The 118,531-nt window shown below is 46.5% G+C and overlaps 2 protein-coding genes across 4 annotated transcripts; one reads left to right on the top strand and one right to left on the bottom strand.

Moving 5' to 3' along the window:
* The first annotated feature begins 57,517 nt into the window (after positions 1 to 57,517).
* CCDC167 (coiled-coil domain containing 167) lies at positions 57,518 to 71,804 on the top strand. 2 transcript variants are annotated; one of them, XM_016152682.2, is made up of 4 exons: positions 57,518 to 57,593; positions 69,692 to 69,786; positions 69,993 to 70,045; positions 71,445 to 71,804. In XM_016152682.2, the coding sequence occupies exons 1-4, from the start codon at positions 57,552 to 57,554 to the stop codon at positions 71,546 to 71,548; spliced, it is 294 nt and encodes a 97-aa protein (XP_016008168.2). In that variant the 5' UTR covers positions 57,518 to 57,551; the 3' UTR covers positions 71,549 to 71,804. The 2 variants fall into 2 exon arrangements, with proteins under 2 accessions (XP_016008168.2, XP_036095458.1); XM_036239565.1 differs by lacking the exon at positions 57,518 to 57,593 and adding an exon at positions 57,641 to 57,899.
* Positions 71,805 to 73,176: 1,372 nt separating this feature from the next.
* CMTR1 (cap methyltransferase 1) lies at positions 73,177 to 117,096 on the bottom strand. Of its 2 annotated transcripts, XM_016152681.2 has the most exons (24): positions 116,940 to 117,096; positions 114,799 to 114,936; positions 106,753 to 106,904; positions 105,061 to 105,219; positions 102,372 to 102,464; positions 100,892 to 100,963; positions 99,619 to 99,713; positions 99,432 to 99,504; positions 94,652 to 94,850; positions 93,737 to 93,855; positions 91,620 to 91,716; positions 91,165 to 91,297; positions 90,295 to 90,474; positions 83,566 to 83,622; positions 82,791 to 82,848; positions 82,268 to 82,336; positions 81,181 to 81,312; positions 80,112 to 80,234; positions 79,346 to 79,437; positions 78,481 to 78,549; positions 77,101 to 77,148; positions 76,127 to 76,239; positions 75,456 to 75,564; positions 73,177 to 74,641 (listed from the first exon to the last, which is right to left on the bottom strand). In XM_016152681.2, exons 2-24 carry the CDS (start codon positions 114,929 to 114,931, stop codon positions 74,509 to 74,511), a joined length of 2,508 nt encoding a protein of 835 aa, XP_016008167.1. In that variant the 5' UTR covers positions 114,932 to 114,936; positions 116,940 to 117,096; the 3' UTR covers positions 73,177 to 74,508. The 2 variants fall into 2 exon arrangements, with proteins under 2 accessions (XP_016008167.1, XP_036095455.1); XM_036239562.1 differs by lacking the exon at positions 77,101 to 77,148.
* Between the last annotated feature and the right edge of the window lie 1,435 nt (positions 117,097 to 118,531).

The raw sequence follows: 118,531 nt of genomic DNA, 5'->3' as shown, positions 1-118,531 counted from the left end.
GCTGTTCCAGCCTGTGCCCCATGGGCAGAGGCTGGACGGGCCAGTAATGTTTGCAGTGGATGAAATCCAAGGGGGAGTAGAGGCAATTGATGGGGTGGGGAGTGGGAGGCCGAGAAGAGCATGGGCCCAGGCCAGAAGGGGCCAAGAAGGAACTGTCGGAGAGAAGGAAATCGGTAGAGCTCTGTGTTGGAGAGGAGAGGGGAGGGGAGAGGGACTGGTGAAGGAAGGAGGGAGAGAGTGGTGCCAGGTCAGATGCAGCACAAAGTGCTCGCGCGAAGAACACTGATTGCCCCACCGCCTTGGCGCTGGGCATCTTATTCACAGCCAGGGTCTAGCGGAAAACTCAAGGGACTTTCAAACTGAGTAATTCAAAGAGAGTTTAATGAATGTGTGGGCGAGGTGCAAAGGTAGGTGTAGGGAAATCAACTGTGGGGTGGGGGGTGGGAGCTCCAAGGCTAGTAACAGGGGAGCCAGGCCCAGGATACCTGGAGGGAAAGCCACGTAGAGAAGCCACTGGACAGGAGCAATAGCTGGCATGGAGGGACAGCTCCCCACAGTTAGTCAGGGAGCGAGTCAGGAGATTAAATATCTCAGCCTCACTCTCCTCCATCTCCTGTGAGTCTCCCCGTTAGTGGAGCCCACCCCGAAGCCAGAGGACAGGGAGCCGGGGGCATGCAGTCCCCAGAGGTTAGCCCTGGAGCCCACACACTAACCATCGGGCGGCACAGCCCTGGTAAGCAAGCAGATGAAAGCACTGACTCATGTAGCTCATGAGATGAGAGCAACACTGGACCTCGGCCCCTCTTGTGCCTTTCTGCCAGCTCTGCTTCTTTCTGCCCAACCACCCATTCCTCCACGGCAGGGGTGTGGATGCTCTTCCCTGCTTGTTCCAGCAGCAAAATCCTGGAGAAGGTGTCTAAGTGGTCTGGCCTTGGTCGCATGCCCATCCCAGAACCGGCCACTTTGCTTGGGCGCAGGAAGAGGGAAATTGTGCTGGGTGGTAGCCGCCCCAGGAGCACTTAGGCAGAGAAGACGGTGGCAGCTGCTGGGAAGAGCAGACTTGTAGATTAAAGCGGGGAACGCGATGAGGAGGCAAGCAGGGACCAAGATATGGCCCTTTGTGTTTCTAAATGAAACAGGAGGTGAGAAGGCAACAGAGGGGAGCTTTCCTTCTTTGCTTACTGCTGGGCGTGTACCAAAAATACACACACCCATAAACACACATGCTTGCATATATATAAATATATAGACACGTATACATGCCTATGCAAACATGCTTACTCATTTTACACTCATGTACAGACTTACACATAGTCACCGACAGACACACTGTATCAGTCAAGAGAAGCAAGGTTATGGTTCAGTAACAAACAACTCTAACGTCTCAGCGGCTCAAAATCTCAAAGGCTTCACTCTTGCTTACACTGCATGTCCATCACAGCTTCTACTCATCCTAGTCGCTCCAGGACCCCTGCTGGTGGAGAAGCCATCAGCTCAAACTTTGCTGGTCACTGTGTGAGAGGGAAAGAAGACCTCACACCAGTGATTAAATCCTTCTGCCCTTCTGTTCATTGGCCAGAACTGGTCATATGGTCCCACCCAAAGAAGCCAGAGACCTTGAACTTATCAGCAAATAGTACTAGTGACAACGCGGGTGTGCTAACACACTCATCGCTCTTCCTATGGCTTTCTCATTTTATTCTTTTATATCTCAGACTCCTAACAACTCCCTGTTTCTAGCAATTAGGATCACAATTTCTCTGCCAGAAGCCAGAGGTCATTGTAACTTCCCTCCACTTTTATTTCAGGCTTTGTCTGCTGCCCCCATCTCTCCCTTTCTCACCTGGACCCCCATCCTCTACCTCCCCGCCCCACCCACTGTTCCTTACCTCCCCTACCCCATGCTTCTTCCTTCCTGCCAAGGAGAGAAGAAAGGGACAGCTGCACATTTATTCAGCGAGACTTCACGCTGTCGCCCCACCACTTGCTTCAAGCTCCCTGCTCCCTCCCTTTCTTCTTTCCGTGGTTGCCTGGAGAGCTTACTAAGAGTGAGCTAGTGGCACATAGAGGGGAGGCTTCTGTGGAGCTGGAGAGACGGAGAGGTGAGGCCCAGGGAATCTGGGGGTGAAGGGAGAGCAGGCAGACACAAACAAAGACCGCAACAGGGCCTGGGATGTAGAGAAACAGACACAAACAGACAGAGGCAAAAAAAAAAAAAAAATAGACATAAAGTGTGCGTGAGAGAGAAGCAGAGACACAGCCAGTAACAGAGGCAGATGGAAAGAGACACAGATTGACAGAGACAAAAACAGAGACACAGAAACCGGGCGAGAGAGATGAATGCAGAAAGGAGCAAAGAGACAGTAAAGATTGTTGAGCTCCAGGGTGGAAGCAAGGCCGCGTCCAAGCTGTGTGTGTGTGTGTGTGTGTGTGTGTGTGTGTGTGTGTGTGAGAGAGAGAGAGAGAGAGAGAGAGAGAGAGAGAGAGAGAGAGAGAGAGAGAGATTATATAGCTCTGGTTATTGAGCCACATTATCTTTCGTTGAAAGCAGGCACTGAGATATCTTTTAAAACAGAGAGAAGACGTGGCCCTTTTCGAGCAAGTGGCTGGGGTTTGAGGCCAGACTGTAAGCTCAGGGTACTGGCAGGGGTTTCCTTGGAGATTTCTAGTGCAGTGTTCAGCTCAATAGCATTGGCGCTGTCAGTTGGAGGAGCCTTCAGGGACTAAACTGTGAATACATTCTCAGCTGCCTCTGCCCCACCTCTGCCGCCTGCTCTGCCTGCTCTAGCGGTGGGATGGCAAGTCACCCTGGAGGGAGGACAGAGCTGGGAGTGGTGGGGCAGGCAGTCCCCGCTCGGTGCCAGAGGTGGAGGAGGTCTCAGGCTGAAAAGAGAGGCAGATTGCAGTCTTCAGGGAGCTCTGGGTCTGAGTCGAGATGTAAGCCTCATTCGTTCACCAAATGATTATGAAACCTCTGCCAGGCCCTGTGCCAGGACTTGGAGACACAGTGGAAGACAAAAACCACATGCTCCCTGCATAGGTTCTAGCCTGGTAGAGCAGACAGACTCCAAATAAACTATAAATCTAATATGACTAATCAGTTTAATACCACAGAGGAAAAGAGCGTTATATGTCATAGAACGATGGCCATGGGGCTTCTTGAAACTTCTTTAAACCACTCTGCCCTCAGGAAAGTCTCTCCATGTGGGTGATATTGTGACCAAGACCTTCCTGATGAGGCGCAGCCAACCAAGAAGAAAACTGGGTGTGGCATGGGGTGGGAGTGGGGGAACGGCCCAGGTGAAGGGAACAGCCCCAGTAAAGGCCAAAACACAGCACCAAGCTTGGGCACCAATACCAAGATCTGACGGGGATCAGCATGGTAGGAACAGTGAGCCAGGGAACGTCGGGAGTGAGACCAGCCAAGTGGGCAGGCGTCTGCAGGACAAGCCCTCCATGGAGTGTGGGTTTTATTCTAAGGGCAATGGGGGAGACGAGAGTGGTATCCATCCATTCACGGGCTGGCACCTGCCACATGTCAGGCACTGTGCTGGGGCTCTAACCCAGCTAAGGTGTTGGGATAGAAGTAAGAGAAATGTGGCACAGGGGAACCCAGCACATCTGAGCATGTCACTCCTTTACTTAATTCCCTCCGGTGGCCCCCAGCACCCTCAGGAAAAAATCCAGACCCCTTAGCAGAGCTGTCAAGGCCCTCACACCCTGCCCCCTCCCCCCTGTTCCTCCCCATCTCCTCCGCTCCTGCCATTCCTCTGCCTTGGATTTAATGCTCCATACCAGGCCATTGCACATGCTGTGCCCCCTGCCTGGAACGCCCTCCCCACTGCTCTCTGCGGCCCCCTGCCTGAGTTCCAGCCATCCTTCCAGGCTCGACTCTAGTCTCCTTTTTCTTGGTGAAGCTTTTGCTGAGCCGACCCCTTCCTCAATGCAACTGACCGCTCCCCCTTCGGGCCTCACAGCACTAGGTACCCAGGAACACTTCACTGCCCTTGTCTGTCTGTCTGTCTGTCTCCTAGATGGAGTCCAGGGAGAACGGGGCTGTACATGTCAGAATCCCCAGGTGAATTACCCATCCATGGTCATGCATCTGATTAGAGGCAGAGCTCTTGGTCCAAAGGGGTTATTCGCATTTCCCCTCAACAACTCCTTCTCAGGATGATCAGAGGTCAGCCCTTGTTTGCAGGAAGAAGAGACTGGAGGCCAGAGTCTGGGAGGTTAGTCTAGGAAATTTTTTCCCAGCTTTTTGCCTCATTGCCTCCATGAAAACAAGATGAGTCATTCAGCAGCTCTCCTGGAGCCACCCAAGAAAATCTGGCCAGGGTTCTCACTCTCGCCACGACTGCTCAGACTGGCACGGTCCGATCTGGAAATACGGCCTCAACATGTGCTGCCAGCGTTTCCCTCGGCACACAAAGGATTTAGGCCTCGTCCAGTTGGACTAAGTGACCTTTTTTTGAATGGATCACCCAACACATCTGCCAGGCTGCAGAAACGATGCTGCTCTTTGTGTACAAAATGTTAAAAACTTTTTTAAAAAGAGAGAAATTTTTTGAGGAAATGAATGTGGGTCAGAGTTCAGAAGAAAGAGCAGGGTCATGGTTTGGCTAGCAGTAGGAGGTCAGAGACTCTGAGCAGAGGAAAGGGGCTGGCAAGGGGCAGAGGACTCTGGGTGATTGAGGCAGGGACCTCGGGAGAAGGCTGGGGAGAGAAGATGCTGTGCACTCGCTGTCAGGTGTGAATGACTTAGAGCAGCGTTCAGGGAGGACCAGCGGGAAAGTCTGCCTGCTCCCAGGAAAGCGAATCTTCCTCGGAGAGCTTTTTATCCAATATGCCATTGCCTCCTTCGGGGACTTCGTGTGCTGGGGGGACTGAGGCAAACAGAAAGTCCGTCCCTCGGGAGATGACCTCTCTAAGACCTCTGCTGTTCTTCAGTTTCAAGGAGGACACGGGCATCTGTGCAGCAGCATCCCCTGGGAGGACCCAGGGTGGGTGGTGGGGGACAGAGCTGAAAAGACCAGGAGAGGTGGGGAGGTTGGGAGAAGCAAATCAGGGGCTAAGGGAGCCTGGGATAAGGAAATATCACAGAAATTGGTGGAAATTCATGAGGCCCCCAGCCCTCACCCCTCAGAGACAGCAGGAAGAGGGCGTGTAGAGGACCTGACCCTGCAAAATAGAAAGCTGAGAGACAGAGGATTTGGAGGCCAAGGCTAACTGCTCCCATGGTTGTTGGCTGGCTCCTCTCCGCCTCAACACTCCTGGGGAAAAAGGAGGATTTCTAAAGTCCAGTGTGGTTTGGATCCCCATAAACCAGTCCCCAGAGGACCATGCAACCAAGCCAGATCCCTGCACAGCTAGACTCACCTGTCGGCATCTACTGAGGCTGGGACTGCACTTGGCACCTAGAAAGAAGGCCCCAGTCTGCCTGACAGCAAAGACAGCTATATTCAGCCCCCATTGGACAGCAGGAAAAGTGGGCCTGAAGCAGGAGAAAGGCCCTGGGTCAGGGCCTGAATAGAGCAGGCCAGCCTAGTTGGATGTGGCAGCACAGGGAAGGGAACACGGACCATGAAGCCCAGACAGAAGGACGGACAGGGATGGAGACAGGGGCCAGGGAGGGGGTTTTTTAGAGGAAAGAAAAAGAGACAATACTAGCTGCTTTAATAGGCAAAACCCCGCATCTCAGTGACCTGACCTATAAAATTCACTTCTCCCTCGGTCACAGTCTAATGCAAACATTGCTATTGGGGCGGCCTGCTGCAGGGCCCGTTGGGGCCCAGGTTCCCTCCCTATTGTGTTTCTGCTCCCCTTTAAGATCTCTGACACTTCCTTGTTCAGCCAGCAGACAGGGACGGAGACCTGAGAAGGTGCACCCAGTTCTTGATCCTTCTGCTCGGAAGTAGTGTACAACACCCTGTGCACGTTCCATTGATGAGAACTAGAAATGTGGCCCTACCGAGATGCAACAGGGTCTGAGAAATGGGGGTCCTGGCTGGGCGGCTGCTTCCCAGCCCCAAACTCCACAACATGGCAAGGGGGTCCCGAATTTGTGGTGGATGGCTGGCCAGCTCTGCTTCCATTGCCAGCATTTATTGGACATCTATTCTAGGCCAGGCCTTTTACAAAGTATGATTTATTCTATTCTTCACAACAATCCTTGAAAACTAAAGACTATTAGAGTCATTTTATACAAGGAGAAAGGGAAGTTCAGGAAGGTTACGAGGCTTAGCCCCAGGCGGCAGAGCTTGGTTTTAAACCCAGGTACCAGCAGTCGGGGCCCATGGCATTTCCTTTTCCCAAATCACCAAGTTGTTCCTCTAGAAAATGACGGAAAAAGGAGGGAAGTAGGGGGCATGATGAGGAGTAAAGGAAAAAGACAAGAAAGAGAAAGGCACAAATGAAGAGAAAATCTGAGATTCCCACAGAGGGAGAACAAGCAGTGAGACAAGAAAGAGCTGGAAGGACATCCCAGGAAGGCGGTGCAGACAGGGAGGCCACTCCTCATACCCTTCCTCCCCCGCCTGCAGAAGTGAGCTATTCCCACAGCGAAAGCTGGGCCGGACCTCTGCTCTCCTCATTCTTCTGCCAGCTCCAGGCCAGCTCAAGGCTCCCTCCTCTGTGACCTTTCTCTGCTTGGCCCCACCCTGTTGAAGGTAGAGTCTGGCTTCAGCTGTTCCCCACAGGCCTGAGTTCAAATCCTGCCTTTGTAGGTACTAGCATTGGATCTTGAATGGCTGAGGGCTCAGTGAGGATGTGGTAGATGAAAAGTGCTTTATACACACTGACAAGAAATGGTCCCGGGGTACTTGTCTTGAGGGGCATTTGCCAGGAGTGGCAAGATGGGGAGCAGCCTGGGGACTGGGGCAACAGCAAGAAGCCCTGCTGGCTTCCCGCCCTAGACGGCGGGAGCGAGGAGAGGATGGAAATAAGGCATTTAAAGGCTGCCGTGTGTCCCAGCTCCCCTGTCAGAAGCAGCTTTCTTGACTGGGAGGGCGACTTGGAAAATGAAAAGTGAATGGGTTGCTAAAATGTTTTACTTCCCCAGCTGTGTCATTACTGTCCGTGTGGGAGCTTTAATGAGGGCCCATGCGTCACTTGACCCCCTCACCCCAGCGGATGACAGAGGGCGATGGCTCCCCTGTTGCAGTCCCCAGAACAATCCACCACTGCAGGGCTTGTAAATTGTTATGGCCCAGTGAAGAGCGTGCCCTTAAATGTCACTTACCCAGGAATTAAGGGGAAGACAGGCAGTGGGACCTGCTAGTGGCACAGCCTGGGGTAGGGGAAGATGGGGTGAGGGTCAGCCTCCTCAGGAAGGGCAGTCAGACACTAGGTCTGAGGTTAATGAAAAATGCCCCTTATCCCCCCAGGTGATCATTATCTCCACTAATTATCTCTGCTTCTCTCTCTCTCTCTCTCTCTCTCTGTGTGTGTGTGTGTGTGTGTGTGTGTGGTGGGGATGGGGGTGGGATAGACTTGGAAAGCTGTCATTAAACTGGACTAGCTAAGAATACAGACCAAGCACCCTGGGGTCCTCATCCCCACCTGCCCCCTCTCTCTGTCTCTCTCCCGCTTCTCCTCCCCACCCCCCACCCCCTCTCCCTCTCTCTCTCTCTCTCTCTCTCCCCCCCTTGCTTTCTCCATTCCTCCCCCTCCCCCATGCCTTCCTTCCAATCTTACTCTCACCTCAGCTGTTTGTATTGTGCAAGGATTTCTCTTTGCCCCAGTGGACCCTGAGGACAGAATGGAGGAGGAATCTTAATGAGTCTGACCCAGGACAGAGGGCCCTGGTTAGGGACACCACGCCAGAGGGATCAGCCAGCTTTGCCTTCTAGCTGCACTTTCTAACTTTGAGGGGCAGGGAGAGGTCAGCTTCCAACTTTTCCCTGGAGGCCTTTCTCTGGAAGAAGGTAGACCCTCCCCTCCTCCTCTCTCCCATACCTATTTTTTTCATTGTGAGATAAATCTCACATCCAGAAAAGAGCATGAAACGCATGTTCTATTTAACCAGTTGTTTTAAAGCAAACGCCAGAGTAGCTACCACCTCCGCGGAGGACCAGACCATTGCCAGCACCCAGCAATCCCACGGACAGCCCCACCCACCTCCCCCTGACCCTGAGATCCCAGGCAGTCACTTCCTGCCTCTCTTCACAGTGCTGTGCTCCCTCAACACGACAGTGTCATTTTGCCTGTTTCTGAACTTTACACAAATAAAGCCGTATGTTGCATATTCTTTTGTGTCTGCCCTGGTTATGTACGTGCGGCTCATCCGTGTGGTTGGTGCCGTCACGGTTCGTTCGTTCTCATTGTCATCAAGAGATTGCGGTTGTCTGAGTGCCACGGCCCCACCACATGTCCCCTCAGCCCTAGTCTCACCAGCTGTAGCACCTTAGGGTGTGGGGCCACTTGGACAGTGGGCACGTGAGTGATCCTCACAGCAGCCCGAGGCCCAGCTGGACAGGATACTCTGCAGACAGATCGCACAGTGAGGAGTCCTGGGGATGAACTGAACCTGAGCTCTCCTGCCCTCCTGGGGATGCTGCCTGCCAACAGGAAGCCTAAGGGGTCTGGCATGCATGGAGCGAAATTGGTACCAGGAGCTGAGAGAACGCTGAAATAGAATTTGGTGCCTAATTGTTGCCTGGTAGATGTTTGCTGAGTGAATGAATGACTGCCCTCCTGAGATCCCTCAGACCAGGCTTCTAGGTGGCCAGTCTTTCTTCCTTTCCTCCCAGTTGCCAAGCACACAAGCTCTTGGCACTTGTGTCTGTTTCTGAGACTCTTCAGGCCGGCAGGCCCCTCCCAGACTCGTAACTTTCCTCCTGCCTTCCCTCTGGATGGGTTAACTGCTCTACCTTATTAACCACCTGCTCTAGGGCCCAGGAAAGAACTGCAGGGATTGCTGCCTGTCACCCGTTGCAGGTCTCCCATCCCTCCTCCTGCCTGAAAGTTCCCCTTAGGTCTAACTTCCATCCCCCCCCCCCCCCGGTTTTGCTGCTCCGCTGACTATGATTAAGTTGGAGGAGAGGTAGAGGTACAGCAAAAATAACACATTAACTTCATTTGCAAGGCATTTTTCAATGTAAGAAGCACTTCCTAATGCACTAATTGAGTGTGGATGGTTATTATCATCCTGTTCTAAGTATTTTACATCTTTAACTCGTTTAACCCTCAGAACCACCTCTGCAATAGGTACTATTATTATCCTCACTTTATAAAGAAATAAGCTGAGAAGTTAAGGAGCTTGTCCAAAGTAGAGTTGCCAGATAAAATACAGAATGAGCAGTTAAATTTGAATTTCAGATAAATGGGAATTTTTTAAAGTATAAATATGTCCCAAATGTTGCATATGAAATTCAAATGGGCATCCTGTATTTTTGATTTGCTAAATCTGGCAACCCCAGTCCAAGGTCACTGAGCAAGTAAAGGTGGAGTCAGGATTCAAACCCCAGCTCGCCACTGCCCTCTGCTCCAACAGGATCTGCACTAAGGCCCTGGTGGCTGACAAGAGAAGCAGATGGCTTTGAGACTATTTAGTAAATCAACCAGCGGGGTTAGGAAACAGATTCGATATGGAAGCTGAAAGAAGCCCAGTTTCTGGCACTGGCAGATAAGATGTAGAGAGGAGGCTTCTCGCTGGGGATCACTCAGCTAGGCAGAGGCAGAGCCTCCAGAGGCCAACGCCACGTCCTCTGATCTCTGTTCTCCACCTCGCCACTGTCACTCGCCACTGGAGGGGGGATAGCCCAGCCCTGCCTGGCTCAAGTCCCCTCAGTCCTCTTGGCTGTCCAATGGGCTCCCATTTCCAGCCTTGACACCCATAAACAAACCACCTCATCAGACTGACTGCCCGGACCTCAGCTCCTGCACTCCATCCAGCCCTCTCCCAGGGCTAATCGCCTTATTTAGATTCGACGTAGCCTCAAGACTTTCTAACTGTAAAAATTGCAAAAGTGAACGTGGTTATGGCTGAGGCTGCAAACGCAGATATATGCTTTTATTTTGAACCAAATAACTCATTTAATTACTTCTTCGAAGGGAAGCCTGTTTGGCAGATAGTGAAGGCAATGCTAATAATAGCACTTTGCACCAAGGGCCTCAAATACAGAGGAAGAGCCATGAAAGGGTCCTGTTTCTGTTCCTGACAACTTGAAAGCTCCCCAAACATGCAGGCCTCCTTCCTCAAGAGCAGAGGGGATGGTGAAGAAAATGCTGTGGATTTTTGCTTTTAACTCTGTTTTGATCCTCGCCAGCCATCAGAATGGAGGACCCCTGGAGAGACTGGGGTGGAGGGTCGTTGTCTGGTGGGAGGAGAGTGTGGAGGTGGGGGCACAAACCTGCTTCTCCCTCCTAACCCCTTCTCAAAGGGCAGGGCCGGAGGGAGCCCCCCAAGACAACACGGGCCTGGCTAACCCTGGCTAAGGCGTAGTTTTGCACACAGAGAGTAGAGGAGCGAATCAAGAGAACCTGTTCTGCCAGTTTGGGTCAATTATGCTCCATGTCTGGGCCTCTGTCCTGCTGTGGGGTGTCTGGCCTCATGTTCCTCATTTGCAAAATGGGGCTTATGCTACTTACAGTACAGCAATGTCGTGAGGGTTAAATGAGTCAATTCATAAAAACGGGCTTAGAACAAGGTCTGACACATAGAAGAGCTCAATAAATCCAGCCATAACGATAACAATAATAACAATTATTGTCATTTTCTGAACCATGAGAGGTTTAGACCAGCTCAGGGACTGAAGAGGAATGTGTCTGAGGAGACCCGGGACCTCTGCCCCCTGCCTTCCACCCAAGGTGAGATCACAGGGTGGAGCAGCCTATGCCAGACTCAAGACAGCAGACCCAGTAAACAAATTCAAATGTAAATTTAAAAAACACTCTGCAGATCAAACAATATGGGCCTGTGGGGCTGAACGCAGCTCTGGGACCCCCTGTTTCAACCTGGCTGAGCTTTAGAGACCCTCTGCCAGTACAAATCTCTGATTTAGATCCAGCCTCAATCGTTCAGATGTAGCACTGGAAGGTACCTCAGAGCCCATCAAGTCTGACTGACTCCCTCACCCATCTTACAGATAAGGAAACTGAGGCCCAGAGAGGGAAGTGCCTTGTGAGTTGTGTCTATCTGCTCAGGGACTTTAAACCATGCTGCCACCCGTGTAGAACACTCTCCCACACGTCTGGTTGGCTGTTGTATGCTCTTGGGGGAGTTGCTGCACTTCTCCAGGCTGTTTTTCCCTGTAAAATGTAGGGCTTGGATCCAATGCTAAAATAGTGTAGGAGAATGAGCCAGAGAGGCCTGGATCTAAATCTTGGTTATGTAACCCTGGCAAGTACGGTCAGCCCCTGCGCCTCAGTCATCGTCGACCTTACCGTCACCGTCATCAGAGCTAATGCTCTCTAGCACTTGCTGTATGGAGACCCTATTTATCCTAAGTTGCTTTACCTGGGCCAACTCATTTGTTCTTAAGGACAACCCTGGGAGGTGAGTCCTATTACTACCTCCGATTTATAGATAAGGCAACTGAGGCTCACAGAGATCAAGTAACTTGCCCAAGGCCAGGCACCTTTTAGGATTGTCGCTGGGAAGGATTCAATGTCCATCAAAGTACCCCAGTGCCTGGCACGTAGTGGGCTGGGCTCTCAATAAGCATCAGTGGCCCACCCTCACACCCAATCTGGGCAGTACTTTCTAGGAGTCTGTCATCACAGCCAAGACTCCCAGGAACCAGGAGGCCTCTTACAAACCATATGGCTATAGAGTTAATAAAGTGTTGTAACCAAAGATTGGAAAAAAGATTAGGGCACTCGGCTCCTGGAGTAGAACTATTAAAAAAGAAAGAAGCCACTCAACTCTGCGAAGGAGGAGTGGGAATGGGGCCCAGGCCTCCTCTTAGATGCTGGGCAAACACCAGGCAAGGGAACGTCCCTAACCAGCTCAATGTGTCTGTCGTCGGCCATAAAGACACAGCTTATTGGCGCTATGGTGATAGGAGAACCAAGCACTAACAAAACAACCTCTCTGGAGAGGGATAAGGAGGCAGGTTTATTACCTCAGCAAAGAGGGATGCTCAAGCTGCAATGTCCATCCTGATGACAGGGGACAGAGCCCACCTCAACAGGCCTCGGGGCTACTACCATCCACAAACTTCTGGTCACAGGTGAGGAGATGAATCAGACTCAGCAAGGCCTTTGTTCTACATTCTTGTCCTTCTGGAGACAGATCCACCTCCCACCCCAACAGAAGAGGCCAGAACAGGCTTCCTGATTTTTGTCTTCCTCCATCTTCATCTCTCCAGGCAGAACTGCTCCCACCTTCCTCTGTCTTTCCTGATGCTAGGATTGATTGCCGGGGTTCAAATCCCAGCTCGGCCACTTACTGGCTGTGTGACCTTGGGCAAGTCATGTCAGTTCTCTGGGCTTCAGTGTCATCCTTCGTGAAAGGGATATAATAACAGAAGCCGCCTCATAGGATCGATGTGGGGATTAAATGAGGCTTGTAAAGTGCTTAGACCAGTATGTGACACTGACTAAGCCCTCAATAAATGTTGTTTTTTATTATTATTAAGACCACTTTAACCCTTACCATATCATATTATAATTTGATGATGAGTCCATCTCCCCAATGAGACCATGGGCTGTAGACTTCTAACATCCTCGTAACAATCTCATGATGTAGTTATTATTGTCCCCATTTTAAAGATGATGACACTGAAGCGCAGAGCAATTAACTAACTGCTTGCTCCAAAGTCACACGACTGGGACCAGACAGGGGGCAGATCTCAAAAGTAGACTCTGGGGCCCTTCTGCTTCGTAGCCAGGGCCTCGGCCTGGGTGATCTCCAGGGCTCCTAGTTCTGCTGCCTCAGGCTGTAGCTCTGTAATGGCTCGTTGGGCAGAAAATAGTTAAAGATACTACTCCAGAACTCAGGCAGGGAATAAGGAAAAGTGGTCTCAGCTCTAGGGGGCACAAAAGCCAGAATTAGGTCTGTAGGCCTCCGGATGTGGGGTGCCAGAGGGCTGAGAGGGATCTGAGCTGTGGAGAGAAGCTGGTGCTGCTCAGACAAGAAACACCAGCCTGAGCCCCTTCATCACCAGAAAGATGCCGCTGCCGAGAGAGCGTGTGCACACACAGATCCAGAGACACATGCAGACCCACAGATACACAGGTGCACACACACTCACACGTGCCCACTCACTTGCTTACAAAGCCCTATCAGAGGGAACCATTGTGCTTCCTAAGGAGAGAGACTCTGAGCTGTGATGGAGGTACCTGGGGGCTCCCTGTCATATTGGAGGGATTTAGGTGATCATGGAAAGTACAATTCAGCGGACTAGCTCTAAAGTGAGGGGAGGGGGCATTCCTAGAGCTTTCCTCAGCAGGAGCTCAATGTGAAGGTCAGAAAATCTTAAGGTTTACAGATCTGATCCATCCCCTTCCCCAATCCCTGCGGAAGCTTCAGATTTTAGTAAACATTGGATCTACATGGGGAGCTAATTTTAAAATTCAGATTCCTGGGCCATCCCATCAGAGATCATCACACATTCAAAGGTGTGGAAACTGAGGCCCAGAGAGGTTACATAACTTGCCAGGGCCCAGCCTCCGAATCATCAGGTTCGACCCTGTCTCAGGCACCTGCAGACCTAGGCGCAGGCATTTGAAAAGGCCACAACCAATTCCTTAGGGAAGTAAGACTGGCAGCAGCGGGCAGAGCTGGGCAAAAAGGGTCAGGACCTCAGGTGCAGAGGCAGGGGTTCCAGGCAGGGCTTTGTTTCCAGGGAAGACTGGAGACTCAGAGAAGAAACCAAAGCAACTGTGTAGCTTGGCTGGACCAGGCTGCAAGGCACTTAAATGTCTAGTGGTCAAGGACACTGGCTTTGTAATTAACAGGGGCTGCATGAACTTAGGCAAGTGACTTCAATTCTCTGAACCTACAGAAAAACCATAACAACTATTCCTTCCACACAGGACTGTTGTGAAGATTAAGTGAGCTAATACGCACGTCCCAGCACCAGGGAAGGCCTGGGTGAGTGACAGTTTATCTTCCTACAAATCCAGCTATGGGTGACCCTTCTGGTGGGGGCTGGCTACATAGCCCAGAAGCTGCCTGAGATGGGGTTGTCCATTCCTCCGGACATGCCCCGGGCCACCTTAAAGCAAGCATGACTCACCTTCCTTTGCAGGAAGGGAGCAAAAAGAAGGCCAACCCTAGGTCCACAAGCAGCTGAGCTAGAGCTGCTAATAGTCCCCTTCCCCCGCCCTGGACTGCCATCTGTGCAGGGGAGAATGGACCTGCCAGTCTCAGAAGGCAGTTAATTTAACCCGCCCTGCTCCCCATCTATACCAAGCCAGAGGGGCCTCGTCCCCCAAACCCTCAGCCTCTCAGCAGGAGAAGGAGAGGGAAACAGAATTGAAAACAAGTTCCAGCTTGAATCCCTTCCTTCCCATGAACAGTTAGCCAAAGGGACACAGAGGTGAGGCCTGCTTCCCTTAACTCCATCTACCACAGCCTTGGTCTCACATCTACACCTTATTAATCTGCACACTTTACTAACAGGCAGAAGAGCAAGCCAGAATGAGTAGGAGCTCTGCAGCTGGACTACCTGGGTCCAATTTCTGGTGCTTACCAGCTCTGCAACCTTGGACAAGTTGCTTACCCTCTCTGTGCCTCTATGTCTTCATTTATAAACTGGAGATAATAATAGAAGCCACCTCCCAGCTCTGTTGTAAGGATTAAATAATATTACACATAAAGATTTCAAACAATCCCAGGCACATGTTAAATGCTCAGTTGTCATTATCAGCTGCTAGTCCATCTGGCATCTCTGTGGGCACAGGGCGGTGGGGAGGGGGTCTGGATATAAAAATGAGGCAAATGTACCTCAAGGTCTCGTGGGGGGCAAGGAGTCTTCTGACCGCTAACAAGTCAGGATAATAGGGGGAAGGCCTTACAGTGGCAAGGGGGAGGAGCAGAGGGTGTCCACAAAGAGCAGTGGCAGAAGTCAGGGGTCCTCTGGGGGAAGGGACTGGAGGTCTGGGCTGAGGCTCTCCTGCCTGGCTCCTGCCTTTTGCTCCTTCATTCTCCACTTCCTTCCCTGTCTGCTTCACTCTTGAAGGAGAAACAGACACATAGAGAACTCATCTATTGTCAGGCGTCCCCCCTTCACGGGGCTGGCTGGCCTCAGGTCACCAACCATTCCTTTACGGTCTGCGCCCCCTGGATAGGTCGGCCTAGGTGCTCCATCAGGGCAGTATGGCTGCTGCTGTAAGGGAAAGCAGAGTACTGAGCTCTGTCCACCAGGAGTAACCCAGCAAGGGCCCTGGTAAGAAGGCGTCGGGACCTAACTACATGGAAATGAGGCTCCCTCACATGTGGTTTCTCCCCACTCAGACTTCCAGCTCTCTGAAGAAACAGTTACAATTCTTTCCCCTCATTCTGGGGCTTCCTGAGGCAGAGCTACGTCTCCCACTCAGACTGGTACTCCCTGTGAGCAGGTGAGCAGCGCTGTGTCTCCTTCCTGGGTGTTAGCTCACTAATCTGGAACGAGACTTTGGCCTCATGGATGCTCTAGGGAGGAAGTGATGGACGTTCCATTTATAGTAGTCCGCCTTACCCATGGCGATAATGTTCCAAGTCCCTTGGTAGATGCCTGAAACTCAATACCAAACCCTATACAGATGCTCTTCTATTTATGATGGGGTTACATCCCAATAAAGCCATCATTAAGTTGAAAATGCATTTAATACACCTAACCTGAAGAACATCACAGCTTAGCCTAGCCTACCTTGAACATGTTCCGAACACAATAGCCACAAAACTCTGGCAACACAGGACATGGTAGCGTACCAGTTGTTTTGTGATTGCAGGGCTGACAGGGAGCTGCAGCTGTCCAGCATCATGGGAGTATCATACCACGTTTTGAGAACCTAGGAAAAGTTCAAAATTTGAAATATGGTTTCTACTGAATGCTTATTGCTTTTGCACAATCATAAAGTTGTAAAATCATAAGTCAAACCATCATAAGTCGGGGACGATCTGTATATACTAAATTTTTCCTATAACACACACATATAATAAAAGTTAATCTATAAATGGGGCACAGTAAGAGATTAACAACAATAATAATAAAACAGAATAATTATCACAATATTCTATAATAACATTCTCTCTCTCTCTCTCTCTCTCTCTCTCTCTCTCTCTCTCTCTCTCTCTCTCTCTCTTTCTCTCATAACCAATCTGATAACCCGGATGGCTACTAAGTGACTAAGGGGTGGGTAGCATATATAGTGTGGATATGCTGGACAAAGGGATGATTCATGTCCCAGGCAGGATGCAGCAGGACCGTGTGAGATTTTATCGCACTGCTCAGAATGGCACACAGTTTAAAACTTATGAATTGTTTATTTCTGGCATTGTCCATTTACCATTTTCAGACCATGGTTGACCACTGGTAACTGAAACCGCGGAAAGCAAAACTTCAGCTAAATGGTGACTACTGTACTCAAATATGCCTTTCATCCACCCGAGTAGGTGGGCATCAAGATAGAGACTTAAAGGTCCTAGCCTGAAGTGGAAAGACCTGCTGAGAGCCATGGAGTCCATGTTTTGGCAGTGGGGGCTGATGGCCTCTGTATAAGGACACACCCTCTTCTCTGGTCCTGCCCCCAGCAGCTTTCACAGACCTGTCCCTGGCTTTAGGGGTAGGAAGGGATGTGGATGGCTTCCCGATGTCCAGTCCTCTCCAGTGCCACGGAAGGGTGCACCCATCCCGTTGGAGCCAGAAGGACCATTTCTGCATGTGAACCACTAGATTGCTTGAGTTTGAGTTGCTGCCCTACTAGTGTTTGTTGAATGAATAATTGCAAACATGCTGGCCAGTCATTCCCCCAGCCTAGATGTCTCATCCCTACCAGCCTCCATCTTTCCAAATCCTCCAGGGCCAACCCACATTCCTAAACAACCCAACTGCAGATTCTTTCAACCTTCTCTGACCCCCTGTTGCACCCAAGCATGTCCCTTGACTCCAGTCCTCGAACTTGGCACTCATTGGACTCACTGGGGGCGTTTTCTAAAACACAGAAGCCTGAGCTCTGCCACCAGGGATTCTGATTTAATTAGTGGGGTGGCAGGGCATTGAGTCTGTTTAATGTCCCAGGTGATGCTAACATGCCACCAAGGTTAATAACCAAGGGACCAGGCTGTGGTCTCCTCCAGAAGAAGGAGGAGCTATCATTTATTACTAAATCCTGGTGCCTGGCACCATGTCTGGCTCATAGTAAGTGCTCCATAAATGTTTGTTAATGATTGCATGTTAATGATTGCATGACAGGTGGGCCAATCCCCTTCCTGGAGGTGCCTGAAAGTAAAAAGGAGTGGAGTGGTGCTTCCTCTCCAGCAGGAGAGGCAATGATCAGGAACTTCTCTCTCTTGACTGACAGACCGAAATCAAATTCTGCCACCTGTCGGCCTTGGGCAAGTCGAACATCAGTTTCCTCATCTGTAAATGGAGCTAGTAACAGCCGCTACCTCACAGTTGTTTTGAAGCGGATGGACAGCTAAGCCTTTACAAGGGCTTAGCTCAAGATGTTTCTGTTCATCTCAGCCCTGAAAGGAAACAGATGGTTTATTCAAACCACCAAGAGGAGTTTACCAAAGGGGCTGTTTGCAAAGATGTGGGCAGGGTTGAAGAGAATGACAAGGGATGGTGCAGAACCCCAAGGCTGGCAACGCCGGGGCACTGTTAGCGGCCTAAGCCTGGAGGGTCATCAGGTGGAAGCAGTCACAGGGACCCAGAGACAGAGCTGTGCTGTAGCAGAGGAGCCTGAGACAGGCACCATGAGCAGTGAAGACGCAGCCACTGCTCCCAAAAGAGCCACCTCAGTTCACTCTCCTTCCTTCTTCATCTCCTAGTGGCGTCACCCATTGGGCAATTCCAGCCGGGGGAGGTCATAGGAGCCTGGGAGCCCAGGGGATGCATTCTACATAGGTCAGCCCCCTAGAGCACAGCACAGGGAGGCAGAGGGCAGAGAGTGGATTTGGAGGAGCAAACAGAAGATACTCAGCACCCTGACATATGGTAAACAGTGATTAACTGTTGTTCCACATCTTCGCATTCAACTAACTGCAAATAGAAAATATTCCAAAAAGTTGATCCCTAAACAATACAGTACAACAACTGTTTACATAACATTTACATTGTATTAGGTATTCTAAGTCATCTAGAGATGATTTAAAGTAGACACGAAGATGTGCATAGGTTATATGCAAATACTATGCTATTTTACATAAGGGACTTGAGCATCTGTGGATTTTGGTATCCATGGGTGGTCCTGGAACCAATCTCCTGAGGATGCAAAAGGACAACTGTACTATTATTACTGTCCCGGTGGCTTGTGTGGATCACCTTGTGACATCTGACCTTGATATTTCAGTGTCATGTGCACATGCCGGGTCTCCCTAGAATAGCAGCCGGCCTACGGGCTGGGCCAGCTCCTCAGCAGCCCCAGCCGCACACAGCAGGTACGCAGTACACACTGGTGGGAGGAAGGGCTGCGGGCTGGAGTGACAGCACATTTCCATGTTTAGCCATGGGCGGCAGCATGTTTGACAAGCCATCAAAATGGCCTTGCAGTGGCAAGCTTCATTAAAATGGCAGCACGGTGCTCTAGTATGCAGATGGGACCACTTTATTACTTTTTAATTTGTTTACAGAAAGCCCCGTGTTTGGTGTACACCATCTTTGCATACAGTAACAAATGGGCATGTTTGCTGCCTCAAAAGCTGTGGTGTCCCTGGATGAACAGGACAAAACAGGGTTTGAACACTGCACTTCGTTTCTCTTAATAGAATTTGGCTCGCGCCTCAAAGTGTGGAGGAGGCTGGAGGGAGGTGGACCCAAAACGGGGTGGGCGCATGTGTGGTGTTTGTGTGTGCGGGGGTGTGCGCGCCTTTGGGCAACACATACCGTTTCTGGACTCACTTTTTCAATCTCACAATAAGTGACTTGGGCCTGATGGTCTCCATGGTCTCTGCAGCTTTCCTATCCAGCGGCTTGTGATTTCTCTAGCATCCTAGAAGCCACAACCTTCCATGAGCTACCAGCTTCCCAATTCCCAAGGAAAGCCCTGTTCGCTAACATAAAATAAAACCTAAATTATCAAATGTATTTGGAAAATGAGTCAAACTGAACGAAGAATACTTAATGGAGTATAACTATTCAAGTGGCAGTTCAAATACTTACACTGTAGCTTCCCCCAAAGCAACAATATTCATAAATCCATCAGGACCCTCAAATCCCAGTTTTACTCATTATTAGCTGTGTGATTTTGTGGAAGTTACTTAACCTCTCTGTACTTCAGTTTCCTCATCTGTAAAGTGGTGGTAATAATACCTTCCTCATGGTGCTGTTGGGGAGATTGGACGGACTGATTCTTACAAACCATTCAGATTCAGGTGTGGCACCAGCAACTGCTCAGTAATTGTTAACAACTGTCATTATTATTATGCCTGGAAGTAGTGTTTCTATTAAAGAGAAAGGACTGAGGACAATCTGTTACATAAAGGTGTCCATTCAGCAGAATCTTGTCCTGCCCTGACCATGCCCAAGGGAGTGCCCTCGCCGCCAAGTCACTGTCGCATCTCCACAGCTTACTTTCCTGGCAGCACTCGACACAACCTTACCTCTCTATTTATTGCTGGTCTCTCTCCACCTCAGTGTGGGCTCCATGGGGGTACAGACCTTGTTGGTCTTTTCATGGCTATCTCCCCAGCCTCTAGAATGGCATCTGACTGGTTCTCCATAAATTCCTATGCAATGAATGAACGCCTACATCCAAAAAGCGTTGACCAGACATGAGGATGAACTCTGGAAACCATTGGTCAAGAGCGGAACCCTCGTGGACACCACATACACCCACTGCATGTTTTATGCACACATATCCAACCTCTAAAGTCTTAGCTTACGGGACTATACATGAAACAGATTTGTGTTTTGACTTTAGGATAAAGCAAGATCAGAAAAGAACATGAAAAAGGAACAAAACGGCATCCTGATCCTTAGGGTGAAGTCCCAGGTTCAGAACTGTTTGAGCCTAAGGGGTGTGGAATGAGGAGACTTCTTGTCCTGGAAGTGGACTCTCGAGGAGCAGAAACTCTCTGGTGAGGACGATGTACCCTTTGGGGTGCCCGGGGCTTTCCAGTTTATAAAGTTCACTTGGAGCCCTTATCTCACCTGCTCTCTCCTTGTGAGAGGGGAATCCCGCACTCCCTCCAGGTATCATGACTCTCATTTATAGATGTAGAAGCCGGGGTGGAGGTGGGATGGACTTGCAGCCTCCTCACAGCCTGGCTTGGCTCTTTCCAATAATATTTTGAGGCCTCCACAGAAAGGAATGTTAATTTTTCTCCTGACTAAAGCGAGGAAAGGGGTTCGTGCATTTCAAATAAATTTTCAACTGCCAAGGGAATGAAAATAAAAGCAATGGGCTACTCTCAGTTAACCAGAATATTCTGTTAACCAGGAACACACATACATATCCCACGCCCAACACTCTAGCTGGAAGCAGACTTTAAACATCATTCTGTGGGTTGTTCCTCAGGATTTCAGATATTACATATTCCTAACTGATCACTCTAGCAAAGATTCAAGACTCAAAGCGATAAAAACAAAGAGCCAACCCTTCCTGAGAAGGATTTAAAGGCATCTGTGATTACAGTAATAATATCCAACACTTATCAGGTATGTACTTACTACACTTAAGCCTTTCAGGTTACAACCTTTTAATTTATTGTTTACCCCACTTTATAGATGAGGAAACTGAGGCACAGAGATATTAAGGAATATGCTCAAGGTCACACAGTGGTAAGTGGCCAAGCCAAGATTCACATCTGAGTAGTCAGGCTCCTGAGTTCACACTCTTCATCTGCTGTCTCTGCAAGGGAAAAAATATCTTAGTGAATTTTTAAAAAGTAAAAGATAGACCAATATTGGTAGAAATCCATTTTGTTGATGAGGTTTTAAATCACAAGGATAATAGTAATGAAAAATCATGATTATCCCATTGGGTGTAAAACTTTGCTTTTAATAACACTATCTGCGAGTAAGGCTGCAGCAGTCAGCACATCGCTTTGGCTGGTGAACGGAGCAGAAAGTGTGTTTGGGTCACAATTATAAAACATTTCCTACATCCCAAGAATGGTCCCTCATCTTGCCAATGTTCTCCTTTTATATACAAAAATCCCGAAGCCCAGAGAGGTTAGGTGACTTGCCAGAGGTCACACAGCAAATTAGCAGGAGAACCTAACCTACTCTGTTCAAGGAATATTTATATCACATCTGCCACACAACTGAGTTATGTTCTTTGCACTAGAAGCCAGAGAGGAAGCCAGAGGCCAGATTGTGGTGGGCTAACTTGTTAGTCAGCAGAGGGCTAGAATCTGCTCCTTCATCACCCCAGCCATAGCCAGGGTCTGTTTTCTGCCTAAGCGCAGCTGCTGCTATGGAGTAGTCACAGGGTTTTAGGCCTTGACTCTCCTCAGGAGAGGAAAAAGGAAAAGTCAGATACCTACTGATCCTTTTATTTGGGGACCAATGAATCCCTTTCATCTCACAGAAATTTCCAAAAGCCCTCTCCCTTCCAGTAATTCTTGGAGAATAAAAATTGGCTCCTATCTGCTCCTCTTACCACTGCTTTTCCTACCATTCAAGCTAATCACTTAGGGAGAGTCCAGAAACAGCTTCTTTGTGTGCCTTTGGCTTCCTCACAGGCCCGCAGGATATTGATAGTCCCCATCAGTGATGTCACAGGGTTGGGTGTGTAGGAGGTCACTGTACTGCAAGGGGACGTGAAGACACAGGTCTCCAGCGAGGTGGCCAGGAAGCAGGGAGGGCAGAGGAAGCGGTCCAGGATCCCCTTTGAGGGTATGCATTGGAGGCTTTCCGGTGAGGAAAGAGCAGCTTATTACAGCTAATTTCCTTCCCCTAGTCAAGAACCGCAAATCCACAAGGTTTTCCACAGCATATTTGTGGATCTAGAGTTCTCAGCTCACCTTGCCTTGGGGACCATAACAGACACCAAGGAAAGAAATAACATGGTCCCTCATAATTTCAAAGTCAGTTTTAGAGTTAATAATAAATTAAGGGCTGGGGGCAGGTGGAGGAGGACTACATATAGAGGCCTACTCTGCCCATGAAGGCTGGCCTCTCCAGAAACATCTTCTAGGAGTCAGGAGAAATTATGGGAGTGCTGGAGTCTGAGATGCTAAGGTAGCTTCCCCAAGTCACATGCACATTGGACTCTGTATATTTGTGGTACGAAAACTAGTAGGTCCCCATCCCCAAGCTGGCTGTGGGAGGGGAGAACTGAAGAGCATTCTCTCCCAATTCTTTCTTCCCCCAAGTGGAAGGCAGGGGCACTGGAGCAGGCCCCAGCCCCCCTTGGAGTACCCAGTGATTCCCACACTCTCAAAGAAAGGACAAGTTAGCTGTTTCAGAAAGAACCGGAAAATTCCTTTTCCTGGTTGACTTGACTAAACTCACTCACCTCTGAGGATGTTTCTACACCGGCAGCCTCGCCAGCTGGAAATCCAACAGTCCCAAATGCCTGCATAATTTTGCTATTCATTGTTTTTGGTCCTAGGAAGACTACCTCCCAGACTGGGCACTCCCTAAAGATCAGGGGCACTGCCAACAGACTAGAAACTCAATCAATTCTTGTCAGAGCTAAGATCGCGAGGGGACTTGGAAGCATTGGTATGACGACACTGGGCAGGGTTAGCCCCTAGATGATGGTGTGGGGTATATACAAGTTGGCTGCCCTGAAACACCAGAATTCACTCCTTCTATGTCCTGCCCCCAAGGAGAAGAGCTAGAATTAAGGGGAGATAATACAGAGGATTGGACTTCAGTTCTAGAAAAGGATAAACTTCTTAAGAAAGTAGATCAGTGAGAGGTAGTGAGCCTCCCACTATGTGGTGGAGCTTCTGAGGAAGGGCCTTGCAGTACCAAGTGGCAGCTGGACCGGGTGGCCCTTAAGATCTTGTCTAAACCCAAGAGTCAGTGAGTGATAGTAGATTTTTCAGTATCCTCAGCCCCCACACCTAAGGCTGTTCCTTCTGATGACCACAGGGAGAGGCCATAGGCAAATGGGCAGGAGGACACAGAGACTTAGCCATAGCCAAGGAGGTCACTAAATACATTAGTCGGGCAAATGGCTACAACAGAGAAGAATGAACACAACGGTGGCTGCTGTAGGCCTGGAAGACAACCCCACTGTCTGCAGCTGAACAGACAAATAGGAAAATAAATCTTCCTTGCTGCGCAGGGTAGTGTTCTGTCTTCACTACCACAGGCGACAGAGGCTTGGCTTACCCAGCTCCCTGCAGAAGACCCACTCATTCTTCACAGGGGAACCTGGGCCAGTGTAGAGGAGTGACTTGTCCACAGTCACACAGGTAGTGAGGGCAGAGATGGGGCAAAGCCCCAGGGCTCCCTATTTGCCAGCCAGTGCCCTTTCTCCTGCCCTTGGCTGCCCCCACAGCACCATCTGCTCCTGCAGCAGTTGGGATTCCTTTTAAAATATATATTCATCTCAGGCAAGTCCCGAAGTGGACAGAGATGATATATATGTTTTTTGCTGACCTAGGAAGAGCAGGCAGAATGAGGTCCTGACCTTTCTGGGATACGAGGAATGTGTTACCCTCCAGTATCTGTGTTTCTGTCCTCATGCCACGTTCTCTCCCAAGCAACTGGGAAGCACTGGCATTTGTCATCCTTCACCCCCTTGCGCTTTGTGCTTCCTTCCAGGAGCCCCTCACACCTAGTTCCTCCAGCTAATTTGAAGGGCTGATTAACTCCTCCACTGGAAGGCAGTAAGATTCATGGTGTTGTTCCTCCCCACCCCCACCCCAGGCCCCAGGATAATTTGCATTTTAAGTCAGGCTCAATCTAGAGTCCCAAGCCTTGACATTCTGGACTCTCAGGATGACTTGGAGAGAAGGGGGGAGGGGGGCGTGGTCAGAGATGCCTTCCCAGGGCTCCTCAGGTACTCCGTGATGTGAAAGGAAAGCTGTGCTGAAGGTGGAGGTGCTATCCAGGAGTGGAGGGAGATAACAGGGAACCTGGGGATGCTGCAGGAGGTTGGGGGCACCCACCAATGGCAGGACAGTCCAGAGAGAGAGACATGTCCTGTAGGAATCAATTACCTCTCCCTGTTTGTTGGTAAATCCTGGAATGAGGATGTTCACCATTAATCCATATCTGGACAGACCTACCATGACCACTGCAGATCATTCTCTTCACCCCCAAAACAGACAGCCCCATCTCATAGATTGGATCTCCTCCTGGGGTTCATTAACCACACTCTGTTTGGATGTCAAACACTGGATACAGCGACCTCTGGGGGTTTCTGCTGAAGATTTTTTCCTCCATCCAGCCCCAAAGCTAGAGGAGCAGAGCAGAGTCTCTGCGGAGGACTCCTACACATACCAACCCGATACCCACCAATACCGGGAGCAGGGCCAGAGGCTCCCATCTCCTTCCTCTGATTCCTCCTCCCCGACCCAAGGCAATTTCCCCAGGAGCGTGCTCTCGCTGCGCCCTCTGTGAGCCTCTCGGCACCAATTGACTGGATTTCAATCAGAAATCCATCTCCGTTAAGGACCACTTTGGATAAAAGCAGAAGTAACCTTCAATCTAGACGCTGGTGCCAAGCCGTAATGCGAAAGCTGAGAGAGGCCGGCTGCCCAGCTCCGGCCTCCAGTCCCCAGCGGGGCTGAAACCAGGCCTCAGCTGCAGCAGACTCGGCTTTTACGCACCTAGGGAAGGGAGTAGCTTGATCTGCCTCCATCTCTGACATCGGTAGTACAGGCCGAAACGCCGAACCAAGCCAAAGAGTTAATGGGCTGCTAGCAGCTGGCCAGGGTCTGGGAGCCAACTGTGGGCCCTGGATGCGCCCTCAGGCTTGTTCCCAGGGCGTGCCAGACACGGGCTCTTATAGGCCAGCTAAAGGGGATGCGAGTGTCCTTAAGAGCAGAAGGACACTCACCGACCCACCCCCAATCTCAACTCCACTACCACTTCTGTTACTCTGGTTCCTTTCCCGGCCTATATTGCGGTCAGGAAAGGGTCACTGAGAGAGAGGGTGGCTGCTCCAATCCCCTCCCGCTCCAAGACCCCGCACCTGGCGAGCAGCAGAGCTGCAGGGACAGGAGGGACTCCGCGGAACTCTGGGGGCTGTGGCGCTCAGCGCGGGCAGCCTCTCTGGTAAATAATGCACGCCTCCCAGTCCCGGCTGCAGCAGGTAGTGTATCAAAGTAATATCGCGCAGCGAATTGCAGTGTAATCGCCGTAATTTAGGGCCCCATGGGTGAGCCCGTTTCGAAAAGGCTGCGCGCCCGGACAGGCAAGGTGACTGGAGCGTCTGCGCCGGCTTTGACCTCTGGATTTCCTCCAAGCTAAGTGAAGCCATAAAAAATTCAGAAGCCCAGGCTGTCTCCTGGCAAATGGGGTGTGGGCAGGGAGATTGTATTATCTATCTAGACCCAGCGAGACGGATGCCGGGACGGGAGCAAAGCGATGTCCCTGGGCGCGCACCGCCGGACAAGTTGGGCCTCCCAGGTAGCGGAGAGAGGCCCGGGCTGTGTGTTGGGGGCGCCCAGCCAGGCGCGCGGCGACTTTTTCATTTGGACTTGGGCCACCCCTTCCGTGAGTTGGCGGATCTTTTCCTACCACCGACTGCTCCGCAACCGTCTTCCAGACCCTCCCAGGACCCCGTGGGGCCGTGGTCGCTCCTCCCCCCGGCGCTAGGAAGTCGTCGGGGCATTAATATTCCTGCCCAGGTCCTCCTAAGAGGCTTGCTGCCCACCTTCCCTCCCCTCCCCCAGCCCCGCCAGGGAAAGTCATTCTGGGGTGGAGAGATGATAACAGGAAATGTATTTGCAGGCTCCCTTCTAACTTCTTGATGGGAGCCAGCTGGAAGCGCATGAGCTGTGCTGTCCCTCTGGGTTTCTGTTCCTGGTGACCGAGAAGGTGATAATCATGAGCTTCTCTCAGGAAAGACAAAGAAATGGAAAAACTTCTCTGGCTCGGCAGCCCTGTCACATTGCATTAGCAGAGAACCTTGTGTCTGTGGCCCCGCCTGGATGCCAGAGGGGCCATTTTTGTGTCTTCAAGAAGCACCACTCCTGGCTCCTTCCCCGGCTCCATGCCTAATTGTCTGGGCACAGGAGTCCTACTTCCTCCTCACCCCTCTCCAAATCGTTTTCGTGTCTCAGTGAAGAGATGCGACATACGCCAGGCTTTTCTGGACTGACTGATCTGCTGATATTCCCCAACCCCATTCCACCCTCTAGTTTCTCTTTAGCCAGGCAGTAGTGAGCTTAAGAGCCAGAAGGGCCCTTAGAAACCAGCCATTCTGGTTAAACAAGCTGTGGTGCATTCTTACAGCAGAACATTCCACAGCCAACAAGAATAAGGGAGATTTATATGTGTGTGGAAAGCTGTCCAGTATATATTGTTCAACAGAAAAAGCAAGTTGCAGAATAGCGTGTAGAGAACGATCTCATTTGTGTTACATTTTAAATAAAGGCTATATATACTCACATGCTTGCATATGCATAGGAAATGTCTGGGAAGATAAAAAAGACTGTTAACAGTGGTTATCCCATGGGATAAAGAGGAGATAGGGACTTTAACCTCTCACGCTTACATTTTTGTACTGTTAAATTTTTTCAACAAACAATTGCATTACTTTCATAATTTAAACATAAATCTTTCCCCAAAAAAGAAAAGAAAAAGAAAGAAATCTTCCAGTCCAACCCCTTCATTTGAAACTGGGGCCAGGGAAAGAAAGGAACTTTCTCATGTTACACAGTGCTCACAGCCTGGCCCCAGTCCCTGTCCTACACTGTCCCCACACCAGGCTCCTCTCCAGGAACACAGCCCTGCCAGCCAGGCTCAATAGGCCCACAAAGGAAGCCTGGACCCCCTTCCCAGAGCAGGAAGGGCTTCTGACAGGAGTGTGACCTGATTTAAGAGACCAGTCTGATAAAGGCAGGAAGAAGCGAAGACAAGGGTTGGAAACAAATCTGGACACCTGGCTGGATGGCCTGTACTTGCCCATGGCCCTGCCCTCATCCAGCTCCGACAGGCTCAGTCTTCTGATACAGCTGCCTTCTCTTGGTCCAGCCTTAGCAGAGGTCAGGACTGAAGGGTCATGCCTAAGGTGACCAATCATCTTGATTTGTTCAGAACGGAGAGGGTTTCAAGGATGCAGGACTTTCAGTGCTAAAATTGGGACAATTTTAGGCAAACTAGGACACGATCACCCTTGTTGGGCCAGCCATGTCTGCAGCAACTCCCTGAGAGTCTGGCCAAGGACACCTTTCGGCAACTCAAGGATAAAGATTCTAAAAGCTTGTCTCTGGCAAGGGGGGCTAGCCTCTGCTCTCATTTCTCTTAGATGTGTGAAGCTGCAAGAGTTAATTTACGTTTTGTCAGTTGCGATTTCCTCTTAGTCCAAGTGTGTGCTTGCACACACACATGCACATACACATACCTCCCTACCTCCCTTAGTCTATCTAGAGGCACGCCAGCCAGGGCCCAGCTAAACCAGCCAGAGCCCCCTGTGTCTCTTTGAGCAACATAATCCTCAAGAAATTCTAGAGTCTTTAATTACACATGGGGTGCATCAAAATTTCTCATCTCTCCTTCCCTACCTCAGGAGACAAAAAGGAAATTTCACACCCTAGTGAGCCCAGCTCATCTTTTCCTCTTTGATGCCAGCCTGGGGTTAAAAAGCGGGGACAGGCAACACACGTCTCCTCTGGGTACTGATTCCTTTGCTGATTTTGAGATTCAAAGCATGCATCTTAAAGATCGTAATCTGATTTTGCCATGCCCGCCTTCCCAGCCGATTAATGGCCCCCTGGCTTCCGCACTGCAGCACCCAGTGCTCTGCAGAATGCCACCTTCCACACACCCCCATCTACCTCTGGCCCCACCCGAGACTGATAACCCAGAGAAGAAAAAGCTAAAGTTAAGCTGGGGGATGCAGGGCAGTTGGGGGACGGTCAGAAGAGGAATGAAAGATCCAACTTCAAGTTCTAGTTCTGTCACTAGCTTTGGACAAATTGCCTCCCCTCTCTGGTCTTTAGTCTTGTCATCCACTAAATGAAGGGTTAACCTAAGTGTCTTTAAGGTCCATTAAGACCTAATAAAGCAGACTTCCTCAGTTTAAATTCTGCCTCCTCCTTCTAGCTGGATGAACTTGGGCAAGTTACTTAACCTTTCTGTGCTTCAGTGTCTTTATCTCCTTGGATTTTAATAAGGATTAAGTGAGTTAATATTTTATAAAGTGCTTAAAACAGTGCCAAGCACACGCTTAAGCAGTTATGACAGAGATATTGGTGGCCTTGCCATATGACCTTGTCATTCACTAGTGCCATGCATAGGTCTTGGACTTCTTCCAGCTCCAAGCACCTGTTTCTCTGCCTGACAGCTTTCTTTGACCCACCTTCCCCCTCTCCTCCCACCCCCCACCCCACTGTTTGCCCTGAGTTCCAGACAGGCTGGAAGTGCAAGGAGTTTAAGTGCCCAGAGCAGCCCTCAACTGATGAAGGTAGGAAGTTGGTGTAGAAACACTCCAGCAAACTGTCCCTCGTTGGGACAACTCTGAAGCCTGTTCTGCAGTCTCCCCAAGGTCCAGCAGGATTGAGCCTAGGATCCGCAGTGGTAACTGCTCTTCAACACACCCTTTATGGGTTTTCCTCCTTCCTGTCTCCCTCACCCAGTACTCCCCAAGACCACCCTCCAAATAAACTCCTTACACTCAAATCCTGCTTCAGTTACTACCTGCGCCAGTGCATTTTGCAGACATCACCTTCGGTCATTGCAACAATCCTGTGAAATGAGTGTGATTACTTCATGTTACAGATATGGAAACTGAGACCTACAGAGGTTAAGTGCCCTGCCCAAGATCGCACAGTAGGTAAGTGGCCCAGTGGGGATTCGAGCCCCAGTGTGTCTGACTTTGCCAGCTCTATGTCTCCATCTGCCTCCCTCTTCCCCCTCTGGGAAGCTGAATCCTGCTTCATGGACAGACACTTCATTCCTTCAGAGCCACAGTGGCAACTTCTTTGCTCCAGGCATGGAAAAGGGGCACAGGACCAGGGTCATCTGTGACACTTCCTCTCTGGCAGCCACTGAGAGGCCACCCAGGGACTCTAGCAATCACACACATACCCATAGAGCCCTTGGGTGGCATAGTCCTGAGCAGAGCAATCAGGCCCTTTATATCACAGACTCAGTTTAAGTGCAAATATGTGGGAACCCTTGGGGGAAAAATGGCTTCCCAAGGTCTTGGGGATGGATCCAGCTACCACCTGCCTCAACGGGGCACTGTGCTTCCTGGCCCCCAGCCGAGCCCCGCTCTCCACCTCTGGAAGTGTGAGCTGCTGGCCAGGGCAGTGGGCTGCGTGCCTGACACTGGTGGGGCCCAGCCTCACAGTCGTACCTTCTTAGAGGACCTCACTTCAGACAGGCTCATTACAGTTCCTGGTGTTTTACGTTTTATACTTATTAATAGCTTTTATGTACACATGGTTCCAAAGTCACAAAAGCCTTCCCTTCTCTGCACCTCACTTTCCCTCCCTAAACACAACAGCCACTGTTGTTGATTTACTATGAGTCCTTCCAGAGATATTCTCCAGGTAGACAAGCACACAAATGGAGGCATTACAGCACACCGTTCTTTTTTCTCCAGAACAACATATCTTGGAGATCTTTCTATATGAAAGAACTATAAAGAACTTCCTTGCTCCTTTTTATAGCTGTCTAGTATCCCATAATTGATTTAACCAATTCCCCAATGGATGGATACTTTGAGTTATTTCCAACGTTTTGCTAATACAAACCTCGTACATATGTTATTTCGCACATTATAGGAAAAATAGCTCAAGATGGAATTGCTGGGACAAGGGATATGTGCATTTGTAATTTGAAAGATGCTGCCAAACTGGCCTCCAAAGGTAGTGAATCACTTATGCTCCCACCAGTCCTGGGCCCTGCTGAGAGCCAACTGGGCCAGGCATGACTGTGCATTGCTGACTTGGATCTCACAACAACCCTGGGAAGGTGGCGCATTATTATTTTTGTTTGATGAGAAAATTGAGAGAGATTCAATTTTGCCCAAGATGACCCAATAAACATCACATTGAGCATTTAATTACATGCCAAGCCCTGTGCTAAGTGCTTTACATTCATTATCTTATTTAACCCTCCCAGTAGCACTAAGAGGTGGTTGTTCTTACCATCGTCATTTATTTCACTGTTGAACCAAGTACTGGAGCCCAGAGACGTTAATTTTCCCAGCATCACACAGCCAGTAAGTGGCAGGGCCAGATTTGAAATTTCTCAGTGTTGCTTCAGATCCCGGGCTATAGCTGCTCCCAGGAGGCTGTCACTGGCTCCCAGTTTACTGCTTTATTATGTGCTCCCATTTCCTCTAGGCACTATGGGGGGTGCACAAGCAAAAGTATTAGACATATAATTGAGGAGCTAGAGACAGAGAAGGTCAGAGCTGGAAAGGACCACAAAAATGCTTTCTGAAAGGGGGTCTCTGTCCTGGAACAAGGGAGGAAGGGGTTGAAAATGTGAGAGGGCGGTTCTGGCTGCTTCAATGCCTATTGGAATGCTAAACCGTCTCACCCTGCATGGAAGGGTCTCACAAAGAACCGTGTCCCTGAAAATGCCCATAACCTCCTGAAAATTAGAAACTCTGGAACTTTTCATTCCGTAGATGAGGGGAAGATCTGCTAGGGGCAGAGACAGTGGCTGGGTCTTCTCAGAAGCAAAGCCAGCAAGCACTAGAAATTGCTCTGCTGATCTCCAGGCCAGAGCTCAGTGCCCTGAACCCTGCAGGTGCTCTCTCCCGCACAAGCTTAAACAAAGAGAATCAGACCAAATACCTTAGTTGGGGGATAGGGGCTACATACATATAATCATTTAAGTTCCATGATAACCCTATTATTTTACAGTCCCCAGCTGAAGGGTGTTGCTGGCAGTTGACTAGCACAGGGTTAATTTAAGTAAGTGGAGGCAGATTTGGGGAGAAGCCTGAAATCCAAGCTTTAGGTGAACTATGACATGGACCCCAGTGAGCTAATGAGGCTGATTATAGGTTCTTGAGCCAGGACGTGACTTGATCAAATTTGTGTCTTAGGACACTAACTCTCATGGCAATGCTTTGCACATGCTGTTCCCCTGTCTGGAATGCCTTTCCCAGGCTTGTATACCCAGAGAGCTGTAGCTGAAAGCTCTCTGTGAAGCATTCCCTGGCCTCTGGAGCAGCCACATCCCTTTGTTAGGTGGGGAACCCCTAAAGGTAGTGGCTAGGTCTTATCTTTACATCCCCAGGCTCTGGTCCAGTGTCAGGTACATAGTGGGAGTGCCAGAAATGTTTATGGAATGAGTGAATTAATTAATAAATGGATGGAGTGATGAAGGCCTGACTGAGAGAGTGGCAGGCAGCAGGAAGAAAAAGGATATGTGAAGCCAAGTTGAAGAAAAATAAACAGGGCCTCTTAACCAGCTAGATATAATAACACCTTATACCTATGTAGCACTTACTATGTACCAGACCCCACGAGGGAGGTACTATTATCATCCTCATTTGACAGATGAGGAAACTAAGGCTCAGAGAGACTACACAGCCACTAAGATCACACAGCTAGTAAGTGATAGAGCTGAGCTTTGAACCCAGTCGTTCTGGTCCAGGGTTAAGGTTCTTAACCTGTTGTCTATTTTAAACTATTTATAAGGGCTGAAACAGGTGAATAAAATTAAAACCATGCAACCTGGGAGAAAGGGATAATGATGCTTAGGGACTTAGGTCTTCTAATCTCTAATCTGTTGCATTAGCCCTGCATTTCCCCCTTCCTCCCATTCATTGAACATGGTCGTAGGACTCAAACTTTAGAACCTATGGAATGTATAGCCTGGGCAGAAAGGGCAAAATCTTCTCCTTTTCGAGGCCCAGTGGGCAGAAATGGGGGCTAGGGAGCATGTGGGAGTGCCGGCAGGAGTCGGAGCCCCAGCCCAGCGGCTTTCGGCCTGCCCCAGTGGGCTCTGGGCGGACAGCCAGTCCAGCCTGTGGTGCGATCTCTCTGCTGCGCCTTCTCCCTCACCCAAGTCACACTCCACGTGCTCAGGTTTCTTTGTGGTGGGTGTTTTGATTAATTTTATTCTAATTAATTCAGTAATCTCAAGCTGTTTGCAAAATCTTCACCGAGCGCTGCTCTGTGATGGATCTGCAGAAAGGGGCTGCAGACAAACACACGATTCATTTCTCTGTTGGCGCTATATATATCTTACGACTGGGAGAGGGTGGGCTGGGGAAAGGAGCAGGAAAGCTGCCTGCCTGCTGGCTTTCAATGTCATTTCCCAAATGCCCTCTGCTTGCCTGAGCCAGGGCTTGCTAACTGTGATTGAAGGGCAAACACCCTGAAGGCTTTCTTGCAGGCAGGTGGCCAGGCTGAGTGGCAGGGGTGTGAGTTCCACTTCTGCCTCTTCTTTTTCGTGGCGACTCAGTTGGTTTACTTAACCTCACCAACTTCAGCACCCTCGTCTAGAAATGGAGATAAAATGCCTGCTCTGGCTACCTCATGGGCGCTCATAACCAGCTAGAGTATGGGGACAGGCCTAAGAAACTGTACAAAAACTGAAGTACTGCTGACATCATTATTGGAGAGGCAGTAGAATGTGTTGGTTAAGACTCAAATTAGATTTCCTGCCTCAACCTCTTACTATCTGGATACCTTGCAGAGGCTACTTCAAGTCTCTATACCTCAGTTCCCATATCTGTAAAATGGGGGTGAAAAGAGCATCCACCTCATAGGATTTCTGCAAGAATTAAACGAATATGAGTTTTTAGAATAATGCTTGGCTGAAGTCGAGCACTAAACAGAATAAAACTACTATGGTAATCTTAGTCGTCTTCGTCTCTTTAAAATCTTCACAATGCAATACAAATGCCCAGTAATGAAGGAAGCCTTCTCTGATTAACAACAGTGAAACTTGCACTCCTGTCCCAGAGCACCCATCCTTCCCTCATTTCTCTGAATGTGTTGAAGTTTTCATCCAAAATCTCTGTGTCCTCTGCGTGGCCCATTTCCCTCTTGCAAAATTAAACATCCCAGATTACATGGCCCATTTTATCCTAAGTCTGTATCTCTCACCACAATGGCATTAAAAGGACTCAGTCCATGGCTGTTCCAGAAGACCCATCCAAAAGGACTTAAAGGCAGCATGATTATTAGAAGAGAGCTCACTTTGAAGCTGGGTTTGCTAAGTATACACACTGATTTTACTTAAAATCTAAATAAATATAAGAAGTTTTTTAAATTGAGGTGCTGTCACTTGTCTGTATGAATGATGATTTTCTTTGATATGGAGGGACTTGGGAGGAACATACGGAAATGGTGGAAGAAGTTCCCTCCCAATACAGCCTTGGAATCTGTACTAGTGCCATGAAGAGGAAAACCAACAAACCACCTGACCAAATGACCAACCAACCAAACAACCAACCGACTAAAACCAAGGTAATGAAATGGGGAGGGAGGCGATGCTTTAGCTGGATAGTGAGAGAAGGCCTCTCTGAGAAGGCGTCGTGTGAGCCAAGCCCTGAGAAGTGAGAGGAAGCCTGTCGTTCAACCATCTGGGCAATGAACACTCCAGATATAGGGCACAGCCATGGAGGCAGGAATGAACTTGAGGTGTTTGGAAGACTGAAAGCAGACTGGCTGAGGGGAACAACAGGATGAACCATAGTGATGAGGCCACAGGTTCCAGACCAAAAGCCCTCATAGGCTATGATAAGAAGCTGGATTTTATTCTAAACACACTGGGAGCCCTTGGAGGGTTTAAAGCAAGAGAATGACCCAAGCTCATTTATATTTTTAAAGGTCACTTTAGCTACCTCTCTAGAATTCATTCACACATCCTTCAATTCATTTATAATAAGATTTACTGCACACCTGTTGTATGCCAACCATGCCAGGCACTGACAGTTCGGAGTTGAGTAGGACATTACCCTCTTCTCATGGAGCTCAGTGCTGATGAGAAAAGAGACAAAGAGATGCTTTAAAGGCAGAGTGGCAATTGACATGGTAGAGCTGCGTATAGGGTCTGATTGTGGAGGAAAATACTGGGACCTGGGATTGGAACAGGAAAAGCTATTGGTTAGAGCAATGGTCTTCCGAAGTGAGTGGCATCGGAATCCTTGGAGGGCTTGTAAAAACAAATTGCTGCTGCAGATAGCCTACCCTGCTCCTCCCCCAACATCCCCACCCAGAATCTAATTCATTAAACCTGGAGTGGTTCCTGGGAATTTGCATTTCTAACTAGTTGTTAGGTGGTGCTAATGCTGCTGGTCCAGGGACTACGCATTGAGAACCACTGGGTAGGAGGCTCTCAGCTTCTATGGACCAAAAAGAGTTATATCCAGGAATCCGTTTCAGCACTTGGGACTCTGAACAGCTCCCAGCATTTCCTTTCAAAGTTCATCTTCCTCCCAGGCCTGAGACTGGAGCCCTCTGGAGACAGCCATTTCCCTACCATCTCCCTCCACCCACTAGTCTTTGGATTCCACCCACAACCTCCTCCCTTCCCTTCTGGCACATCTTCAAACTCTGTCCTGCCTCTGGAGGAGCAATTTCACTCTCAGTCGCCTTCACTGATTCTTTTCAGAATGCAGGAGACCTGTTACCACTGAACCCAGCTCCCATTCAACCAGTTGAGAGCTCTCATCTCCCTCCTTCTAAAAACTGCTCTGGGTTGGGAGATTCCGAGTCTCCCGGTCTACAACTCCGTGTCACAGGCTTTATTTGTTTCACACCCTAATAATCAGGCTACCCCTTTCCTCTCTTCACCCCCTGCCTTTCTCTGTGCCTTGAATGTCCTTTTTTGTCCCTGTCATATTTCCCTAGCTCTCTCCCATCCTCATCCCTTTGACCATCTCTTTTGTGCTAAATTTAGTGAGCTTTCTCATGAAAACCTAAATTATCAGGGCTCTTGGTGACCTTGGCCTTTATTCTCTCCAAGAAACAGGGCTCAGGTTTCTAAAATCGACCAGAACCCAAATTTTAAAAATTTATAAAAATTCTCCAATTTGCAGTCTTCCAAACTAGTCTTCAAGAGTAGAATTCTCCAAGGATTTCCAAGGGGAGCTGATCCCACTTCCCTATCCTCCACCAGACTGCAAACTCGCTGAGAATGAGGAGCTTGGCTACTCAGCTCTGGAATAATATGCTCAGGGCAGCACCCAGCACCTGATAACTGCCCAGTAAATGGCCCCTTGATTATTCCTATTATCATGGCTGCATTGTTGTTATTGTTACCCCATCTCCTTGTGCCTTGGCCAGTGCTTGGCACACGGAGTCTCAACAGAGCCCTCCGGGTAAACACGTTACAGAGTGCAGAGTTGTCACTCTCACCTTGCTAGGCTCTGCTCCTGCTGCCTCATTTGCCTGTAACAGCTTCTCCCTCATTTGCCTTTTTTTTTTTCTTTCTTTCTTAACTACTGCTGCGTTCCAAGCTGGAGCACTCGAATGATTTTTGTGCAATAACTCCCCACCCTCAACACCCAGATTTTGGAGGCCTGGGAGATTAGTGTCAGAAGATTTGGTGGGTAATGGGTTCTAGGCAATAGCAAATGGCCCCTTTACAGAGACACAATTATGCAGGTTACACTTGTCTGGCTTCAGACACAGCCACAGACCTCAGGGAAACTGGCGTCAGCACAGATGGCGCATGGGGCCACATTATATAGAATATTCTCCACTTGCTGTAAAGCTTTTGACAAATATATAAGAAAAGAGATGATTTTCTTTTCCTTCTTCTTCTTTTTTTTTTTTCCTTTAGCCAAACACTGCAGGCCCTCGTGAGTCACAAAAGTTTTGAGATATTACTCAGGAATATAGGAGGAAAACTCCATATTTCCCCCTGTCAAGGTTTGGTTTTCTTATTTATTTACTAGCGTGCCACTGGGTAAATTGAACCCTGAACAACATTAAAAGGAAATAAACATATCTCTCAGCCGCTCACAAACCTGGGGCACTCACTGCCTGGTGCTTGCCGTGGAGCTGGATTATCAAGATGCCTCCCCAGCCAGGGATAAAGTTGCAGCCTGGAGGTGGAATGGGGGTCCAGGGCTTGCAAAGCAGGGGGCCTTCAGCTTTCTACTGTAGGTTCATTGGAGCTCCCTCCTTATCCACCAGCCTCCAAAACCCATGACAGACAAACACCTACACTCAGTATCCACAGCATCTCTGGGCAGGCAGAATAATTCTCATTTTATCCCTACCTTTCTAGTCCCTGTGTTTCTCACAAACCACTACACACACACACACACACACTCACACAGATACACACACCAGCAATGACAAATAGACCAAAACCACAGGAGGAATGTCATCTCAGAGTCATATCTGCATGGTTGAAATCAGAGGGTAGGATGCCTGAGAGCATTCCTATGGTCTGTTTACAGTCATAGAGAATCAATACTTACTTTTGGGAAAGAAAAAAAAATACACACATATATATCTGTAGTGGATAGATGGATCTCTCTCACCCTGAAAACCATGACAGATGAGTTTTGTTTGGATCTCTATGCATTTTAAAGGTGCATTTAAACTCTTTAAATTAGAATCTGGGTTGGTGGAGGCACCCACCCAGCCCTGACTGTCTCCTCTCTCCCTTAGTGGGGTGGGGGGGGGGGGAAGGAGCGAGTGGGGAGAGCGGGGAGGCGGGGAAGCCAGCCAGGGCCTCATTCAGAATTCAGTCTTGCCTAAGTGGTGTGACTGCCTCTCTCTCTCTCTCTCTCTCTTTGCTCAGTTTTCATGATGAGAAAAGCTGAGCCCTCTCCTCAGAGGAGCACACCTAGAGTAGGTGGGTTTATGGGGTGAAAACAAACAGATGCTCCACTGCCCTGTGGCCCCAACCTACCACAGTTGTGATTCTGAACTAATTGGGATGATGGCCAGCAATTCACAGAGGCTACAAGAATACCAAATTCATTCCTACACTCTTCTGCTCAAGAACTTGCAGTGGCTCCCAATCACCCACGGCAGCTATGTTTCCTCTCAGTTGAAAGCAGTAGGCAGAGACCGCCCAGAGCTTTGGGTTGAAAAAGACTCTGAGGTCCCACATGGCTCGGCAGGGAGAGTGTAATGATCGATTAGTGGCATCTCCCATGGATGAAGGAGGGAGACTGGAAGCACTCATGCTGAAGAGCTGTTTTCCTTTGATTTCCAAATTAAGTCCAAATACCTCAGCTGCTCTTTCAAAGCCCTCCACTGTCTGGCCCCTCTTTAGCACCATTGCCCACTCCTCTCCAACAAGGCCGCCCCACTTACATGATGCCTGGCACATGCCACCTCAAAACAGTCTCCGTGCCTTTGCTCCAGCTGGTTCACCTTGTCCTCCTGCCATCTCTCTATCCTTTGAGTATGAGTTTAATTTCTACTAACTTCTTACTGTCCAGCTGAAACCCTCCTCTACCATGAAGCTTTCTCAACTGTTTCAGTCCACACCGGCTCTCGGGTCATTCAGGGGCATTACCACATATTGAAATGTTGGAATGGTAGCATATTTTCTATTTCTCAGAGTTCCTCTCCTCAACCCAAAATGAACCATTCCCCTATCACCTCCAAATAAGAATAACATCTTAATTTCTTTTGTATCCCCACACCCACCCACCCACCCGCAGCATTTCACCCAATTCTTGTCAGCATTCAGCCTGGCCTAAGCACTTGCTGATTACCAGGCCTTCCACAGTTTTAACTGGGTGCTTTGAGATTTCTGGGGTCTTAGAAACCAAACCTGTGGGGCCAAAGATGGAGTCAGAAGGGCCTGCTCTGGACCAGGAGTCCCTAAGACCCATGTCCATCCCTGACTCACTGTGCAACCTGTGGCCTGGGCGCAGCTTAACTAAATATCTGGGCCTTGATGTGCCTATCTACAAAGTGAGCACCCACTTTCTGCCCCCTTTTTCCCAGCACACAAAGGGCAGAGTTTCAATCTCCACCCTGACACTGACTAGCCAGGAACGCAGGGCCAGGTAATAGGCCTCTCTGGTCCCCAGTGTCCTTGCTGTAAAGATGTAGCATTCTCGTGGGGAATAGGAAGGTTTGCTCCCTTCTCTTTAGTCCAGTTCCCTGAAGCACAGTAAAGGGAGACTAGGGAGAGGTAAGGAAGTAGGGAGGTGAGAGAGATTTTAGTTCCAGAATCTTTTCTTTGGTACTGTTTGCCTTCCTCCAGAACCTTTGTACTTTCTCCCCCACTCCCGGAGCTAGGTAAGGGTTTGGGAAGACAGATGTACTCTACAGAGCCCAGGGGTTGGGGCAAAAGGACCCCTCAGACCTCTACTAGCTGAGGTGGGGAGATGCCTCTGAGGCCTGGAAGTCAGTCATAAGATGATCTGAGGGGTCTGGGAGAGGTTCAAGGTCTAGCAACCTTCTTGGACAGTGGAGTCAGCAAAGAGTGGCTGAGAAGACAGACCCCAGTTGTAGGGTCAAGAAGAAGAGAAAGCAAAGGTGACCCAAGCCAGCAGAGCCCTGGGCCTGTTAGTCACAGGCCTCTTCCGGTCGGAGGCACACAGATACTTCTTGATCCCACACAGGGACCACAGACCCCTCCTTTCCCCTTGGACAGGTAGACTGAAGATGCTCTGCCCACCCTCCCCATGTGGCCACCACAAACGGTGATTACAAAAATTACAAGAAAATATCTGTGGCACAGTTAAGGGCAGAAAGCGGGACACGGCACAGCGCCCAAATCATTAAGAGGTAACAATACCCAGGAGAGGCTCAGAGGACAGCTCTGGAGCCAGACCACGTGGGTTTAAATCCCAGTTCGGTCTCTTCTAACCTGTGTGAGCTTGGCAAGTCGCTTGACATTTCTGTGCCCAGTTTCCTCATCTGTACCATGGAGATGACTACTGCGGGTACCCGTCTCAAGGGAGTAATCTTCAGAAAGGACCTAGCACAGTGCTTCCTATCACTATAGAAGCCACTGAGTCGTACGCTCGGAAGGGCGCAGACTTTGTTTCTTTTAGCGGCTGCTTTATCCCTGCACCTAGAATAACACGCAGCACATAGGAGGCATCAGTATATATTTCTGAATGAGTGAATGGGGAGGGAGAATGCACAGAACCGTCAGAAGCTGCCACACACCTGCTCCAGGGGCGAAGCAAACACACAGCCTGTGACTGTCTCTACGAGTCTGTCTTTCCACGTACACTGAACATTTGCTACATGCCAGGAAATGTGCTATGGGGTGGCCAGGGCACAACACAGTGGTGCAGGAGGCCAGGGCCCTATGGCAGAGGCTGCTAGCTGTCTCCATCTCATTCTTCTTTTCTTCCCCAGTCCTGGAACTTTTGCTTGGTCACGTGGCCAAACAGAATAAAGGCTACATTTCCTAGCGTTCCTTGCAACTGGGCATAGTTTCATGACTAAATTCTGATCAATAAAGCATAAAGGAAAGTGTCAAATGATAGCTTCTGGAACTCTCTTTAAGAGATAGTTGGCATTCTTCCCCCAGTTGACTGGTAAGTGATGCAATGGCTGGAATTGGAGCCGCCATGTTGGACTGTGAGGGGACCTTGGTCAGGGAAACCACCTATCACAGAGAAACAAGATAGTAGAAGCCTTGGTCCCAGAGGACTATAGGAAACAGAGCCACCATATCATCCCTGGACTCCAGACTTTCAAGAGAGAAAGCAATAAAACTTCTAAATGGCATAGACGAATATTTGGGAGTTTGTTGTTACCTGCAGCCCATCTCAATCCTAACTGGTACTGACTCTATGACTACAAGCTTACGGTCATCTGGGAGAAGCACACAAAGAAACGGAACAACTCTGCTGAGTACAGTGATAATAGGAAAAATCACAGAAGATGGGGAACCACAGCCCATTGGCAGGGGAGAGGTGGTGCTGGGGCTAGGGGCTGGGGAATGGATCTGAGAAGCCTTCCTGGAGGGAGTGACCCCCACACCTACGTGAATCCAAAGGATGGAGAGGAGTTTTCAAGATGGTGAGAATGGGGAGAGAGAGGTGAATGTACTATAACTGAGACTTATGCTTAGAGTTTGAGGAGCTCTGGAGAGAGAAGGGGAGAAATTTTGTCCTGAGGGACCAAGAAGGATTTTCCAGAATGAGTGGAGCCAGATTCTGATGAGAAGGACTTTCACGGGCCAAGCCTTGGAGGGTGTTCCTGTCTGAGGGACGCCAAGTGGAAAGGCAAAGAGGCTATGACCAAATGGTGGGTGTTGATCATGGTGTGCACAGGGATGGGGTAGGAATAATGCAAGATGAGTTATGAGTGTTTTAAACCCTGGACGGAGTAAGAGTTGAAAACTTGGTGCCAAGTGCCTAACGTTTTAAGTGTGTGGTATATATAAACTCGCTTAACATCATAACAACCCTCTCAGGCAAGTACTCTTTACAATCTCCTTTTGCAGATGCAGCAGCCAGGCACAGGGAGGTTAAACCCCTTGCTCCAGGCTGCATGGCGATGAACGGCAGGGCTGGGGTTGGAGGCTGGGCAGTGGGCCTCCTCAGCCTGTGTGCTCCCGAGACCCTCCACACTCTCACGGGGCTGTGGGCTGCATGGAGGGTGCTCTCAGCTCTTTCCTGCCACCCACCCTCGACCCCTCCCCACACACACCTACCTGGCCTCCTCTGTGGGCTCATATTAGTGTCTGGATGACTTTTAGCAGCACCAGGAGGTTTTGATCTTGGTCCTGAACGGAGAGAAAAGAGAAGGAGCTCCCAGGAGGTTCAGGAAATCCGAAGCATTCAGAGAAAGGGGCATCTGAAAAGGGATCACGAGGTTTATTCAGACAGGGTCTTCCGTTTTGAGAGTGAGATTTCCAGCAGGAAATACCATGACTTTAACCTTGTGTATAGGATAGAGAGATAAGGACCATCTACACATTAGTGCATTTCTTACATTAGCTCATTTATACCCTCGCATCAGTTCTATGAAGTTGATACTCTCACCCTCACTTTAGAGATGAGATGAGGCACAGAGATGGCAAGTAACTCGCCTGAGGTTGCCCAGTTCATAGACGGTGGATCCAGGAGCTGCCCCAGGTCGGCGTGACCCCCAAGCCCACGCTCACAGTTGCCTTGCTCTCACACATTCTCTGTCAGGGATCTTTATATCCATGACAGAATTCTGTTCAGACACTGCTGCCTCCTCCCTCACTGTACTCCTCTCCCCCTCCCCCTCTCATCCTGCTACCACAATCTGTAGTCAACATATGCCTCGAAAAGGCGACAAAGCCGCAGACGTCCTCGGAGGTTTTTAAAAAATGTAGTATTATTATGCAAGAGCTGAGAAAATCATTGCTAGAAACACCCTTTGCCTTACTCATTCCTGGCATGTTTGGAAAGCTGTCCTAACACATGAATCCGAGTACCTTGGGGCACCTAAGACCTGGGACGGTTCTCCTTTATCCCCTGCCTTGGGAAGGAGGCCTCTTAGATACCGCTGAGCTGGAGAAGAACCTGTCTCCTGAGATGGAGATGTGCCTTTCCCTCACTCTTGCCACAGGTCCGTAATAACCTCTCCGCCAGGAGAGAGCTGAAGCAGAAGTGCCACATTGTACAACTGCAGGGGGCGCCATTCCAACAGCAGGCAGAGTGCCTTGGCCCCTGGAGCTGTTGCAGTCGGCCTGCTTCCTCACCGACTGGCCTTGGTCCTTCAGCGCCTCACTGCCCTGCCCAGCAGTCCTTCCGGGGCTTTGCGCTGGCTTGAGATCTGCCCACTCCAAGCCTAGTGGCATCTTGAGCCCAAACTTGAGTCTGACTGATGGCTGGATGCTGGGCGGCCTGCTTGTCTGGAGTTCTTCCCTGGAGAAGCCCCAAGTACAGCCCAGTAAATCAATAAACAAATTAATAAGCAAATACTGCTGTCTGCTGAGCCGAACTGGGACTCCCGGGCAAACAGATTTCAAATCAACAACAGACGGCCACAGGGCATGTTGGGAACCAGGGCATCCTTTCTGGGTAGAATTTTCAAAGCCCCTGTTTCTCCCAGGACTAGAAACAAGGTTGGGGGCAGGGCGAGCAGGGAGCAGCAAGGGATGGAGGCTATTGTAGAGGAAAAGATCTTTCCATCCTGAGCATCATTCGTCATCCTCACTTGCTCGCAGTCTGCTGTTTCCTGCTGAGAGCAGGGCTTGGTGCACTGTCAGAAGAAGCTTTGATCTGAGTACTGCCAATGATGATGTGGGTGACAAAGGAGCCCCGAATCACACAAAGCACCAATTAAGGGAGTTGGCCCTTTATTGCTGACTTGCAGTTGCACACAGCAGCAGAATAGCTGCTTCTGTTCACTTCTCAGTGGGGCCTGCGAAGGGGAGCGAAGGGCCAGCCTGGCTCCTAGAGGGAGTCAGGTGCCTGTGGCAGGGGACTGTTCCCTACTTGCCCATTGTCTCACTCTGCTTGTGAGAGAATGGGCAAGTAGGGCATGTGGGCCTGAGGGAGACCATAACTCTAGCTCTGGGCAGCCACCACCAAATCCTCCAGGCAGGGAGGCCCTGGCAGAAATCTCTGTGCCAGGCCCCTCTCTCCAGGAAAGCAGAGGCCCGCCCTGCAGTGCTCAGGGGCCAGGGTCAAGATGCAAACAGAAATGCCTGGATCGCTGAAAATAAACTCAAGTGGACCTCAGGAGACTCTTCAGCCAGGAGGCCTTTTCTGAAAGGGCCTCCTGAATACCCACATCTTCTCTTTTGTGCTCACAAATGCCACCCAATCGCAACAAGGCCGCTAAGGCTAAATAACAAGGCAGAGAGAGTGTCTGCCTGGGGCGCTGGCCTCTGGGCTGTCTGCCAGGGCTGTCAGGCCGCCCAGACTTCAATGCCAACAGAGTTAAGGGACAAAAGAACAGCTCCAGTAAAGGCTTGGAAGCTGGAGCGGTGTAGGGGGTTGGAAATGACCTGTCTTGTGAGGAGACAGAGTTTGGTCTGCCCAGGGCCTTCTGACAAGAGGCCATCTCGAGAACTGTGCTGGCAGCTCTCTCCAGTGTGAGCACTAAAGGTGCCTGCAGTCAGAGAAGCCGGCCTTGTAAGCACTGCCCTGTCTGGCTGCCCATGGCTCTGCTGCTAATGAATCTGGGTCCACCATTTCTTCTGTGGCCATTGGGAAGGGTCTTGTCAAATTGCTACAGCTCTTAGCGAACACTCCTCAGAAGAGAGGGAAGATGTCATCTCCAAACACCCCAGACACTTGGAGAATTCTGATCATGAAAGGCACATGCTGAAAAGCCTCTGATGACCCACTGTTGGCCCACAGAACAATGTCAGAACTCGTGAAGATTCCAACATTTGGGGATAGGCCCAAGTCTTCCTGAAGCCAAAGGAAGCGGCATAGCTGTGGAGCAGAGCACGGATCCTGGGACAAATCCTCGCTCTTACTAGTTGCCTGGCCTTGGATGAGCCTCTCCCCCTCTCTGTGCCTCATTTTCCACACCTGTAAAATGAAGGTAGCAATAGTACCAATGCTCACGAATTTGTTGTGGGGATTAAATGAGTTAATGCATATTAAGTGCTTAGAGCAGCTCCCAGCGAGTAGTAAAAGCTATATGAGAGTGACTCGTTAATCTGAGAGAACAAGGCGGCTGGCTGGACTTCCTTGGGGAGGAAGGTACCCCAGGTGGCTACATCTGCGCCAGGGGACCCGGAGATCAGAGTGAGGCGAGAAGAAAGAGAGAAAAGTAGCTCTGAAACAACAGGCTGCTCCAGCCACCTGGGTGAACAAAGGAAGAAAAATGGGAACCCACTAGGCCCAGATGTGTGCGTGATTTTCATACAGTCAAATGTACTAATCTTAAGTGTACGGCTTAATCAGGTTTTATACATGTGTGAATGCATACAATCACCACACAGGTCAAGAGAACGCTTCTATCACACAGAACGCTCCTTCAGGCATATTGGCCTTTAACAGTCTTCTTCGGAGCAGGAAGCCCAAACCCCAAGGGGGCATGACATAGTCTACGGGCTGCTACTTCTATTTTATACCGTCCTTTTCGGTTTCCCTCTTTGCGTAGACTTTATAATATACATGATATGTTAACAGAGTTGTGCATGTTTAGAATTTATTAATACATAAACTTACATTTGCTGGGAATAGGAGCTGAAAACCCCTGCATATCCTTCAGGCGCCCTGCTCTGAGCCCCGCTGCCCTGGGGATTCAGGCAGGATTTGGCTAGTGGAAAGGCTCGGAGGGGAAATACAGTCAGGGTATTTATTCTGATGGCTCCCTTCCTGCAAGGCCACCTCAAGTGGCTGGGTCCCTTACTGAGAAGCCCCCCACAGACTGGCTCTCTACCTCCAAATTCCGATAACCATTCCCTCCCCTCCCCTGTGGACCAAGGGCTGGTCACAGCTTTGCTAACTGTAGCCACTGTCCCTTGCAGCAACTCTCCACCCACACCTTTATAAAGAATCCTTTGTAAACAAGCCTCCTTGGATTACCCTAATTTAAATGTGAAATCGGTTTCCTGCTGGGACCCTGACTAATACACAAGCACATCCTCAAAAACATTTTATCTGCAGGGGTGTGTGATCAAAATATTTGTAGATCACTGTATTGCACGGTATGGTGCCCATTCGTGGTTCAGTCGGTGCCCTGGAACCTGGACTCATCAGGGCGGTCTTCCTCTTGGGGGGTGGGGAGAGGCAAATGAAGCAGTTTTCAGCATTTGCTGTCCCCTCCAAGCTTGGAAGCAGCTGGCATTTAGAGAGTCTGATTTAGGAGGACACGGAGTTGACCGAACTCCCACTCGTGGCTCACCAGGGGTTCGCCATTCCAGATTGTGGTGGCCAGGGAGTGGCGGCAGGGTCCTCCTGCTCGCCCAGGCAGGCAGCTCTCTCAGTCCCCATTTCCTGTTGGGGAATCAGCTTTTTCTCAAGTGGCCAGTACTTGATTTGTTCAGGACCTGGGAGCAATGAGATGACAGCCTCACCCTGGATAACCTGAGGAGACTGTAATAGTTTGTTTACATAGGTGTGGGCAGGGTTTAAGGCGGACCACAACACCTCAGGGTTCAGGGTTAGTGAGAATGGGGAGCCTGCAAAGAGAGTAGCAGTGTGGAGAGGGCTGCCTGACAGTGCCTCATTGTGGGTAGAGGGATGAGCCCTGATGACCTTGCAGGGAGGGAGCAGGGGTAATAAATTCCCTTTCCTCACGCCTCTCCTTCTCCCTATCCCAACCCAAAGGAGCCCTCCAGAGATGGCAGCCTTCCAGGCCAGAGAACAGAGAGTTGAACATCACATTCCTGGGAGCAGTGAGCAGGGTGTTGAAAAGTGGGGTGCGGATCTGGAGGGACAAAAGGAAGGTTTCCAGCAGCACCGGAAGTGGCTGCTGTTCTGGAAAGGTCTTGCCTCTATGCACAAGGGTCCTTGACCCCGGGCCCTGGGAGAAAACCTCAGCCCAGCCTCACACACCCCTAGGGGAGCGATGAGAAACTGGCAGAAGCTGGAGGAGGGAGCCGTGCTGGGGTGGTGGGGGGAATCCAGGCACAAGTGGAATGTCAGAAGAAGAAGTCTGAGCTTTCCTCAAGGCAGAGCAGTGTGGGCAGCTAAGCAGTGATCTGACTAAATCCAGGTCTGAGCCAGCACCCACCACGGAAGTGGGAAGAGGGGAGAGCTCGCTCCCTGATCCCTTACAACCTCAACGAGACATGGCCATAGATGGAAATGCTGTTGCCTTCAGCCAGCCAGTTAGGAAGAGCTCCTGTGCCTTTGCTTGCCGCAAAACACACAGCTTCTTTCCGGAGCAAGGGTTTTGATGTTCATGGCTCTGAATGAGAGAAGGAGGGGAAAGGAAGTTCTCTCTCTCTCTCTCTCATCTCTGAGCAAACTCAGAACCCCTCAGGCACAGCTCTGCTCATCTGTCTAACTGTAGCTCTAGGCAGCTTCCTGCATTTCTCTGGGCCACAGTGTCCTCATCTGGAAAGTGGCAATAACAGCACCTACTCTGTGGGGATCTTGGAAGAATAAATGTGACAACACGTGTGAAAGCATATGTTCCTCACCAGAAGAAACGGAGGATGGTGGGCAAATGCCATTTTGTGGAATACCCAGAAGGAATACTCATCTCTGAATGTGTCTTGTTGAAATAACAAGACCTTTCCCTAAGAATGTACGGAGTGTCTCCTCAGTCCAGCCTTGTGGGCTGCCCTAGAGCATGGGAGAAGACAGAGGCTAGCGGCTGGGTTGAAGATCAAACAAAGACAGGAAACAACTTGAGAAATCTGGAAGGGAAAAAACTTCAGTGTACAGGAATTCCGAAAAGGGGAAATTGGGCCAGAGGAGACAAGGAATGTGGCTCAGCAGTGCTGCAGAGGCCAGAATTCCAGGTGAGAGGAGTCGCCCAGAGCCTGGAATAGAAACATCATCCAGGAGGAGGCAGGGCAGGGAGCTTGCTGTGTGCTGGGGCGAGCTGGCAGGAAGGGCCAGATACAGTCTCTGGAGTCGATGATCTCAAACAGCACACCAGAGAAGCCCTTCTAAGCCCTTGACCCTGTCTTTGTACTACACGCTCAGAGCAAAGCCCCATCCCTGAACCAGTCCAGCCATTTGCTTTCATTCTTCAGGTTGCTAAGGTCAGCAAGAGAAAATGGTACCTTCCTGTCAGTCCTGGAGTCCCTACAAATAAATTCGTTCATTCATTCATTCATTCAGTCGGTCAGTCAGCAAATATTTATTGAACATTCGCTTTTTATATCCACTCTTCTATGTGCCGAGGGTACATCAATGAATGAAATGGACCTACATTCTGGTGGTGAGAAACAATAACAAAATAAATAAGCAAAATATATAGCAAGCGCTATGCAGGAAAAGGAAGGAGAATAGGGGGAGTTCGATTTGAAGAGAATAGCCAGAGAGGATCTCATCAAGAGAGAGACCAGCAGGAAGTAAGAGAGGGAACCATGCACATATCTGGAGGAAAAGCATACCAGGCAGCAGGACTGGCAAGTACAAAGACCCTGGGGTGGGAATGTGCCTGGCATGTTTGAGGAACAGCTAAAGGCCAGCGTAGCTGGGGCGGAGGGAGCAAGTGAGAAGTAATAAAAGGTGATTTCAAAGAGTTAGTGGGGGGTCCAGTGTGGAGGGCCTTACAAGTTATGATTAAGATCTTCCTCTTCGACAAGACCCTCAACACGATGTTTGGTTTCCCTCTTTCAAAATATACTTCAACTATTTCAAAATTTAAAATCCTCTGTACCACTTATGTTGCATTTGGCTGCAAGTAACAGACAAACCAACTGGCAGGCGCTCAAATCATAAAGACATACCCTTCTACTGGACAAGCGACTGACGGTAGTGGGTCCCAAAGGTAGTTTAAAGGTCACAGATGTCATCAAAGACCAAGGCTCTTCTCATTTTCTCATTCTGCCATCCTCGATGAGTCTCCTCATAGGACAAAATGACTGCTATAGTTCCAAGCCTCACACCCCCTTCCTACATCTTCCCAAGTAGAAATGAAGGAGTCAGGCAAAGAAAAATGTATGTGTACAGTGAAAAGACAGGAAGACTTTCTCCTCACATATGGCTTACTGTAGAGGAAAACAGTTTCCCAGAAGACCCAGCAGTCTATCCATTATGTCTCATTAGCCAGAACAGGAGGGTTCGCATGTCTACTCCTAAGCCAATCAGTGGGAGAGGAGGATACATGGTCATAATTGACTTGTACCGATTATGATTTATCTTGGGGCTGAATGTATTGACTCCTGGAGAAAACTGGGTCTCTTCTAACAAGGGAGGAAGAATGTCGTGGAGTATATGATAGGCAGTGTCTGCCATGCCCATCCCAATCCCCTCTGCTCCCCTTCTGGAGCACAAAGAAAAAAAAGGCCTTCGAGGTCCCTTAACCACCCACCTGCCTTGTCGCCCCATCTATGATCCCCAGCTGCACCCTGGAGCCCAACCCCCAGGGCTACTATTCCACGGAACTCACCATTGTTCCTCCCAAATTGGCCACTCTGTTTGGCTTTTCTGTTCCAGTAAATGGCAGCCACCACCCACTGGTCCAAGGCAAAAAGTGGGTGGCTTCCTAGACTCTCCTCCTCACTCTCCATATCACTTTTTAAATCACCTCCTTCATAGCTCTTCAAAATGTCACTTCCTTTCCATCCCTACTGTGACTGCTTTGGCTCAAGCTAGCACCATTGCCAGAGCCTTTTAACTTGGTCCTTGCATCCAGTTTCACTCTCTTCGAGACCAGGATTGGGAGCAGAGTGAGGTGAGCAAAGCACCTAGGGCACAAAATGTGAGGAGGTGCTCGGTCACAGCCCTGTGTTGCAGCTCAGCTCTTCGCCACCCTCCATACTGCAACCAGACTAACGCTTCTAAAACACAGATCTGATCACAGTCCCATTTAAGCTCAGAACTGCCCAAGAGCTCCTCTCTGCCTTGGTAGGAAGTCAAACTCCTTAGAATAATCTAGAGACCCCACTTGTCCTCCCAGCCTCCTCTCCATAGTTCCTCTTTCCTCATGCGTTTCATGCTTTGTTCATTCTAGTCTTCCTCATGTGACTATCATCTTTGCATCATGGCTCCTGGGCCTAGAACATTCTTCACCCATCTTCTGTGTTTCCCAAACTCACTTTTTTTCTATTATGAATCATATAAAATTTATAAATAATAATGTAATTAACGCCCTTGTACTACCACCATCACTTAGTTTAAGAAATAAAACATTACCAAGTCAGTAGAAGGCCCTTGGCACCTGTCCCCAGTCACATCCATTTCCCCAATTATTTGGATAATCACTATCCTGCTTTTGATGTTTATTATTTATACAACATAGGTTTGGATAGTTAAGCAATGTATTGTATTGTTTTGAAGATCTTAAATGTTTCAAAACTTTAGGGAAATGGTATCATATGGTTTACATTCCTCTGCAACTTGTTTTTTTATACACATGTTTCTAAGATTTATTCATGTTGATGTGTGTAGCTCTAGATCAGAGGTCAGCAAACTTTTCTGGAAAGGAAAGAAAGATAGTAAATATTTGAAACTTTCTGGGTCCAACAGTCTTTTGCAACTACTCAATTCTGCCATTATAGTGCGAAAGCAGACATAGACTATTTGTAAATGAGTAAATGTGGTTGTGTTGCAATACAACTTTAATTACAAAACAAGCAGCAGGCTGGATTTGCCCTGTGGGTCATAGTTTGCTGATTCCCGCTTTAGACCATTTCATTTTATGAATACACCACAATTTATTGACCCATTCTTCTATTGATGTATATAGGTGATTGAATTATCGTTCCCCACTCTTTACTCCACTACTATATAGAACTATATATTCATATCTTTTGCCACATAGAACAGATAGAGAATATATTCCTGCCCCATTAACTTTGGGTTTAGACTAACGGAATGCTAGAGAATGTGATACATGCAAACAAAAGTTTTAAATGTACTTGTCTGGTTTCACTTGGCCTCTTGGAGTACTGCCATTCACCATGAGAACATGCTCCCAAAAAGTTCTTGTCTCTTCAGCCTGAGTCCCCAAATGAGAGATACATGGAGCAGAGCAAACCTGAGCAGAATCACCCCAACTAACCTGAAATTCTGTGAGCAAGAAGTAAATGTTTGTTACTGTAAATCACTGAGACATTTTAGGATTACTTGTTACACAGCATTATCACAGTAGTAACTAATACAATGGACATTTAAGTTGTTTCCAATTCTTTGGTGTTGCAACAAAATACATGCTTGTGATATGTCAACTGGTGCATCAGGGCACCTTCAACTTTTCTAGTTAATGCTGATTTGTTTTCCAAAGTTTTGTGCCAATCTACACTTCACTGGCGGCGTATCAGAGTTTCCATGGCTCTGCATCCTTGTCAACACTTGATTTTGTCAGATGTCTGACAATATGATAGGTGTGAAATTACATTGCCTAACTCTTACTCATCTTTCTCTTTCTCTGAGCCTCCTCTAACTCCCTAGTCTGACCTAGATTCACATTCTCAGTGTGTCCAAAGCTCCTTATGCTTGCCTCTCTCACAGTGCTAGTCATATGGCATTATATTTATCTTTAACTTTGTCACCAAACAGAGATCCCTTGTCCCCCAGCTCCAGTATAGAACTCGGAACATAGTGGACACTTAGTAAATTATTGTTGAACGAAGATTTGGTGAGAAACTTTAATCAAGTTGGTCAACTCCTACCCTAGGAGAGTGTACAAGCTGAGAAAACTAACTCATCATGCATACAATACATACATAGATGTGTGTGAAAGGTCAGAAACTGGTTGCTTTTCATGTGGGTGTCTGACTTGGGTTTCGAATGCTACTTGCTTTTATGTGCAAAATATGATCAGACCAAAGTGGATCTCAGGAGATTAGCAGTAGCTGGAGTAGTGAGTGAAAGCTAAGCTCTAAGGGTCTGGGAATGTTTTGTGGGCAGATGTGATCTTGAAAAAAAGAAGGTAATAATAAATAGCTAGCATTTGTTGTACACTGGTTCAGTATTTTATACATATTTGGAGCCTTGCAAAACCCTCTGTGGGTAAATATCAGAGGAGGAAACGGAGAAAAGCAACTTGCCCAGGGAACACAGCTGGGGAGTGGAGGACCTGGGCTGGTTTAAACTCAGGCATTCTGGCTTTGGGCCCTGAACTTTTAATCATCATTCTCTGCTGCAACTCTGGAAATCATCATCACCATCATCATCATCATCATCATCATCATCATCACCACACACACACACACACACACACACACACACACCCCTCAAGGCAATTACTTTAGAGATCAAGGAACTTGGCACCTCCCAAAGATTCCTTCCCAGAAGCACTGGTATGGTTTCATTTGGTATATCCAAGGTCATATCCGAAGGTCAGAGTTCTGAGAGATCCTTGAGAAGGGCACCTCTGCTGCCAGTCAGCGTGATGGAAAGAAAATGGGTCTGGAGCCCAGAGACTTGGGTTTTAATCCAAGCTCAGACAGAGTCTTTGGGTTATTTTTGTTGCAAGAAGGCAAAAAAGAAAAAGAAAAACAAAAACAAAAACATTAATGACTTTAGAATTCTCAAAATGAAGAGGAAAGTTGTACTATAAGGGATGGATGGTGCTGGTGGCACACCCAGGGACTGAACTGAGAATTGGACCATTGATAGGACCTTGCATTCATTCTGCACCTTTTTCTTTGGACTAAGACCAGCATCTCTTTCCAGGGTCACATTCCTAAGAGATAAAATCTGATTGGCTCAGCTTCAGCCAGATGTTTCCCTCCAGTCCAATCGGCTGTAATGAGGAAGGTGAGATCACAGAAACCTCGGGAGAGGAAGGCCATTGTGAGCTAGGCAGATATCTCTAGAAGGTGTCTAACAATATTACTAATTCACTGTAGACCTTAGAGAAGCTATTTTCCTTCCTGGGACTCAGTTTTCTCATTTGTAAAATGAGAGTTAATCTATGTCGTATTCACTTATTATATCTACTATGCCTGGCACATAGTAAATGTGTAACAAATGTTTATTGAATAAGTGTGTGGACTTGTGTGATCTCTATACTACCTTCTGATTCTGATTGTCTTCTAGAATATCTTGTATGTGAGATATGTGGGTGCCGGGAGCCGACAGTAAGGAAGAAGAGAGGGGAGGGAGTAGACAGACACTGGCAGGAGGTGCCCAGGAAAACCAAGTTAAGCAGCCAATTCTCTGTCCCCACCAAACAGGCTTCTGGATAGAATCTGGCTTCTCTAATAAACTGTCTCTGGAGGGATAGTGCCCTTTACAAGCTGTTAATTGGCTTCCTAACAATAGCTAGCAGAGTGCCATTTGGTAAACATGGTCCAAAGGAGTGAGGACCCTGGATTTGACTCCAATATCTAGAATCCAGACTGTTTCACTTATTATGTGACCCGGGTGGGTCACTAACTCCTCTCAACATCAGAATCTCCATTGGCCAAACATGTATGAGCATATTTGTTCTGCCTCTTTCACAGCAGCGCTTGAGGGTTGTTAAGTATAAAATTAACCTAAATAGTTGAACTACATTTATGGTGTGCTAACTAGGATTTTTATTTTTTATAATCCTGTCAAGAATTTTACAAGGTGCCTATTTTACAGATGAGGAAACCTCGGCTCAGAGGTTAAGTAACTTGCCTAACATCACATAGTTGATGAGCAACAGAGCCGGGTGCCGCCTTCTGAACCACTAAGCTCTACTACCTTTGTTTACGGCCCAGCTATAGACAGACACATGACAATGTGGTGATAGGTAGTATTATTACTTCCCAGGACCTAATCTCCCTTGGATAAGCTAAACATTGAGGTCGCAGACCTGCAGGCCTACAAAACCAAAGCTTTGACTTCAAAAAAGCAGAATTTCAAGGTTTATTACCTCTGGAAAAAAAAAAAATCAGTCTAAAAACTACACAAATTGAGACATCTCCAGCCAGTCAGTAGGAGAAACCCAGATCAAACTATCTGACTCAAAAAAGAGGATTTTCATTTTGGTGTCCATCCTGGGAGGGACAAGGGTGAGACACCTGGAACCTGAGCTCCAAACATCCGCAGGGCACTTTCTCTCACCAGCTGTCACAGCTGCGCCCAGTGCATGCTGCCTGGCTTCCTTCATATCCCACAGGAGTATCTCCTCCTAGAGGGGAGCACAGCTTTCAGCAGTTCCAGAATCACATCCCCATAGTTCTGTAATCAGAGCTGAGATGGGATTTCATTTCCCAGCTAGAGACCAAAAATCTTAGTGAAGAACTCCTATTGGCCCCTGTCAGGTCATTTGTCCTGCCATCTGAACAAATCGTCAGGGCCAGGAGCACGTAGTTCTGTGACTGGCTGCCCAGCTTGTATCGCATGCCTCCTATCCATGTGACCAACGGGAATGGGTTTGTTAGCAGAAAGGGGCGGGTGCGTGGAGATAGCAGCACAGGTATGGACTCTGGGGGAATCTCTGAAGCCAGTGGTCACTCCAATTTGTTTCCTTTCCAACTGGTGACCCCAACCTTGGTTTCCTCCTTCTACTACTAAAAAGTCACCTAATAAGCTATTAGTTTCTATGTCTGTCTCCTTCTTCAGAGGGGTTCATTCGGTATATATAGATGGAGGGGCGTGTCCTCTTCTGCAAGGTACTTCATTCACGGATGTACCTCAGCTTCCTTGTCTGCAAAATGGGGGGATTGAGCCTGCCCAACTTTCCTTACAGAGCTGAGAACCCACAGAGCTAATGGATGCAAAAACTGCTCTAGAAAGAACAAAGTGCCATATTTACAAACATAGGATGTATTTATTGATTTATTTATGCTCCTTTGTGTTCCAAAAAAAGGATTTGAGGTAGTTCACCAAAATGTACACAATACAAAGTGGGACAAAAATAGACAAAGTGATAGAGCAAAGGGAAAACAAGGGTAGAAAAATAAAATAAAGCCAGAGAGGATGCTAACACATGGAAATCTATGCACAAAATTCCTGAACCAGCTCAGGTCTGAGATTCCTCATGAATAAAAACGTGGGAAGCATGATCAGTTACAAAAGGTACTGTAGCCGTAAGGTAAACACATGGCCCGCCGGGAAAGGCCATATAGGTTATCTTGGCAATAATGTCTAATAGGAACTTCTTTTCATCCAGAAAATGTTATGGATAACTAGATATTATGAATATGCCTATTTAACAATATTTAGATTCCTGTCCTTTTGTTTTCACGATGTCATCTGACATCTACTTCAGGGTCTCATGTGGATTCATCCTCTATTTATGATTTGATTTAATTCAGCTAAAAACTGGGTACCAATTAAATAGCAAGCAAAAACATCCCTTTCATCTCTTTCATTTTCTTTTCCTTTTGTGGTAAAATGAGGTTGGGTGCAAGGAGTAGTACATGAGTTCCCCAGTGAAGTCTGGGACAAAAAGTTTGAGCATCTTGGCTAAGCTGAAACATAAAAATCCCTAAGATATAAAACTGATCCAAACAGGCCATAAAGACACTGCCTTTGCCTCAGAACTTGGGGGCTATAATCTGCTGCTCTGGAACAAAATTCGGACATAAATCAGCCTCCACTGTATTTTTAACCATCTATGAAATTCTTCATTTCCTGCCTGAAATGTTTCTGACAGTGAGCAATTCTACTCTTCTCCCACCCCTGCTCTGAAAACGTGGCCTCGGGGCAGCAGTGGAGGCCCAGGTCTGAGCCCCATAGGTCAGGCAAACCCAGGATGGTACAAGAGATAGAAGAATTGACCCAAGGGTCTCCATGACAAATAAGTCAGAGCTGCGACTAGCCTATATACTGCTTTTGTGCAAAGTTGAAAAAGGTGTCCCCTGTAGCCCAAGAAGCCCCTTGGGTTCCCACCTGGGGTTCTCTCTCCCCCATCTTTACTGAATCTAAGTTCATTTATCCTCCTGGACCCATAACCTTGACAAAGCTGCCCCCAGTACCCACAGTGTTCTCTTTTTTCCTGAGCTCCTAATTCATCAACAGGAAGTACCAGACAGCTGGTATTTAATTATATGATGTCTGGTATTCACTATTTCATGTTGTCAGTCTGTCTAACTAGATTGAAGATATCTTGAGGATAACAATTGGTTCTTATTTTATTTGTCTACCTTATAGCCAACAAGATTGCCATTATGTCTGGGCACTTTGCAAATAGCAAGGTCATTAAAAACAGAACCCAGCGTGTATAAACTGTCTAGTTCTCATCCCTGTGCCCATTTCACAGACGAGGAAATTAAGAGCAGAAGGGGAGGCTCGACCTGGCCAAGGTCAAGTGAGAACCTGGCCTAGCCAAGAATGAACCCAGTTCTCCAGTTTGTCAATGCAATGCTCTATTACTTTCCTTAAATACTTTGCTCTAAAACTCCCTAATAGACAGTTCAGAACCACACAGTTCACTAGAAAACAAAGACAGACAGACAGGCGGCCCACAGTAATCCATCTGTGTGTGAGCAGAATTTCCAGCACAAAGCCAGGCCAAGCTGCAGTAGGCTCAGCCAATAGCCCCTACGGGAATCAAAGCTGGTCTTTGTATGTACCAGGGGGATGATGAAAGGCCTCAGAAAGCTACCTGGGGCTCTTTCAGCTTCCCCAACACTGTGGGGGTCAGCGCAGTCCATAATGTTTGGGCACATGAAACCCATGATTGATGGTCTCAGCAGGAAGGACGAGTAAAGGTGAAGAAGGCGTCTCCTCTCTAGGGAGAGACACTTGTGTATGTTGGGGGCTGCCTTATGCAGTGAACTATGCACCCTTGATAGCAGGAAACAACCCAAGTATTTGCCCCTAACTCCTAACAACAAATTCTTGACAATAGTATTAAAGCTGATAGAAACCAGTATCGAAACAATAACCAAAAATACAAATGGCAACAATTGCTAAGCGAAACCCTGTAATGAAAAACTGGCAGCATCAGTCCTGCTGAGTCTCTCTTGGTCACTCACTAGCCACAGCACTGACCACCTGGCAATTGTCGCAACAAACCTACAAGCCTGGCATGTCCAGCTTGTTTTATAGACACAAAAACCGAGGCTCAGTGAACTTAATTACGCACCCTGCCCCCAATCACGCTGCTACTAAGAGGCAGAGCTGGGATTGGAATCCAGGTCAGTCTCGGTCCAAAAGCCTCCCCTTTTCTACAACCCACATAGGCTCTCATTCCATTCCCATTTCAAATATTAGTCCCATTATGAGAACCAGGGGACAAGGTTTGGTTTGGAAAATTGAAGGCTCTTCAGGCAGAAGGACAACAGCTTGCCCTTTATTTCACGGGGGAATGAGGGAGAGACACAAGGAATCGACCTGATGCGCACCCAGATATCCATGGCTTTTTCTTAATGCCAAACAAATGTAGAAGAAGTCTCTTCTAAAAGAACACAGTGTTTTTCCTCCTTTCCTCACTCCCCTGGGCCCATGCCTGTGATAATTGGGTAGCACAGAATCTGGTTTTTCTGGGATTGGAACCAATGCTGGGAAGTGTTCTGACAATAAATGCTGCTGATTGACAATTGATGGATAACTTTCTTGAGTAAGTTTTTCCTGTGCTGGGTGTTAAGGTAACTGCACTAAACAACTGCTCGACAGCCTGCTTACTGCTCAGACGGAATTTACTACACTTTTCCTCTGTGGGCCTCAGTCAGGCGGGCAGGCAAGATGATATCTCAGGTCCCCTCCAGCTCCATCATTCAATGACTCTATCAAAAAGAGAACATAGATCTGAAAACACTTTTTTCCCCAAACACTGAGTTGGGTTATTATTCACACACAGAAACACAGGCTCCAACGAAGAGATAACTGGTCTGAAAATAAAGAGCTTCAATTCTGGTCTCATCCTCTTTGACCCAATAATTCCACTTGTGTGAATTTATCTTAAAGAATTCAGAAGGACAGAGCTATGTATGCAAAGGTGTTTGCTTTAGCGTTATTTGGAGGTAATGTCCAATAAAAGAATGTCCAATAAAAGAATGGGATGTATTTACTTGGTGGCATATACTGCCATAACAAATGATGATTTTGAAGATATGGAGAAAAGTCTATGTGAGTGTTTTTCAAATTGCAGTTCAATATCCATTAATGGGTCATGAAATAAACTTACTAGGTCTCCTGCTGCCAACTCTTTTTTAATGAAATAGGCTACACTAGAAAATATCAGAGTGCATCAAAGGCAGTAAAGATGTTTATCAGGCAATTTTGGTTTCAGTTGTATGGGTAACCGGGTCATGATATGTAAAAACATTATATATTTTTTTTATCATGGGGTCACAGTCAAGACATTTTAAAGTGCCTGGGTCTACAGCGTACTGTACAGTAGGGTTACAACAATATAAAAATACTATGTCTCAGAGCAAGCCTGGAAAGAAAGACACAGGAACGAAGGCAGAAATGGTGTCAACAGTGGTAGGATAAGAAATGCTGCTGTTCATTTATGTTTTCTGTGATGGTTGTAGGCTATGCTTACAATAAAACAGGGAAAGATGAGTAAGAACACAAGACGAAAGGAGGAATGACAATAGAAAGTCATTATCAGATCTCAAAAGGCTAAGGGACTCGAGATGGGGCTTCCTGAAGCAGCAGTGCTTTCGAAATGGGTCTTGAAGGTTAGACAGAATTCGAATGGGGGATGGAGGAGTGCAGTTAGGCCTCAAGTGGGCAGAGTGGTCACTAAAAAGAAGGGCACCGAAGATGGAGTGAAAAAAAAAATCAGCGTTTTAAAGTGGCTTTGAATTAGAAAGGGGCAATTTGATCCCAACTTGATCACTAATCCTCTCGGGGCCATCTTGTTTTCTATCCTCTCCCCAGCCCCAGGTTGAGACCGTAAACTACCGGTCGCCCCGCACAAACATGGCCGCACCCAGCGGGTCATGCCACTCAATGAGATGGCGACCTCCAGTAGCCCCACCTTCCGCCACCTCGCAGGCCAATGAAGGAGAAGCACGAGTGTTTACGCATGCGCGGTGCCACTAACGGGCGCGTCCAATAATGACTGGGGGATCCCGGCAAGTAACATGACTAAAAAGAAGCGGGAGAATGTGGGCGTCGCTCTAGAGGTGAGGGGGAGAGTTGGGGGTGGGCCACATCGTTAGTTGCCTTCTCCCGGCGGTGGAGTAGTGGGTCAGCCCGGCTGCAGATTGAAAGAGGGGCTAAAGGGAATTAAGGGCGACGCGGATTTGGGAGAGGGACGCAAGGGTGTGAGAGGGCCTGGTGGGGTACCCGTAATTAGGAGCACGATGTGGAGACCGAAGGTTGGAGAGCCCGAGAGGGGACCAGAGGTGCGGGGACCTCTAGAGGTGCTGAGATATAGAGGTGAACGGAAGCCCCCAAAAGGCCGGGACGCGGAAATAGGAGGCCCTAAGGTAGACGTCAAATGAAGACCCAAAAGGGGCGGGTACTCGAAGGTGAGGGGGACCCCAAAGTTGAGGGAGTCCATACTGTTTAGTATATTACTAGTGGCTTAAATATCCCGAGATGGGGAAGTTTCCCCCTGGAGTACTGAAGCTTGTAGCTTGAAAATTACTTTGGGAACCTGTGGGAATTTGTAGAGAATTCTGGAATAGCGGTGTTCCCAAAGAGCTTAAAAATAATTTGTTGCCTATGGTAGGAAAAGAAAGTTGATGCATATTGAAAAGCTGCTATATGCTACGTTGTTTGCATTCCCAGTTAATCCTCACTACAAGCTTGTGAGGTTTTTACAGGAAACTGAAGTTTTAGGTAGAGCCCAGTTTGAAGCAGTGAAGGAGCTGAGAATCAAGCACAAGTGAATTGCCTTCTAGTGCATCTTCTCCTGTGTTACTATTCCCTTAGAGCACCTTCCAGGGATTGCAAGAGAAATATGGGGTAATAGTCTTCTTATGTTTATTACCAGTTCAGTGGTTCTCAAACTTAAGAATGCATTAAGAATCATTTGTAGAGCTTGTTACAAATGGAGAGTTGAATGCTCCCTTATTCCAAGTAATTCAATAGGACTTGGGTGTGCACGTTTAACAAAGAATTTGTTTTTAATAAGCTACATACATTCATGCTGATGGAGGAGGTTTTAGCATTACCCCTTGAGAAATATTGGCCTACTTGGTAGGAAAAAAAGGTTGGTGGAAATATGAATCTCCTAAAAGAGAATGTACATGGTTAAATGAGATGGCACTATGTCGTGGAAAGAGCATAGACTTTATAGTCTATATTAGGACATGATAAGCTGCTATAACAGAAACCCGAAAAGGCAGTGAAAAAACAAGAAAGTATTTTTTTCTAACAGGCTAGATCAGAGGTCATCAGATTTTGTCTGTAGATAATCAGATAGGCATTGTGGGCCATATAGTCTCTGTTGCAACTACAGTGGATCGTCATTCATGGAGTCTGTATTCGTGAATTTGCCTACTTGCTAAAATGTATTTGTAACCCCAAAATCAGTACTCACAATACTTTTGCAATAATTTGTGGACAAACTCAAAGGGGTAAAAAATTTGAGTCACTTGAGGCCCACGTATCCAGCTAAGGTTGAACAAGACAGTGCTCTGTCCTCTTGTTTCAGTTCTTACATGGTAAACAAGTGTCCTTTTTGTGGTCTATTTAATGCCACTTTTTTTTTTTTTGTAATGCCGTGCTTTTTGTTGGTGATTTTCCTATTTAAAATAGCCCTCGGGTGTGGTGCTGAAGTGCTGTCTAGTTTTCCAAAGAGCAGGAAGGCTGTGTATGCCTTACAGAGAAAATGTGTGTTAGATGAGCTTTGTTCAGGCCTGAGTTATAGTGCTGTTGGTTGTGAGTTCAATATTAATGAATCAAGAATATGCATTAAATTAGTTCTTTAAACAGAAACACACACAAAACATGGTTTTGTATTGATCAGTTATTAATATTGTTGTGACTAGAGGCTCACAGGAATCTACCCTGATTCACTATTTGCTCATTCATTGTTGGTGGCAATTTTATACAACGTAACTATCACAAATAACAAGAATCAGCTATAATCAGATAGGCTGTCTTAGCCCAAAAGCCTCCATAGACAGTACGTAAATTAATGAGTGTAGCTGTATTCCAATAGATATTTACAAAGCAGATGGTAGACTGTATTTGGCCCCCAGGCCATGGTTTGCCAAACCCTGGTCTAGAGTACCAGGACCGTAGTGGTTCTACCATATTCCTTTGATCTCGTTATTCTGTTGTCACCTTGTGAATGGAGCTAGCCTGCAACCCATTGATAAATCCACTGGCAGGGAAAGAGAGTGGAGGAAGCACCCCGACTGTCTTAAGAGTCCTAGGCCCAGAGTACCTACCTTCCATTGGCAAAGATGCGAGCTAAGATGTGAGGCCTCACCTAACTCACCTGGGTGGCTGAGAAATACATTCATCAGCTAGGAGACCACATGCCTAACTGCAGCGCAATTGCTATGGAAGAAGGGGCCAGTGTGTTTTAGTGGACAGCCCAGTCTGCACTGCAGCTTGTGGTTTACCTCACAGTGATTTTTTTTGTGATTTAATGAAGTAGTATGTATAAAGTGTTTAGCATGTGCCTGGCATGGTGAATAATCAACAAACAATGCTCTTTCATACTAGCAGCCTTTGCAGTTCTTTTGTATCTTTCCATTGTGGCTAAGTCAATCCCATTGTTTGGACTTTAGTTTTCTCATCTGTAACATAAAGGACTTGAACATCACCAGGGGTAATAGACTCACTGACTGTGGTCCAAATACAGGTTACAAACGTATTTTGTTTGGCTGATACCAATTTTAAAAGTGTTTTGGATTTGGTGGGGATGTGCTCTCCTAATGCCTATACTAATCACATCTGGCATTTTTTTTAACCTATCAATACCAATATAGATATTTATATTTGCCCTCTTGATCTCTAAGGTTACTTTTTGCTTGAATATTCTGATATGAGATCTGTAATTGCACCTTAGAAAAAGCTTGCATCTGGCTGTCTCCTCACCTTTTTCCTCTGGCGCCCCCAACGGATCTGAGTATTGGATGTGCACTGATGCTCAGTAGCAGTAGGTATTGTCCTCATTAAAAGTTGTGGGCTTAGAGCCAATGAAGTGGTGATTTAATCCAAAATGTTTGTTAGTCAGACGAGTACAAGAAAACCCCCACAAGTGAGTGATCTCAGCACCTGCAAACAGTCTTCACTTGTTGTGATGAAGCAATTACTGAGCAGGCGGCACTCACCCCAGAGAGCTGACTCAGGCCAGCTATACTGGGCAGGTATCTCCCAGGACAACCAAGGGATCTCCTAGCTTCCCCCATTCGTGGCTCTTCTTAAGTTCTTTTTATGCCACTCATTTGCTCCCTTGTGAGGGCTCAGAGTTGGAAGAAACTTGCTATGAGTTTTCACTTCCGAGAGTTAATTCTGAATAGCAAGAGAAACTTATAACTCAGTTGAGAAATCACCAGCTCTGATACTGATTTTAATGTTGTGTGGGAAGAGAGAGAGGTTGTATTTCAGTCTGATAGGATGATTCTGGCTGAGGAAAAGGCTGTATTTCAATCTAAAGTGATAGAATTTTGTCTGATGTAAAATCTGTTTTTTAATCTCTGATAGTAGTGAGCTGTTACTTGGTCATTGTGCTTTTCTTTTGAAGCTGGACCATTCAACTTGGTGTCTTTAGACGTTTCAATAGATAATTGTCCTAAGTTAACAGATGTGCAGTGTCTTAGCTGCCATCTTAAAGGGGTACTTGGTTGGATCTGTTTCCCAGTACGAAAATTTATCAGTTTGGAAAGCGTTTGGCTACAGGTTACAGAAAACTGACCTCAGTAACCTAAGGAAGTAGGAGAATACTTTTTTCCCATAATAAGAAATTTGAAAGTTGGTTCAAAAGCTCAGCTATGATAGGGCTGGTATTTCTGCATTCTCTTATCTGTTTCATCTTAGTCAAAATATAGCTGCCACAGTTACAGTTGCCACATCCAACTTTAAGTGAGGAAGGAGGAGAAAGGAACTACAGCACTCTTTGTTCCCTTTATAAGCAAAACATAAGACCTCCCAGGAGCCTTTCAGCTGACTTCTGGAACATCTCATTGGCCAGAGCTGGGTCATGGCCACCCCTAGCAGTCATGAGGCTGGGAAAGCATCTATTGAACTTTTCTAACTTATATTGGAGGCAGGTAGAAGAGACCAGGATCAGTGATGATTAAGGAATGGTGGTAGGTTGAGAGGAGAAAATGGCCTAGACAGACAGGATGAGCACCAAGAGGAAAGGAGCCTTGACACGTGTAATTATTTGTTTAATGGCAGCCACTGCTGTAAGCTCCCTGAGGGGAGGGGAGCAGAAGCACTAAGTGTGAATGAACACCATCTCAGTTCTGGAAAAGACTGTGCACAAAGCTGAGGGGAGCCTACCAGTTTTCTGAGACAAGTGATAGAGGCATCTTAGTGAACTATCAATAAATATTTACTGAATTGGCTTGAGTGGCTAGCGGAGGCACTTGAACCCTTGCCTCTGACATCTGGGCCCAGTTGAGTGGTTCACTGGTCAGAGGTTAGGAGGCCACAGGGGAGCAGGTGGTTGAATGCTGCCTTGTTGGGGAGCCGCCCAGCCAGGGAAAAAGGCTTGCAGCATGCAGAGACTGTTCAAGGGCTGCTGACCATTAAATGAGCCTCACCTGCTGCCAGGCTCAAAAGACAGGTCGCTATTGGGCAGGTGATTTCTCTCGGCAGCCTGCGTCTGGCTCTGCTCCACTTGACGGGGGTCAGGAGACTAAAACCTCATTACCTAACACGGCTGGATGTCAGCATGTGTGGAGTGGCTGTTTGCCAGCATCTTAATTAATGAATTCATAAGGCACGGGGTGGATGCCAGTTCTTGAAAAATGCTTTGAGCCTTTCAGCGATGAAGAAGCTTTTGCTAATTTATCAAAAAATATATATGGGGGAAAGAAGAGAAAACAAACCTCAAACAGCATTCTGGCCAGGGACAGATGAAGGCTTCAGGCAAGAACTGACGAGGCTCTCCTTGCAGAGCTGCTTAGCACACCAGAAGGTCTCAGAATGTCTCGGAGCTAGCGTGGGCTTCAGCAGGGCCCCTCTTGTTTCACAACCTGGGGTGGGGGTGGGGGGGGTGACTCTCCAGAGAAATGACAAGCCCCTTGGCACTCTGCTTTTCCTGAAAATTGTTTATTGGTTAAAAACTGGGAAGGTTTACTCTCTTCATCTGCTCAGCCTGGGAGAGGAACTTCTCACAGGGCTTGATGATTTGGGGAGCCATGGATGGAGGTTTTTATGCCCCCATGGAGCCCTATGAGCCTCCTTTGCAGAAAAGCACCCCTTAACTAATGTCAGAGTAATCAGCATTTTGGGGTTTGAGGCTTGTCACCTGAAAACTTGAGGTGCATGACCCCCATGGGACTTGGCTATGTGGCCTGAAGGCCCCAGATGGAAAGCCCCAGTGCTCTTGCCAGAGACCATCTGGGCAGGCAGTCTGGCTTCTTTACCCATTATAATAAACATCCCGGGGGCCTCCTTGACGTGTGAGAATGAGTGAATTTCCAGAAATCCAGTTCCCAGGCTGCCGAGGCTGGAGGCTGACGATGAAACAGCTGACACCACTCTCAGGCTGTGAATTAGCGAGTGAAAAGAACGGCTTCACTACCCACTGGGAAAGAAGGGCTTATCAGGGCCACTAGCCCACCTTTCTCCTTCTCGAAACTGGGTCTGTTTTGTGTGAATTTTGGAAGGTGCTTTGGCAGCTTAGGCAATTTGGGGGAGAGTGTCTGGGATATTTGTGAAGCTGGGAGTTGGAGGGTGATTGCCTTCCATGTGAGGACAGATGCTCGGCTCCCGTCTCACTGTCTCCAAGCAAACAGATTTCAGTCAGGTTCTTCTTCCCTCACAGAGAGTATTTGTTATGTGAACAGACTAAGCAAAGCCCTCGTACAAGATTATTTAGAATATAGAATCTGTTGAAAGCAGATCAACAAGCTTAGATGGGCTTCGACCGGGATGTAGAATGACTGTTCCACAGAACCCTTCTTTGTCATGAATGTTTTCATGAGGGATTTTAACAAAAGAGCTTGATGTGGTAGAAAGAACATAAGCTCTGAAGCAGAAAAACGCAGATGCAGACCCCACTTCTGCCACTCCCCAATTACATGACTCTGGGCAGGTTGCTTAAAATCTCCTTGCTGGGGGTTTGCTCCTCTGTGAAACAGAGGCAGGCCCTTCCTTGTAGAGCTGATGTAGACCTTAGGTAGCAGGCACGAAGCAGCCCACAAATGGCCTAACCCAGAATATAAGGATTGGAGCTAGAGTAGCTCAAGGATGGTGGCTCTCTGCTTTCTCGATGTGGGCTGGTGGCTAACAGCATAGACTCGGACTGCTCCCCCATGGACTGGCTGTGTGACCCTGGACAAATTACTTCATCTCCGTGGCCTGAGTTTCCTTACCTACAAAAGGTGGATACTAATACTGCTACTCACTTATGAGTTTATTGTGAGCATTCCTTGAAGGGATCCAAGTGAAGAAGCACAGAACAATGCCTGGCCCATGGCACGCTATAGAAGTGGTGGCTACTACTGGGATTGTGGTTAGGTTTGCATGGAGCTGGCCCCTGCGCGGCCTGACCAGGCTAGTGTGCTGGGCATTCTGTGTGTGAGCTGGCACTCATGTTCCTTGCCCCCAAAGAGGTTTCATTTGGGGCTTTGATTCCAGGAGGCTCCATACTCCTGAAAAGATGCCTCACGGGGATTTCAGAAGAATTTTATAGTTTCTCTTAACACAGTGGTTTTATGGCATATAGGACCCCAGGGAGACTTCCCTAAAGCTCTAAGAATAAGGCATTATTCTACAAGTCAGGTGGCAAAGGAGATTTTGCCTAGTGGCTTGGGGTTACTGAGCTGCCAGCAGAGTGCCACAGAGCACACAGCACTCAGAGCTGCATCTGAGAAAGGGTCCCTCCAGGAAGGCCACTGGGAGAGTCCCTGTCCCTGATGACTGGAAATGAAGAAGGCCTTTATTTCTTTGGCACCTGCCAGGAGGAGTGATGGCCTCACTTGTTTAGGGCCAATGGTGACCTTGACTGTCAGGCTGACTTAAGATCTTGGCATTTATTCTTCTACAGGAAACATCCCCACCTCTGTGGAGAATCCTTGTCTTGGTGTTACACTTCTCAACTAAGCCTGCTCCTCTGCCCACTCTCGAAGCCATCCAGCAGTCTCTGATTCCCTAGTCCAAGCTTGGTTAAGAAAGGCAGTGGTTTTCACCCCGACGGTGGTGGGATCACTCGTGCGCCTTTCTTGTTATAGTACAGATGTTCTGGATCCTGTCTCTGGGGCTCCCCTGGGACCTTCAACTCCCTTTTACTTGAGGGATGCTACTTCTCACCCCCTACCTACAGACCTCTTCCCTTCCTTTTTTTTTCTCCCTTCTTCCCTCATGGCTCTGCGTCTTCCCTGCCTAGGCTCAGACCAGCAGTCCCCTGGGCAGGTTTTACCCACTGCTGGTTTCAGGGTCAAATTACAGGCTTTTCTACCAGGACACCCTGTACACACATCACCTATGTCTCAATCCCCTGAACTGTTTGCACTCAGGTTTACACACCTATCAGGTCCTCAGCTCTGCGTGAGGTGCCAGAAAGCATGGTTTGCTAACTTGTAGGGCCCCCACACCACTGCCTTTACTTCCTCAGGTTCCTTTGCAGCTGTGCTGTATCTACTGACTGTCATCTCAGTGACTTAGTTTTCATTTTCCCTGTTTAAAAATGAACACATGGTCTTCTGATATAAATGTATGGACACTTCTTAATGTTATTGTACACTAGGGGCATCTACTCTCTGCCCCACACACTGTATGAATGAGTGCCCTGTCTCAGTCCATACTTTGGCTGTAAACCACTTTGCTTGTGACAGTCACAGTCAGCATTGCTACCCACCTACAGCTCCAGGAAAATTCCAGCACCATAGCCAGTCTTGGGCACGCCATGCTCTTCCTGCCAGTTGACCTATACAGTGTGTCGGGCAGGAGTCCTGGGATTCTCCATGGCCTCCAGAGTGTAACCTCTCCCCACTGGTTGGTTGAATCTCTTTGATGAGGCCTCTCTCTGCCTTAGTCCTGAGGCTTTACATTCCAACTCCCCACTTAGCTGGATGCCAGGCCCCAGAAAGCCATGGTGTAGGGGAACCTGGGCTCCGTCTGCCATTCAGTGTCTCCCCAGCGATGGAGACTGATGCCCATCCCATGGGTGTCTAGACAACAGCTGAGTCTGTTGTGCCTTTATACACTGCCCCAGGCCTATTCTCCTGGGTTCCATCAGCCCCAGCTTCTATAACTGTCTCCTGGCTCCAGGGCCCCACCCCAGCTTTATCCCCAGGCCAATCATGGGGTTCTGAGCATGCCATGTCCTGAGCCAGCTAAATGGGCTGACCTGTAGAAGCATTGCTGTTCTCATGGTCTACCTTGTGGGCTCCCACCCCTGCTGAACCCTGCCTCTGACTTAGAGGTGGCCATATCTGAGCCAGAGGGGCTCCCTTCCCCACTGCTACCAGCCAGTAACCAGTGGAGATTGCTCTCCATCACACATACCATACTTATAGCTCTTTCTCTTATTTTTTGCCACAAATTAACTCAATTTTCTTTTTTCCACAGTGAAAATCATTCTCTAATAATGATAGCAAATTCTGAACTCCTACTATGTGTGTTAGGTACTGTTCAAGCACCTTACGTGTATTGCCTCATATCATTGTCACAACTCTTTGAAACATTACTATCTTTGTTTTAAACATGAGTAAACTGGGGCACAGGATTAAGGAATGTGGCAAGTAAGTGACAAGATTATATAGCCCACACTCCTTATGACCACACTTTTCTGTAGCTACAATTTCAGGTTTCTAGGCACTTGGGCTTCCAACTGCTTGCCTAGCTCTGACCCTTGTGCTTCTAGAATCTTCTTTGTCTTATTTTGATCCTTTCCCCCATGTCTGTTCTCCTGGCCCCGGCTATCTTGTCCTCTGTTGCCTTCAGCCTGGTGGCAGAGAGGAAGCTGACCAAGGACTATCAATTTGCACTGGGAAATCTGCAGAGTACATAATCCACGTACACGTCATTGAGAGTTGACTGAAAATTCAACTAGGGGCTTCCTTTAAGGACCACTTTCTGGGTCGTCTTCCCCATTTTTGCGCCCGTCTTGCCAGCTCTGCTCTGTAGCCACTACTGACCCCAGTCACAACTAAAAAAAATGCATCCTGACCCTCCTTCCCTGCCTCTCTACAGCCAGGAGGTCACCCAGAATCTTTGCACCCATTGTTATAGCTGCTTGAGAGCCAGCTTCTGCTTCATCAAATGCTGCAGGGTGTTTGACTGCCGGTGGGGTCACCTTCTGAGGATGGGTTTTTGGCCTTCTGAAGAGCCTCCTGACAGTCTCAGCCTCCCCTCACTCAGCCCACATCAAGCAGCTGGGTTGTAAAGAAGGGGAACTTGCTATTTAGAAGGGAATCAGAGCTGTCAGCAGGACATAAATATTCATAGAAGGAGGTTAGAACTTGAGTCCCTAAAACCTTGATTTGTGTTCCTCTGTTTAAGCCTCATTAAAAGGTGGTAAATGAAAGTGGGGATATTCAGTGGAACTGCAGATAAATTGGGCTTGTTCAGATAAAGGCCTCTGACTGCCAGCTCCACGGGCCCTGCCCAGAGCGCCATGGCAGATTGGCTCGGCCACTTGTAGTTTGCCAATCTCAATTTAAAGATCTTTCTTAGCTTGAGTTCCTGGCTTTGCTCTGGGCCAGTTAGTGCTTTTTTGGGAATCTGGGAGCCTTCTAGAGGTGTTTAGGGATAGAAATTCCCCAACTTTTTCTTTCCCAGAATGACATGCAAACCAGGGCCTGGCCCAAGGGTGTGGCAGACAGAAATCTGACCTAGGACTAATACTTGCTTTAGGTAATTCACAAAGTACATATCTACATGCATGTGCAGTTGCTTCTTCTAACTTCTTCCAGCTTCTATGGGCACGAGGGGAGGGTTTCAGAGACCGTTCCTACATGAGACCTAAATCTGTCCCAGGTCCAGGGCCCAGCCATGCCCAACCCTACTCTCTGGCTACAAACACAAAGACTGCAGCGGGCCAGGCCTTGTGACCACAAAGAGGAAACAGGTGGCCCCCATGCCTTCTAAGACAGAAGCTACAAAGGCAGGCATTCTCAGAGGCCAGGCAGTCACATACACGAGTGGAATGGGCTAGTCTGGGCTAGACGTGACCCCTGGGCCTGCAAGTTTATACCATCTGCCCTAGGGGCCCCTAGAGTTTGGGAAGATGAGATTTGGACACACAAAGCTGGGATAGCTGTGTGCTCAGCCTAATGAGAGAACTGGTTAATTTGCCAGGGGAAGTAGGTAGTATTCCAGCCAAGAGCAGCAGAGAAGGCTTCATGGAGGAGGTAGACCTTCAAGAATTAAGTTTTGTTTGGGACCCAGTCTGGAATTTGGTGCCCTGGTTGTAGCTTCTACACCATGGAATGGAAACAGCAAGTCTCGGGGTCCTGAGGGGCTGGGCTATGTGTTTTGAGGGTGCTGCTATGAAGGGTTGGCTTCATAGGGGCCTGAAGCACCTCTTCCCCTTAGTTCTAGCTCCTTGGCTCCACTAACTATCGCATCAGGCTATTGCTATTCTCTGAGTCTGGCTCCCCAGAGCTCATTTCCCAGCAGCGCCTGTTCTAAGTTGGCCTTTGGCCTCCCCAGACACAGGCCCCATCTCCCGGCTGGGGCTGCTTCCCAGGCCAACCTTACCTTTGGTGCCTATTAGCAGTGAAATGACACAATTAACCAGGCAATTAACTTAAGGCTCTGCAGTTGCTTCCTCCCACAGGGCCCTGCTTCCAGAGCTGGAGTTGGCAGCAGGCTGGGCTGCAGGGAAGGGGATAGATGGTGTTATCATCTGTGCTGGGCATTAGGATGGGGGAAAGTGGCTGACCCAGAAAAGGCTAGGATGGGTGCTGGCCAGGGAGAGGGCAGAAGGCCCAGAGACTTCAAATGCAGTTCTGACACTGGCCCCAGAACACCTGGGATTTTGGGATTCATACTTCCCATCATTGATTGATTGCTGTCTGCAGGGACTACTCCAGAAGGGATTGGAAAGAGAACTGACTTAGACCAATAAGGAAAGGGGTGTTCCAGTCTGACTCCTCAGAGAAGTCATTCTGTTTGGGGGGCACTCTCTCATTTGTGAAATAGAAGTCATATTTGTTCTCCCTCATAGGGATGTGGTGAGAATGAGTGAAGTCAGATGGAAAATCGAGCATTACAGGGACTCAACCTAAGGTACTGTTTAGTCAGCTGCTGTGAACAACACAGGGCCTCTAAACCTTTCTACCCCCTGCAATCTAGGCTCCTGCCAGCAGGGCAGTGGTGCAAGACGAGCAGGTCCAGGCCCAAAGAAGTGACCAATTAGACAGACAGACAGACACAAATGAACTTTCAAGGCCAAATGCATGATACCAGGACCCAGGCTTGGATGACCCAGTCCAGTATATTATAAAACATTTTCCCACAACCCATTTTGCCAAGAACACATCTCTGAAACTAAAAACAAATGGGAAAACTGATATCGGTGGCAACCAAGCTCTCAGAAACTTAGCTATTTCATCTCACAAGTTACCACTACCTTGATGACGGGCAATGTTTTTGAAGAAGAACCCAGTCAGAAAAATAGAAGTGTTTTTGAGCTGCATTTTTTAATACTCAGTACTTTTTATTGATTCTCGTGGAAAAATGTATATCCTTATAACTTAGACTACTTTAAGATGAAGTGCATCAGTGGAAAAATATCTTTGCTTCTTGGCCCCTATATGTCTAATTGTCCATCTATACACCTGTGTGGCAGGTACCTGCTGCATTCAGAGCCCTGGTTGCTCCTGTTCTTGGGCCCACTGGGGTGTGTGCTGGGAGACAGTGATTGAGGGGCTGCTCCTATCTGCCCCAGCCCATGCTTGGGTCCAGTGGGTCAGGGAAGCTATAAGACCCTGAGTAACACCCTCAGCCATTTCCAGTGAGGCTCAGGCTGTACCACGTGGAAGTAGAGGACAGCAAAGACAGATGTTGGGGGTTGGATGGGAGGCTGTCCAGGAAGACTCCTAGAGGCTTCCTCTTCCCCATCCCAGAATGCCAACTATTTTGAAAGTCAAAGGGCTCTGCTGCCCATCTCTATTTGCTGGTGTGCTGTATGTTTCAGATTGATGGGCTGGAGGAGAAGCTGTCACGATGTCGGAGGGATCTGGAGGCCGTGAACTCCAGGCTCTATGGGACAGAGCTGAGCCCAGAGGCTAGGTAATGCTCCTGACCCCCACCACCCCCAGCCCTCTGCCAGCCCCTCATATCTGTCTTGGGCCCTGGCCCTGTGCTTCCATTCCCCATCCTCCTGCCACCAGAGGCCTAGCCCTTGTCCCCTTTGTCCATCCTGCCCCTTTGTGCCAGCTACCCCTCAAGTGGAAAGAAAGAAAAGAGCTTAAGCCATAAAACTTCCCCACTCACAGGAAGTCTCTGGAGAAAGAGAAAAACAGCCTGATGAACAAAGCCTCCAACTATGGTAAGAGTCCCCTTTTGTTACCAGCCCCACCTCACAATCTCAGGGTCAGGAGAGGCAGACAGCCCAACAGCCCAGGGAGCCCACAATGTGACAGGGATCGAGGAGGAGGCAGTCCTTAGGAGGGAGTGAGCCCTCAGGACGTTGCAGGAGCTCACTGTAGGCCCAGGAGCCTGAAAGAAGAACGTGTTTGTTCTTTCATTCCAGGGGAGATGGATTTGTTCTTCCTCTGTGGGATGAAGGGGTATGGCAGTAGACAAGTACAGAAGAGTCTCACATTCACCCAGACTTGGGAAGTCTGTCCTCCCAGCTCTCTCCTCCCTTAGCTTCACTTCCTCCCTGGGATGGGAGTGGGGGCAGCTGGGAGCCTGGGTGAAGCAAGGTGAACCTCCCACTTGGGCAGCGTGAAGGACTACGGGGGGTGGAGCAATGCTGCCACCTTCTGGGCAGCAGAGGGACAGCCAAGTAGAGCCCAGGCTGGGTGTGGAGCTAGAGGGCAGCTGCTGGGCCCACCAACACCCCACCCACACCCTGTCCCCGCCGGCCTGGAAGATGGTTTGTAGTGATTCCTCCGACTTGTCTGTTCTATTCTCCTTGAACTGCCAAACCTGGCCAACAATCAGCCCCAGAAACAGACCACATGGCAGGGAACCAGGGAACCTACCAGAGCCTCAGGCTCAGTCTGGCCTGCCCAGAGCTCGTTTGCAGCTGTCTCCCTGCTCCTTCTCACAGGTCAGGGTGGGGCATTAGCTCCCCCTCAAGCCTATAATTTTCATACAAAATCGCAGCACCACCACTCAGTTTAGTCTTCAGAGTACTACCCACCTGCTGTAAGGGGACAAATAGTGTAGCTACAGAGTAGCAGGACTGGCTTCCTGTAGAGGTGAGCTCAACTACCTCGTGGGCAGACTACTTCCTCTTAGCATCCCTAGTTTCTGCTTAGCTGGGCAGGACCGGAAGCACTGGTGGTATGGTCTCAACCTGTACCTACTCCCGCATCAGGCCACAGGAGGTCTCAGCTGCCCTCCGAGTTTCTCATTGGTCAGATGAAGCACCTTGGATGGATGAGTACCCTAGAGACAGGCCAGAGGACTCACATAGTGATGCCACGACACTACCTAGTTTGGCTTTCATGTGTGGTCTTTTTGGTGACCTCACACATTTCATCAACTTCAGCTACATTTAGAGAAAAATGGTTGAGCAGCATTGACTGTTGGGACTTTTGGAGGGGCCAAGATCTGTAGCAAAAAGGTTGTGAGGGTCTGGGTAGACCAAGTACAGAGTCCTTTTTATGGATAAGGAAGGAGCTGGGGAGGAACACCTCTGCCTGTCTCTGGGAGAGGCCAAGGCAGATAGGAGTAACAGGCCCAAACGACCTGCCCAACACCCTGTTTCCTCCCAGAGAAGGAGCTAAAGTTGCTTCGGCAAGAGAACCGGAAGAACATGCTGCTCTCTGTGGCCATCTTCATCCTTCTGACCCTCATCTATGCCTACTGGACCATGTGAGCCTGAGATTTCTCCAGAGTCTGCACAGACTTCCTCTCAGTAACCTGGTCACGGCCAAGCATGTCCTTCAATCCTCAAGAGGACCTAGGTACAGGGGCATTTCTTCCCCACCCAGACACTGGAGAAGGGCTTCCTGTTGGCCCAGCGCCTCCTGCCTCCTGGTGCTGTGTGGGACCTGGGTCTCCAGAAGGACTTTGTGTTGGCTCCTCCCTTAGCCCAAGGGAAAGGCAATAAAGAATACCCAGGCTATTCCTGACTGCTGAGTAAATGTCATGATCTAACTGTAGTTGGTGGGGGGTGGAGAACTGAGAGTGGCATTCAGGAATCAAGGAAGAGATGTTCAAGGGAAAGGTCTTGGCTTAGAACTCAGAAGGGAGAAGGGGGGCTGTAACAGTGAGCCCCCAGCTTAAGTAGGGAATAAGGTGGCAGTGGGAAGTACTTCCCAACCCAGAACTATACTGGGAGCCATTTCCAGGAATTGGGCATTGATGGAGAGGCAGCCATTGCTACATGTCTGCCACCTCCACCAAACACAGTCTTGCCCTCCATTCAGTGGCAAGACTAATTATGGCAGAAAAAAATGCAGCCTGTGCAGCGAAGAGAATCTTGGGGACTTGAAGTCACATGGCAGCCCCGCGGGGGCAAGGAGTTAATACATCTTCAAGAGGTAAGCAAGGCTGGTTAGGCCTGGCAGAGTGAGTGGGTAGCAAGAGCCATGGTAATGACCAGAGAGACTTATGGTGACAGTGGCCAGTAAATCAGGAGGGGATTACAGGGAGAAGCGGTATTGGTGGTCCTACTGGATAAGGAAGCAGGAGCCACAAACACAGACATCACCTGCTGTCCCCGAGCACATTCCCCAACCCTACTCCCAATACAGGACCCAGGAGGGTCAGGAGTGGGAGGCTAGAGCAAGCAGAGCCAAGTAGGGCAACCAAGGATGAAGGGCTTGGGAACTGAGATCACTCCCATTAAATAAGTAAAAACAAGGAAAGAAGTTGCCCCAGAAGCTCAGGCTATGAAACATCAAGGAAGACCAAGGAGCCAAGCAAAGTGCAGGCAGTCTCTAGGAGGATATAGGCAGCAGAGTGATATAGAACTGGTGGAGAAACTGGCCTGGAACAGAGAGGGAGGCACCATCAGCACCTGCATGTCCCCTACCCCCCAAGCACAGCCCCAAGTTCAGGAGCAGAAAAGAGGGGAGGCTGGCTGGGGGTCAGCAAAACCAACTCTCCTCTTTCCCTGGTCTGGTGGCACTAATTGGTCTGACACCTCTGTTATTTTAGTCACACAGAGTGATTCTGGATTGTCACGGTACTACCACGGAGTGAGCTGTGTGATTTATGTAAGGGGGAGAGCCTCCCTGCCCTGCTGGGCTGTGGGTTCATTCATTCTCCAGTTCCAGCCTCTAACAGGAGCCGCATAATTTCTCAACTTCTTTGGGCCCCCTCTCTGGCAGCAGGCAGCAGCCCTGGGAGCCCTGAGCTTGGACAAAGCTCTGATTAAACCCTCTTCCTTCTTCGAGTACAGCTTTTTCCCCTTCAGCCCGAGGTGGTTTGTCCAAGTCAGTCCCAGGCAATAAAGTACCCAGGACAACCAGCAGCAGCCCCAGTAGAGCTACACAGACATTAAAAATATGTTTATCTTTAATGATCCAAGATTCTGCAAGACACACTGATATACCCAGAAATGGGTGGAGATACAGCATTTCAGTGGTGCTGCTGCCAACACAGGGAGGGTGCGGGAGGGGGGTGCTAAGACTGGATATTGGCTGGAGACCCCCCCTCCCAGGTGAAGTCAATTCCAACCTCACAGGGAGTTTTAGTGCCCTATCTCCATGAAAACCAGCCTAGCACTAGGATGGGGCCCTAGGGAGCCTGTATGAGCATCTCTGAGAGGTATTTCCCATTAAGAACCACAGATGCCCTCCCCCACCCAAAGCTACTGCCTCCACCAAGATAGAGGAAATGGAGTGACCACAAAATGACACGTGACTGTACCCCGTATAAGAGAAGAAAAACGGTTGGGGGGAAGGGTAGCAAAGTGGCTATGGCAAACAAGTGTCATGATTGCCAGAGGGCTGGTTGTGACCCAACCCTGGAGGTCCCCTCTGTTGCAGTGGGGCCACTACTGCTGGGGAACAGAAAAAGGCAGGTCTTCAAGGGTGCTTCCTCTCTTCTAGAGCTGCCCAAGGTTTAGGTCAAAAGGGGTCGAGGCCCAGGAGGCAGTCGCATCCACTACCAAAGACAGTGCTACCTGCATCCTGATGAGGTGTCAGGAATGTGGGGCCCATACACCTCCCTTCCCGGCCTGCGGGACTGTCAGAGGTCCAGGCTGAGAACTCCAGAGAAGACTAGGACAGGGTGGGGAAAGAAGACAAAATTTTCTCCAACTTGGCATCAAAACAGAATAAGTTCAAAGAAACAAAACTTTGATTTGTACAGTAGCTGCTCCTGGCCAGCTCACGACAGTGGGTCTTCACCCACTCAGGCTGGCCCAGTAAAAAGCTAGGCAAAGCAGGGGCATGGCTGCCCTCAGGGCAGCGCATGGAACTCAGAAAAGTGAGTCTACAGGATACAGGAGAGAATCGCAGAACTAAAGCCCTGCTGCTCTCTGACACGTCCTCCACCGGCCCCATGTGCCCTGGGCCCTGATCTCAAACCCGCCGTGAGAGCAGCATCTTTCAGGCTGAGTCCTGGCAGGAGAGAGTTCCTAGGCAGGTCTCCAAGGAGGGAAGTCTAAAAGTGTCCCAGAAGGGACGTGAGTGTCCTCTGAAGGCCCCAGGCTGAGCTCTTCAGGGGAGATGGAGAAGAAATCACCCACCCCTCATGGCCAAACTATGGTGACTGTGCTCCCCTGTCCCTTTGAGAAGGGGAAGAAACCAGTACTGTGGGCCCCCAGGCAGAGCACCCTGACTCAGAACGACAGGGCATTCAGCAGGAATGGGTGTCCTCAGACCCTCAGGCGCTGTGTGTATGGATGAAGGACAGGACATCCTCCTTGGACAGCTTGTCTGGGTCTTGAGGCTTCTGGGAGTCATGTACACGGATGCCATCCCCCCACTCCCAGAAGAGACGGCCATAGTAGCAGATGCTGGGGAGGAAAAAGGAAGTCAGAGGGCTATACCCAGGTGGAGCAGGACTGAGAGATCACCACCCAAACCCTGACCACTGGCTTAGAGGATGAGTGTTCTTAAAGAGTCGGGGGGTAGGGGGTCCTGCCAATACTCCACTTGAGGGTCTTCACTCTGGCAGCCAAAACACAGAAGGTCTCACTCAGCTCCTCCTCCCTGCCTTCTAGAACCAGCTTTTCCCAACAAACAGCTACTGCTGCTGAGTCCAACTGGATTTCTACAATTACTGATACTCCTGGTTTATCTGTCTGCTGTTAGTATAGAATAGTATTAATGCAGTGACAGACACTAGTGTCAGTGACGAATTATAGGTACATTAGGGCTACTGGGGGCCATTGGAACCTATGACCAATCTAGCAAATAGACAATGGGTACTGACCAAGGGATAGTTGGGACCCTAAGTCCCAAGGGGCAGGGCTGTGGGCCTTCAGCATGTGCCTACCACCAGGCCAGGGTCAGAAAGTCATGTAAACAGTCGCTGCCCTGTGGGACAGATGCCCTGCCTAGGTGAGGCCCTTCACACCTAGGGCCCCCAATTATCACAACAGGTCTTGGCATCACTCTCCTATCACTGAGCTTATTATGCAGGCCCAGCCACACCCTGAATGGGGGTTGCCATCCCCACTCTTGTAGAGAAGCCTAGCCCTTGCTCAGGGGAGCTCCTGTGTGGGCAGCAATCAGTTTCAGGACCTGGGGTGTGCCCCAAAGGGCTGGCTAGCATCCTGGCAGGAATACTTGGGGCTGCAGAGGGGTCAGGCCTAGAGGGCTACTTACTGAAATGGGGCAATGGAGTCTGCAGGGAGGTCAAAGGTAGAGAGCTTGGTTTTCTTGTTGTAGAAGAACTTCCTCCTGAAGCTTTTGCTGAATCCCATAGTCCATGGCTCTGACAGGAGGAAGAGGGGAAGAAGCCCATGGGGGAACAGATCAGGACAATGTAGGGGTGTGCCTTTCCCACTTCCGTTCTTCCAGTCCCCTTCCCCTCAAAGTTCAGACAGAGAACACATGCAGCCTTCATCACCAGCCCAAAGGGGCTCCAGGAGGACAACTAAGATAATTCTTAACAACCCCGCCCTGTCCTGCCAACGTGCCACCAGGGCAACATCTCTGGGTCCCTGGCAGAGGGAGCAGGACTAGAGGACACTGAAGAAAAGGGATTCTACAGGGGATGCAAATGGCCAACCTTGACTTTCTGGGCATGCTGCTATGCACTAAGAAGGTCCTCTTCCCACCATGAGAACACCATGCAAGCATATACAAATTGGGGCCCTCTCTTCCCAGGCCCAACCTAACCCCCAGCACCCACCAAAGAACATTAGAGGCTTGGGGAACACAATACTCCCCACCACAGACCTCAAAGAAACGCCAGCCTGGCTACTTCCCACTTGGTGCGGGCCAGTCACTCTGATGGAGGGAGGCAGGGCAGGGAACAATCACTCATCACCCACCATTCACTGTCCTGACGATGTAGAGGCCAGTGGGCACAAAGTGCCGGTCATCCCGTCCTGTGTAGCTGAGCTTCGGTATGCCACTGGAGCCCTTGATTATCTTCATTTCTAACCTGATTTCCCCAAGGAGGTGTGCAAACATGAAGTGTAAGTGTGTGCATGAGAGAGAAAGCCCTAACATGAGTCTCTGGCTGATAGTGAAATCACACCAACCACAGTATTTTATCTCAGATCAACATAAGAAACTGAGGCAGACATAAGTGAGCTGCTCCATGCCACACTGCAAGTGAATGAGTGCAGTGCTGGGTTCAGAACTCAGGCTCTGAACTCTCAACTAAGTAATGGAAGCAGGGGAGTGACAGATGTTTTGTGGTGTTTGGGGTGTTTCAAAGTGACACCGGTAAAGGTAAGGTCTGAAACCACAGGTGCCACCGGGTCCACCACCCATAACATCATTGGGGCCAGTAAAGAGTTAACACGAGAGCACTGAGACTCCATGCCACAGCAAGGGGCACACCCAGGATGAGGGATGAGACCCACAGATCTGACTGAGCACCCCCAACACCACTAAGAATCTGAGGAAGCAGTTATGCCCCCTCTGCCCCTCCAGGCTCAATCTCTCTGTCAGCACCAGGAGCTGGGATTTATAGTGTTTCAAGCAGCTTGCTGCTCTACCCCTCACAGGGACAATTGTAACTATTACAGCATCAATGAGCCCGTATTTCTGCCTGACACAGACTCGCCTGCTCCCCTCCTGACAGGGTGCTGAATCAGCTCTCAGCCGGGGGGCTCTTGGCTGCAGTGGAGACGCACTGCACCGAGGCAAGGGAGGCGGGAGGTATAGGCAGCCCGCCAGGGCCAACTCACTGCTCACCCCAAACCATCTCTACAAAAAAACAACGAATCCTGGATACTGCCATTCCCCCCACTCCAACTCTTCTCAAATCCTGAGCTACCCTGGTTGAGTCATTCACCTGACAAAAATCTTCTCCATCTCCTCCAGCCTGTACACCTCCTTCACCCTGCAGGTAGAGAGAGGACAAAGGCTTCCTGGGGAGATGCTCCTGTCCAGGCAGAAGCTGGTAGGCAGGAGGCTGTGCCTGTGCTTGCCCTCTGCCCCAGACCCCTGCACCACCCAAGTCTTCAAGAATGTGGACCCCTGGCCTCTCTGCCGCACTATTGTCATACACAGACAAGCCCTACATTTCAGAGCTGCCAAGCACCCCCTTGGGATGGCTGCAGGGTGACTGTGGTTATATGGAAAAGGGGAGGGAGAGAAGAAGGGCAGGCAGATAAAGATGTCTCTGTCGGCATTCCCACCCCAGTTTGTCATCACCGTTAACAGAGACCAGAACACCAAGGTCCAGACTCTTGCCCACGTCTGACTACATGGATTTTAAGCCCTCCTGGAGCACAAGTTACTTCCAAATAGTCCTAATAGGGCTGTTACCATAGAGGGCGGGGGGACGCCTACCCAGGATGCAGGGCTACTGTTTGATGACCAGCCCTTCACTTCTGGGGGCTCTTGAACACACCTTGGGAATTGCTACTGGGGAAGGTTCCCCAGAGACCCAGCAACCAGACCGCAAACAATAGAGACAGGGTCCCTAGGAGCTGCCTCAGGCCCAGGCAGACAGGACATTTTCAAGTATGGGAAAAAAACTGTTTTTGGACTTTCAGAAGACATCTATAAAGTGCGTTCTCAGTACTGGATTTAATTTTAAGTAAATTTATATTAAAAAGAATAAGAATGATTTTGATAAAGTATAAATAGACACCTCAGTCTCTAGGAAAATGAAGCTCCAGAGGTAATAACCTGACCTTGTCTGTTCCTTGAATGTTCTCTCCTCCCTCATGAAATTTAACAAGGCAGAAAACCCTAGCCTTCTTCTCAAGCACCAAGGTTCCCACTCCTTCAAACTATCCTCCTCTTTCTTTCTCATCTTCAAAAATTTCCATTCCTTCAGCACCCTTTTCTTACCTAAAAAAATGAAAAGGCCAAGTGATTTGCTAATGATACTCAAGTATGAACGTGTGACTCACAGTGGTGTATGAGTGCTCTCAGAAGCACACACATCTTTAATGAGGATACCTTAACCCCTACAAATAAATCTCCTGTGGAGGCTGGCCCACTGTGACCAGCAGGATGAGGAGTTACTCTGGGGTAAAGGAGCTACCTACCTACCTAGCACTCCCAAACAAATCACTCATCAAGGGCAGTCTTATCTCTAACACCAACCTTGCTGGGTCCCCTTCACTGAGCACTCCCATCCTCCACAGGATGGGGAAGCCAACACTGGCCAGAAAGAAGCAACAAGGAAGGGAGATTTGAGAGGAAGAGATGATATACTCACCTGATGGGATTCATGTCAGGCCGACTAGGCTTGGAAACAGCTTTCACAAATTTCTCAGCAAGCTGAATTCTATAATCCAAAGAGAGTCTCTCAGATACAAACAAGGATGCCTCCACCAGCATCCCTGTCGGAGGCATTTTCACAGCACCAATGGGAGAACACTCCTGAATCTATAGCAAAACTGCTCCAAGGGGCAGCACTCACACATCCCCCAAGAAGCCCAGCCTTTCTCCACTGAAGCATTCTCTCTCTCTCTCTCTCTGAATTCTGACCTCTAATTTTGCTACATCTTCATTGGTTTTTCTGAAGTGTGCCTTCAGCTGTGCTCAGGCAGTCTACTAGAACTTTAATATCATCTTTACTGTGTCTACTTCATCACCCCAAACCACAGATACCCACTGAGATGAACCAATTCAGAAGTGACATCAGCAATGTGGCGGTGCAAGATGTCCCTCCTTTTAACAACTACGCATCCATCCACCAACCAAAGTGCCTTTGTGGGAATTGTGGGATCCAGATGAACTGACTTAAATAGGACCGACCACCCAAGCACAACATGTGCTTCTCCCCGTAAGGTCACCCTCTTGCTCAACCTTAACGTAAACATCATCTGTGATCTGAACAGCTGTGACAAAATGGGATTGTGCTGGTATCTATGATCATTATGGCTCAAGCCCTAGCAAAGTCTGAAGTCTCAACACTAATAGCTTACCCCGCCCCTGAAACCAGCCCATAGGTGGAAGGGGGAAACACTATGGAAATCCGTAAGCAGGGAAGGCCTGGCTGAGGGGCCAACCCTCAGAGGCTGCTGCCACAGGGCTGACCTGGCCTACCCCACCTCCCTCCCCCAGGGCCCATGTCAGACCGCTGGTTAAAGTGCTGCTCCCGCACGTCACTGCCATTCAGCACAAGGACATCGAGGATGTGGATCGCACTAATCTTCCGCTGGGCCTTTCCCTAGAAAGACAAGTATGCTGCCAACCCTGCCGGGAATCGGCCTGGGGTCCACTCTGCCCACCATGGCATGCTGGCCCCCACTCTACCTATAGCCCAGGAGAAGGGAAGAGTTCTAAACACAAGGTATTTCTTTTGTCTCCCTCCCAGCTGATTCTTAGCATCAGGCTGGTCCAGGCTTCTGAACAGGCATAGATCTGAGGCTTTGGGTGATAAGCACCCCGTGAACCTCAAACCCAATGAGGCTGTTGCCATGGTGCTCCAGCTAAGAGCATGGCTTCCAACTCTTGCCAATTGTTCCTACTGACTGTTCAAAAATCATCTGTATGGCTGTATACTCAAAGCTATGGGAAACAACAAGTTGCTTCTTTCCCAAGGGATCCTTGGTCCTAAACTAAAATAAACCAGCACTAAAAACGCCCAGCAGGGCCACCGGGGACCTGGGTGCATAGAGATGCTAAAGGTCTCCTTCACAGATGGAAACCGTGGTCCTTCCTACCTGAATGTACCATGGCTTAGAGCAATTGCTTGAGCAGGAATAATTATAATGCCTTTCCCTGGCCCTTGGCCACGTACAATGTAACTCAGTTAACTCAGAGGGAAAAAGGGCCAGGCTCAGCTATGCCCCAGGTTCCTAGCTGGCAGGGCCAGGACACATGAGCAGAACCACCTCTGACCTCCCCTTTCAGCTCATGGACAATCTCCACAGAGAGCAGTGTGTCTCGGGGTAGCTCTGTCTTCAAGTCCAGCTTGACCCAGCGGTCTGACTGGCGGCCATCCCACGTGTAGATCTGTGATTTCTACAAGCAGAGAGAAAAAGCTGGGTCAAACAAGCATGGAGATTGAGAGGTGAGAGGCTCAGTTCTCAAAAGGGCTTTCAATTGGTGGCTACAAGCTGATAGGACTGGGAAATGTCAGAAGGAAATGTCTAGGAGAGATTAGTCAGCTATACATCCATGATAACAATAGTGCTGTCTTCCACTGCCTTAGTGGAAGAGAAGTAGAGATCCAGCTTGGTCCCATGGTAGGGCATAGACCAGGGCACCATTCAATAAGCCTAAGTCCATGATTAGTGCCTTTAAGAAAGATCTAGTTTGGTGCATATGTCTGAGGTGGGTTTGGTGAAGGGTCCAGAGAGCAGAGCAGGAGAGAAAAAGTAAAAATGAGAAAAAGATAAAGTATGAGAGGACACATAGAAAGTAAGTGAGGACGAAGAAATAAAATTATATAGAAAGGCAAGTCAGAGTAGAAAAAAAGAGCAACAATGACTTTACCCAATTAAGTAACACACAGAACTGCCAAGGCTTTCCCTCACCTCATTTTAGGCTCCAAGGGCCCCAGAGTAAGGATAGGTAGTGTCTTTGCTGGAAAGGATGACATGGGATGGTCGTGGTGTTGCAAAGAAATGGCCACATGGACTCAAGCCAAATTAGCCTGCTGACCATCCTACCAGCCTAGGAAGCTCCATATAACAAGAAAAGAGGCAATATTCCCTTTAGCGGTGTATGGAAATGAATAAGCAAATAAATAAAAGAATGAATGAATGAATGACAACTGGCTAACTCAGAGGAAGAAAGGAAGTAATGTTGCAAGAAATACCTTCACTGGGGGGGGGGGGTCAAAGCCCCTGTTGCTTGGTGCCAAGAAAACATGCACTGAGTGTGGCAGGCAGCTGTCCAGATTCCTACAGACAGAGGGTAAGGTTCCACCACCCACAGCTGGGTAGGAAGCAGGCTGCAGACTTACCCCCAGGCCGATGAGAAACTTCTGCTCACTGCCAGACACCATGCAGCGGTAGTCGAGCACTGGACGGATCTTCTCCAGGGTTTTGGAGGTGAGCAGTGTGGGCTTATAGCTGAAGATGTCAATCTCAGTGCCCTGCAGACCCGGGTCAGAGAAAACACAGCTGGGTTGGGGGAAGGGACAGGCGCTCAGTATGGGTACCTGTATGGGGGTGGGGGCAGGCTGGGAGAGGCGAGGGACAGGAAGCACTTGCTCTCGGAAATATCATACCCTACACCTCCTGCCCTCCTTAATGATGCACTAACTGGGGTCTAATTCCCTCTGCCTGGAGTGTTCCTTTAGGACCTATTAGGAGAGGCTGAGATAGGAAACAACACCGAGGCTCCAAGTACAGATACATTTACCAGAGCTATAAAGAAATGTCACCAGCATATAAAAGCCATTCCTTCAATAAAACTGAAGGCAAGGACTCCCCACCAGTTGGTTTAAGTGATCTCTCCACCCCATTCAGAAAAATGTACCCATGCTATTCTTTTGAGGCCATCTTCGATCTTATTTTCCAGTGCCTGACCCCACAAAACCAGCACAATGGCCCATGATCTGGGCTAGATTTAAATGATGCCCAAGGAAAAGCTGGAAGTCAAGTGGTAGAAAAAAAAGAGGCAGGACCAGTTCACGGGAATCAGGACAGTGAGCTAAGGGTTAGGCCAGCCCTACTACAGAGCTCTCCTGGAAGTCCCCCTTGGGCCTTTGCCTAAGATAATCCCATACTTCAGTCTCCCCTACAGGCAAATCTCACGGAACCCTAAACTGGCCAGGGAGTGATAGTCAGCACCATCCTTTGGGTGGCGGGAATGCTGAGCACAGCATATCTCAGGACGAGAATCTTCAAGCAGCCTAATGGGCTCTCAGGGAACTCAACACCCCTACACCAAAGGTTCCCATGTGTGGTGGCCTCGGCCCAGTCCCTCAGAGCCCAGGTGGTACCTGTACAAGTCTTCTGAAAGACAGACATCTGGGGTCTCAGTGATACTTTCCGTACGTAGAGGTAGGCCTCTCTAACTTTATTTTCATCAGACGTGAACCTTACCTGGATTAGCTCAAAGAACTTAGATTTTGGGTCTGAGGAAGAAGGAGCAACTCGAGCCTGATCTGGGATCTGAAGAGACAGCAAAGAGCTTTGATTTTCAAATGGACTTTTGACCAAGACTGTGTGAGAGTCTACATAGATGAGGGGAGAGGTTCAGACTGGGGAAGATGAAATGGCACATAACACAGGAGTCTAGCAAGAGGGGGATGGAGATGGATGATTCAGTCACTGTTCCCTTTCAGGCCCTGTGGTAGCACACCCCAAATGCCACTTCCCTTTGTTGCTACACAGGGCTACCAACAGCAAAATGAGGCCTGTTCGCCCACCACCCTTGTCCTTTATGACCCAGCTGCAGGGCCCAACTGGCAGTGAAAGGGCCAAAGAGGTAACACCAAACAATGCTGAAATGTCCAGCCCTGGAATGCTGTGAGGGGAGGGAGACATTTTCATGTAGCAGGAGACCTACAGGTCTTCTCTACAGCTTTCCTGTCCTGTAGCAACACTGGGCTAGGGAGACGCTTACCCCCCAAAGACGGAGGCACTCTTTCCGGATCTCTGCCTGCCGAGGCTCACTCAAGGTCCTGGGAAAATAAAGCCAGCAAGTGATTAAACCTCCATGAGGTACAAGGAGTGTGACTCCTGTAAGCCTCCTCAGAATCCCAGAGAGGAAGCCCGCATGAAAAAATATGTGTGCACACCTGGAGGCTGTAATGCCATCAGCCCAGAGTGCTCATCACACGCACACGGCCCTGCCTCTTGGAAATAGGATGACCTCCCCTTCCTACCACACAGGAAAGAGAGGAGACTACCCTCCTGACCATCTGATAGGGTTCTTCACACATCCTTCTTTAAATTACCCATCAGTATGTTCTGGCTCCTCCTCTGCTGATATAGGCCACATTAAGTCTATCCCAATGGACATCACTATGCCCCAAAAAGCCAAATTAGCTTATGCTTGCCCCTACCAGAGATTTTCCCTAACCAGTTCTACATTCCCTCTCTTGATCATTCTTTACACATGTCCCCTAACATGATGTATTCTACACCCTCTGATGTACTGTTAATGACTTTTCCTGTATCCTTTTCCTGGCTTATCTTCACAAAGACAACATAAAATCTTTGAGGGCAAGGTTTGTGCCATAATCTTCTCTGGAATTCTCCACAGACCACAGCAGAGTATGAGATAAAAATGTTTTTAAAATATTTGTTGAAATTAAATAAAAGAGCTCAGGGGGAGAAGTAAAACAAAATGATCTTCTCTTGAAATAGGTGAATTGTGGAAAGTAGGCAGCACTCACGTGTCTTGAACAAAGGCATGGATTTTGGCCAGAGCTTTGATCTGCAGGCTACAGTGGCTGAAAGGGAAAAAAGAAAGATTTGATCTCAGAAGGATTACCAAAAAGACAGCCAAAAGACATCAGGACAAAGAAGAACAATGATGACTTCACTGGAGCAGTGACCCTCTATATCTGGAGGAGGGACTGGGAATTGAAAGAAAACCCCCATGACTAGACCCCAAATTACAGTTACATGGGTAAAGCAAAAAAAAAAAAAAAAAAAAGAGTCAAACCCTCCAGACACTCAGATGCCAAGTCCTGCTAAAAGGAAGGAGGAAGGTTCTGATCCCATATTTAAAATTATGAAAGCAGTAGCGAACTGATTCTAAATAAAGCAGCGCCAAAGCCCAGACAGACAGTTCAAGTACAGACTAAACTGACTTGACTAACACTAACAGGTCTTGCCAGGCTAGACTCCACTTTCTTGTACATACAATGGCTAGCATTTAATAAAAAAGTATGAGACGTGTGATAAAGCAAGAAAATGTGACCCACTGACAAAAGGGAAAATAATCCAATAGAACAAGACTCAGAGATGGTCCAAATGTTGGAATTATCAGACAGGGCCTTTAAAATAACTGAAAAACATGTTAAACGATCTAGTGGAAAAGTTGTATGACATGCGAATAAAGATGGAGAATATCAGTGGAGATATAAAAACTGTATTTTAAAAGCAAATAATTATAGAAATAAAAAATATGATATTAGAAATGAAGGATGATTTTGATGGGCTTATCAACAGACTGAACATAGTAGAAGAATCAGTAAACCTGATAACAGACAGGTCAGCGGAAACACAACTGGAACATAAAGAGAAAAAAGTGAAAACCATAACTGAGCATGTAAGCTCTGTGGAACAATAACAAGCAGTTTGACATAAATATAATTGGAATCTCAGAAGCATAGGAAAGACAGAATAAGACAAAGATATTGACAAGATAATAGCACTGAGAATTCCCCCAATTGATAAATGAAATCAATCCAAGGTCAGAGAACCCCAAGCAGAATCCATACAAAGAAAACCAGATATAAACGCACCATGGTCAACAAGCTGAAAATAAAAGATAAAAGAGAAAATCATGAATGCAATCAGAGGAGAAAGGACACATGACATACAGGGAAACAATGGCTAAAAATAATGGTAAAGGTAAAAATAATGGCTAACGTCTCATCTAAAAACAAGGAGCTCAGAACAATATCTTTAAAGTGCTGAAAGAAAAACAGTGCCAACCTCGAAGTCTCTATCCAATGAAAATACCCTTTAAAAGTGAAAAGGAAGTAAATACATTTCAAGAGACAAAAGCTGAAAGAATCAGTCTCCAGCAGAGATTAAATAAACTAAAAGAAATTCTTTAGGGTGAAGGGAAATGATTCCAAATAGAAATCTGGTTCTGTGGAAAGGAATGAAAAATGCCAGAATGGGTAAGTGTCAGTAAATATCAAGGAACCTTTAAAAAAAAAAAAAAAAGTAGACGTAAATACAAAGGTGTGTGTATCTTTAAATCTCTTTCAAAGACTATAGACTGTTTGAAATAAAAAGAATAACAATGTAAAGTAAGGTTTTCTATAAAACGAGAACACAAAGGAAGGAGAACTGTAAATGCACATTTACTGTAAGGTTCTTACACTGTTCATGAAGCAGAATACTTTTTGAAAGTAAACTATGACAAATCAAAGATGTAACCTTTAATTTAATCTTTAGAATAACTAAAATATAACACAAAAGACATAAAAAGAAAACAATATGAGGAGATAAAAAGAAATACTACTAAAAATACTGAATTTGCCCGCCACCAAAAAGGAAGGAACAGAGAAACAGAAGACAGGATAATTAGAAATCAAACAACCAAGACAAGGGATTTAAACTCAAACATATCAACAATTACAGTCCATGTAAATGTACTAAATATCCCACTTAAAAGGCAGAGACTATCGCACTGGTTAAAAAGGTAAGAACCAACCATGTGTTATTTACGAACACAAAGACAGGTTAAAAATCAAAAAGACAAAATAGGATAAACCATGTAAATACTAAGCAAAAGAAAGCTGATGTGGCTATATTAGTATCAGACAAAGTAGACTTCAAGAGTATACCAGAGATAAAAATAAATATTTCACAATGACAAGAGGGCAATTCATTAAGACAAAATCTTAAATGTGCATTTGCCAAGTGATTACAAAAATCCCAAATATATGAAGTAAAAGCTAACAAAACTAAAGAAATAGACAAATCATAATCGAAAAATCATAAATGAAGACTTTAATAACCCTCTTTAGCAACTGATAGAATAGTCAACATATCAGTTAAGATACAGAAGATTTGAAAAATACTATAAAACAACTTGACAAAATTAACATTTATAGAACACTATACTCAATAACAGCTGTTGGAATACTCGCCATGATAAAGATGAGCCGCAAAAAAAAAAAAAAAAAAAAAAAGGATGAAATCAAACAGTATATTTTGAGTATAATAGGATGAAATCTAATAGCTATCTTGGAAATTCCAAAGTATCTGGATATTAAATATCACATATCTCCATAATGCATGAATCTATTTTTCATTATAATAATGAAAAATAGATAACATCAAAATGTGGCAGAAGGAACCTGGCAAAATAGAGTAGATGATAGAAGCTTCGTTCGTCCCCTCTTGTAATCACATCAAAGTTGAGATGGAAACAGAGCAAACAGCAAGCAGAGTCACCTGGGGATCTAGATGAAGAGAAGCACTACAACTAGGAAGAGAAGTAAGAAACACCCGGCAATGGTAGAAAGTAGGGGGGAGCAAAGTGAGGCTGCCCAAGCAGCTGAGTGGTACAGAGGCTACAGCAGCTGCAGACCCTCTTAAAGGGGCCATGTGCATGAGCGGACTTTCACAGTGATGGATCTGCTCACTCTGAGCACCCGAGTCAGCTACCCGGGGGCACCAAGGACTTACAGGGGAACACTGAGTTGTCAAAGCAAGGGCTGGAGGTGAGGCTTTCTACAGGTAGAGGTACTGGCGGTATCCATTGTTCCTCTGTTGAGCCCTCCCTGCTCCTAGTGCGCAGGCACAGCACGCCATAGGTGAGACGTCATCAAACTGGATAACAGAGGTCGCTCTGCTCAGAGGATTCCCTGAAACTCTATCTCCCCCAACTCATGGCTGCACCCAAGCTACATTCAGTTTTGTCTTCAGAGAGTCCCATGCCATTAGCAGAGCAGCACCAAGACTCACAGTGGTGGCAGCTGACCTTGGATTCTGGCATGACTTCTTGAGGCAACTGTAAGCATAGCATCTGTGGATTGCTTGCTGAATCTTAATAGGTAGCCCCAGAGGGGCATAGGTTTGGGCTAAATTTGGCCTGCAGTTGAACTCTTCTCAGGACTGTGCCACTGGACACCTACTACACAAAGTCACGCTAAGACTGGGAGACTTAGGAGCTTTGCTTAGTACACAGAAACAGACATGTGAAGGCAGCCAAAATGGGAAGACAAAGAAGCAGAAACCACATGAGAGAAGAGAACCGAGATCCGGGAATAATGGAGTCAAGCAATCTAACAGATGCAGAGTTCAAAACATTGGTTATAAAGATGCTCAATGAAATTAAGGGAAGTGTAGATGAACTCAGTGAGAACTTAAAGAGGTAAAAAACATAAAAATAGAAATGGAGAGTATAAAAGGGAACCTGTTAGAAATGAAGAATATATTATCTGAGATGAAGAATGTATTAGAGGGAATCAACAGAGTGGAGGAAGAAGAGGATTAAAACACTGATATAGAGGATTGGGAAGCCAAGGACACCCAACCAGAACAGCAAGAAAAAAGTAACCAAGAATATAATAATAATTCAAGGAACCTATGAGAAAAAATTAAGTGTAAAAACATCTGTGTAATAGGGGTACCTGAAGGAGGAAAGGGAGAAGAAGAAGTTGAAAATATATCTGAAGAAAAAAATGATGGAAAACTTCCCAACCTGGTGAAGAAAATAGACATACAACCCCAGGAAGGTCAGAGAATCCCCAAAAAATGAACCCAAGGAGGCCCACACCAGGAAACACTGTTATTAAAATGCCGAAGGTTAAATACAATGAGAAAATCTTAAAAGCAGCAAGAGAAAAGCAATTAGTTACCTACAAGGGAGCTTCCATAAGACTCGCAGCTGATTTCTCAAAAGAAACTTTGCGAGACAGAAAGGCTTCACATAAAATATTCAAAGTATTGAAAACCCAGGATTTACAACCAAGAATACTTTATCCAGCAAAGCTATCATTTAGAGTGGAAGGACAGATAAAGAGCTTTCCAGACAAAAATAAGCTAAAGGAATTCATCATCACCAAGACAGTATTACAGGAAATGTTGGAGGGACTTCTTTAAAAAGAAAAAAAACGTGTATTGAAATCATGAATAAAGAATGGAAATAACTACATATTTATTAACAAGTATATCAAATGGAAAAGATTTAAGTGCTCCAACTAAAAGATAGAGAAGCTGAATGGATAAGAAAACTCCTACATATGCTGCCTACAAGAGACTCACTTAGGATTGAAAGACACACACAGACTAAAAGGAAGGGGATGGAAAAAGATATTGCCTTGATGGACCTAGGGAGTATTGCGCTGAATAAATCAGATAGAGAAAGACAAATGCCACATGATTTCACATACATGTGGATTCTAAAGAACAAAATAAACAACAACAACAAAAATGGAAACGAACTCACAGATAGAATATTTTGAGGGCTACTAGATGGGATGGGTTAGGGGGACGATGAAAAAGAGCAAAAGGATGAAGTACAATGGGAAGATATAAAATAGTCATGGAGATATAAAGTGTAGCATAAGGAAAATAGTCAACGATGTTGTAAAAAATATGTAAGGGGAAAGAGAAGTATCTTATTTAGTGGGGTGACCACTTTGTGAATTATATAGATCTCTAATCACTATGTTGTACAACTGAAATGAATATTATTGTATGCCAACTATAAATGAAAAAAAAAACCCATTGAATTATACAACGTAAATATGAGCAACTAATTGTCTACTATACTTCAATAAAACAGGGGGAAAAGAAGAAAAATGTGGGAGATTCAGCTACAGCTGTCCTCAAAGGAAAACTTATAGCATTTAAACACACACACACACACACACACACACACACACACACACACACACGCAGTTAATTTTTTAAAAAAGGAAATTATTATAGCATTGATAATTAAATAAAAGGAAATTATTTTCTTTATTCTCCTTACTTTGGGCTTCATTTGTTCTTCTTTTTTTAGCTTCTTTGATTTTAGACCCTTTTTTCTCTTAATACATTTATGTATTAATAAGAATATTAATTTTAAAGGGAAATTTATAGCATTTACAAATAAATATTTAAACTAGACGAGGACTTTAAAATACAGATTTAAAGACTACTATTCCTTATGCACACAGACACAAAAATCATTAATAAAATAGTAAATCACATATGTAGCAATATATAAAAGTGATAACTCATGACTAACTGGAGTTTATCCAAAAATGCAAGTTTTGTTTATCAGTGAAAATCACCAAATATAATTCACTATAAATGGAATAAAGAAAAATAATAAGTTCTATAGATACAGAAAAAGTATTTGACAAAATTAAATATCCATTCATGATAAAAACTCTCAGCAAACTAGGAATATATAGAAGAAAACTTCATCAACCTGATAAACGACATCTATAAAAAACCTATAGATAACATCATACTTAATGATTAAATATTTTACACTTAAAATCAAGAACAAGGCAAGGATGTCTGCTCTTATCACTTCAATTCAACATCATACAGGAGGAACTAGTCAGTGCAATGAGGCGAGGGAAAAACAGAACTACCACTATGATCCAGCAATTCCATTTCTGGGTATTTGTCCAAAAGAACTGAAATCGGGATCTTGAAAAGAAACCAGCATCCTCATGTTCACTGTAGCACTATTCACTACAGCCAAGATGTAGAAACAACCTAAATGTCCACTGACAGATGAATGGACAAAATGACTTTTTCAACACCTATCCGGCCCCATAAGAAAGCACTTGTACTGATTCACTGCTACTATACAGCTCTCCAACCTACCTCAAAAAACTTTTCTCTAAGGCTTGCCCACTTAGAAAACTGAGCCAACTGTTAGGACTTTAAATTATTGCCACTAACAGGGAGGAGGAAAAACAATTAAAGAAGTTTGGGGAAAAAAACAGCATTTGGATCACCCATCTGGGGAACTTATAAACTAGCAAAAGCTTTCATACCAGAAGCTTTTAATGTCATATACTTGCTTTCCAGCCATCTCCTGCCCCCAAACAGCATCTTCACAAGGCAACAACCATGATTGCCTTTTATAAACAGAAGCAATTAAAGGGAAATTACTCCTGCCTGCCTCCACGGTCAGAAGACAAGGTTGCTCTCTGTTAGATTTCAATACCATATCCAGACTCTCATGGGAAGGACTAAGCCAGCCAGGCTCCCACTGGCCACCCTTGTGACAGAGCACGGGAGCAGGATGAGGGTCCTCTAAGTCCCCGGGAGCCCTGGAATAAGCAGACCAACCCCAGTTATCAATTTTTCAGGGTTGATTCAGGGTTGACAAAGTGATACCAAGAGCCAGTCTTTTAGTTCTTCATTCTCTGGTCTTCCTTGATACCCTAGCAGTGCCAGCAAAAAAAACCTGGTTTACTTACCTCTCATTGGACCGTATCATGTAGTCAGTAAATTCATGGTCTCCCTTGATCACATCCAAGGGGACCACAAGGTTGACATCGGAATCCGTGTTCCGTAGCTGGTTGAGTTTAATATTGACGGAGAAGAGGTACTCTCGCACGTCATCTATGCCCACCTTCAGGCCCTTGCACACCACATACCTGGCAGGAGAAACCCTATGAGCATTCCCCACCAACATTCCTCCTCTCCAAACCCCTTGCTGAGTCATGAAGCTCAACAGCCTTAAGTCTATGCACAAAGAACAGCACAGACTGTGCTGCAAAAGTTTACCTCAAATCTTTCCTTTTTATGTTGGGCTGTATTTCTACTCCCTATGGTAGTGGTTCCCAACTGCCCTGTGTCAGGCTAGCTGTATCACCATCACCTGGGGAGTCTGTTAAATTACAAACCTCATCAGTCAGACTCTCCAGGGATGGGGCCCAGAAATCTGTTTTTAACAAGCCACCTAGCAATTCAGATTGGCCGCATCTTCTCTCACATGGTACATGGGCACTATATCCCACCTGGGATCCCAACAGTGCCTCTGGCTGGTGACCTTCTTGCCTCTCCCAACTCATGTCCCTTCTATTGGTCACGTTCTCCCTCCTGGGCCAAGCCAAGGATCCCCTACACAAAGGTGGTGAATAAGGCTTGTGAAGAGGGAGAAAGAGGCTGAACTGGCATATCACAGAACCAGTAAGATTCGAATCCTGACTCCTCTTGGCAATAATCACTTCTTTAAAGTCAAGGTTTTTAATGTTGCTTGAGGGGTCATGCCTGAGAGATGCACCAAGATTTGTACTCTGACATTTAGCCAACCAGTCTGATTAAAATGGAGAGGTAAACCTCACCTCTCTGAGTTGGCAGGTCGGCTGGTAATCGGCTTAAAGAGACATACTCGTTCAAAGCAGCAGTATAACAGGTAGATTAGCCCCACGCTGAATGGTGTGAAAAGGTCAAAGGTTTTACAGATGAAGTGGCCTCCTGGATTAGAGAGAAAACACCAACAGCAGTCAGTGGTTCTAGTCCAAGAGGTGGGTAAAGTAGTCTCAGGGGGTAAATATGACCAAGTCAGGGACCCGAGTCCATTAAAAGTCACAGGCAATTTATGGGGGAGACTTAGCTTTGGAGGGACTTTGGGGATTCTATAGCACTTTCTTCCCTTAATTCCTCATTCAGCAACCCGTCACCTGATATAAGCAGGTTTTTTTTTTTTTTTAACTTCCAAGCCAACCCTTATACATGCTCTTGTCCAACAGGTTCTCTAGTGGGTCCTGGAATAGGGAGACAGCTGAGGAAGTGTCACCTGTCCGGACAACAGACAGCGCCATGAGGAACTGACAGAGCAGCAGCTGCTTGCTGAGGATCTCTTGTAGGTTCTCCTGCCCCTCCACAGAGAAACCCTGAAACAAAAGCACAAGGATCAGGGTGGGGAAGAGAAGTGATGAAGATCGAAAAGAGCATCCCTACCTCATCTTCACTGAGATTTCTTGAAGTGTTTGCACTGATTACCAGCACCTGACTGATAAAGATACAGCTGGGCATTTGAATTATTTTGGCATGGTCACATGGCTCATTAGAGATGAAGCTAGTACTAGGACCCAGGCATGACTACTGGACTAGTGTCACTGCTCTATCAGTCCCAGGGAATGGGAACCAAGTCTGCTTTTCCAAGGAGCTGGTTAAGAAAACTGTAAAACTCACATAGGAATCCAAGGGAGGAGTGAACAGAACAGAGGCAAAACACTGGCTGCTCACAGGCCGACTACAAGATAGGAAACAATGCCCTGTTGAGTCTGATGGGGCCCAGGAAGTACATGTGGTGGAATGCTCACTCAGCAGCTATGCTGATCACTGAACAGGCCCCAGTTTGGTGACAGGAAAAAAGTGAGCACAACTCTGACAGTCAGTGATCTCTCTTTCTTTGCTAACTAAGGATTTACTCACAAAGCCCAGTTCCCTGTCCCAAGACCATGAAGGCTCAACCTCTAGCCAGCAGGGTCTCTGGCCAGGGTGTGTGTTCAAAGAATGTAGTTACTATTCCTGTGGTCTCTTTCCCTGTGAGATCCCAACAGGGAGCAGAGTATCAAGCTCACCGAAAGGAAAGGAGGCCAGGGGCTGGGGGATGGGAGAGGGGAGTTGCTTAATGGGCAAAGAAAGAGCTTCAACTTTATAAAATGAAAAATGTTCTGAAGATGTTTCAAAACAATGTGAATATATTTAACACTACTTAACTGCACACTTAAAAATGGTTGAGGTTATAAACTTTACATTTTTTTTTAATCACAATAACTTTAAAAAAGTAAATGAGGTTGGTCTCCATTAAGCTGGCCCCAGCCAAACCAAGCCTCAGTCCTGTGGAGATTAACAGCTAAATGACTTAGAACTTACAATGTTTAGCAATGTCTTCAAGATTTATAGATGCTTCTCAAAATGCATGCCTGTTTAAAGGGTCAATTCAAAAAAGAAAAAAAGCAGCCCAGTCACCAGTCTGTATTGCCTAAGCAGAAAGACAATCCTTGAGTTTGCCACTCTACCTGCCACATTGCAACAGATGCCTCTCTAGCATTATCAGACCCTCACACCTGCTCAGCTGGAGCAGCCCCTTTACCATACCTCCTACCCGCAGCCTATCTGTTGTTCCCTACCGTGCACAATGCTATGGTGAGCAAGGGCATCTTCAGAGCCTATGCTGACATCCTGCACATTCCATCACCTCTCCATACTCTAACACTGCTTGAAAGTCCACCCAAGGAGCTCCAGAGGCCTTTCTTAACTCTGGTCATGTGACCGTGGAGCAACTGTCATATTCTCTGTCCCTCCTTTAAGTGGTGGCTCACTCAGGAAAAAGACTATGTGACACATTAGATTACTGGCTGAGAAAGCTGCAGTGGGCCCCCCTCTGTGCCTCAAGTAGTTGCCCAAGGAACTGGGCTCTATGAATATTCACTTTAGCCCAGCCACTGACAGAGCCCCCTGTGGATTCCCTTGAGCTGCTGCCTCTGGTTTTATGGTCATCTGCCAGCCCATTCAGGGGCTTAGGAGTAGTCATGTATAGACAACTTCTGCCAGAAGCAGCACCCAGGTGACGAATGATGGAAATGATCTTCCTGGTTAGTTCTGCCTAGTTCATTTTAGTCATGTTTCTCCCACCTCACAGTGTCTCAGCCAGCTGAGGCCCTCTGAAGAAGTGAACTGAGAAGAGCAACTTGCTCCAAGCAAAGGTGTCTACAACATCACTGCCTTGACAAAGTTATGATTGAAAATACGTACGAAAGAATAAAAACATATATCATATATCCTCTACTATCTGAATAGTGAGCTAGTACTTTCCACGGCAGCTCAAGGACTAATAAAACACGTCTCAAGCCTCTAATGTGATATGTCCCTACAGCATCACCCTATGGAGAGCAGATCACCTACCCCATCGGCCATCAGAAAGTGGACACCCTTGCGATCTGTGTTATCCAGGACAAAATTCCGAAAAGCAGTGATGTTCTCTGGGCGGGTGATGTCTCCATCTCCATCAATCCCACCCTCGCCTGGCAGAATATAAGATTCACATTTAGCTCATCTGCCCTGTACATTCCAAGAGCTGGGACATGAGTTCTCTGGGGCTGTGAACACAGGTGTTAAGTGGGTCTTAAGGCCCAGGAGAAAAGTCCCTGTGAGAAGCAACTGACTGCAGGAACCCTCTTGCAAGGCTGCCTTGCAGTGATGGACCAAGAGGCAGAAACAGGGCCCTGTTGTAATAAACCAGAGGTTAAAAGGAACTGACCAGCCAAGAGTCATCAACTGAAACACAGGCCTTCCTCTTCAAAACCAAAGCTGTGTTTAAAGCACCTACATTTTGAAACCAGTATCAATTTTAGTAAGGAATGTTAAGAAAGGACTTAGGATTTGGTGCCAAATCACAATAAAGAAAGAATGGAGAGCACTGCTGTGGGGTTGCTGAGCTATCTGTTACCAGTGCATTCCACACCCCCACACTGGGCTAGAGATGAGAGTGGGGTTTGGATGTTAATAACCCTGACAGTTCTCTGCCGGAGATCAGGCAGTTTCATTATCTCCTGTCACCACAAGAGAAAAAAAGGAGGAATTAATATAAAGGAGTCTTGGATAAGTTTGCCTAGTGGAGTGTTTAACCTGTATCCCACAGGCCTAGGGTAAAAACGGGCAGTCTAGTGGGAACCGAGACCTACATGACATGGACTGGGAACCCCAGGCTGAGAGACCTAGGAAAGAAAACATGGCAAGTGGACAACAGCTGCTTCCAACCAAAATTCCCCACACAGGACTGTCCCTCGTAGCCGCTAGTACCCTCCTCTGTGTCCCTACCGTAGTAAGGTTCGAAGAGTTCACTGGAGGCTGAGTAGAAGTCCTCTAGCTTAAAGTCGTTAGGGCCCTTCAGAGTCATTCCAAAGCCCTTTGCGTGCCACTTCTTCCTCCACAGCACGTACTCGGAGAAGCCACCTGGGCCTGCACAGACGTCAGCAAAGTACAGAAGCTCAGCTTCCCGATCCTTTACCAGTGGTTTCTGCAAAAGCAAGTGGAGGATGAGGAGGAAGGGGAAAGAAATGGCTCAATGAGGAGCAGAAAGGAGAAGAAAGGAGGAATAAAATCAGCCTTTCGGCAAGCACAATATAGAGTTCTCACCAGGGCCATAACACTCAGGAAATGTATTCTCAGTGATCATCAGCCCTGGAGCTGTGCATTCCTACCTCAAATACCCCTGATGCCTTTTTGTACCACCAGGCCTAGTTCAGACTCCTAATAAAAAACATCTTAATGGGCAGCTGAGTGTGCATTTTTATTTCTCAGCATCTTCACCCCATCATGACTTACAAGAGTCCTACTGAGCAGAAAAGACGCTGTATCCCCTACATTACAGATAGGGAAAAAGAGACACCAGCCAACAAAGGTAATCAGAATCCAGTCAACCTGACCACTAGTTTCAGGTCTTCCTGTCCAATCAAAGTCTGGGGGCTCTAACATCACCCCTTCTAAGCCACAGTGCTTACCTTTCTAGACCATAGCCTCTGCTTCCCTTCTCTCTTTCCTCCAGGCTCTCCCTTTTTTTTTTTTCTTCTCCAATTAACTATTTTGGAATAATTTTAGATTTACAGAAAAGTTACAAAGATATAGAGTTCTCATATACCTTTTACTCAGTTTCCAGTTTTGCACTACCATTTGTCAAAACTAAGAAACCAACATTGGTACACTACTATTAACTAAACTCCAGACTTGATTCAGATTTCACCAGAGTCCTTGTTTTGTTCCAGGATGAAATGCAAGATACCACAGTGCATTTAGTCTCCTTTTTTGCACTTTCTTCTCCTGCCATTGCCCCTCAGCTAGCCAGGGGCCTGAGGTGGTACACAGCTGGGAACTGATAAGGAAGAGAAAAAAGGAGACAATGGTGTGCAGCTAGCTTCTAGCGTCTCCCTCCGAGTACTCACCCACCTCAGGAATAACTATATTACAATAACCATTTGAATTTTTACTAGATTATAGGTTTGGCCACTTGAGTAGCTTTAACTCTCAATCTAAAATTTACACTGAACATAACAGCACTACCTGTATGTGTACTTACACTTCTCTTTTACACACCTAGGCCCTAAATGGGGAAATCTACTTGCCCCGACCCTCCACAGCAGAGAGGATATACCATCTACACTGTTGACAAGAGGCTGAGCTTTAGAGTCGGTAACTGCAGAAAACCCTGATGAACATCCAGCAGAAAGGGGCTTAGGCAGCTCAGCCTTCTCTTTCAACAGGATGGCACGGCTGAGTGCTTGTCCAGAGTTCTGTAACTGCTAGATAAGATCAGAAAGCTTTAAGGGAAATAGTTATAAGAAAGAAATAGAAATACTAATGCTCACAATCCAGTTGCTTTCTAGGTGACAAGGGCCTTGCCTCTGATGATAGCAATCTAGTTTTATCAAAACAGTGAAAGTTTCTGGAAAAAGTGACTTTAGCTAAAAATAAACTTCATCATCCTGTGATAAGCCCACTCAGGCATGCTGGGATTTATCAGTTCTTTCTCTCCTTCTCTACCACTCCGCCCCAGCGTTCTTTGTTCCTGAGCCATCAATTGTTCATATTCTTGAATCATATTCATTTGCGCACAAAAGAAAGACCTAAAGGCATTTGCCAAGAACATTATGTAGCACTTTCCAGATAGCACAGTGGTAATGAGGCAGGGGTCACAAGTTTAAGACCTGCACACACTGGAAAGAAGGAAAACAATGTTCCTAACGGCTCCAGCCTCTCTGGGTGAGCTGCTGGCCCAAAAGAGGACAGGGAATGAGTCGGTCAAAGTATCTCACCTCCAAAAAGAGGGCATAAATATGATCTCATTTCTGATTTCAAGATGTGTGGCCCTCAGAGGCCATGGCCAGGTGTTTTCATAGAAAGGACACCTAGGGTTCTCACTTCTGCCACCTACAGGCTGTGCAGTCAAGGACAAACACACAACTTACATCTTTAAGATCAAGCTTCTTCGATTGTATATTAGGACTAATGTAGGTTATTTCTCAAGATTGTTTGTAGGAGTAAATAAGTTCCCTATGTCAAAAAACTTTATAAACTGTAAAATACTAAACAAATATAAGATATTATATTCAACTAGATTAACTACCTTGGAGTTAAAACTCTTGTCCTTTTCCATCTTTTTCTCTTTCCAATGCCTAGTACAAGTACTTCACATTCAGTGGGCACTTTTTAAGTACCATCTAATTTCCTCCAAGATAGCAGTGAAACTTAAAAATGTACATTCAGTTTTTATCTCCTGTTACACTTCAAAACAACGTTTTCTTACCTTAACAATATCCCCAAGCACACAAATCCCTCATGTTATGGTTTATAATATACTTCCATATACCCAAAGAATCTAAACTCTCTTCTTTCCTTGTCTCTTCCAATTTTTGTTTACAATTTCTTTATTTCCCTGCCCTAGTCTCTTTTCTTCTTTTACCACAACCTGTGATACCAGAAACACATGGAAAAACCTGAGTCAGGCCCCCCCACCACCACCTCCAATTTCTCCACACCTCCCAAGCTTCAAGTTCTCCACACTTATTCTGAGATTTGCCTGTCCCAAGAGCCACTGAGACCATAGCAAACCCGAGTATGTGCCTGGGATTTCAGCCACTCCCATCTCCCCTAGGAACTGCTCTAGAGCATCTCTGCTCTAGAAAAACACACTAAGCCTGCTGACCTTGGCTGTCACTCGGGGGAAAGCAGAGATGAAAAGAGAGGAGAAAACACTAGGGGCTGGAGTGTAGAGAAACATCTTTGGAAGGGCAAGTCCCCACCACCACTATCAATCAATTCCAGTCAAGAAGCTGCCTGAAGCATTACAAACATGGCTGCCTTTTCCTATGTAACTAACATCTCTACCCTCGACCTGAATGGTACAACCCTGCTGCTTACTTCATTTTCCCGACAGCAAAAGACCATCATCAGATACTAGGTACTGCAGGCATTTTCACTCAAAAGCCCAAAATGATGCTGTGACTTCCCATCAGCTAGACAGAGCTCCTCTGCCAGGCAGGGATCTAAAGGAAATCATTTGGAGCTCAGAAAATTAAATCAACATTGTATCAACCTAATTTTCTCAAGATGCTAATTCCAAGAGCCCTTTTGTGCTCCTTACGGATACTGGAAAATGGGGAGAGAGACCCGGGAGAGAGAAATAACTAAAGGCTGGAGGGGTCTACATGCCAGTTTTGCCAGCATAGAGAATTAGGTAGGTGGAGCTGAAACATTAAAGAACTTGGAAAAGAAGTTTCTTTAGTGAGTGGATAATCAGAAGGCCTTGTAGAAAGAGGGTGACTGAAGCAGAAAAAGGTTTGCGAACTGCTAGTCCTGGCCCGTTCACTGTCAAAGATAACTTATCTTTCTAAAACTAGGTAAAAATGCTTTGAAACACTGAAACTAATGCTACAATGAAATTTCCTTTATTCTTTTCCTATCATTACGAAGGGTGTGTGCTCAGAGAAATGAGATGCAGCAGAGTAGAAAATCATGTTGCTCTACCACTTCTTGGCAAGGGCTAAAGCCTAATAACTATGGTCCCACACAAAGCTTGTTCAGAGAGGAAAAAAAAAAAAAGTAGCCACATGTGAAATCACACATCTTAGAGCCAGAACAACTCTTAAGAACCTTTTGGTCCTACCCTGGCTCTGGCAGGTTAGCAGGGCTAATTTCAGAGATGAGGCGACTGAGACCTAAAGACAGTATGAACTTAAGTGACATCCTAAGTGCTACACTCCCTGCCTCTCACTGAACAACAGAGACTAGAGTCTTGGACATGATACTAAGTTTAAATAGACCAGTGAAACGATCAAGATGCCCACATTTCACTCAACTCTCAAACATTTCCCAGAGTACTGCTCTCTCATATGAGAAACAGTACCCAAATCAGATGATGTCACAAGTTTCAAATGGGAAAATAAGCTAATTGTAAGGACTGTGTTTACTCATCTTTCCACTCTTATCCATGATAGAAAGAAGGCAGGCTAAAGCTCCCTGATGACAGCTGGCCTCCACACGCCAATGAGCACAGAAAGGCTTTAAAAACATCCCAACCTTGAACCTTACCAGCTCTCAAGGCCAGAACCTAAGCACCATTGGGAAGGGAATCACATCTGTCTCATTCAAAATTATATTCCCAGTGCCTAGCACTGTGCCTGGCACAAAGTAGGGGCTGGATAAACACATGTTTAATGAATAGAGGGGGAGGGCCAATCCTCTAACTCATGGCTTCACCTCCTTGTGGCCTACAGAAGCCACAGCTGCTGATTTGGCCCAGGAATGTCCCTTCTCCCTTGCTGTAAGCCCTGCCTGCCTCCACCTGGAGTGAGCAATAGGATCTGCAGAGTTAGGGGCTAGGATTTTGGGCCTGAAGCCTTAGAGACAACACTTATTGGGGCACTCCTGGGATGACAGGAAGCACTGTGGGATCCTATCTGAGGAGCTCAAAGCAAAGTATATCTCTATCATTAAATATATCTCTAACACATAGCAGGAAAAATTTCATTGTACAAGTGGCAACTTCTGAGACACTGAAGCTTAGGCCCATTTAACACTGAATTCAGAAGAATCTTGTTCTCACCCCACACGAGTCCCGTGGATTTGTAAAAATGCGATCAAACACAAAATCCATGTTAGCCATCTTCATTGCCGCCCTGCAACGAAGCAAGACAGAGAAGTGTAATTCAGTACCGGACATATGAAAACTGAGGCTCAAAGAAAAGGTGAAACGGTCCATGTCAAGGGAGGGGAGGGAAATGTCAGCAAACCTATTTAGGAAGAAGACTCCTCGGATCATCTCATAGGGATTGGCCCGGGTCCGAGCTCGCCGCATCTCCTCCCCATCCAAGACATCAAACACACTCTGCCCAGAGAAAATCAGAACCTCAAGGTGAACATCACCCTCCATGATGGGACAGGGCCCTTAAAAGCCTGAGGAGTGCAACTGATAGCCCTCTGAAGAACAAGGCTTCTGCTGCACCTCAGCTCTAAAATGCCCAGTCGTGTGACCCTACCCAAGTTGCTCACTCTGACCTTCAACTACGTTACCTATAAAACGTTAAAAAATAATATATATATGTATAAGCACATCCCTGGCACGTGGTAACTGGTTAATAAATGGCACCAATAATTATACACAGGATCATGTTTTGGCATTGCTAATCTTCATAGCAAATCTGTTTCTCCACTGCAGCAGCAACTTTCCAAGGGACCAAAGTTCTGATACTAAGCCTCACTCAACTGGAGCTCATTCAGAGAGAGGGTAACAAACCATAACCAGGGTTTTCTGATGGCACACAGTAGGGATCCCTTCTTCTCCAATTTTCTCTGAAATAAAAAAGCCTCATTTCACATGAGTACCAGTCACTGTAAGGATATTCCCAACCTTCTGAATGCCAAAAAAAATAAATAAAAAATAAGCTCTGTGAGGCTGGTCTGAAGCCCTGCAGCTTCTTTAACCCATTTCCTCCTCAGTTTCCTTGGTTTATTTTACTGCAGGCAATGCAATTCATGCCCCAAAATCAGGCCACAAGATATCAAGGGGAGGCTAACATTCACCCAGCGAATTAGGACCCTTGGACCATCCACTATTTCATTTAACTCACACAGCAACCCTGGGAAGTATTTTCTCCCCATCTTATAGATGAGGAAACTCAGAAAAGCTAAAACAACTGGCCCAAGGTCACACAGCAAAAAAAAAGCTGCAAACCTAGGATTTGAATTCAGGTCTATCTGATGCTAAAAATGATTTCAAACCTTTCATTACACCAGTCTCCCTCCGGATTACAATGAACTGACCCAAAGAGGTCAGGTGGATCTTTTCCTGGCTACTGACCAAAGGGACAGCACAACAGTACAAGGCAGAATGGTCACCAGGAAAAAGGACACTTTGAAGAAATGTACAAGCTACACATCTGATGTCCAGGAAAAATATTATTAGCTAAATCTCAGCCCTCCACAACTGACTCAAGAGAACTGGAAAAGCCCAGCAAAGCCCCTCACACAAAGTTTGCAACTCCAGCTCTAGCCACAAGGCCTTACCTTACACTGCAGCATACTGTGAAGCAGGTCTTCCCCACAAAACTGTGTTTCATCTTCAATAATCATCTTTTTCTACAGAGAGAAGAAATAATCAATAATGACCACATGTGACTGTACTTGGGAGATGGAAAAACTAGAGTTTTGAGTGAGTAGAGCAATAAGGGGCTTGAGTACCTGCCAAAGAACATCAATCCCTGAGGGACGGGTATAAGAAAATCCTAAATCACTCTAGCTATATTCCAGATGGCTACGAGATAAAGCAGCCCCCTTGGTGCTCTGACTAGAGCACCATATGGCTCAAGACTCATGAATACTTAGGCTGTGAAAAGCGAACAGGAAGGAAACATTCAAACTGTCTGTCCCTAGGGCACAGAGGCAGAAGGATAGGGACCAACCCAAATGACAGAAGCCTGTCCTTCAACTGGGAAGCCTCCTGCTCTGTGATGAGTAGGAATGCAGGCAGGACACCAGGTGCTAACCTGGTAGTATCATAGAAACCAAGGGCTCGAGGGAGCCCCACAGGGAAGTTAAGCCCAACCTCATGCCCAAGTGAGGATACCTCTAAACTAACAATACTCAAACTTGGTATTCTCAGGTTTTACACTCTTTAAAATCATCAAAAACCCCAATAAGCTTTTATTTATGTGGGGTACACATATACAGCTTGAGATTTATTATTAGAAATGGAAACTTTAAAAATATCTATTCACTTTAAAAGAACGTTATGTTAATATAAATATTTTTATGAAAAATAACTATATTTCAAAAAAAATTTAGTAAGAATGGCACTGTTTTCCATTTTTGTAAATCTCTTAATATCTGACATAATAGGAGATGGCTAGATTCTCCTATCTGCGATTATAATCAATTGGTTGTGACATCACATGCCACACCGCTGGAAAACGCCACTGGACTTGTGAGAAAATGAGAATAAAAAAGGCAAATAGTTTTTCAGTATCGTTATGAAAATAATTTTGACCTTGTAGACCTCCCCGAAAGTGTTTCGGAGATACCTGGGGCCCCCCACACTTTAGACCATACTGATGTGGTAGCTATCTACCTTATCCTTACAATTTTCCAGAAAGAAATTAAACAAATTCCCTCTGTAACAACTCCCACATTACTTTCTGAGGACAGGTACAGTGTCTTTTCATCCACCTGGAACATGCCCAAAAGTGACCAGAATATACAGATGTATAATAAACCATTCTAAAAAACATCTTGAGGGAGACAAAAACTATGCATTTTGAGTTGTTTTGCAAGTTAAATGATGAGAAGAAAAAAACTCTGCCTGCTACATCTCCCAGAGGCATATCTGTAAAGCCCCGGACACACCCTCTTGACACAGCTTCATTCCTGCCAGAATGGTCAGATTCACAATTTTCACATGAATATACATACATATATACTGGACTCGAGGAGAAGAAAAATTAGGAGATTAAGTGCCAACAATTCAGGGTACATTCTCCTGAAATCCTACCTTTCCTACAATCATCCAATCGCTCATTTCCTGAGTGTCAGGAATTTCAGTGGTGCATTCTGGGAACCATGACACCTGCTCACAGGCACTGGGCTACAAACAACAGAGAGGCAAGTAAGTCAGGTTAGACAGACCCTCAGGGCTATACCTCAGGGCTTCACCAAAACAATCAAAAGGGACTCAGAGAAAGTGGGAAGGGTCCAGAAAGCTGACACCATATGCAGTGGTCAGATATAAGAAGTGAGAGCCAGAATTCTGAAGTCTAACTTCTGAAGGCCAGGTCCATTCTGGTTTGAATACCTAGAAACCTTCGAAGTCTTTCACTTGTTCCAGTATTTTTTGATGAATACCTACTATGGGCTAGGTACTCAGAATTCAGAGTTAAAAAGATATGGTCCTTGACCCAGGAGGTTTACAATCAGAGCAGAGGGAACACAGAGAAGTACACAGAGGATGTGTCTATAAGGTAATTACATCAGGAAGACTCAATACAATGAGCCTCACTTCCTGATGCCTTTCAAAGTGTTATTCACAAAATAAATAGGACTCCTCACCTATTCATTCCAAGACAGAGCAGAAACTGGCATCTCTAATACCACTTGCTCTTAATTTTCAATTACTTTCCTCTCAAGTTAAAACAGTGGTTTTCATCCTGGCTATACATTAGGATCATCTGCAGTCCTTTTAAAAAGTACTGATGCCTGGGCTCCATACTCAGAGTGTGTGGTTCTATTGGTCTGAGGTGGCAACTAAGTATAAGTATGCTTTTACAAGTCCCCAAATGATTCTAATGATTCTCCTGGTCTAAGTTCACCAAGCTAGCAAGACAGGATTATGAAACCTAAACAGGTGGCTAACCTGCATGGCAGCTTTACACATTCCCTCCTGAGCAAGTATAGAGAAGAAATTCACCATTGCAAATTGAAGCAATGTGGTTAAAGGTAATATTACGTGCTCTGAAAGGCATAAAATGGTATCACAATGCAAGGTCTCAAGGGCAGGCCAACTAACATCGACAGCAGAAAAGTTTAAAAGAAAAATCACTGCAGCTTTTGTCAATGAATCTGGCAGAGAATCATGGCTTCTCCCCTTGGTCAAATCCACTACCTTTAAACATAAATGGTTGTGATTGATGAATTCTTCAAAAAAAAAAAAAAAAAAAAAAAAGGAAGAAAAAGCTCATATACACTTTGGATGCCCCTTTAGAGAGAAAAAGCAGCCTTGATCTCCCCATGGAAGTCTGAACATTATGGCTACCTGCAAAGTGGACTTTGTCCGAAGCTTCCAACCTTGCATTTTACATTCCTGGGCTGCAGTAGCCACTAAGCACTCTCCCTCCAGTGACTCCAGGCCACCCAGACTCATCTACCTTAAAGAGTGGCCACCATCTGATAGTTAAGCTAAACTTTCGACCAAAAGATAGGGCATCTTTTGTAAGAAAAAAACTGAATTATGGTAGATGGTAATTAGGACAGCTTTGCCTCAAAAAAGAATTTCAATAGCCTGTCTCCATTAAAAGCAAAGATTTTATGGGCAAATTTTATATTCTGAGTTTAGCAAACTTAGTTCTAATTCTTCTCCACTGGAAGGATTGGGACTCTTTTTCACAAATGAGGACATGTAAAGCACCAAGTATTTCCAAGGTAAAAACCTACATCTAGCTCCCAATTTCAAATATTTACCATATTCTGCACTGTGTCATCTATTATTCTGCTGATCTCGTCTCCTCGCAACTACAAGGCAACACAGCAGGACCACCCCAGAACCCATTAACTCTTGCCTTGTCAGCATCTTAACTCTGAAGCCTTATTAGGCTTTTATCACACACAGGTTCATAGGAATTTTTCCTGAACTGGAACATCAGAAAGACAAATAAAATATCAATTTTCCAGAGTTCAGAGCCATATCTGAAGCTAAATCACAGCAACTATGTAGAAAACTAGACATTTGTGTTCTATTTTCTCTTGTTTCAACTCTATAATGGTAATATTTCATCATTATTTTTAGGTTCATTTATTATACCTATTTCAAATCATTTATGGAATAATGTAAGACATAAATAAATGAATAAAAATAAAATCTCAACATTATTTGTGCCATGAAAAGGAATAAATGTCTCTTTTGATATTCAAGATTAAAACAAATTGGTACTCAAGTAGGTAAGCAAACTAAATCCACACTAAAAAAAAAAAAGCCACATGGCATAAACAAACACCTGTTTAGAACCAGGATATCATAAACGTGCGGAGGTGCAAGGGCCTTAGAGGGCACCTAATCCAGTCACTCACACAGTGGGAGACTGGGTCCTCACTGAATTCTTTCAGCAGAGGGAATATACTACCTTGTGTCTTAACCACTAGCACAAAGCTGTACCTATTTATTAAAGTTCTTTGTGGAGAAAAACTCAGCCTTCCAGCATCTTCTACCCACTGGTCTTAGATAGTCCTACATGAAGCAACAGGAAACAAATTCACATCTTTTCAATATCCCTCCGCCTCCCACGCCAAGTCTTCTATTTTCTATTCTGGATATCTCCAGGACCTTCCAGGTGAGAAACTAGTTCAACCCCCACTAACCACCCTGTTCATACTCCCTCTGGAGATTTCTAGTTTGTTTATATGACTACTTAAAGGTATGTATCCAAAAACATAAGTGGCTTTACTGTCCTCCTTGTCCCCACACCAGTTACCTCTGGCTCATCTCGCCAGTCCACGTTTAACTCCTGGTCAAAGCCTTGCAATGTCAGACCCAAGCCTCTTCGACCTTTCTGACTAGAGGCCTCAACAATGTCCTTCCGACCTTGGCTGTATTTACCCAATCCTTCGCCTTCCCTGAAGCCCATCTTGGCCTGAAAGAAAGAAGTAATAGAACATTTGTATAAACAAACAGATAATAGTGGAGTAATTTATATAAACATTTATTTAGCCCTTATCATGTGCCAGAAATTGTGCTAAACCCTAAGAAATAGAGAGGAGTAAGGCCTAAAGTTTTCCTTTTAGCCTAATAAAGAAAAGAAGCATAAATAACTGCAGTTTAACTTTGGGCCCAGTGGCCATCTATTCTAGAGGTGAAAGTCTAGGGCAACCAAAAGTTGGATAAATGAGAAAGGACCTCACAGCTATAATTAAATGTACCAAGAGTACCAAATGAATCAGATTAGACATTTGCACAATTACCCTTCCAGCTAATGTGTCTGATTAAGTGAGAAGTAGATCTACAGTGTAGTTGATAGACCATGATTTAAAATGGAACCGCTTCAAATGGCAACTTCTACCTTACTCTCACATAGTCAAACAGCCTTACCAAGCAAGGACAATGAAGGCCTACAGGAGCTCAAATCAGGAGATCAACCAAAAAACCACTTTATGTAAAACTCAGGTATGGAAGGTACTAGAAGATCCTGGACTGAATCATTTTTTTTTAATGTTGCAACTATCTATAAGCTCATGCTGAACTCTGGAGTTACTGGGTCCAGTTATATACCCCCAAATCAGAGACCCAAATCCCAAACCCCACAGATCTTTATCTAATAAAAAAAAATTCCAATCCTAAAAAGATTTAATATCCCCTCAAGGGTCTATACTCCCTATGGAAGAGGCATTACCAGCTCAAGAACTGGATGGGATTCCTACAGTAGCCACCATCCTTCCCCCAGTCAAAAAGGCTGACCAAATCACAAACTTCCCCATCTTCTATGTCCCCAAATTTCATGGCCCCCAAACCAGAATCTTATGACTTAAGTGGCAGTTCTCATTTTCAAATGAATCCAACAGAAAAATGGAGGAATGAGCCATAATATTCCTGAAGCTAGACAGAAGGCAAACTTGGATTTCTCTAACCTTTGTGTATATATAATAAAGTTTGATGAGAAAAGTAAGTAAGTCTTCCTATTTACCTTCCTTCTTGTATATCAGTGGGGTATGGAAGCTGAGGAGAAGGAATGGGCTATCTTTTGGAGGCAATACAGAAGACTTTACTACTCCCACTTATTTTAGGTAGCTGGGAGTGAGCAGGATTTTAGTACTTTTTTTTTGACATCATTCACTAAAACAAAAATTCACAGCATAAAGCTGCTTTATTCACTGACACACATCCAGGTACAGGAAAGTATGTTCACATGTGCTCATAATAAGAATTAATTACTAAGACGACCAAAGGGTGATCCAGCTCAGGACAAGAGAAGCAGCCCTGAGCAGCCACTTTCCACAGATGATTCAAATATAACAGATACTTCTATCAAGAAGGGGTCACACTCTCTCCAATACATTTCAGTAGCTAAAAAACAGTAAAAACTCATGCCCTAGCTTTCCTTTTTTTCACGCCTTTACAAGTTCCCTTCTCTCATTCTGCTGGTAGAAACCCAACCCAAGTGTTGACATACCATAAGCTTCTGGGAGACGCTATTATACATGGAATAGCGAGAGGATGTTCCCTCCACGAGGGAGTTTGCTTTGAATGCATCGTCGAAAGAGTCAGAGCTGCGTTGCTTCCCCTCAGTCTCGCTGTCAGACCCACTTAGGCTTGTGGTAGATACTGGAAAAGTAAAAAGAAAAATGTCTAGGTGACATTTATTCAACTAGTGTTCAGAATATGCATTGCACACATAAAGTTCATTAAATGACTCAGGGTCAAATGTATTCTCTATCTCTTAACTGTAATCATGGGCAAATCACTAAAAGTTTCTAGTGGTACCTGACACACAATGGGAACTCAAAAATATCCGTTTTTCTTTCCCATCCTTTCAATTTCTTCCTACATGAAACCGGGATGGTAACACCTTCCTCACGGGGTTGTTTGAAAATTAAATAACTTATTTAAAAAGACATTGTTAAGTATAAAATGTATTTATGGAAGATATAATTGTCAGACTAACAGTTTCTGATAGCTTAATCTCCTACTGTCCTTTGTTTTCAGTCCTTAAAGTTATAGATAAGACGGTAGGGCTACAGTACAGGCCTAGAGAAGAGTTGGCTCACAGGGAGAAAAGGGGGTTAGAGCAAGGGACAGAAGGGGGAGGGGAACAAAGAGAAGGAAGGAAAAAGAGAAGGAAGAGGAGGAAATAGAGAAAGGACAGGGAGGAGGGGAGATGCTCAGGCAGCAGCACCAACAGAGGCTGATGGCAGAGAAGCTGCACCTAAATGATCCTGGAGGGAGCTGATGGCCTGAGCAAAACCATTATCTTCATTGTCAATAGCCCTGTTTGTTGCCAAATGACTCCAAACAAGACATAACTTAGCAGCTGCCAGAAGTGATGGGTTACCAGTCTCCCAGCCAAAAGCAGGATGATCAAGTCTAGATATTCAATGGTACAGGTCTTTCCCTCTCTTTTATAGATATATGAATCTCATAACTTGAAAGCTATGTCAACCCAATGTAACTTTACTGTTTCTCCAACAAATCCACCCAAATCTGGAAATAGACTGTATCTCAAAAATTTCATTAACAATTTCTGCTTATTGCCATTGAAAATGGTATAAATTCCAAGTAAGGAGGAATGCAGAGTGGGACATGAAGGTGGTGGTGTCCAAGCTGATCCCAAGGCTTGACAAGTTATATAGTAGTGCTCAACAGTATACACATCTCATTAATAAGTTATTGTGCTTATTTAAGAATAGAATAAAAATTTTTTTTTCAATTTATGCATATTGTTCTTTCCAACGTCTATTAGTTGTTAGGACATAAATGCTTACTATTTAGACCTGAATACTTAATAAACTGAACTGTTTCATTTGGCCTTGGAGCATGGTGAAGAAAGTTCGGGTGAAACTCAAGGTCAAAGACCCAAGAAAACTTGGGAACCTCTGTTCGATGCATTGAAATGGATAGATCACCCAGACACATTGACAAATTAATAAAAGAGCTAGACCATATGCATGAGCCTGGCATCCTAACTCCTATATACTAAAGAGGAAAAATAAGGAATATATATTGTTATTTCTTATAATTGCAAAAGGAGCTTTCAGAAGGGAAAACATACAAGACCAATAAAAGTGATTATCCACACATCCAGCATGGAAACAGAATACCAAAATGATTACATCAAACACGTAAACGTGAAAGAAATGACACTTTCTTTACATTTTTATATCACTGGAGTTAATACTGGCTATCTTTTTATTTCTTTATTTATGAACCATGTAAACATATTATCTATTAATATTTTTTAAAATATTGAAAAAAAGAGACTGCAATGTGGCACAATTCCTTTAAAAGAAAAAGGAAGTCCCTGAGAAGAGATGTTGAGTCAAAGCTTGGGAGGTACTGAGAAAAGGTGCAGAGGGCAGTCATGTAAAACAATTTGTTATACACCCAGATGGTCACTATTCAGGCATTCATAATTTGAGGACTAGGATTACATCATATTCTACAATCTATCTGCACTGATCCACGAGAACACAAACTTATTAAGGGTTGACATTCCAGAGCAAAGCCTTTGCTAACACCCCAGGCCTGATTCTCCCTTCCACTGTGCTCCAACAGCACCACCATTTATACCCTAAGCACAGCACTCATCACACTGCCTGAAAACTAGTTACTGTCACATGCCACCCCACAGGACTGGGTCACTCCTGGGTCACTCCTGGAGATCAGGAAGGAACTGGGTCACAGTCAACTTTCTATCTCCCACACCTGAACCGAGGCTTTCCATTTAAATTAAGTGCTCACTGTATTGAATTTAAAGGACTCTCACCCAGTTGTCATTTTTGCTAAGCACTGAGTGTATAGTTTAAGATACTTCCTCTTGAACTCATACAAGTAGTGGAGGTTCAGCTCTCAGAAGTATAAGGATACATTTGTTCAAACCCATAGAGTATACAACACCAAGAGTTAACCATAATGTAAACTATGGACTCTTGGTGATAATGATGTGTCATCCATTTTAACAAATGTACCACTCTGTGGAGGTATGTTGATTATGTGCTGTGCATGTGAACCTTAAACTGCTCTAAAAAAAAATAAAGTCTTTAAAAAAGTTTTTTAAAGGTAAAACAATAATAAAATGTTTAAGCATGAGGATGGAACACCTATATCCCGAAAGAGAACTGAGTCCTCCTTAGACTATTATCTAGCAGTTCCCACCTCAGAAGCTGAAATAGGGCATTTGTCAGAATCCAAAATATCAATATTGTTTAATAGATCAGACGACAACTTCGGTTCAGGACCTGTTGTATAAAAGGCCCATTCTACATACAATGAGGTACTATCCAAAAATAACAATCCTACCCTCAGAAAGCTTAAAAATCTAGTAGCTTATATAAATATGCACTTTTTAAAGGATATAACATTTTGCAAAAGAAAGAATGTACTGGTGACCATGTGTGAAAAAATTAGAATAAACTTAAAACCAAAATATCTGGCCCCTAAGCAGTTAGCAAGGAGGAATTTTGGTTGAGAGTGTCCATGCAAGAGAGGCACCAAATCTGCCCCTTTCCTTTAAGGTGGCTAACCAATTCCCTTAATAAGGAGTCGGCTTGTTTACATGGACCAATGCAGCATAAGTCAAGAGTACAAGAGTGCCGCTCAGAAGGAAAGACCCAGAAGACTAACAGTGAGTAACCATGGAAACTGAGAGGTGAAGTGATATTTTGTTTTGTACTTTTCTGCATTTTCTATACAAGAAATAATACATTAGTTTTAAAATTAGGGTAAAAAAATAAAACTATAGAGAAATAAAGTACCATTTCAAGCCATGGAAAGTTTGGTTCCTTTCCAGAAAAATCTTCAGAGGAAAGCACATCTGAGGGAAAAAGACTGCAAGAGTGGCTGAAGACTAAGCCTGGGCCTTTCATCTATTATCTCTCATGTGGAAGAGAGAGACCTGCTCTGCAAAAGAGTGTCCACATACTAAAGAACCACCTTTTCAAAGATGCAGATTGCCTTCACTCAGTTACTTCTATGCCTTAAACCTGTACTGCTTAGTCCAGAAAGAGGTGGTGCTAGAAATGTGGGCAGCTCCCTGAGCACGGACCCAAAGTTTTCTTCAGGGCAGCCCAGGGATCCAGGGTCTTGATTCACCAGAAACTATATAATGATGCTAAATCAGTTATTGTTCCTTTCGCCAGATATCTGGAGATTCATAGGTCTATCTATAAAAGGTTACGAAAATTTGGAATCTATCTCAAAGGAGAGTGTGCAGTTTGTCCAACTCTAGGGAGCTGCCAGGCAGTTAGGGTTTGCTTGATGACCCATTAATGGGCACCCACCTATGGTATATCATTCCTGAGATTGCAGGGTTCCTGCCACCCTCAGATCTCAGAGAGAGAGATCTTCTGTCTTCATAACATTTTTGGAACAAAATGACAAAGAACCAAATTTGGGTGGAAGGTTCATCAGGCAAATCAGTGGTGACTGGTGCAAAATTTCCAGACTCTGGCACAAAGATCTTTCCACTCCATTCCTCTTCCCTAAGTGTTACCTAATGTACAGCTGTTCTGTCCAGGTTCTGAGAGTGAGGCTGATGGGAGAGCTAAAATACCATCCTACTAGGCATTTCTTTGTAAAATAAAGAAGTATGCTAAATAAACACATAAGCCTTGTTTCTCTCTTTTATTTCATGTGGTATTTGAGGCCAATTCTTAGCTTGACATGAGTTAAAACAAAGTTCCCCATATTAGTCCTGATGTCCACAAACTACAACAGCCACTACTCATTTTTACCCCTGGTCCTTTGGGGCCACTCTTTTCTGATGAAAAGGAGACAACTGTTGTGGCTGTAGCAGAAACTAAAGAGGTTTAACCACCCAAGACTGATAAGAATTTAGCAAACATTGAGCAGACAATCTTGTAATGAGGATATAAATTAATAGGAGTAATAAGGTCAGTCTATTAAAATCATTAGTTTCATTAAGAACTTGCCAAAGCTGGGTGGCAGTCCCATTTGCTTCCCCAGAAGCTCCCCTTCCAAAACCTACCAGAGAGCCCAAAACATTATTTAGAGTTTTCATTTAAGATTTCTTCTCTACCTGATAGAAGTCATTACTCTTAAGTCATTTTTAAAAAGAAAAGTTCACTTTATAGAAGAATCAGAGGTTTCCCAGCTATTGGCAAAATTTTTCACATGGCAATAAAAGAGTAGGGCAAACTTATGCCAAGATTAGAAATGACAGTCAAAACAAACACACAAGAGGGGCAGATCCAACCACTAGTGGCCAAGGTGAGAAGCACAAAGATACAGAATAAATTATGGATTTTAATAAACACCCGATCCTGCCTAACAATTGCTGTTTAAAATCTCAATTTCTTCCTTCCAGACAGATAGTAACTCGTTAGAGCAATTTAAACAGATACCGATAAAGGAAGTTTTTGATTAAGGTCATGAATCTGGGCTGACAGGAAAGCAATGGTGTTTCAGAGAAAATAGACTATTTAGGGAAGAATTAAACATGGTAGAGGGGAAGGCACTCTTAGTGTGGTGCCGGCGAAGGACCCCGGCAACTAACACGCTGTGGGAGGGCCAGGAGTGCAAACTGGATGCACGGCTAAGGAGAAAAGGAAATTGTCTAGGGTCCATACCAGCTTCCCTGTGAGAAACAACCAAAAAGAACAAAATGACCTTCATCTGTCTCTCCTTACTTCGAAAGGTTGTCATTTAATAGCAAATTTCCAAGAGTTTATTTAGGCTTGAAAATGTCTTCAAATTCCTCTTAAAATACTCAAAAGAGCACATGATGCTACAGTGGCCATGACAAGAGCACCCTTTTTCTTTTTTACTGTGGTCAGATGTCAGTCTCTGATGTGGCAATGCAGCTTACCTTGTCAATAATGTAAAATAAACTGATTAAACTAAATAGATCTATTGAGTCATCATCTAGCAGAGGAAGCACAAACAAGACCCAGACAGAAATAGTAACTACTGTTTTTGTTTTTCTGATTGTACTCCCTAAAGAGCATTTTTCAGTATGAACAGTATGTCCAAGTTGAAGTGGACAGAACAGAAGGCAACACACCTGCTTTAATGCCATGACTTGAGTAGGAAACCTGCATAGTGATCTCAGGGGATATGTGGTTTCCGGTGGGACAGTAAACTACAGGGAACATTTCACAGGGGGGCCTTAGAGGAACCAGTACAGAACAGAGATGATATAAATGCTAAGCACTTAATGAAATGATCTTTTGTACCCTGGAAGAAGGACAGGCAAAATGAAAGGGGTGAAGCATTTTAAGCTTCTTGGAAAAGATACTACTGTTGCTTTCTATCAATTTTATTCCATAAATACTTACTGAGCATTTACTCCATGCCAGGCATGGGGCTTGGGGGCCAGAGGGCACAGGGAGCAATCTTGCTGATGAAGACACCAGACTCTAGCTCTCAGAGTTTTTGTGTCAACGTGGAGCTGCCCCTTCCTAAAATAAGTTTACCCAGGGAAATCTAGCAATGTGTGCTTACCTCTGTCTCTTGCTTCATTTTCTACAAATGAAAAGGACCAAAAGGACTATTGCCAGCTGCATACAAGGTACTAGCCACATCTAAAATTTCCATGTTGTACACACAACAGCAACAGTCAATTTTGAGTCATATGGTTCTACTTCCAGAAAAGGTTAAAGCTATTTGGTACAATTAAAGGGAGTCTGTGAGAGGGAGGGAGATAATCTCAATTCACAGTCATATTTTTAAAAGCTTGAAATTTAAATCAGATTGGTTCCCTTGATAAATCCTTAAACCATATACACTTGCTTTTGTCTACCTTGGAATTGACCTCCCCTTACTTCAAAGAGATATTACTCAAGAGAAAATGCTCCCCAAGATCTGCTTGGAACTAGATATTGCCACTGCCTGAGTGTCATTTATTCCCCAAAATATGCTCTCCCTTTTTCCCTTGTAGATCCCTCTCTCCTAATAACCTAGACCCCTACCCAAAGAGACTACCTTCACCAAGCTGCTCAAATACCAGGTGAGAAAAAAATCTCCCTTTCCTCAACAGTCCTTAGAACAAATGCACTCAATGATTTTACCTTCCCACTTAGTAACCTTAGTTACATATAACCTTTCTCACTTACCCTAGAATTCACCATGACAACTTTAAAGGCACATATATGTCACACACAAAGTCACAAATCTCTTATTCAGACAGGACCACAACACACCAAATGCTTCATTAGCTGTACCACCTGTCAAGCTTCTCCTCTCTGGACCAGCTTCTCAGTACAGCTGATGAATAATTGCCCTTCAATTAGCCTACCACTTGTGAATAAACTGTATTTTCTACCACCCTCAAAGGATGCTTCACACCCTCTCAGTTACCAATCTGTTACCAAATTTCATTCCAATTTATCAGTGATCTGGCAGATGATCTAAAATGCAACACAGCTGGTGTACTGGGTTAGTATTTCCCAAAAGGTCACGTCACCCAGCACCTGGGAGTGTCACATTAGGAAATACGATCTTTGCAGATGTAATCAAATTACAATGAGGTCATACTGTGGGCTCTAATCCAATGACAGATATCCTTATAAGAAGAGGGAAATTTGAACATACACACAGAGGCAGAGACTGTAGTTATGTTACTATAAGTCAAGGAACACCAAGGACTGCCAGCAATCATCAAAAGCTAGAAGAAGCAAAAAAAGGATTCTTCCCAAGAGACTTAGGAGGGAGCATGGTCCTGCTGACACCTGATTTCAGACAGCTAGGCTTCAGAACTGTGGAGAATAAATTTCTATTGTTTTAAGCCACCCAGTTTGTGGTATTTGTTACAGCAGGCCTAAGAAATTAATACAATTGGCAAGCCAAGGTAAATACAAACGAGCTACTTCTAATTGCTTGGTATTTGAGAGGCAAACTCAAATCTGTGGAAGTTATTAATGTCCATAACCCTAAAAAGTAGGCAAAACAAAATGCTACTTTCAACCAGATCAGTGAAATTCTTTGAACTTAATGTAAACAGTGAACACAGGAATGTTCCAATATATTTGGGTGTTTCTGGTCACAACTGCTAAGGGAACTGCAAAAAACAGAGAAATTAGGTCAGATCACTGCAACGAAGATCCTCAGGATCATTAATGAACTATAGGACACTCAATGCTCACTACCACAGGCATACCTCGTTTTATTGCGCCTCACTTTACTGCACTTTACAGATGTTGCATTTTTTACAAATTGAAGACCCTGCACCTGCAAAATGATTACAACTCACTTTATTGCAGTGGTCTGGTATGCCTATACTTGCAACTGGTTTATGGCAGCAAAAGAGTGCCACCTACTAAAGGACCAGCAACAGAACTAAGGCACTGCTATAAAAATTCCAATTTTTATTTAAAACAAACTCCCCAGTCCTACTAGGATAACAGCAGAAGGGAAGAGAGTCTACAGTCAACATGTCTCTGTAGACATTTCTTCAAGAGGCATGAACCGTATTTCACCCAATTCAGGCTCCAGGGATTCAAATAACTACATGACCACTGGCCTCAGACCACACAGTCAAGCATACCTTTTGCTGCATGATTGACAGTGGAGGGAGGTTCATCGTCAGACGTAGAGCTGAGACTCAGGGCAAGCTCTGCAACTCTCTTCTTCTGTTTCTTGATAGGGGCAGTGCATTCTGGATCATTTCTCCTCTTCATCGTTACTGTAACCATAAATCCAGTCAATCGGCTACCCATATCAGAGCCACTAGAATCAGAGCAGGGATTCCTAAGCATAAATCATAAATGGGATGGGATTTGGCAACTTCAAACAACTTCCAATGCCAGCACTCAACTGAATAGCCTCTTCCTCAAAATAAGGTTCAATAAGGATGCTCTGGGTTTCGAAAATAGCTGTTTTACTGGAAAATGTGGTACTCACGGATCCAGAGGCCTCTGGGCCACTAGTGTCAGATACCAAAAAGTCATGGATCAACTCCACAAGTCACAAGGGAAAAAAGTCATGGATCAACTCCACAAGTCACAAGGGAAAAAAGGCCTTGAGTACTTACTATTCCATACTTTTGATGCAACGCTGGCCACGAGTGACAATGTACACATGAAATTTATTATGAAACTTAATGAATGTTAACCAATATTTCCAAGGTGAAAGGACAACCCCAGAATAATTGTCCCATTACTGTAATTATTTTACCAGGATAATTAAGAAGAGATTACATAATATGATGTAAATATTGGTTTTTGGTTTACATCAGGATATTTGAAAATATGAAAGAACTGAGGAAATTTTTAACCAGAGTAAGGAATGGAAGCAGTGGTTGACCTAGGACTGAAGAAATAAAACAGTGGGAAAGTTATTGGGACTGGAGGTAGCCATAGCATAAGACTCAGGTACAAAAACAATAATTTTAAGAACAGGAACCCTCCTGTATCAAAAACCAAAAACAAAAACAAAAAAACAGAAACAGGCAGGCACCACGTCACCATCATCCATGTCCATGGGTAGGTACATGAGAGGTAAACATAAGGAAAAAAAAAATGAGATGGAATGAAGCGATTATGAGATCTTGGAATCTTAAGACATGATCAAGTTAAAGAGCAAGCAACAGTAGTAGTGAATACAGTGTGGTTTACACACAACTGATTGGCCGTAAGAAAAAGAACTCAAAACATAAGAGCAAACAGCTGGATGACTAGCTAGGTTGCAATCCTTGAGAAAGGGGAGGGGCAAGGGTACAAAGACAAGCTTAGCAATATGGGTTACAGCAACAAGAGAGCAATAAAACCCAAAGATACTACTTATTTCGTCAACGTGACAAAACCTTAAGTCACATTTCACTTTTCTGCAGTTCAAGGTAAGCCAGTCAACTCAATTCATAATCTCATCCTTCCTAAGGAGGCAGCCTCCAACTAGGCCCAGACAGGGGTTTATCCTGAGCCAACACTTAGAACAGAAGTCATTGAACAAACAGAAAGTAAGCTGAGCCACATTTCACTTTAAAACTCCAGTCTTAAATCCCAAGAAAAGTCCATAACAAAAGCAAAAAGGCCCTTTTGTTCTCAGCGACTCTGAGGGTGAATGAAAGCAGGGGAAACTCAATGAGGACAGTGTTGAGGTGGATGCAAAAAAGGCAAGGAAACGCTTATGCGAAAAGCAGGATATGCTGATAATCCCCTGCAAACCACCTTAGATGTGAGTTTTCCAAATCATCTAATGCAACCCTCTTATTTTTCATTGGAAAAAACTGAGGACCGAGAGGGGAAGGCCGAACAGCTAACTAGTGTCCAGGTCAAGTGACCTACACAGGCCAGAAGAATGTGCTCCACCAGGGAACTTATAAAATAGAAGGAAGAAGGCCTAGGAAGGGGTTCTAATCCCAAATCCTCTCTCCGGTCTTCTCTCCCTGGGCCTCGGTTTCGCACTACCACCCCTACTCATAGATGGAAGAGAAGAACTCCCGTCTCCCGGAACCAGTCTTTTCATTTGAAGATACGTGAGTGTGTGAATGTGTGCGCATAGACGTAGGTCAGCGGCAGCTCGGCTCCAGGGAACTGAGGGAGTGGGGTGGGGGAAGGGAGGAGGGGAGAGAGGAGGCGGCGAGGGTCAAGAGCGCGGGTGGGGGACCGAGACGGCAGAGGAGGGGAGGATGCTGAGCCCGCGCGCCCGCCCGCTCGTTCCCCCCCGGGGCCACGCGTGGGCACTCACACTGAGGGGAGAGGGCAAGCTGCAAGGGAACGGAGAGGGGGGGTCAGGCCACCACTGCCAGAGCCGCCGCCGCCGCCACCACTGGGTCTGGCCCTGCTGCTGCCAGAGCCTCCGGCTCCTCCCTCAGTTTCGTTTCCCAAGCCAGCCAGGGTCCGCCGGCCGCGCTGTCGCGCTCAGGTCCCGCCCTACGGACAGCGCAGCTTGATGACGTCACGAGGAAGCCCACTTCCTCCACCCGGCCTAGTACTGGCCCCGGGGAAGACCTCTCGGGTTCTGGCTCGCCCCACCCCTCAACCTGGGCGGTCCCGGGCGCCTACGCTGCAGAGCTAGTCGGGGAAAAATGCAAAAGCAAGAGCGAGTGGCTAGTTATCTTTTCTTTCGGTTTCGGGGTTGAAAAACAAATATAAAAATTAAAAGGACCAGGTGCCGTCGCCAAACTTCATCTCAGTTAATCTCATTATTATCTTCATATTACAGATTAAGAACAAGTCTAAGGAGGTAGATAGTGAACTGGCTGAGGGCAGAAACCGAGTGTGCATGTTCAACATCCAGCACATTGTACCTCTTCAACAGATGTTGAGCGAAGGTCGGGAAGAAAGCATGAATACTGCCTTTGGCATCTTACTGTATGGACAGAGATGGTTTCCCATCCCAAACCACTCTTCTAATTTTCAGGCCAATATGGTCAAAAGTCTGCAATCATCCTCAGTCACTTCACACCCGAAATTCAAATCTGACCCTATTTTCTCCCATAAACGTACTTTTTCCAGTGAATGGCACCACCATTCATTTTGTTGGTCCAAACAGAAATCTGGGGAGGATCCATCCCCCTCATTCTCCAGAGCCTCCAATATACACTTCATTGAGTTTACCTCCTAATTATTTCTCAATCTATCCCTTCTTTTTCTTCTCCATTGCCACTACTCATACATTCATTCTCTCTCACCAGGATTTCTCTGATAGTCTCCAAATCATTGTACCTGTCTCCAGTCATGCTCACTCTACTGTATTCTTCATAAAACCAAAATGATTTAATTTTTTATTCTGATTATGTCTCAACCTATCTATGATTAAAACACACCAATGGCTTCCCACTTCTTTTAGGATGAAACAAATGTCCTTGAGATGGATACAAGACCCTTCAGTCTGACCCCTTCTGCAGCAGTGCCTTATGCTGCTACTGGTCCCTTCTCCTCATATTAGTTTTCTCTCAGTTTCTCAACCAGGCTATATCTCTTAAGGGTTCATTCTCCTGCCTGGATCCTCCTCCCCTGTCTTTGCTTGGCTAATGTCTACAAAACTCCCTGAGGTCTCAGTTTCATGTTCTTATATCTGGAAATCTTTCTTGATCCTGCAACTCTGGGTTGGGAGTCCCACCCTTGAGCACTCCGTCCTTCCACTATCAATCCACTTACCACAGTATTGTGTAATGACCTGGTGACTCATCTGCCTCCCCTTTCAGTTGTAAACTGCACACAAGAAAGGTTATATCTGTGTGTCTGTATTAAATCTTGAATACAGTGTCTGATAGTAAGTGCTCAACAGACATTTACTGACTCTGTGAAAGTATGGAAGAAGAATGAAGGTTAAGA

This window comes from Rousettus aegyptiacus, unplaced genomic scaffold (genome assembly GCF_014176215.1).
Source record: "Rousettus aegyptiacus isolate mRouAeg1 unplaced genomic scaffold, mRouAeg1.p scaffold_m13_p_1, whole genome shotgun sequence".
NCBI lineage: Eukaryota > Metazoa > Chordata > Mammalia > Chiroptera > Pteropodidae > Rousettus > Rousettus aegyptiacus.
The sequence above is the reverse complement of the archived record's forward strand: the minus strand, read 5'-3'. Positions and strand labels throughout refer to the sequence as shown.

What these genes read in the sequence shown, in the direction of transcription:
- CCDC167 (XM_036239565.1), top strand. Translation starts at nt 57,774, where the DNA reads ATGTGGAGACCGAAGGTTGGAGAGCCCGAGAGGGGACCAGAGGTGCGG. An exon ending in CGGAAATAGGAGGCCCTAAG is followed by an intron (nt 57,900 to 69,691) that starts GTAGACGTCAAA and finishes TGTATGTTTCAG; the next exon opens with ATTGATGGGCTGGAGGAGAA. An exon ending in GAGCTGAGCCCAGAGGCTAG is followed by an intron (nt 69,787 to 69,992) that starts GTAATGCTCCTG and finishes CCCCACTCACAG; the next exon opens with GAAGTCTCTGGAGAAAGAGA.
- CMTR1 (XM_016152681.2), bottom strand. Translation starts at nt 114,931, where the DNA reads ATGAAGAGGAGAAATGATCCAGAATGCACTGCCCCTATCAAGAAACAG. An exon ending in GAGCAGCACTTTAACCAGCG is followed by an intron (nt 78,550 to 79,345) that starts GTCTGACATGGG and finishes TTTGGATTATAG; the next exon opens with AATTCAGCTTGCTGAGAAAT. An exon ending in ATGGAGAAGATTTTTGTCAG is followed by an intron (nt 76,240 to 77,100) that starts GTGAATGACTCA and finishes TGGGGAAATCAG; the next exon opens with GTTAGAAATGAAGATAATCA.